Source organism: Passer domesticus, chromosome 25 (assembly GCF_036417665.1).
Source record: "Passer domesticus isolate bPasDom1 chromosome 25, bPasDom1.hap1, whole genome shotgun sequence".
In the NCBI taxonomy this organism is placed as follows: Eukaryota; Metazoa; Chordata; class Aves; order Passeriformes; family Passeridae; genus Passer; species Passer domesticus.
The window spans coordinates 4,117,696-4,252,226 of NC_087498.1; the positions used below are offsets into that span (position 1 = coordinate 4,117,696).

General features: G+C 53.5%; 10 protein-coding genes and 2 long non-coding RNA genes across 27 annotated transcripts in view; 7 read left to right on the plus strand and 5 right to left on the minus strand.

Moving 5' to 3' along the window:
* Positions 1–15,157: 15,157 nt before the first annotated feature.
* Positions 15,158–24,129, plus strand: FMOD (fibromodulin). Of its 2 annotated transcripts, XR_010350605.1 has the most exons (4): positions 15,158–15,444; positions 18,676–19,686; positions 22,597–23,088; positions 23,174–24,129. XR_010350605.1 is itself a non-coding variant. In XM_064399060.1 (3 exons), the coding sequence occupies exons 2-3, from the start codon at positions 18,690–18,692 to the stop codon at positions 22,746–22,748; spliced, it is 1,149 nt and encodes a 382-aa protein (XP_064255130.1). In that variant the 5' UTR covers positions 15,158–15,444; positions 18,676–18,689; the 3' UTR covers positions 22,749–24,129. The 2 variants fall into 2 exon arrangements, 1 of the variants encoding a protein (XP_064255130.1); XM_064399060.1 differs by having other exon boundaries at positions 22,597–24,129.
* A 6,907-nt stretch (positions 24,130–31,036) lies between these two features.
* Positions 31,037–34,508, minus strand: BTG2 (BTG anti-proliferation factor 2). The gene is made up of 2 exons (XM_064399180.1): positions 34,297–34,508; positions 31,037–31,626 (listed from the first exon to the last, which is right to left on the minus strand). Exons 1-2 carry the CDS (start codon positions 34,460–34,462, stop codon positions 31,289–31,291), a joined length of 504 nt encoding a protein of 167 aa, XP_064255250.1. The 5' UTR covers positions 34,463–34,508; the 3' UTR covers positions 31,037–31,288.
* Positions 34,509–43,110: 8,602 nt separating this feature from the next.
* LOC135286150 (uncharacterized) lies at positions 43,111–49,031 on the plus strand. Its single transcript, XR_010350630.1, has 3 exons — positions 43,111–43,762; positions 47,965–48,037; positions 48,651–49,031. It is a non-coding gene; the product is annotated as an uncharacterized LOC135286150 (long non-coding RNA).
* Positions 48,883–53,122, minus strand: LOC135286148 (acidic mammalian chitinase-like). 4 transcript variants are annotated; one of them, XM_064399147.1, is made up of 11 exons: positions 52,933–53,122; positions 52,461–52,490; positions 51,918–52,119; positions 51,552–51,608; positions 51,282–51,447; positions 51,046–51,170; positions 50,781–50,904; positions 50,476–50,661; positions 50,134–50,253; positions 49,906–50,047; positions 48,883–49,221 (listed from the first exon to the last, which is right to left on the minus strand). In XM_064399147.1, exons 1-11 carry the CDS (start codon positions 52,955–52,957, stop codon positions 48,965–48,967), a joined length of 1,434 nt encoding a protein of 477 aa, XP_064255217.1. In that variant the 5' UTR covers positions 52,958–53,122; the 3' UTR covers positions 48,883–48,964. The 4 variants fall into 4 exon arrangements, with proteins under 4 accessions (XP_064255217.1, XP_064255218.1, XP_064255221.1 ...); XM_064399150.1 differs by lacking the exon at positions 48,883–49,221 and adding an exon at positions 49,299–49,486 and having other exon boundaries at positions 52,933–53,120; XM_064399148.1 differs by lacking the exon at positions 52,461–52,490.
* A 1,941-nt stretch (positions 53,123–55,063) lies between these two features.
* Positions 55,064–59,369, plus strand: LOC135286149 (acidic mammalian chitinase-like). 5 transcript variants are annotated; one of them, XR_010350629.1, is made up of 12 exons: positions 55,209–55,248; positions 55,776–55,805; positions 56,150–56,351; positions 56,550–56,606; positions 56,711–56,876; positions 56,988–57,112; positions 57,227–57,332; positions 57,406–57,591; positions 58,165–58,284; positions 58,371–58,512; positions 58,746–58,823; positions 59,028–59,369. XR_010350629.1 is itself a non-coding variant. In XM_064399153.1 (11 exons), exons 1-10 carry the CDS (start codon positions 55,224–55,226, stop codon positions 58,503–58,505), a joined length of 1,152 nt encoding a protein of 383 aa, XP_064255223.1. In that variant the 5' UTR covers positions 55,065–55,223; the 3' UTR covers positions 58,506–58,512; positions 59,028–59,369. The 5 variants fall into 5 exon arrangements, 4 of the variants coding, with proteins under 4 accessions (XP_064255224.1, XP_064255223.1, XP_064255222.1 ...); XM_064399153.1 differs by lacking the exon at positions 58,746–58,823 and having other exon boundaries at positions 55,065–55,248; XM_064399152.1 differs by having other exon boundaries at positions 58,746–59,369.
* A 1,592-nt stretch (positions 59,370–60,961) lies between these two features.
* Positions 60,962–68,138, plus strand: LOC135286059 (ciliary microtubule-associated protein 3-like). 2 transcript variants are annotated; one of them, XM_064399010.1, is made up of 5 exons: positions 60,962–61,068; positions 61,985–62,127; positions 63,529–63,627; positions 66,703–66,829; positions 68,021–68,138. In XM_064399010.1, the coding sequence occupies exons 1-5, from the start codon at positions 61,044–61,046 to the stop codon at positions 68,032–68,034; spliced, it is 408 nt and encodes a 135-aa protein (XP_064255080.1). In that variant the 5' UTR covers positions 60,962–61,043; the 3' UTR covers positions 68,035–68,138. The 2 variants fall into 2 exon arrangements, with proteins under 2 accessions (XP_064255080.1, XP_064255079.1); XM_064399009.1 differs by lacking the exons at positions 66,703–66,829; positions 68,021–68,138 and having other exon boundaries at positions 63,529–64,712.
* Positions 68,139–69,694: 1,556 nt separating this feature from the next.
* Positions 69,695–78,301, minus strand: TAF8 (TATA-box binding protein associated factor 8). Its single transcript, XM_064399011.1, has 8 exons — positions 78,185–78,301; positions 76,836–76,992; positions 75,633–75,731; positions 74,920–74,982; positions 73,908–74,032; positions 72,529–72,676; positions 71,306–71,448; positions 69,695–69,975 (listed from the first exon to the last, which is right to left on the minus strand). Exons 1-8 carry the CDS (start codon positions 78,284–78,286, stop codon positions 69,832–69,834), a joined length of 981 nt encoding a protein of 326 aa, XP_064255081.1. The 5' UTR covers positions 78,287–78,301; the 3' UTR covers positions 69,695–69,831.
* Positions 78,302–94,379: 16,078 nt separating this feature from the next.
* Positions 94,380–108,867, plus strand: CCND3 (cyclin D3). 2 transcript variants are annotated; one of them, XM_064398821.1, is made up of 5 exons: positions 94,390–94,741; positions 95,788–96,003; positions 102,704–102,863; positions 103,874–104,016; positions 107,361–107,662. In XM_064398821.1, exons 1-5 carry the CDS (start codon positions 94,544–94,546, stop codon positions 107,517–107,519), a joined length of 876 nt encoding a protein of 291 aa, XP_064254891.1. In that variant the 5' UTR covers positions 94,390–94,543; the 3' UTR covers positions 107,520–107,662. The 2 variants fall into 2 exon arrangements, with proteins under 2 accessions (XP_064254890.1, XP_064254891.1); XM_064398820.1 differs by lacking the exon at positions 103,874–104,016 and having other exon boundaries at positions 94,380–94,741; positions 107,361–108,867.
* A 795-nt stretch (positions 108,868–109,662) lies between these two features.
* Positions 109,663–113,903, minus strand: BYSL (bystin like). Its single transcript, XM_064398819.1, has 7 exons — positions 113,555–113,903; positions 113,177–113,333; positions 112,419–112,557; positions 112,186–112,319; positions 111,887–112,047; positions 111,639–111,741; positions 109,663–110,646 (listed from the first exon to the last, which is right to left on the minus strand). The coding sequence occupies exons 1-7, from the start codon at positions 113,844–113,846 to the stop codon at positions 110,298–110,300; spliced, it is 1,335 nt and encodes a 444-aa protein (XP_064254889.1). The 5' UTR covers positions 113,847–113,903; the 3' UTR covers positions 109,663–110,297.
* Positions 113,849–117,532, plus strand: MED20 (mediator complex subunit 20). Its single transcript, XM_064398822.1, has 4 exons — positions 113,849–113,992; positions 114,701–114,852; positions 115,543–115,796; positions 116,922–117,532. The coding sequence occupies exons 1-4, from the start codon at positions 113,979–113,981 to the stop codon at positions 117,135–117,137; spliced, it is 636 nt and encodes a 211-aa protein (XP_064254892.1). The 5' UTR covers positions 113,849–113,978; the 3' UTR covers positions 117,138–117,532.
* LOC135285987 (uncharacterized) lies at positions 117,394–118,950 on the minus strand. The gene is made up of 2 exons (XR_010350572.1): positions 118,729–118,950; positions 117,394–118,688 (listed from the first exon to the last, which is right to left on the minus strand). It is a non-coding gene; the product is annotated as an uncharacterized LOC135285987 (long non-coding RNA).
* A 533-nt stretch (positions 118,951–119,483) lies between these two features.
* The window catches only part of USP49 (ubiquitin specific peptidase 49), a 23,558-nt gene continuing 8,510 nt past the window's right edge, over positions 119,484–134,531 (plus strand). The window contains exons 1-4 of one of the 6 annotated variants that reach the window (XM_064398989.1): positions 119,814–122,304; positions 122,801–122,901; positions 123,162–123,296; positions 133,560–133,687. The gene's annotated coding sequence lies outside the window, so the exon portion shown is untranslated. The other 5 variants (XM_064398990.1, XM_064398986.1, XM_064398987.1 and 2 more) reach the window with 5 other exon arrangements.

The window sequence follows — 134,531 nt, forward strand, 5'->3', positions numbered from 1 at the left end:
CCCTCCCTCCCTCCCTCCCTCCCTCCCTCCCTCCTCCCTCCCTCCCTCCCTCCCTCCCTCCCTCCCTCCCTCCCTCCCTCCCTCCCTCCCTCCCTCCTCCCTCCCTCCCTCCCTCCCTCCCTCCCTCCCTCCCTCCCTCCCTCCCTCTCCTGGAGAGCTCCCAGAGCCGCGGCTCGGCTCTTCCCAAATGTCAGGTGGAGGTGGAGGCGCAGGAAGTGTTTTCATGCCCGAGGCATCCGCGGCGCCGCTTCCAGATGCTCCGGGAGCCGCTCCCGCGGCCTCCCAGCCCCGATCCCTCCTGCCTGGGGATGCTCCCGAGCCCTTCCCGCAGCCCCGGGGTGGTGGAAGGGATGGAGCAGCTGGAAAAGCAGCGCCGGTTCCCGCTCCTTAAAAATCCACCCCGAGCTGGCCCGGAACAAGGAAGGTTCTGGAAGGGAAGGGGAGGCAGCAGCAGGCTGGAGGGATGGAATTGGAATTCCATCTCCTCTGGAAGGGGATCCAGCGTCCCCCCCGAGGGGCTGGGCAGAGGGAAGGACGGGGCAGAAGGCAGCGGGTGTGCTCCAGCCCCGGGGCTGCAGGAATCCATGGCCTGCACCAGCCGTGTTTTTCTGGGAGGAAATGAGGCAGCGCTGCTTTAATAGGAAATCAAAACACGGGAAGGAGCACAGAGCGGGACACGGGCCTGGAAAAACGCGGAGCCGTCCAGCGGTGTCGCGCCAGCAGCCCCGGCTCCGCCAGGGGCCCGGCACTGCAGGGACACGCTGCCCTGATCCCACGGGAATATCCTAAAGGTCTCCACAGGGATTCAGCCCCCTGCCCCCTGCTGCCCTCTGCTCCTGTGGGGTGGCCACAGGAGAGGGATGGATGTGATGATGGATGGATGGATGGATGATGGATGGATGGATGGATGGATGGATGGATGGATGGATGGATGGAATCCATGGATGGGATGGATGGATGGATGGATGGATGATGGATGGATGGATGGATGATGGATGGATGGATGGATGGATGGATGGATGGATGGATGGATGATGGATGGATGGATGGATGGATGATGGATGGATGATGGATGGATGATGGATGATGGATTGGATGGATGGATGATGGATGATGGATGGATGGATGGATGGATGGATGATGGATGGATGGATGGATGGATGGATGGATGGATGATGGATGATTGGATGGATGGATGATGGATGGATGGATGATGGATGGATGATGCATGGATGGGGATGGATGGATGGATGGATGGAATCCATGGATGGGATGGATGGATGGATGATGGATGGATGGATGGAATCCATGGATGGATGGATGGATGGATGGATGGATGGATGGAATCCATGGATGGATGGATGGATGGATGATGGATGGATGGATGGAATCCATGGATGGATGGATGGATGGATGGATGGATGGATGGAATCCATGGATGGATGGATGGGTGACACCTCAGCAGATCCAGCTCCAATGAAAATCACTGCTGCTCGCCACCCACCTGCCCTGACATTTCCAAGAAGGAACAATTCCATTCCTGCCTGGACCTCTTGGAAACTCCCCAGGATTCCGTGGTTTCCAGCATGGAGACAGCCCAGCAAGGAAAGCTGGACGTGTCCGATCTCTCCTGGGGCAGGGATCAAACTCCTCCTGGAGCTGTGGAAGCCAAAGCCGGATGAGAGACACAATCACGGGAGGTTTCCATGGCCCAGCCCTGTCCTGGCTGTCCCTGGGAGCTGCACCCCAGGCTCTAGCCACGCAGGAGGGGCCGGGAGCTGGAATCTCGGCCTGGAATTCCCTAAAATCCTGGGCTGCGCCGTGCCTCTGCTATCCCTGTGCCCATCCCCGAATTCCTGCATCCACCCGGGAGCTCTGAGAGCTCAGAGAGTGGAGACAGCCTTTGAAAGCTCTCCTCAGAGGCGACCTGCTGGGATTTCTGGAGCTGCGGAGCTTCTGAGCAGCCTCGCTCGGAAGCGTTTAATTGGGAGGGCTGGGAAGGAGCGAGGAGGGAGCTCAGGAAGGGGGGAAAGGCTGGATAAGAGCTGGAAGCGCAGGGATTTGGGCTTTGGGGTTGTCCCAGTGATGCTCCAGCCCTGCAAATCCCCCAGGATCATGTTTGGGAAAAGATGGAGGGCAGGAGGAGAAACCTGGAAGGAGATTCCAAATCCTTCCCGCGGCCGTTTTCCCGACAAAAAGCTCCTTCAGCCGCGGCCAAGGGCAACATTCGCGCCTCTGGAGCTGCAGGAAACGCGGAGATTTTCCAGCGCACTCCCTGCTCCGCTCGGGGAGGGGAGAGGCAGCTCCGGGGGCTGCTGGGACCGGGAAAAGCTTTCCCTGGGTCAGCAGAACCAGCCCCAAAAGCCGCCCCACATCCCTTCCCTAAGGATGTCCGAGGTGTTTTCCAAGCGAAATCATCCTGGGATTCTTCCTCCTGGGTGTGGGACAGCCCCAAAATCCCACGGGACATCCCTTTAGGGAGAGCGGGGACACGGCTGGGGTCCCACCCTGGTGTCCCCACAAGGAGAGGGTGGAAGCTGCTCCCCAAATCCTGGGATTGGGATGCCCTCGCACCCATGGGTGCTGAGCCCAGCTGGGGGGACAGGGGGGGCCCCCATGCACCGGCCACGTCACTGCGCAGCTGCTTCCTGGCCCGGGGGGTGTGTAATGAGTGCCAGACCTCGTTAGGCTGCTCGCTAATTAACCCCGCGCCTCCGCGGCTTTCCCTGCCAGCACGGCAGCGATTTCCTCGTGGATTTGGGGGGCAGAGCCAAGGAAAATGCTGGAAACCCCCCAGAGAGTGAGGAGAGCCCCCCTCGGGATCACCCCTGGCACCATCCAGGGGTGAAACTTTTATGGAGTCCAAACCCAAGGAAAAACCCTTCCCTCCCCTCCCGAGTGGCCGCGGGAGGAGGATCCGAAATCCTGCCAGGATTTTCGGGGTGATTCCCAATCCCACACCTGGGGGTCTCCCATGCCAGTGGGCCGGCCTTTGCTGCTGGCTCGGGGTTAAACACACCTGGATGGAGACATTTACCCAGGATTTCTCGTTATTGAGCAGCCGCAGCTGGAAAAGGTCGGGAAAAACAAAAACCCGCTGTTATTTCCCTGAGGGGAAGCTCGGGGAGAGAGGATCCTGCGGGGCTTTCCTCAGGCAGCTCCACGGCAAAAGGGGAATTTTCCCCCTTTAAAGCACTTGGAGGGAAAAAAAAATCACAGAAGGAATGACCGGGATGAGTTGCTGGAATATCCCGGAGCCATCGGTGGGGCTGGGATGCTCCTGGAGCATTGCCGGGATCATCCCCATCCATCCCCATCCATCCCCATCCCATCCTCATCCCTCCCCATCCATCCCCATCCATCCCCATCCATCCCCGTCCATCCCATCCATCCCAATCCATCCCCCTCCATCCCCATTGATCCCCATCCATCCCCATTGATCCCAAATCATCCCAATCCCTCCCCATCGAGCCCCATTCCTCCCCATCCCATCCCATCCCATCCCATCCCATCCCATCCCATCCCATCCCTCCCCATCCCTCGGGGGCGTTCCGTCAGAGGATGAATTAACTCCTCCAGCCGGGCTGGGTGTGCGGGTGAATTATTCATCCCTCCAACAACGCGGCTGATTTATTGATGAGAGGTCAGGCTCCCGGAAGGGGGAATTGTTGGGAAAAGCGCTTTGGGGCTGGGAGGATCCGCGGCTGGCGCGAGCCGCGCTGTTCCTTGCGGCACGAATCACCGCCGAGCCGCACGTTCCGCTGGAAAATTGGGAATATCGGAGCCTGGAGAGGCAGAAACAGAGAGAGGGAGGGAGGGAGGGAGGGGAGAGAGGAGCGGCCGCCGCTGCCGCCTCCCGGCAGGAGAACCTGGGGAGCCGAGCAGACCCAGAGTTCCACATCAGCAGGGAAGCGATCCCTCCCGCGGCTGCAGGGAGCAGCGGCAGCTCCCAAATTCCATCGGGAATGAAGGAAATGCCGGGAGCAGGAGCGGTTTGCCCTGGGGCTGCTCCTGGGGGCTCGCAGGGCACCCATGGGTGAGCCCCGTGCTGGGCTTGGCCCCGGTTTGGGCACCCCCTTCCCTTCCCTGGGCTTTCCAGAAGGAGGAGAGAGGCCAGGGTGGCCTTTCCTGGGATTTTAGGGACATTTCCAGCTTTTCACACCTCGGGGCTGTCCCTGACACGGGGCTGTGACAGCGGAGGGGCAGCAAAGGGAGGGCTCGGAGCAAATCCAGGATCAGCCCTTCCCTCACTCCTGGGATGGCAGAGGGAGCACTCCGAGCATCCCAAATCCATGTTCAGCCCTTTCCACGTTCCCTGGACAGCAAAGGGAAGGCTCAGAGCATCCCAAATCCAGGATCAGCCCTTCCCACCTTCCCTGGACAGCAAAGGGAGCACTCAGGGAATCCCAAATCCACGTTCAGCCCTTTTCTCATTCCCTGGAGCATCCCAAATCCAGGATCAGCCTTTCCCACGTTCCTGGGATGGCAAAGGGAGCCCTCAGGGAATCCCAAATCCAGGATCAGCCCTTCCCACACACCCAGGACAGCAAAGGGAGCACTCAGGGCATCCCAAACCCAGAGCCGTGGCCGGGCTCGGCCCTTCCCGCACTCCGGCGCAGCTGGGGCCGCGTGTCTGGCTCCGAGGGCTCCCTCCGGCTTCGCAGGGAGAGATAAACCCGAGCCGGGAGCCAGGGAGCGGCTCCCGGCCACAATGCGCTCCATTGTGCAATTCCAGAGGGAAGGGTGAGGGGGGGAAAGGGGGGAGACACCGCCGGGGGGGCTCGGGGGGCTGGGATGGAGCCCAGGAGCAAACCCTGAGCAGGTGGAGGGGTCGAGGCCGAGGAAATGAGGAGGAAAAGGCTTTTCCAGATGTTTCTGCCGGGATGAGGCTGCGGGCAGGGCTTTGCCGTGGATTCCTGCGGGATCCCCCGAGGGGCAGGAGAGGGAGAGGAGCCCCACAAACGGCGCTTCCCAGCCCCGAGGGCAGCAGAGGCAAAGGGGACAGCCTGGGGACAGCCTGGGGACAGCCTGGGGACAGCCGGGAGCTGTCCCCGCTCTGACCCAGCGCACGCAGCCCCGGAGAGGCGGAAATCCAGGGAAATGTCTGGGATTGATCAAAGCGGGAGCGGAGAACGGCTTATCCCGGGATGAGGGAGGGGAGCTCGGCCCGGCCCTGGCTGCGGGACAGGGGACACGACAGGGGACAGGGGACACGGGATGGGACAGGGGACGGGGAATGGGGAGGGGACAGAGGGATGGACAGGGGACAGGGGATGGGGCAGGGGACAGGGGACAGGGACAGGGGACAGGGGATGGACAAGGGGACAGGGGAGGGGACAGGGGACAGAGAGATGGAGAAGGGACAACAGGATGGGGACAGGGGACAGGGAATGGGGCAGGGGACAGGGGATGGACAGGGGACAGCGGCATGGACAGGGGACAGCAGAATTCTCAGGGGACAGCAGGACAGACAGAGGACAGTGGAATGCTCAGGGGACAGGGAATGGGGCAGGGGGCAGCGGGACGGGCTGCGGAATGTCCCCACCCTGCGACAGAAACAGAGGTGACCCTGCCCTGGGGCAGCCCCGGGCGGGGCAGGAGGGGCTGGGCTGGCCCCCATCGCCCCCTCCTCTCCTGCCCCATCTCCCGAGGAGTTCCAGCTCCTCCGTTCCCTCTTTTTAACTCGGCGGGGGCGCCCCGTGAGCCCTGCCAGCCGTGAGACCCCTCCGAGCCCCCCAAAATCCCCTCCTGGAGCCGCGGGTGCCCTGCCGGTTGTTTTTCCCCGCGGCAGCAGCAGCCGGGAGATTTCCGATCATCCTCACCCGGGGCTGTCGGGAAGGAGCCGCTTTGATCAGCGCTGGTTATTGCTCGGGGCTGGCAGCCCCGCCCGAGCTCTGCGGCACCCGGGCCGCCCCCGGCCCCTGCGGCTGCCGCGGACCCCATCCAGCCTCTCCCAGCTTTATGGGAATGAGGGAATGATCCCAAATATCCCAGAGCAGCTCCAGCCTCTCCCAGCTCCCCAGAGCTCAGGGAATGAGGGAATGACCCCAAATATCCCAGCTCCCATCCCACAGACCCAATCCAGCCTCTCCCAGCTCTACAGGGTCCAGGGAATGAGGGAATGACCCCATGGAGCTCAGGGAATCAGGGAATGACCCCAAACATCCCAGCCACCATCCCACAGACCCTGCTCCAGCCTCTCACAGCTCCACGGGGTCCAGGGAATGAGGGAATGACCCCATGGGGCCCAGGGAATTATCCCAAATATCCCAGAGCAGCTCCAGCCTCTCCCAGCTCTCTGGAGCCCAGAAAATGAGGGAGTGATCCCAAATGTCCCAATTCCTATCCTCAGCCCAGCTGCGGCTGCTGCTGACCCAATCCAGTCTCTCCCAGCTCCATGGGGCTGAGGGAATGATCCCAAATATCCCAGAGCTGCTCCTGCCTCTCCCTGTTCCACAGGGCCCAGAGAATGAGGGAGTGACCCCAAATATCCCAGCCACCATCCCACAGACCCGATCCTGCCTCTCCCAGCTCCACGGGGTCCGGGGACTCAGGGAATACTCCCATGGAGCCCAGGGAATGAGGGAATGATCCCAAATATCCCAGCTCCCATCCCACGGACCCCAATCCTGCCTCTCCCTGCTTCACAGGGTCCAGGGAATGAGGGAATGATCCATGGGGCCCAGGGAATGAAGGAATAATCCCAAATATCTCAGCTCCCACCCCCAGCCTGGCTGTGGCTGCCCATGGACCCCCTGAAGCCCATCCCAGCTCCACAGGGTGCAGGGAGTGATCCCAAATATCCCAACACCCATCCCCAGCCCAGCTGTGGCTGCCACGGACCCTGATCCAGCCTCTCCCACCTTTATGGGGCTGAGGGAATGATCCCAAATATCCCAGAGCTGCTGCAGCCTCTCCCAGCTCCCCAGAGCTCAGGGAATGAGGGAATGACCCCAAATATCCCAGCTCTCATCCCACAGACCCTGTCCAGCCTCTCCCAGCTCCACGGGGTCCAGGGAATGAGGGAATGACCCCATGGAGCTCAGGGAATCAGGGAATGACCCCAAACATCCCAGCCACCATCCCACAGACCCAATCCAGCCTCTCACAGCTCCACGGGGTCCAGGGAATGAGGGAATGACCCCATGGGGCCCAGGGAATTATCCCAAATATCCCAGAGCAGCTCCAGCCTCTCCCAGCTCTCTGGAGCCCAGAAAATGAGGGAGTGATCCCAAATGTCCCAATTCCTATCCTCAGCCCAGCTGCGGCTGCTGCTGACCCAATCCAGTCTCTCCCAGCTCCATGGGGCTGAGGGAATGATCCCAAATATCCCAGAGCTGCTCCTGCCTCTCCCTGTTCCACAGGGTCCAGAGAATGAGGGAGTGACCCCAAATATCCCAGCTCCCATCCCACAGACCCGATCCTGCCTCTCCCAGCTCCACGGGGTCCAGGGACTCAGGGAATACTCCCATGGAGCCCAGGGAATGAGGGAATGATCCCAAATATCCCAGCTCCCATCCCACAGACCCCGTCCAGCCTCTCCCAGCTCCACGGGGTCCAGGGAATGAGGGAATGTTCCTCTGGGGCCCAGGGAATGACCCCAAATACCCCAGAGCCCACCCCTGGCCCATCTGTGGCTGCCCACAGACCCCAAACCCAGCCTCTCCAGCTCCACGGGCTCCTGGGAATGATCCTAAAAATCCCTGTTCCCCTTTCCCAATTCCCTCCAAGGGGAAAGGGGAGCAGGGCTGCACCCCAGAGCCCGGGCTGGGGCACAGAGGGACCCCCGAACCCAGGGAACACATCCACCTCTGCCACCCCCACCCCCGGATCCTCTTTTTCTCCCCAAAATCGCTGCCAGGCCCCCCCAGTCCCCCCCGGATCCTCGGCTCAGCTGCAGCAGCGCCGCCCACGCCGCGCTCCCTCCTCCTGTTTATCTCCCAGGAGTTTGGTTTATTTTCTTTCTTTTTTTTACTTTTTACTTTTTTTTTTCCTTTAAAAACCTCCCCCCCAACGCTCTGCCTTTCTCCCTGAGGAGTTTGGAGCTCGGGAGGAGCTGGAGCAGGGCACGGAGGGCAGAGGTGCCCTGGCAGGGCTCGCTGTGCCCCGCAGAGGGAATTTTTGGGAATATTTTGGGATGCCAGGTGGCAGGAGCAGGCAGGAATGCTGATGGCTTTCCCAGGCAGCTGATGTTGCTCTTTTCCCTTTATTATTTTTTCCTTTTTTTGGGTTTTTTGGCTCATTTTTGGGATGCTTTGCAGACACAAACAGCCTGCTCGGGAGGGCAGCCCGGGGCCGTGACCTGCCCGGAGCCAGGGGGATCCAGGAAGGGCAGCCCAGAATTAATTAACTTCTACATGGAATTAATTTATCCCGCCTGGATTTGTGTTCGCTCTGCATGGATTTACACTTGTCCTACAGGGATTTTATTTCTCTTCTATGGATTTATTTCTCTTATAGGGATTTTATTTGACCTACAGGGATTTTATTTGTCTGGTATGGATTTATTTCTCCTGGATGGATTTATTTGTTCTTCAGGGATTTTATTTGTCCTATAGGGATTTATGTTTGTTCCATAGGGATTTATGTTTGTTCTATAGGGATTTTACTTGTCCTGTAGAGAATTTATTTGTCTCATAGGGATTTTATTTGTCCTATAGGGGTTTATTTGTTCTCTATGGATTTTATTTGCCCTATAGAGATTTCTATTAATTTCTATTATTTTCTAATATTTCTATTTCTATTAATTTCTATTATTTCTATTTCTAATAAATCTAGGTATTTATTTCTCCTATATGGAGTTAATTTGCCCTCTTTGGGTTTATATTTGTCCTATACTTATTTATTTCTCCTATATGGATTTTATTTCTCCTATAGGGATTTTCTTTTTCCTACAAGGATTTATTGTCCTATCGGGATATTATTTTTCCTACAGGGATTTATTACCCTGTAGGGATTTAAATAGAAACAGTGCAGGCCTTGGAAACAGGGATTGGTGATCCAAGAATGGGAACACCCTGGAAACATCCTGGAGCTCCCTGTGCCCCCCGGGGGTCCCACCAGGGCATGGGGCTGAGGGCTGGGATGGGATCAGCACCCAAAACCTGCTGGGATTGGGACTGGGACCAGGATAAACCACCCCAGGGCTGGGATGGGGTCAGCATCCCAGTCCTGCTGGGACTGGCCCTGGCACCCCTGGAGAACCCGCAGAGCCCTGGGCACATCCCAACCCCGGCACCAGGGAGGGAACTGTGACCCCGATGGGGCTCGGTGGCCCCTGCAGCTCCCCCCACCCCAATCTCCCCATGGGATTTGCCCCAGGAATGAGGGAATGATCCCAAATATCCCAGAGCAGCTCCAGCCTCTCCCAGCTCCGTAGGGCCCAGGGAATGATCCCAAATATCCCAGCACCCGCTCCCAGCCCAGCTGTGGCTGCCACGGACCCTGCTCCAGCCTCTCCCAAATTCTTAGGGCCAAAGAATGAGGGAATAATGCCATGGGGCCCAGGGAACGATCCCAAATATCCCAGAGCTGCTCCAGCCTCTCCCAGCTCTGTGGGGCCCAAGGAATGAGGGAATGATCCCAAATACCCCAATTCCCATTCCCAGCCCAGCTGTGGCTGCCATGGACCCTGATCCAGCCTCTCCCAGCTCTGTGGGGCTGAAGGAACAATCCCAAATATTCCAGAGTTTCTCCAGCCTCTCCCAGCTCTGTGGGGCTGAAGGAACAATCCCAAATATCCCAGAGTTTCTGCAGCCTCTCCCAGCTCCGTGGGGCTGAAGGAACAATCCCAAACATCCCGGAGCTGCCGATCCCAGCGGATCCCCCGGCCCGCCCAGGCTCCCAGATGTGTTTGGCTGCGTGTCCGCGGAGGTGTCAGAGCAGTCCAGGGACAGGAGGGAACGTCGGGATCAGGAAACGCTTCAGAGTTTCCAGCTCTGCTCCAAATGAATCCTTTAACCTTTTCCAAGCCCTTTTTTCCAGTGGCTGCGAGGAGCTCGGAGCCTCCTCGTGCCCGGCCAGCCCCTCCCAGCTCCTGCAGGGGATTTGGGATTTGGGAATGTTGGTTTGTAGGGAAGGGGATGGAGCCCTCAGGCTGAGGCCAGAGGGGACCCAGAGGTGCTTCTGGGGGGCCGGGAGTTTGGGATGGGATCAAAGGATATTCCATAGGGCTGGGAGTTTGGGATGGGCTGTGAGGAATCCATGGGGCTGGGAGTTTGGGATGGGGTGCAAGGAATTAATGGGGCCGGGAGTTTGGGATGGGGTGAAAGAATTCCATGGAGCTGGGAGTTTGGGATGGGGTGAAAGAATTCCATAGGGCTGGGAGTTTGGGATGGGGTACAAGGGTATTCCATAGGGCTGGGAGTTTGGGATGAACTGTAAGGATTCCATGGGGCTGGGAGTTTGGGATGAACTGTAAGGATTCCATGGGGCTGGGAGTTTGGGATGAACTGTAAGGATTCCATGGGGCTGGGAGTTTGGGATGAACTGTAAGGATTCCATGGGGCTGGGAGTTTGGGATGGGGTACAAGGGTATTCCATAGGGCTGGGAGTTTGGGATGAACTGTAAGGATTCCATGGGGCTGGGAGTTTGGGATGGGGTGAAAGGATATTCCACGGGGCTGGGGGTTTGGGATGGGCTGTAAGGATTCTGTGGGGCTGGGAACCGTCAGGACCGAGCCCACCCCACAACAACCCTCAGACCCAGAGACACCAGGCAGGAACCACGTGAGATTCCAAGCCAGGAATTAGGGCGGGATGGGGGAAAACGCTGCCCCAGCACCTCCCAGAATTATTTCCCAGCATCTCCCAGCATCATTTCCCAGCCTGTCCCAGCCGGGGTCGGGAAGGGACCACCCGGGGCTCGCTGCCCCTCCCTGGGCACGGCTCGCCCCGTGCCAGGGAAGCTGTGGAGCGGCTCCCGTGGACAGCCGGTGATTCCAGGAGCTCCGGGAGCGCCCAGCGCGGCCGCCTCAGCCCCGCTCAGAGTTTCCAGCAGCTCGCTCGGCTGTTGCTCCGTCTCCGGGTGACCGACTCCCTCCAGATTCCCTCAAATCTCGGTCCAAGAATGTTGTTTGGGCTGAAGAATGCGTGGCTGGGAAGGAAAAAAAAGGAAAAGGGAGCTCGGGGTGAGCGGGGAGGTCGAGGCAGGGCTGGCCCCGCTGCCCTTCCCGCCCTGCAGTTGTTGGGCAGATGTGGGGCCGGGGCCGCCGCCCCAAAATGATCCCGGGATCCCTCGGGATTCCCTTTCCCCGCGGTCCTGGGGGGTGGGAATCCATCGGGACCTTCCCCGGGCACGGGGCATTGCGGGGAGCCTGCAGGGAATGCCTGGGGGAGGAGGAAGAGGAGGAGGAGGAGGAGGAGGGAGAGGAGGAAAATGACAGTTCCCTGCATGGATGAAAGAATGAGAGGTACTTGGAGAGAGGGAGAAGAGGAAGATGAAGAAGAGGAAGATGAAGAAGAGAAGGAAGAGGAGGAAGAAAGGAAAAGCAGGGAGATAAGGAAGATGAGGAAGAGAAGGAAGAGGAGGAAGAGGAGGAAAATGAGATTTGCCTGTATGGATGAAGCAATCTAGAGGTACCTGCAGAGAAGAAGAAGAGGAAGAAGAGGAGGAAAATAAGGAAGTGGAGGAAGAGGAGGAAAATTAGCAAAATGATGAAGAAGAGGAAGAAAATGAAGAGGAGGAAAATGAGGAAGATAAGGAAGAGGAGGGAGAGGAGGAAAATGAGGGTTCCCTGCATGGATGAAACAATCCAGAAGTACCTGCAGAGAGGAAGAAGAGAAAGATGAAGAAGAGGAAGATGAGGAAAAGAATGAAGAAGAGGAAGAAGAGGAAGAAAAGGAAGAAGAGGAAGAAGAGAAGGAAGAAAAAGAGAAGGAAGAGGAGGAAGAAGAGGAAGAGAAGGAAGAGGAGGAAGAGGAGGAAGAGGAGGAAGAGGAGGAAGAGGAGGAAGAGGAGGAAGAGGAGGAAGAGGAGGAAGAGGAGGAAGAGGAGGAAGAGGAGGAAGAGGAGGAAGACCTGCCTGAGCAAGGCTGGAGTTGCCAAGGATTCCTTGGCCCAAATTTGGGAATCTTGACCCTGGAATCTCATAACAAGCAGTTGGTACCTTCCAATCCTCAGGGATTTGCCTTTAGGGACAAGGACAAGGACAAGGGGGACCCCCAGGACACACCTGGAACTGGTGACTCCCTCAGGGAAAGCCAGCAGGGGTGGGAGGGCAGAGCAGCGAGGCTGGAACCCCTCGGGAGCAGGGAAGGAGCAGGAATTTCCACAAGGAAAGGGAGGCCGGGTTTGATCCCCCTCAGCCTCGGCAGCAGCAGCAGCAGGGAAATGTTTTGTTGCTTTGTTTTGTTGCTTTGTTTTGTTGGGAAGCATCCTGAGAAATCCATCCGTGGGGAAGCTCCCGGGACTGGAGGATTAAAGGCAAAGCCGGGGCAGATTTGGTGCTTCCAGCTACGAAATTCCAAAGGATTTGATCAAAACAGCTGGAAAAAATCCATCCTAAACAAGGCCTGCTCCGTTTGGGTTGGAAAATCAAAGCAGAGCAGGGATGAGATGCAGACTGAGATCCTGGAATGACCAGTGCCGATGGGATGGGGCACGGAGGAAGGATTTGGGATTCCAGGAATCCAGGGCAGCGCATTCCCAGCTCCTGTCACCAGCTCCGGGCTCCCTCCGAGCAGCCAGCAGCAGGGAATTGATGGTTTAGGGAGGAAAAAATGTGGAAAAATGTCATGGAAGTCACTTGGGAAGCAGGGATGAAAGGAGAGGGAGCAGGAGGTCCCATCCACACCCTCCTGGTGCCAAGGAGCCCTGCCAGGAACTTTGGGATGTGGGGGATGACTGGAGCGTGAGATTCCAGGCCTGGATGGAGACAAAAAGGGGCTCTTCAGATGGAAAATCCTCATTTTTTCCTGAGGTAATCCCGCTCTGGTTGGGGTGAGGCTGGACAGAGGTTCTGTGGGAGCCCGGGGGCTGAGCTCCAGCACGCTGCATTCCCTGGATGGGGCTGGAAAAGGGAATGTGGCCACGGGAGTGGCACCACTCAGGGCCACCTCTGCTCCCCAGCGTCCCCAGGGCACCGCTGGGAGCCACCAGGGAAGGTTCCTGCTCCAAATCCCGGATCCTTCACACTTCCAGGAGCTGGGGAGGCCGGAATTCCTTATCCAGGGGGCTGTTTGCTTTTCCAGGAAAACCCCCAGGCCCCGAAATCCTTGGAGCTGCTGGCCAGAGGTGCTCTGACAGCAGCAAAATTTCCTGGGATTTCAGCAGAATTGCACAAAAATTTCCCAGGAATTTGGCTCCTCGGGAACGGGGTCCAACCCCTCCATCCTCTCCATCATCCCAAATCTCTCCATTCCATGTGGGATTCCTTCTCCAGCTGCCACCAGAACGCTCAGAGGGGATTAAAAAAACCCCAACCCCCTTCCCCGGGCTTTTCCTGCCTTTCCCTGCCCCCTTTTCCCACTTTCTCCACATCCTCCCTCCCTGCAGACGGGCTGTGCTTTCCAGGCGCATTTCCCTTCCCAAATATTCGGGATTTCTGGCCGAGCCCCCGCGGTACAGCGTGTCCCTCCAAGCCCGGCCACCGAACTCCGCTCACATCGCTGCTCCTCCTCCTCCTCCTCTTCCTCCTCCTCCTCCTCCCGGCGCTCAGCATCCCTGCAGGGCTCCCCTCCGGGAGGGTGTTTTGGCTGGGAATTTCCCGTGGAAAACAAGGAGCAAGGGCGCGCAGAGGGGGCGCTGGCACCTGCCGAGCTCCGCGGTGGTTCCGGGCTGCCGGGGGATGCGGGAGCCGGGCCGGGCCCTCCTTCCCTCGCTGTCCTCTCCTTGCGGGGGGAAAAGCTTGGAGAGGCCGGGAAGAGCCTCGGGGAGCCGGGGTGGGGATGGGGACAGGGGTGGGACAGCTCTGCGGGACCCGCCGGGGCACGGGGTGAGCCCCAAAACCTCTTCCCAAGCGTGGATCACCCTCGGGACACGCTCCCTGTCCTTATCCACCCATTCCCACCCTGGCTGAGCCTCGAGGGGATGGAGGAGATCCCAAATCCCAAGGGATGGATGAAAACTCCAAATCCCAAGGGAATGGATGAGATCCCAAATTCCACAGTAGGGATGAGATCCCAAATCCAGGGGATGGATGGGATCCCAAATCCCAAGGGATGGATGAAAACTCCAAATCCCAAGGGATGGATGAGATCCCAAACCCCAGGGGATGGATGAGATCCCAAATCCTGGAGAAATTATGAGATCCCAAATCCTAAGGGAAAGGATGAGAACCCAAATTCCACAGTAGGAATGAGATCCCCAATCCTGGGGGATGGATGAAAACCCCAAATCCCGGGGGATGGATGGGATCCCAAATCCTGGGGAATGTATGAGTCCCCAAATCCAGAGGGGTGGATGAGACCCCAAATCCTGGGGGATGGATGAGATCCCAAATCCTGGGGGTGGATGAGATCCCAAATCCTGGGGTGGATGAGACCCCAAATCCCAAGGGATGGATGGGATCCTAAATCCCAGATATCTCAAATCCTGGGGAATGTATGAGTCCCCAAATCCAGGGGATGGATGAGATCCCAAATCCCAGGGGATGGATGAGACCCCAAATCCAAGAGATCCCAAATCCCAGGGGGTGGATGAGACCCCAAATCCCAAGGGATGGATGAGATCCCAAATCCTGGGGGTGGATGAGTCCCCAAATACAGGGGATGGATGAGACCCCCATCCCATGTGGATTCTCCCAGCCTGCAGAAATGCCAGCTTGGCAAACCCCACGCTGCCAAACCCGAAGACAAATTCCCGCTGTCACAGTGGCCCCTTTGCTGGGGAATTTATTTACTTTGGATGCCGCCGCCTTATCGTCCATGGAAATGTTTATCCCAAATATTTAACGGCAGCACTGCACAAACTGAGGCTTCCTGGGGAGCACCCGGAGCAGGGCCCACCTCTCCCCTCCTGGCGGTGCAAAAATTCAGGAAAATTCCTCGTTCTTCCCCAAAAATCCCATCCTCAGCACCCCCAAAATTGATATTCCTGAAGCCAGCCAGAGGCCTCCTCAGGGCTCCCTGATGAGAAACGCAGGAGAGCCCTGGAAAGGAACATCCCCGCGCCGCTAAGTCGTTAAGCAGAGGGAGCCTGCAAAGTGCCAACACTCCTGAGAGAAAAGAGACAGAGGAGGGAGGCAAATCGCAGCTTATTTATAACGGAGCAGCACCAGGGGCTCTCCAGATCCTCCTGCACAGCCGCGGCTGGGAGGTCACTGCCGAAAGCCGCGCCGAGCCGAGCCGAGCCGAGCCGTGCCGTGCCGGGCGGGAGCCGCGCCGGGAGCCGGGGCGGGCACGGGGCGCTGCGGCTCGGAGCCTCCCCCGCGCCCTCCTCCCGCCCATGCTGCCGGTGCCACGGCACAGCCCGCAGCAGCCCCTGCACAGGAGGAGCGCAGCTCGGTGAGTGCGGCTCGGCCGGCTTTAGGCAGGGTTTTTTGGGGGTTTTTTATTGTTTATTTGGGTTTTTGGGGTTTTTTTTTTTTTTGGAGGACTGGTTTGTGTCCCTGCGCCCTGGCTGCGCATGGCAGAGCCAGGGGTGGCACAGCTGGAGAGATGGAGCTGCTGGGGAGGCTCCTGCCCACTTCTGCTGTGCCCAGCTCCCTTCCCACCCACTTTTCCCCATGCCCACCTCTCCTGCTGCCCGATTCCTCTGCTGCTTCTCTCTCCTGCCCACTTTCCCTGGTGCCATCTCCCTTCCCACCCACTTCTCCTGCTGCCCCTCTCTCCTGCCCATCTCTCCCGCTGCCCACCTCTCCTGCTGCTCTTCTCTCCTGCCCACTTTTCCTCATGCCCATCTCCCTTCCCACCCGTTTTCCTGAGGCCCCTCTCCCCTCCTGCCCACTTTTCCTCACGTCCTTCTCCCTTCCCTCTTTTCCTGCTGCTCCTCTCCCATCTCCCCATCTCCCCTCCCGCCCCTCTGCCACCTCCATGCCCGCTTCTCTGGGATCTGGGCACCTTCCCTGACGTCCATCCAGGCTGGGCAGAGCCCCCATCCCATCCCATGGATCCCATCCCAAGGATCCCACCCCATAAATCCCATCCCATCCCAAGGATCCCATCCCATCCCATCCCATGGATCCCATTCCATGGATCCCATCCATTCCCATCCCATGCATCCCATCCCATGGATCCCATAGATCCCATGGATCCCACCCCATGGATCCCACCCCATGGATCCCATCCCAGGTTCCACGCCTGGCACAGCAGCACTGCCAGGACCCCGTGGATGGCCCCAAACCCTTGGGATGAGGAGCTGACCCCATTGCAGCCCCTGGCACAGGACGGGGACAGCAGGAGGGGACCTCAGGGCCAGACCCCACCCCAAACCTGGGGGCTCACCCAGGGAGGGGAGAAAACCCCACAAACAGCAAGGGGGTGCTGGGGGCAGATTTTGGGGTCAGCAGAGGGTTGAAGGGGGGCACTGGGAAGGGTGGGAGGACACCAGGAATGGGCTCTCATTCATTCAGAGATGGGGATTTTCCTCCGGGCATCCACTGGGATGAGGTTTTTGCCTCCAGGTATGGGGTTTTTGACCCCAGGTATAGGGTTTTGCCTCAAGGAATGAGGTTTTTGCCCCCTGGGATGGGGGTTTTGACCCCAGGTATAGGGGTTTTGCCTGCAGGGATGGGATTTTTCCTCCAGGGATGGGGTTTTTCCTCCCGGGATGGGGATTTTCCTCCAGGGATGGGGTTTTGCCCCAAAGGGGCCCCCAAGAAGGGGCTGCCAAGAGGGTGGAGAAGCTGCAGGCTCTGGTATGAGAGCAGGCACAGAGCCCTGGAGCAGCAGCAGCAAGAGGAGGAGGAGGAGGAGGAACTCCTCTGCCCCTGCCAAGCTCCCCGTGGCACTCAGCATCCTCCAGGATCCCATCCCGAGCACACGGAGCGGGGAGCAGGGAAAAAAGGACAAACCCAGGCCTTGCCAAGCCTGCCTCAGTCCCTCTTTTGTCCCGTGCCAGGGTGGCAGGGCAGGGCACTCAGTGCATGCCAGGCTGGGGACATGGCCAGGGGCCACCAGGTGACCTCAGGGCCACCCCTGGCACGGCAGAAAGGGGACACTGGTCCCTGCTGTCCCTGCTGTCCCTGACATCCCTACTGGTCTCTACTGGTCCCTACCTGTCCCTGCTGGAGCAGAGCTGGCAGTGACCCCCTCCCAGCCACGTCGGATCCTCTCCCGCTCCCAGCAGCCAAATTCCTGGAGGGATTTCAAGCAGCCTGGCTGCAGGAACACCCCGTGCGCTCATTTGTCCCGGGATGGGGAGGCAGGATGACTCCAGAGCTGGAATCCTCCCGCTGCAGCCCCACCTGGGCACGGCAGGAGGATCAGGGATGGGTTTGCCTCATTCCCTGCTCCCCTCTGGATCCATCACCGGGGGGTGTCCCCTCTCCCTGGTCACACCCAGGGTGCTGCTCCTTTTTGTGCCTGGGGGAATGGAAGCTCGGGAGAGGTTTCAGCTCCAAAACCGGGCAGAATTTGTTTACCAGGATCTGCATCCTGCGTTTCTGTGGGGGAAGGGAGAGTTGGATGAAACCCACAGCGATTGCTGTCACCAGCGAGCGGAGCAGAAATAGCTCCTTCAAAAGATGCCTCCAGCTCCTTCAAAAGGCTCCTCGAGCTCCCAGCATCACCCTGATCTGGCAGCTTCCCCTCTCAGCCAGAGAATTCACATCCCTTCTCCAAGGGGATCCGAATTCCTTCTCCTGCCTCCAGGCAGAGCCAGCCCCGGGCACCTCGTGTGACCCCGCACGGATCCGCGTGTCCCCAGGCCGTGCCCCCCGCCCAGAAATGGGCTGGAATTGGCCAGAAACCAGGATCTCACCAGCACAGCCCCGCTGGGGTGGAGATTCCTCCCACACCTCCTCCAGGGTGGGAGCTTTCTCCCAAATCTCCACTGGTTTCTCCCAAATCTACTCCAGGGTGGGAGATTCCTCCCAAATCTCCACTGGTTTTTCCCAAATCTCCACTGGTTTCTCCCAAATCTCCACCAGGAATGGAGGTTCCTCCCAAATCCCCACTAGGAGGGAGTTTCCTTCCAAATCTCCACTGGTGTTCCCCAAATCTCCACTGAGGACTAAGGATCCTCCCAGATCTCCACCCAGGATGGAGGTTCCTCCTCAGATCTCCACCAGGGATGGAGGCTTTTCCCAAATCTCCACTGATTCCTCCCAAATTTCCACCAGGGATGGAGGTTCCTCCCTAAATTTCCACTGGGAGGGAGGTTTTTCCCAAATCTCCACTGGTTCCTCCCAAATTTCCACTGGGAGGGAGGTTCCTCCCAAATCTCCACCAGGGTTGGACGTTCCCCCCTCAAATTTCCACTGGGAAGGAGGTTTTTCCCAAATTTCCACTGGTTCCTCCCAAATTTCCACCAGGGAGGGAGGTTTTTCCCAAATTTCCACTGGTTCCTCCCAAATTTCCACCAGGGAGGGAGGTTTTTCCCAAATCTCCGCCAGTTCCTCCCAAATCTCCACCAGGCTGGAGTTTCCTCCAAGGTGAAAAGGGAGAAGATCACACAACTCCACACATGAGAAGTGTCCACAGCCGGGGATTTTTGGGTCGGATTCGCCCATCTCCTGCTTCTCCAGCCCTCCCTGCCTCCCCAGCTCACCCTCCCATGGCTTTGTCCCCTGGCAGGTCCCTCCAGCGCCATGCCTCGGGCCACCACCCTCATCCTCATCCTGGCCGGGCTCTGCGGCTCCTCCCTGGGCCAGTACAACGAGGAGGAGGACCTGGCGTGGCTCCAGTACTACCTGCGGCAGTCCCGCGTCTCCTCCTACAACTACGTGCCCTACTACGAGGAGGAGAGCCCCGCGTACGCCTACTCCTACCCCTCTGCCACCGACACCGAGCCCGAGCCCGAGCCCGCGCCGCAGCAAGCGGCGCCCTGGCGCTGTCCCCAAGAGTGTGACTGTCCCCCCAACTTCTCCTCGGCCATGTACTGCGACACGCGCAACCTGCGCTACCTGCCCTTCGTGCCCTCGCGGATGAAATATGTCTACTTCCAGAACAACCTCATCACCTCCATCCAGGAGGGCGCCTTCGACAACGCCACCGAGCTGGAGTGGCTGGCGCTGCACAACAACCAGATCAGCAGCGAGAAGATGGGCAAAAGGGTTTTCGGGAAGCTGCAGCGCCTGGAGAGGCTCTACATGAACAACAACAACCTGACCAGGCTGCCCGGCCCGCTGCCGCGCTCGCTGCGCGAGCTCCACCTCTCCTACAACCAGATCTCCAAGGTGCCTCCCAACGCTCTGGAGGGGCTGGAGAACCTCACGGCGCTCTACCTCAGCCACAACTTCATCTTCGAGATGGGCGCGTCCCTCAAGGGGCTCAAGTCGTTGATCCTGGCCGACCTGAGCTACAACAACCTGAGGAAGGTCCCCGACGGGCTGCCGGCGTCCCTGGAGCAGCTCTACCTGGAGTACAACTACATCAACGCCATCCCCGACGATTATTTCCAGGTGTCGCCGAGGCTGCTCTACGTGAGGATGTCCCACAACAGCCTGACCAACCAAGGGCTCTCCAGCAACACCTTCAACAGCAGCAGCATCCTGGAGCTGGACCTCTCCTACAACCGGCTGCAGAAGATCCCGCGGGTCAGCACCAACCTGGAGAACCTCTACCTGCAGGGCAACCAGATCAACGGTGAGCAGGGCTGGGGAGAGGGCGGTGGGGACCCGCGGGGAGCACCCAGGGGTGCTTGGAGCGGGAATTTGGGGTTCCTGAGGGTTCCCGAGCGAGGCAGGGGCGGGAGCTGGCCCAGCCTGGAGGTTCCTGTGGGATCGCTGCGCTGGGTTTTGGGGTTCCCGGGAGCCTGAGCATCTCCTGGGGCTGGAGAGGGTGGAAGGCAGGGGATGAAGCAGGTCAGGGGGGCCAGGAGGGGTCATGGCAGTGGGCAGAGCTGGGGGGTCCCCAGAGCCACGCTGGGGACACGGAGCACCCTGGGCAGTGCCAGCACAGGGGACAGGGACATTTTACAGTGCCCACACAGGGGACAGGGACACTCTGCAGTGCCTGCACAGGGGACAGGGCATTGCTTGGTGGTGGCACAGGGGACAGGGACATTGCCCAGTGGCAGAACAGGGCACAGGAACATTCCCTGGTGGCAGCACAGGGGACAGGGACACTCTGCAGTGCCTGCACAGGGCACAGGGGCATTGCCCAGGGCCAGCACAGGGGACAGGGACATTCCCTGGTGACAGAACAGGGGACAAGGACATTCCCTGGTGGTGGCACAGGGGACAGGGACATTTTACAGTGCCAGAACAGGGGACAGGGACATTGCCCAGTGGCTGAACAGGAAATTCTCTGGTGGTGGCACAGGGGACAGGGACATTGCCCAGTGCCCAGGGCCAGCACAGCCCCCTGTCCCCTGCGCAGCCCCGTCCATGTCCCCAGCCCCGCTGTCCCAGCCCCAGCAGGGTCTGTCCTGCCCCTGGAGCTCTGGGCGCCCCGACCCCGCTGTCCCCACCCCGCTGTCCCCACCCCGCTGTCCCCACCCCGCTGTCCCCGCAGGCCTGGAGCTCCCTCCCCTCCAAACACAAACAAACAAAGGGAACGGGCTGTTCTGGGGCTGCTGTTTGTAAAAACGGGCTGGGAAAACCAACCCCGAGCAAAACCCCCCGGGAAAAACCGGAACTGATCCCTTCACCTGGCAGGGGCTGAGAGAGGGGCTGGGATGGGATGGGGTGGGGATGGGATTGGGATGGAATGGGAATACAAAATTGGGATGGGAAATGGGAATTGGAATGGGAAATGGGGATGGGAATTGGAAATGGGGATGGGAGTGGGAAAGGGGATGGGAATTGGAATGGGAATGGGAAATGGGGATGGGACTGGAAGGTGTCAGCGCAGCCATCAGCTGTTGCAGGGAAAACACAGAACCCCGCAGCGGGGAGCTGCCAGCAGCACAGACACGGGAACAGATTCCCAAATGTTTGCTTTCCAAACCGGAGCTGCCGCCGTCTGCCCGCGGAGCCGCCGGCCCCTCCTCCTCCTCCTCCTCCTCCTCCTCTGGGGGCCCTGCTGACCTTCCCAGCCCCCCGGGATCGGGAATGCGGCTCCAGGGGCTCGGCCCGACCCCTCTGGAGCATCCAGAGCCTGGTGCTGCCCCTCCGAGGCTGCAGCCCCCAATCCCAGCCCCCCCCCAGCATCCCGCTGGTTTTCCAGCAGCAGCCCGGCCCGGAGCTCTGCTGCCCTCTAGGCTCAGATCCTGCACGGAAAAAAAACCAAAACCCAAAAATGTGTTTTGGACTTGGTTCCATCTCCCGCTTCCAAAGGCTGGGCTGGAATTTCCCTGCCTGGCGCTGGCAGCAGAGGAGCGCAGAGGGGGCGGCAGGGAGGGGGACAGGGACACCCCCGCTCCTGGGCTCGGGGGTCCCACCGCGGCCAGAGGGGTCGGGGCGTGGAGGCTGCAGCGCAGGGAGCCTCCAAAAGAGGCTGGAAAGGCAAATCCTGATGGAAAGGAACGTTTTCTGTCCGACTCCACCCTCCGGGAGCTCCGTCCCGGCTGGGCAGGGAAGATTCCAAATCCTCCTGCTCCTCCTGGCTGCGGCCAGGAGCGCTTTCAGCTTGAGGGGTTGAGTCCAAATCTGCAGGAAAAATCAGCGAATTTGGGCTGCTCCCGTTTTTTTCCCCCTGCCTGCCTCAACACAAAGCAGCTCTCAGAGGTGGAGCCCCCAGAACAGAGAATTTCCTACTGAAAATCAGCCCTTTGTGGAAGGTTTGGGGGATTCAGCTCCGGGGATGCCCTGAGAAGGCTGAGCTAGAACAGGGACTAGACAGAGCTCAAGGGTAAAGCAGGGATTTATGAAAAGGATCTCCATGGATCCACCTTGGGCAGCACAAGAGCCCAGCCAGGGCTGCACCCGAATGAACCAAAATGGGCACAAAACGAACCCAAGATGGACCAAAATGGGCACAAAATGAACCCAAAATGGTCACAAGATGGACCCAAAGCGGTCACAAGATGGACCCAAAGTGGTCACAAAACAAACCCAAGATGGACCAAAATTGTCACAATGAACCCAAGATGAACCAAAATTGTCACAAAATGAACCCAAAATGGTCACAAGATGGACCCAAGCTGAACCCAAATGGTCACAAAATGCACGACCACTCACGGGGTCTCTCACTTTTATCAGTTCTGCTCTATTTGCAGATTGGAGTTAATTGTCCAATTCCATCTCCAGCCCATGCCGTCCCATCCTTGTTTTTCTCTCTTCATTCCATGTTGTTTGTGCTCTTGGGCTGAAATTTGGATCATTTAAAATTTGGATCATAGAGAGGGCCTGAGATTTAGATCATTTGAGATTTGGATCATAGAGAGGGCCTGAGACTGGGATCATTTGAGATTTGGATCATTTGAGATTTGGATCATAGAGAGGGCCTGACACTCGGATCATTTGTCCTTGGTCCCCAGCAAGAATAGGAATTGTTTCGTCTCTGTGAACAGAGCTCACCGCCCCTAACACCAACCCCAAACCCACACCCTAAAGCAGCACGGAACCTAAAATCCCCCAAACCCCGGGGCCTCACCAACCCTCTCCCCCGCAGAGTTCTCCATCAGCAGCTTCTGCTCCGTGGTGGACGTCGTGAACTACTCGCGGCTGCAGGTGCTGCGCCTGGACGGCAACGCCATCAAGCGCAACGCCGTGCCCCCGGACGCGCCGCTGTGCCTGCGCCGCGCCACCGTCATCGAGATCTGAGCCCCCCAGGACTCGTGCCCCCCACCCCGGGGGGATCCCCCCCTTTCCTGCTTTCCCGTCCCACTCGGCTCGGCGGCGGAGCGATGGCGGAGCGCTCGCGGTTTTCCCGAAATTCTCTTTTTTTTGGGGTCGGACCTCGGCTCTGAGCCCGCCACGAAGCGTTGGCACCTCGTGTGCCGGGCTGGGGGGGACACGGCAGGGGGGGGGCTCACCCCGCCTTGGATGTGGGGGAATCAAACCCCGATCCCAAATCGGCGTCTGAACTCCCTGAAGGAGCATCCTTCCAGGGGGATCAGCCCCTTTGTCCATGGGGAAATCCCAGTCCTGATCCCAAATCTAGGTCTGAATCCCCCAAAAGGAGCATCCTTCCATGGGGATCAGACCCTTTGTCCATGGGGAAATCCCAGTCCTGATCCCAAATCTAGGTCTGAACTCCTGAGCATCAAACCCTTTTTCCATGGGGAAATTCTGTGGGGATCAGACCCTTTGTCCATGGGGACATCCCAATCCCAACCCCAAATCTGGGTCTGAACCCCCTGGGGATCAAACCCTTTTTTCATTGGGAAATTCTATGGGGATCAGACCCTTTTTCCATGGGGACATCCCGATCCCAAATCTGCATCTGAACCCCCCAAAAGGAGCATCCTTCCATGGGGATCAGACCCTTTGTCCATGAGAAAATCCCATGGGGATCAGACCCTCTTTCCATGGGGAAATCCCGATCCCAAATCTAGGTCTGAACCCCCTGAGGATCAGACCCTTTTTCCACGGGGAAACCCCAATCCCGATCCCAAATCCGGGTCTGCCCCCCCTGAGGAGCACCCGAGGGGTTGGGAGCTGCAGCAGTGAAGGGTTGCAGATCTCCAGGCTGGAGGATCCCCCAGTGTGGGGTGAGGAGGAACAAATCCTTCCCTTCCCTTCCTTTTCCCCCCTTTTCCATCAACCTGCTCCAGAATTAACGGAGAGAAACCCTAAAGGAGAGAAACCCTAAAGGAGAGAAACCCACCCTGGGGTCCCTGAGGAACTGGGGGTCCCAAATCTTCCTCAGGAGCAGGGCAGGACGGGGAAAATCCTGGAGCTGTCACCCCTCCCTGAGCTCAGGCCCCCGGGACACCCCAATTAAAACCCCAAAACCAATCACAGAGCCACGTAGGAATTCCCTAAAAATCCCAAACTCCCCAGCTCAGCCCCCCGGGTGGCTGAGTTTGAGGACGAAGGGGCAGCTGAGCTTTGGGGTCACCGGTCCGGGTGGTCACCCCGGCCCTCCGCCTTGTTCCTGCATGCAAAGATCTTTTTTAAAAACCCCAAAAAAAACCCCATCATTTCACCAGCATGAACTGTAAACCCCAAAGCCGTCAATAAAACCCTTGCAGCGCCTGCAGCAGCGCCTCTCCTCCTCTCCGGGATGGATTTGCAGCCGCAATTCCAGGCTGGAATTGCCGTCTGGCGGCTGGCCCGGGCATGGCACGGGATTTCCCGGGAAAGGGAAAATCCCGATGGAAAAGGCTCGGCGGGAGCGGGAGGGATGGGGGCACCTTTGGGGTTTTTTTTTTTTGGACCCCCCAGGCTTAGGTAGTGAGGGTTTTTAACAGCCGGGCTGGGGGATGGTTGAGAAATAAGGGAATAAAAAATAGGAATTTCACACGGGCAGCCAGGGAAGCACAGCCTGCGGGGTTCTGTGGGATGCAGGAGTTGGGATTCCAAAAAAAACCCCAATCCCTGGTCAGGGGCAGCCCCAAAGGTGCAGCCAAGGCTCCTGGGGAAGCCAGGCAGGAAGATCCCAAATCCAATCCTTTGGGAGACCCTTCCCCATCCCAGGGTGGCACGGGGACATTCACACACTCATCACATCCCAAAATCCCAAATCCAACCCTTTGGGACACCCCTTCCCCATCCCAGGGTGGCACAGGGCATAAATACTATAAAAAACAGAGATCCAAATCCTCACAGAGGCGTCAGGAGGGGATGCAGGATTTGGGATTCCAAAAAAACCCCAATCCCTGGCTGGCCCAGCCCCCAGCTCCAGCCAGGAAGATCCCAAATCCCAAAATCCCAAATCCAATCCTTTGGGACACCCCTTCCCCATCCCAGGGTGGCACAGGGACATTCACACACTCATCACATCCCAAAATCCCAAATCCAACCCTTTGGGACACCCCTTCCCCATCCCAGGGGGCACAGGGACATTCACACACTCATCACATCCCAAAATCCCAAATCCAACCCTTTGGGACACCCCTTCCCCATCCCAGGGTGGCACAGGGAATAAATACTATAAAAAAAAGAGATTCAAATCCTCCTGGAGGCACCAGGAGGGGATGCAGGATTTGGGATTCCAAAAAAACCCCAATCCCTGGCTGGCCCAGCCCCCAGCTCCAGCCAGGAAGATCCCAAATCCCAAAATCCCAAATCCAATCCTTTGGGACACCCCTTCCCCATCCCAGGGTGGCACGGGGACATTCACATCCCAAAATCCCAAATCCAACCCTTTGGGAGACCCCTTCCCCATCCCAGGGGGCACAGGGACATTCACACACTCATCACATCCCAAAATCCCAAATCCAATCCTTTGGGACACCCCTTCCCCATCCCAGGGTGGCACAGGGAATAAATACTATAAAAAAAAAAGAGATCCAAATCCTCCTGGAGGCACCAGGAGGGGATGCAGGATTTGGGATTCCCAAAAATCCCCAATCCTTGGCTGGGCCCAGCCCCCAGCTCCAGCCAGGAAGATCCCAAATCCCAAAAAAAGATTTGTGGGGTCCATGGGGAAAGCCCTGCTCCCCACATCCCCCCAGCATACAGAAATACATTAAAATTATATTAATTTTTTTTAATTAAAAATAATATAATTTTTTTTTTTTTTTGCCCTGCCTCCACCTGGCAGGACAGGAGATTCCCACTCCCAGGGCCTCCCTGAATATATAGAAATATATTAAAATTGTATTAAATTTTTAAAATTTAAAAATATTTTAAAAATTAAAATCTATATATTGTTTTGCCTTGCCTCCAGCTGGCAGGACAGGGCCTCCCTGAATATATAGAAATATATTAAAATTATATTAATTTTTTTAAAATTAATAATATAAAAAATACAAAAATCTATATTTTTTTTTGCCCTGCCTCACCTGGCAGGACAGGAGATTCCCACCCCAGGGCCTCCCTGTATATAAATATATTAAAATTATTTTAATTTTTAAATTAAAAAATAATATAAAAATATAAAAATCTATTTTTTTGCCCTGTCTCACCTGGCAGGGCAGATTTCCACCCCGGGGCCTCCCTGAATATAAATATATTAAAATTATTTTAATTTTTTGATTAAAAAAATAATATAAAAATATAAAAATCTATTTTTTTGCCCTGTCTCATCTGGCAGGACAGGAGATTTCCACCCCCAGGGCCTCCCTGAATAGATAAAAATATATTAAAATTAATTTTTTAAATTAAAAAAAATAATATAAAAATGTAAAAATCTATTTTTTTTTCCCTGTCTCACCTGGCAGGGCAGATTTCCACCCCGGGGCCTCCCTGAATATAAATATATTAAAATTATTTTAATTTTTTAATTTAAAAAAATAATATAAAAATATAAAAATCTATTTTTTTTCCCTGTCTCACCTGGCAGGACAGGAGATTTCCACCCCCAGGGCCTCCCTGAATAGATAAAAATATATTAAAATTAATGTTTTAAATTAAAAAAAATAATATAAAAATATAAAAATCTGTATTTTTTTGCCCTGTCTCACCTGGCAGGACAGGAGATTTCCACCCCGGGGCCTCCCTGAATATAAATATATTAAAATTATTTTAATTTTTTAATTAAAAAATAATATAAAAATGTAAAAATCTATTTTTTTGCCCTGTCTCACCTGGCAGGGCAGATTTCCACCCCGGGGCCTCCCTGAATATAAATATATTAAAATTATTTTAATTTTTTAATTAAAAAAAATAATATAAAAATATAAAAATCTATTTTTTTTTCCCTGTCTCACCTGGCAGGACAGGAGATTTCCACCCCCAGGGCCTCCCTGAATAGATAAAAATATATTAAAATTAATTTTTTAAATTAAAAAAAATAATATAAAAATGTAAAAATCTCTATTTTTTTGCCCTGTCTCACCTGGCAGGGCAGATTTCCACCCCGGGGCCTCCCTGAGCCATTCCCAGGCGGAATTCCCGGGCACCCACCCCTGGATAAATCAGCTTTTTGTGAGGCAGGGCATTCAGGCAGGAAATCCCAAACCCGAATCCCAGGAGGAGGCAGGTGGGTGAGTTCTGGTTTTATTGAAGTAACCAAAGCAGGGGAGGCTCAGGGTGGGAAATGCAGCGGAGGCGGCTGAGAACTCCGGCGGCTGCTCACGGGGGTCTGGCATTTGCATAGAAAACAGGAGAAACACCAAAAAAACCCACAAAAAAACCCAAAAAAAAACCCCCACAAAAAAAAAAACCAACAAAAAAACCAACCAACCAACCAAACAAACAAAAAAACCCAAAAAACAAACAAAAAAAACCCAAAAAAACCCCAAAAAAACCCCAAAAAACCCAAACCAAAACAAAACAAAAAAAAAAAAAAAAACCAAAAAAAACCAAAACAAAAAAACCCCAAAAAAAACCAAGACAAAAAACCCACCAAAAAAAACCAAAACACAAAAAAACCCCCAAAAACCAACACAAAACAAAAAAACCACAAAAAAAACCCCAACCCCCCCCCAAAAAAAACAAAGCAAAAAACCCACCAAAAAACCCACAAAACACAAAAAAACCCCCAAAAAACCAACAAAACAAAAACGGGGAAAAAAAAGACAAAAAAAAAACCCAAACCCCACCCAAAAAAAACCAAAATAAAAACAAACAAAAAAACCCAAAAAACCCCACCAAAAAAACCCCAAAAAACCCCAAAAAACAAAGCAAACCAAAAAACCCAACAAAACAAAAAGGAAAAAGAGACAAAAAAAAACCCCAAAGCCCACCCAAAAAAAACAAAATAAAAACAAACAAAAAACAACAAAAAATCCCCAACCAAAAAAAACCAAAAAAATACCCCAAAAACCCCAAAATAACCCAACAACAAAATCCCCCCAAAACAACCTCCCAAAGAAACCCAAAAAAAACCCAAAACAAAAAATAAAAAACCCAAAACAAAAGGAAAAAACCCCAAAACCAAAAAATACCCCAAAATAAAAACAACCCCAAACCCAAAGAACCCCAAAAAACAAAAACCCCAGAACAACCTCCCAAAAAACCAGAAAAAACCCAAACAAAAAATAAAAAACCCTAGCAACAAAAAATAATAATTAAAAAAAATCCCCCAAACCGAACAAAAAAAATTAAAAAACCCAAAAAACAAAAAAACCCCAAAACAAACAAAAAAACCCCAAAAAAACAAATAAAAAAAACACAAACAAAAAACCCCCAAAACCTCACCAAAAAAACCCCAAATAAAAAGAAACCCAACAAAACAACCCAAAAAACAAGCAGCAGGTCCCGTTCAACAGTCCAGCTGGGTCAGAAACACAAAATAAAATAAAATAAAATAAAATAAAATAAAATAAAATAAAATAAAATAAAATAAAATAAAATAAAATAAAATAAAATAAAATAAAATAAAATAAAATAACAATAATATTGCCAGAGTCCCAAACCCCACGTCGGGCTGCCCAAAGCCCCTGGGTTTTGAAGGTTATTTTTAAATCAAATTCACCTCGGGGATGAGGCGGATTTGGTGGGAAATTCTTGGGGAATTCTGGGGAGAGGGGAGGGAAAAAATTGAATTTTGATTTTCCTCCTGGGGCAGCTCGAAGGGAGGAATGCCCAAAAAAAAAAAAAAAAAAATTAAAATTTTTTTAAAAAATTAAAAACAGTGGGATTGCTTTTCCTGGAAAAAAAATTTGATTTTTAAATTTTTTTTTATTTTTGGGTGTGGGTGAGGTCAGCTATTGCACAAGGAATTCAGGGAAGTGAGGCAAGGGCAGAGAGCTCTGCTCTCCTCAGGCACAAACAGCCTGGCATCAAAAAAAAATAGAAATATTTCAGAATCGAGGCTGAGCTCCCAGGTCTTGGTGGTTTGGGATTAAAAAAATAATAAAATCTGAATTTTAGAAGGCAGAAATGGATAATTAAAAAATATATATAAAAATATTTGAGAATAGAAGCTGATTTTCCAAAACATAAAATCTGAATTTTAGAAGGCAAAGCTGGATAATTTTAAAAAAATATAAATATTTGAGAATTGAGGCTGCCCCTAAATTTGGGGTTTAAGGCCCAAATCCTAAAGAAAACCCTTTAAAGGGTTTTTATTGGTGTTTGTAATGCTCCTTCCCAGCATGAAGTGGGATTTAGGGCATTTAGCTGCCACTGAATTTGGGGTTTAAAGGTGAAATCCTAAAGAAAATAATTTTAAGGGTTTTTAGTGGTGTTTGTGGTGCTCCTTCCCAGCACCAAGGTGGGTTTAGGGCCTTTAGCTGCCCCTGAATTTGGGGTTTAAAGCCCAAATCCCAAAATCCACCTGGGCAGAACACAAAAGGGGCAGAGAGCAGAATCTAAAACCCTACAGAAAGTTTTGTACCAGAGATGGGACCCAAACCCCTCCCCAAGGGGGGCAGGGAGTGCTGGGGGGGTTAAAAAGCAACCTCAGCACCCCAAAAGCACCTGAACAACCCCAAAAAGTCCAGATTGGAGGAGAACAGGCGGCAAAAAGGGGGAGGCACAGCCCAACCTCTGCAGGACAAGGACGGGGGGGACACAGAGGGGACACAGAGGGGACACAGGGGGGGACACGGGGGGGGACACGGGGGGCAGGGCTGGGCTGAGCCCCGGGGAGCAGAAAGTTTTTGGAATTCCCAGCAGCAATGTCCCCTCAGTGCCACCAGGGCCACCCTGGGGACACTGCCAGGTGAGCCACGTGCCAGGTGAAGACAGGGGCTGGGATAAGGCAGGAGGGTGACCCCAATGTCCCCAAGGCCACCCAGCCCCGAGGTGACACCAAATCCAGGCCCCAGAGGGTGGTGACAGCAGCAATGTCCCCTCAGTGCCACCCTGGGGACACTGCCAGCTGCTCCACGTGCCAGGTGACAACAGGGGCTGGGATAAGGCAGGGCAGAGCTGCAGCACGTCCAGGAGGGTGACCCCAATGTCCCCAAGGTCACCCAGCCCCGAGGTGACACCAAATCCAGGCCCCGCAGAGGTCGGGGCAGCAGGAATGTCCCTTCAGGGCCACCAGGGCCACCCTGGGGACACTGCCAGCTGCTCCACGTGCCAGGTGAGCCCATCCAGGCGAAGACAGGGGCTGGGATAAGGCAGGAGGGTGACCCCAATGTCCCCAAGGTCACCCAGCCCTGAGGTGACACCAAATCCAGGCCCCAGAGGGCGGTGACAGCAGCAATGTCCCCTCAGTGCCACCCTGGGGACACTGCCAGCTGCTCCACGTGCCAGGTGACGAGAGGGGCTGGGATAAGGCAGGGCAGAGCTGCAGCACGTCCAGGAGGGTGACCCCAAAGTCCCCAAGGCCACCCAGCCCCGAGGTGACACCAAATCCAGGCCCCGCAGAGGTCGGGGCAGCAGGAATGTCCCTTCAGGGCCACCAGGGCCACCCTGGGGACACTGCCAGCTGCTCCACGTGCCAGGTGAGCCCATCCAGGCGAAGACAGGGGCTGGGATAAGGCAGGAGGGTGACCCCAACATCCCCAAGGTCACCCAGCCCCGAGGTGACACCAAATCCAGGCCCCAGAGGGCGGTGACAGCAGCAATGTCCCCTCAGGGCCACCCTGGGGACACTGCCAGCTGCTCCACGTGCCAGGTGACAAGAGGGGCTGGGATAAGGCAGGAGGGTGACCCCAATGTCCCCAAGGCCACCCAGCCCCGAGGTGACACCAAATCCAGGCCCCAGAGGGTGGTGACAGCAGCAATGTCCCCTCAGTGCCACCCTGGGGACACTGCCAGGCGCTCCACGAGCCAGGTGAGCCACTCCAGAGAGGGGCTAGGATAAGGCAGCACATCCAGGAGGGTGACCCCAATGTCCCCAAGGCCACCCAGCCCCGGGGTGACACCAAATCCAGGCCCCGCAGAGGTCGGGGCAGCAGCTCTGCCACGCCTGCAGCTGCAGCAGCAAGGTGACAGCAGGGAGGTGACAAGGTGACATCACAGCCACGCTGGCTTCACCCCCTCATCCCCACTCCAGGTGAGCAGAGCCAGCCCCAAAGTCGCCATCCAACGCTACATCAGGTAGATAACAATTAAAAACAATAATAATAATTAAAAAAAAAAGAAACTCACAAGCTTGCAACAGCTTTAGAAAAGGCACCTGGGGCGTCGCCTCGGCTCAGGGCGGCACCCAACATTTTAATTTTAGATTTTCTGCAGTTTTTTTTTAAAAAAAATATAAATAGCTCTTCATCTTAAAAATAGATCCTCAGCTCGAGGTATTACAGCAGCCTGTGTCTTGGCAGTGTAAGGACAAGGAGGAGATTCATTTTCTTTTCCCGGGGTTTGTTTTTTTTTTTTCTTTTTTTCTCATTTTGTTTGGTTTTTTTCTTTTTTTTTCAACTGGAGACAGCCATGATGCAGTTCTTCGAGGGGCTGCCCCGGCCCAGCATCACCTGCTCCTTGCAGGTGAGCACCCCCGCGCAGGAATTGGGGTTTCTGGAGGCCTGGTAGAGCACGCAGATGGAGCCGTCCTCGCCGATGCGGTAGCACACCTCGAAGGGATCCACCCAGAGCGCCAGCTCGGGGGGCAGCAGCCGCAGCAGCTGCGGCAGCCCCAGCCCCACCAGGCCCCCGGCGCGCCCGATCAGGGGGTCCATGCGCTGGTTGATGCGCAGGCAGCGGTAGCCGGAGCCCTTGGAGGGTTTGTCGGGGAACCAGTGGTGTCTGTAGTGCTCTGGGGGGGGAAAGAGATGTCAGAAAGGGGTTTAGGGACATGAAATTTGGGGTTTAACGGTGAAATCCTAAAGAAAACCCACTTTACAGTGGTGTCTGTAGTGCTCTGGGGGGGAAAGGACAGTGAGAAAGGGGTTTAGGGACTTTAGCTCCCATTAAATTTGGGGTTTAACGGTGAAATCCTAAAGAAAACCCTTTTAAAGGGGTTATTGGGGAACCAGTGGTGTCTGTAGTGCTCTGGGGGGGGAAAGGACAGTGAGAAAGGGGTTTAGGGACATGAAACTTGGGGTTTAAAGGTGAAATCCTAAAGAAAACCCTTTTAAAGGTGTTATTGGGTTACCAGTGGTGTCTGTAGTGCTCTGGGGGGAAAAGAACAGTGAGAAAGGGGTTTAGGGACTTTAGGTGACATTAAATTCAGTATTTAAAGGTGAAATCCTAAAGAAACCCTTTGAAGAGGTGTTTGTAGTGCTCCTTCCCCACAGGCAGGTGGGATTTAGCTCCCAATAAATTTGGGGTTTAAAGGCCAAATCCTAAAGAAAACCCTTTTAAGGGTTTCTCAGTGGTGTCTGTAGTGCTCCTTCCCCACAGGCAGGTGGGGTTTAGGGCCTTTAGCTGCCACTAAATTCAGGGTTTAAAGGCCAAATCCTAAAAAAATGCCCTTTGGAGGGTTTCTCAGAGGAGTCTGTAATGCTCCTTTCCAACACCGAGGTGGTGTTTAGGCACTTTAGTTACCACTAAATTTGGGGTTTAAAGGCCAAATCCTAAAGAAAATCCTTTTCAGAGTTTCTCAGGAAAGCAGTGATATCTGTAGTGCTCCTTCCCTACAGGCAGGTGGGGTTTAGGGCCTTTAGCTGCCACTAAATTCAAGGTTTAAAGGTGAAATCCTAAAGAACACCCTTTAAAGGGTTTCGCAGAGGAGTTTGTAGCGCTCCTTCCCTACAAGCAGGTGGGGTTTAGGGCCTTTAGCTGCCACTAAATTCAGGGTTTAAAGGTGAAATCCTAAAGAACACCCTTTAAAGGGTTTCGCAGAGGAGTTTGTAGTGCTCCTTCCCCACAGGCAGGTGCGTTTAGGGCCTTTAGTTCCCACTGAATTTGGGGTTTAAAGGCAAATCCTAAAGAACACCCTTTAAAGGGTTTCTCAGAGGAGTTTGCAGTGCTCCTTCCCCACAAGCAGGTGGGGTTTAGGACCTTTAGCTGCCACTAAATTCAGGGTTTAAAGGCCAAATCCTAAAAAAATGCCCTTTAAAGGGTTTCTCAGAGGTGTCTGTAGTGCTCCTTCCCCACAGGCAGGTGGGTTTAGGGCCTTTAGTTCCCACTGAATTTGGGGTTTAATGGCCAAATCCTAAAGAAAACCCTTTAAAGGGTTTCTCAGAGGAGTTTGCAGTGCTCCTTCCCCACAGGCAGGTGGGTTTAGGACCTTTAGTTACCACTAAATTCAGGGTTTAAAGGCCAAATCCTAAAGAAAATCCTTTAAAGGGTTTCTCAGGGAAGCAGGGGTGTCTGTAGTGCTCCTTCCCCACAGGCAGGTGGGGTTTAGGGCCTCCATCTCCCCCTAAATTCGGTGTTTACAAACCAAACCCCAACAAGCAGCCGGGCAGAGCCTCCCCGAGCTCCGGGAGCACAAACGGAACGGGGCAGAGCAGGAATAAAACCCAAACCCTTCCCGGGGGGCACGGCAGGGGCAGCGCTGCCAGCCCACCCCAAAGGCGGCTCCTGCACCCCAAAAAACCCCGGCAGGACCACGCCGGGGGCTGCGGGGGCAGATAGGGCACCCCAAAGCTCCCCGAGCCCCCTTATCAGAGCCCGGCCACCGCTCCCTGCCCCGATAACGGCCCCGGGGGGGGACACCGGGGGGGACACCGGCAGGGACCCCCGGGGACAGCCCTGGGGTCTGCACAGCCCCGGGACACAAAGGGACAGAGGGACAGGCGGCACCGGGAATGGCCCCGAAGGGACAGCCGGTCCCGGAGGGGACACGGAGGGACACAGGAGGCAGCCCAAGAGGGACAGCAGGTCCTGGAAGGGACACGGGGCCACTCGGGAGAGGACAGCAGATCCCGGAGGGGACACGGGGGGCACCAAGGAGGGGACAGCACGTCCCGGAATCGGGACAGGAGGGACAGCAGGGCCTCGGAGCAACAACGGGGGCACCCGGGGGGGATAGAGCAGGTCCTGGAAGGGACACAGAGTGGCACTCAAAGGGACAGCACAGAGTAGCACAGAGCACACTCGGGAGGGACACCAGGTCCTGGAAGGAGCACACAGGGCACTCGGGAGGGGGGGGATAGAGCAGGTCCTGGAAGGAGCACACAGGGCACTCAAAAAGTCACAAAGTCCTGGAAGGAGCACAGAGTGGCACTCGGGAGGGACACTAGGTCCCGGAAGGGGCACAGAGTGGCACTCAAAGGGACAGCAGGTCCCGGAAGGGGCACAGAGTGGCACTCAAAGGGACAGCAGGTCCTGAAAGGAGCACACAGGGCACTCAAAGGGACAGCAGGTCCTGGAAGGAGCGCACAGGGCACTCAAAGGGACAGCAGGTCCTGAAAGGAGCACAGAGTGGCACTCAAAGGGACAGCAGGTCCTGGAAGGCACACCGGGGATGTGAGGGACACTCCGGTGGGCCCCTGTCCCTGAGGGCCCCCCGAAGGGCCCAGCCCCGCCCCGAGCTCACCTGTGAGCGCCTCCCGCAGCGCCCCGCTGAACACCTGCAGCTGCTGCTCGCTGACGCAGCCCCGCGTCCGCAGCAGGCCGGACACGAAGCCCACGGCGGCGGCGATCTCGGGCACCATGTCGGGGCGCGGCCCGCGGCGCTGGCTCTGGCTGAGGCGCTGGCTCATCCCGCCGGGCTCGCCCGCGACCTCCCGGCGGCTCCGCTCCGCTCCGTCTGCGGCGGCGGCTGCGCGCGGCGCTTATATGGAGCGGCTCGGGAGTGACGTCACGGCGCGGCCGCGGCGTTCCATTGGCCGCGCGGCATGCAAATGAGGGAATGCAAATGGAGCGGTATGGTAATAGAGGCTGAGCTCAGCGCGGTGACGTCACAGCGCGCGGGGGAGGCGGGGGCGGGGGGACACGGGGGGGACACGGGGACAGGGACAGGACAGAGGGACAGGGAGACAGGGACAGGAGGACAGGATAGGGACAGAGGGACAGAAGGACAGGAAGAGGACAGGGAGAGTGGGACAGGAACAGGACAGGGGGACAAGGACACAAGGACCAGGGGGAAAGGGATAGGGAGAGGGACACAGGGATAGGGACAGGACAGACGGACAGGAGGACAGGATAGGGACAGGGAGAGGACAGAGGGACAGGAAGAGGACAGGGAGAGGGGGACAGGGACAGGACAGGGGGACAGGCACACAGGGGCCAGGGGGACAGGGGGACAGGGAGAGAGGGGACAGGGACACAGGGATAGGGACAGGACAGGGGGACAGGGACAAAGGGACACAGGGACTGTCCCAGCAGTGTCCCATCCCCACATGTCCCTCCTGGAGACATCCCTGGATCCCTGTCCCTGCTGGGACTCATCCCTGGATCCCTGTCCCTGGGGCAAGGCCAACCCCTCCCGGAGATCCCTGAAGGAGGGAGAGCCTTGTGAGCCTTGTGAACCTTCTGAAATTCCTGAACCTTCTGAAGGAGGGAGGTTCCAGGTGTCCCTTGCAGGAGATGAGGGGTGACAGTGCCACCCCTACCCTGCCTCAGGAGGTTGGAGGGGAGGGCTGAGCCCTTCCAGCCCTAACCAGGCTGAGGAAGAGGAGGAGGGGAGGGCTGAGCCCTTCCAGCCCAGGCTGAGGAAGAGGAGGAGGGGAGGGCTGAGCCCTTCCAGCCCAGGCTGAGGAAGAGGAGGAGGGGAGGGCTGAGCCCTTCCAGCCCTAACCAGGCTGAGGAAGAGGAGGAGGTGAGGGCTGAGCTCTTCCAGCCCAGGCTGAGGAAGAGGAGGCTGCAGGAGGTGGCTGAGCCCTTGCAGCCCCATTTCAGGCTGAGGAAGAGGAAGAGGAGGAGGTGAGGGCTGAGCCCTTCCAGCCCCATTTCAGGCTGAGGAAGAGGAAGATGCAGGAGGTGAGGGCTGAGCCCTTGCAGCCCAGGTGAGGAAGAGGAGGAGGTGAGGGCTGAGCCCTTCCAGCCCCATTTCAGGCTGAGGAAGAAGAAGATGCAGGAGGTGAGGGCTGAGCCCTTGCAGCCCAGGTGAGGAAGAGGAAGATGTGGGAGGTGGCTGAGCCCTTGCAGCCCCATTTCAGGCTGAGGAAGAGGAGGAGGTGAGGGCTGAGCCCTTATAGCCCAGGCTGAGGAAGAGGAAGATGTGGGAGGTGGCTGAGCCCTTGCAGCCCAGGTGAGGAAGAGGAGGAGGTGAGGGCTGAGCCCTTGCAGCCCAGGCGAGGAAGAGCAGGCTGCAGCAGGAGGCAGCAGGGACGTGCCCCACGCCCGGGGCAGCCGGGACAAGCCAGGGCAGGCAGGGACGAGCAGAGCTCGCGGTCTCCAGGCGGGGGGGACGGGAGAAATCCTGGTGATGCTGCGGGAGATGAAGGAGCAGCTGGGAGCCACCACAAGCCCGGAGCTGGCCCAGGGCTGAAACTGGCCCCGAGCCAGAGAGCAGGGGAGGCCGAGGCTGGGCTTGGATCACCATGAGAGAGTTCCTGAGGCAGGACGGGATCCGGGTGAATAATCCCTGAATAATCCCGGGGTGGCTCCAAACCAACCTCCTCCAGCTCCGGGGAGAGCCTCCAGCCACAGCTCTGCTCTGCTGCCCAGGAAAACGCCCTCTGCTCCCAGAGGAGTGCCAGCTCCTCACTTGGCATCTCCAGATCAGCACAGGGGCACAGGGGGTGGAAGGTTTGGTGTTTAATGTAGAGCTGTCAGATTAAATGAGGTTGTTTAGGGTTTTTTCCAGTTGGGGTTTTGTGCATTTTTAAGGTTGGAGGCTGTAGGATTTTTTGGGGGAAACTTGCATTGTATGCTTGTATTTGAGATGGAAAAGGCTTTTCTTACATTCAGTCTGAACCTCCTATTTTAATTTCCATTTTTTTGTTTTACTGCTCTATACAACAGAAGAGTTTGGTTTTATTTTCTTAAACTCTTCACAGGTATTCAAAAGTTTATTTTAGATTTTCTTTTCAACAGAAGCTGGGATGAGGAATCCCTCCAGGAAAATGCCCTCTGCTCCCAGAGGAGTGCCAGCTCCTCACTTGGCATCTCCAGATCAGCACAGGGGCACAGGGGGTGGAAGGTTTGGTGTTTAATGTAGAGCTGGGAGATTAAATGAGGTTGTTTAGGGCTTTTTCCAGTTGGTTTTGTGCATTTTTAAGGTTGGAAGTTGTAGGATTTTTTTGGGAAACCTTGCATTTTATGTTTGTTTTTGGGATGATAAAGGTTTTCTTACATTCAGTCTGAGCCTCTCATTTTAATTTCCATTTTTTTGTTTTACTGCTCTATGCGACAGAACACTTTGGTTTTATTTTGTTGAACTCTTCACAGGTATTCAGGAGTTTATTTTAGATTTTCTTTTCAATAGAAGCTGGGATGAGGAATCCCACCTCTCTGGGGCTCCTCGGGGTCCTGTCCCTCTGGAAAATTATCCTGGATTCTCTGAGCCTTTCCTGGGATTTAAATTATCCTGGACTCGCTGAGCAAGGGGCAGCATCACCCACTCATCCCCTAAAAGTGGGGAGGGCACTGAGGTTTTCCTTCCCCAGGTCTCAAATTCCCAATATTCCCCAGGATTCTGGGCTGTAATGGGATTTTTTTGAGGCCTTTTGCTTGCAGCTGGTTTGATTCCTGCTCTGCACAAGGGATTTCCCAGCCAGGGCTGTGCAGAGCCTGGAACAGGAGCTGGGAATGGGAACTGGGAACGGGAATTGGGAACAGGACAGGAATGGGAATTGGGAACGGGAATTGGGAACGGGAGCTGGGAACGGGAATTGGGAACGGGAATTGGGAACAGGAGCTGGGAACGGGAGCTGGGAATGGGAGCTGGGAACAGGACAGGAACGGGAGCTGGGAACGGGAATTGGGAACAGGACAGGAATGGGAATTGGGAACAGGAGCTGGGAACGGGAATTGGGAACAGGAGCCGGGAACAGGAGCTGGGAACGGGAGCTGGGAACGGGAGCTGGGAACAGGACAGGAACGGGAATTGGGAACGGGAATTGGGAACAGGACAGGAATGGGAATTGGGAACAGGAGCTGGGAACGGGAATTGGGAACAGGACAGGAATGGGAATTGGGAACAGGAGCTGGGAACGGGAATTGGGAACAGGAGCCGGGAACAGGAGCTGGGAACGGGAGCTGGGAACGGGAGCTGGGAACAGGACAGGAACGGGAATTGGGAACGGGAATTGGGAACAGGACAGGAATGGGAATTGGGAACAGGAGCTGGGAATGGGAATTGGGAACAGGAGCTGGGAACGGGAGCTGGGAATGGGAATTGGGAACGGGAATTGGGAACAGGAGTTGGGAACAGGAGCTGGGAATGGGAATTGGGAACAGGAGTTGGGAACAGGAGTTGGGAACAGGAGTTGGGAACAGGAGTTGGGAACAGGAGTTGGGAACAGGAGTTGGGAACAGGAGTTGGTAACAGGAATTGGGAACAGGAGCTGGGAACGGGAATTGGGAACGGGAGCTGGGAACGGGAGCTGGGAACAGGAGCTGGGAACAGGATGGGAATGGGGGAAGGAAAATGGCTTTGGAAGCTGTGGGGAAGGGGAATCCAGAGCAGGGCTCTGCACTGACCCCATTTCGTGCCCAGGGTGGGCTCAGCTTTGCCGAGGGGTCCCCAAATCCCCCCCTCCCCATCTGCCACCCCATTCATCCCCAGAGCAGAAGAAATCAGGCAAATCTCTTGCCACAAACCGGATTTGCCTTTGTAAGCTTTGAAATAAACCCAAGGATTAAAGTCTAAGGACTTTTTTTTCCGTTTTTTTTTTTTTTTTTAAAGACAGCACCACAGATTACTGAGGCCTGGGAGAGCCCAGCACAGAGCAGGGGGAGGGGGTTGGATATTCCAGAGCCCCTGGGAGAGGCTGGATAAACATCCAGAGCTCTGAACACAGCTGGGCAGCCACGTTGGAAAAATGGGAATCCAGCAAAACCATCCCGGTGGGGAAACATCCCCCGTGCAAAAACAGCCAGGAAAACCAAACTAAAAATTAATTTCATTTCACTGAGCTGAGCGTGGCCATCCCAGCTGGCAGCAGGGCTGGTTCCCCTCAGCCTCAGGAATTTTGGGGTGGAATCCTCCAGCCCTGAGTCACCGGGTTGGAGCAGAGCTCTGCTGCAGCCTAGCCCAGAATAGCTCTAATAACCGGGGCTATTAATTAGCCATCAGGGGCTAACTGCGCTCATTAGGCACTGATGATGATGAGGATGAGCCAGCCCCACCGGGCAGGTTCCTCTGGTCCCCCCAGGATGGGGGAAGTGGTGGCACCATTCCCCAAATTCCCATTTATTCCTGGTCACCTCCGTGGTGCTCCCAAATCCCTCGGCCCCTAAGCCCTTCCAAGAGGAGATTTCCTGCGGGCTCGAGGCTCTCTAAGCGGGTTATGTGTCCCTAATTTCTGGCCCTGGGGTTTTAAGGCAGAGCTGGAGGCTCAGTGCAGCCTCTCCAAGAGCTCAGAGGAGTCCCAGAGCAAAGGAACCACCAGAAAATCAAATTGGGTGTAAAAAGAGAGCTGAGTTTGAGGCTGCTCTGGCTGGGTTGGTTTTCCACCCTGCATTTAGCTGAGAGCATCTTTATTTCAATTTTTAAAAAAGAAATAAAAACAACAAGCCCAACTCAACAAATTTCTGCTCAGGGATTGGCCAGGCTGGAACTGGTCTGACAGGAACCAGGAGTTCTGATCAGCTCCCAAACCCTCCCGGGTATCCAAATGAGCCTCCAAACCAGTCGAGCCGGAAATTTTACACTGAAATAAAAATAAAAAAATATTTAAATAAATAAATATTAAAAAAAAAATAAAAAGGGACCACATTTGGCATTCAACCAAGGGTCAAACCCCGAGCTGCTCACAGGGACTGAGGGTTGCAAGTCAGCAGCTCGGGGTGTTTTTGTTCACCTAGCAGGCAGCAGTTCCCACACCACACTTGGACTCATTGTGGTTTTTTTTTGTTTTTTTTAGGGTGACGACACCCTGAAGTCTGCAGTTTATAGGGCATGAGGCACAAAACCCCAGCTCAAGCTGTCCTGGAACCCCAGCAGAGCCAGCTGCCCACGCAGGGGGACCCTGCACCCCCTGTGCCCCGCAGGAAAACAGCCCCAGAATTGAGAATTACCCCTCAAATCCTGCTCATCGGCCGTGCCCCGCGTGCTGTCACCTCCCCTGGCCACCCCTGCAGCCACCCCGAGCTTGGGGAAGGATTTGAAGGTTGTCCTGGTCCATCTGAGCAGCCAAGAGCTGCTTTTCTTTATGTTTAGGGGGGGAAAAAATCGCTGGGAAGGGTCCAGAACTGTATAAAAATGGATGTATTGGCCTGGTTTAAATCTCATTGAGTGGCTGAGGAAGGGGAGGGACAGACACCTGGCTGGGGACACCAGTTAAGCACAATCAGTGGGAATTTAAGGGGAAAAAGCCCGGGGGTGAGCCGGGTTTAAGATGTTTAATCCCGGCTGTAATTGGTAACCCGGGTGTGACCCCAGGAACAGGCCGGGCAGGCAGGGCAAACAAGGCAGGGCTTAAAGCCCAGCCTAGACTTGGACTTAGGCCTTGCAAGATGGGCTTGAGCAAGGAGGGGACCGTGAGAAATGGGACAGGGACAGCAGAGCAGCCCTGGGGCTGCAGTGTCCTGCAGCATCCCAGACTCCAGGGAATTCCTGCAGTTTATCCCCCCAGCTCTGCTCCTCCACTCTCATTTTTGGGGCTTCTGTCACTCCCATTTTTTGTTTAAATCCCCTTGGGGACTCTGGATCCAGCACTCCAGGGAATTCCTCGATTTTATCACCCCCCAGTTCTGCTCTTCCACCCTCATTTTGGGGACTCTGTCAGCCCCATCCTTTTTCTGTCACCTTTAAATCCCTTGGGGACCCTGGATCCCAGCACTCCAGGGAATTCCTGGGGTTTATCCCCCCAGTTCTGCTCCTCCACCCCAATTTTGGGGGCTTTGCCATCCCCATCCTTTTTTTGTCACCTTTAAATCCCCTCGGGGTCTTGGGGCTGTGTGGACAGGACATGCCAGGACACACCTGGGACATGCCAGGACACACCTGGGGCATGTCCAGGCACCTTCCCTCATCTATAAAGGAGATTTAGATATTCCCCATGGCTGGATTTGTGTGGCTGGGGGCTGGATTTCCACACAGGACATTTTGGATTCCCAAAATTTGGATTTTTGGTCCCGCCCTGTGCTCCACTTCCCTTCCTCCATCTCCCTGCTGACACCATTTTGGCTTTTTTTGGCTTTTTGGGAGAGGATTTTTTTGTGGTTACACCAGAATTATTGCAAACAAACCCTGCAGCCTTTTTGGGCACGGAGAACTCGGTGAGAGCTCGACGTTTTGGGAGAGGAAACCTCGGCCGGGGTGGGGATGAGCTCAGAGAGGGTTTCCTGTTCTTGAGCTCGCGTCGTTGTTCTCGTTCCACATCCTCCCTGCCCTGTGCCAGCAGCCAGCCTGTCCTGGGGACACAGGGGACACAGGGGACACTGCCAGCAGCCAGCCTGTCCTGGGGACACAGGGGACACTGCCAGACACAGGGGACACTGCCAGCACCCAGCCTGTCCTGGGGACACAGGGGACACAGGGGACACTGCCAGACACAGGGGACACTGCCAGCAGCCAGCCTGTCCTCGTCACACAGGGCTGTCACCAAAGGGGTATCAGGGACAGCCAAAGGTGATACAGAGACTTTATCTTCAGAACACAAGAAAAAACACTTTATTCTTAGAAATCCACCGTTCTTATGGAAACAATGGTACAGAGACGGAGAGAACAATTGCTTTAATTCTTCCCCTGAGCCTTCCCAGAGCTCCCCAGTCAAACCCCGAGTCTCTCTCAGAGGGGACAGAGGGGACAGGAGCAGAGGTGCCTGCACAGGCAGCTCCAGGGCGAGCTGGCAGAGCTGCAGCATTCCTGCTCCTTCGGGAGACAAAAGCACGGCAGAGCCCTGGGAACAGAGCAGCAGCAAGGCCAGCCTGCTGCTGCCCCACCCCTGCGATAAAATCTCCCCCAGCCCGGGGTAAACAGCACGTGGGGCACAGCTGGGCACAGGCAAATCGCCCCTCGGGAATTCCTCCTTATCGGGGTGCGGCCGCCCTGGCAGGGCTCTGCTCCTTCCCCTCTGGAAACTGCCAGGATAAACACGGACTGCAGCCAAAACAGGCACTCCCTGCTGCACGCACCTGGGACAGGCGGGGTGACACCGAGCCCTGCACACACCTGGGGGTGACACCGAGCCCTGCACGCACCTGGGGGTGACACCGAGCCCTGCACGCACCTGGGGGTGACACCGAGCCCTGGGCACACCTGGGACAGGCGGGGGTGACACCGAGCCCTGCACACACCTGGGACAGGTGGGGGTGACACCGAGCCCTGCACACACCTGGGGGTGACACCGAGCCCTGGGCACACCTGGGGACAGGCGGGGGTGACACCGAGCCCTGCACACACCTGGGGGTGACACCGAGCCCTGCACACACCTGGGGACAGGCAGCGGTGACACCGAGCCCTGCACACACCTGGGGACAGGCGGGGGTGACACCGAGCCCTGCACACACCTGGGGACAGGTGGGGGTGACACCGAGTCCTGGGCACTGCCACAGGGACACCCACAGATGGGATTCTGTGGAAAATTTGGGGTACAGGATGGGGAAAACCGAGCCTGGGAGATGCCACCTCCTGTTCCAAGGCAAAAAACCAATCAGGACCCTGCACTGGTGGGATAAAGGACCAAAATTCCTCCCCTGTCCCTGAATTTTCAGGCCAGACCTCCCTCCTCGGGTCTGTCTCACAGCTTCCCTTCTAAGGCAGGCTGGAGGGGTGGATGGAAGGATTTCCCCTTTCCCTGCTGACACACAAGCTACAAAAAAGGGATTTTTCTTTTCTTAGAAACGAGAAGTAAAAAAAAAAAAATAAAAACACAAAGAAAAAACCCCAAACTTCTTTGGCTGAAACCACAAGAACAGGGGAAAATCCCCCATAAAGGGCTCTGAGGCCCCTGATCTGAGCTGAGGATCACAAAAATCACAAAAATCCCCCATAAAGGGCTCCAAGGCCCCAGATCCCTGCTCAGGGGTTGTTCCCATTTGGGATCAGGGACATTAAAATGGGAATGGCCCAGCAGAAATGGGGGAAATCCCCCATAAAGGGCTCCAAGGCCCCTGATCCTTGAGCTGAGCCTCATCAATCCTTCCTGAGGAGCTGCTCCAGCACTAAAAATACTGAATAAAGAAATTCAGTGAAGAGGGATGGGCAGGGAATGGCAGCATTAAATACATTGTATTAAGAAAATAAAGTGGAATAAGGACGGGGCTGGTGGCATGGCCCAGCAGAGCAGGGAAAATCCCCCATAAAGGGCTCTGAGGCCCCTGATCTGAGCTGAGCCACATCAATCCTTCCTAAGGAGCTGCTCCAGCACTAAAAATACTATAAAAAGAAATTTGGTGAAGAGGGATGGACAGTGAAAGGGAGTATTAAATATATTGTATTAAGAAAATAAAGTGGAATAAGGACGGGGCTGGTGGCATGGCCCAGCAGAGCAGGGAAAATAAAAATCCCCCATAAATAAAAGGCTCCAAGGCCCTTCCCTCCCTCTGCCCTCTCCAAGATAACCCCATGGCCGTGCCCTTGGAGCCTGCAGAGGCTGAAGAGCAAACAGAGCTGGAAAGGGTCTCAAATTCCAGCCTCCCACTCCTTCCTCCTCCTCCTCCTCATCCTCAGAGAGCTCCTGAGCTGCTCTCGCAGGCCCCAAATCAAGCCAAGGCCTCTGGAGGAAAAAAAAACCAGCTAAAAATATCTCCCACCCCCTCACCCTGCCGGGTCCAGAGCCCTGGAGGGTTTTCCTTGGCCTCCGGCCACGTTTGTCAGCCATAAATGGGATTTTATTTCCATTTTTCTGGCAAGGCCGCGCTGTGCTCCAAGCGCTGTGCTCAGGAATTCCAGCTCCGAGCTCCTCAAATTCCCGCTTTTTGAGGATTTTTTAGCCCCACTGTGAGAGGTGGGGGTTCATCAAGGGGAGGTTTTGGCTGAGGAAAAAGCTGGGAATGGGAATTGCTGCGGCTGATCCACAGCAAGGCCTCAAATGCAGGAGTCAGCTGGGGGAAGAAGGGAATAAGGAAAAAAAAACAGGTTTAATTTGTTTCAGAGCTGAAACAAGAGAAAAAAATCTTTTTTTTTTATAAGAAGGAAGAGAAAAATTGGAAAATTGGAGTTGTTCTCCTCCAGCCCTGTCCCAACAGCAGCAGCACAACAAGGGCCACTTCAAAGGTGTCACCTGAAAATCATCAGGAAATAAGAAAAAAAACAGGTTTAATTTGTTTCAGAGCCAAAAAAGAGACAAAATTCCCTTTTTTTTTTAACAAGAAGGAAGGGAAAAATTGGAAAATTGGAGTTGTTCTCCTCCAGCCCTGTCCCAACAGCAGCAGCACAACAAGGGCCACTTCAAAGGTGTCACCTGAGCCACACCTGACCTGAGAAAATCATCAGCAGGGCCACCCTGGGCTCTCCAAACGCCCCTGGGGATGCTAAAAATTGCCCCCAATTACTCCGTGGGCTGCTAAAATTCGACATAATTGCCTTAATTACACCTAATGACACCGGGGCTATGCAAAGAAAGGCAGCACACGGGATAAAAAGGCTCTGACCACGTCTGGCCCAGGCGAGCAGCTCTGCTGGCCCCACTGTGTCCTCGCCCTGCCCAGCAGGTTCCCAAAACGATGAAAGCCCTGCTGTGATCCTCGCTTCTGGCTCTCTCCAGTTTGGGATAAAGGGATTTTCCAGGCAGGCAGCATCTCCCAGTGCCCCTGTCCTTCAGCTCGGCCAACTCCTCCTCCTGCCCCTGTAATCTGATTTTTTTTTTCCCTGCTGATTTCTGTCTTTTCTGCTGATTTATTCATTTTTAAGAGGAGGGTTTGCCTTATCTCCCCACCCCCCCCCATGAAAGGAGGGACTCTGCAGCCAGGTCAGGGAAAAGGGGCCTTGCCTTGGATTTGGGGTTTTCCAGGAGCTGAGGAGGAGTCAGGTGGGGATTTGACTTCAGCCCGGCTTAGAGGCTTCTTGTCAGGTGTTCACATTGCCAAATATTTTCTCATTTGTATAAAATTTATCATTTTGGGATAACACACCACTGCCAGCGTGCTCTGATTTTATCCCCCATTTTTGTCCCCCTTTTTAATTCCCCTTATTTTTAGCCCCTTTTTTTGCCCCACTCTTTTTTGTTCCCCTTTTTTTACTGCCTTTTATTTTTACCCCTCTTTTTAAATACACCTTTTTATCCCCTTTTAATTCCCATTTATTTTTTATGCCCCTGTATTTTTATCCCCTTTTTTTTCTATCCCTCTTTTTATCCCCTTATTTTATCCCCCATTATTTTTATCCCCCATTATTTTTATCCCCCTTTATTTTTATCCCCCTTTATTTTTTACCTCCCTTTTTTATCCCTCCTTTTTAAGCCCTCTTTTTTTCACCCTTCTATTTTTAAAATCCCCCTTTTCCAGGCATTTCAAGTCCCCAATTCTCCTTTACTCCCCCACAAACCTTTTCAACCCCCCAAAACTGCCCCAGTTCTGCCTCAGGACTCAAAACTCCCAATTTTTTTTGGGAGCCAAAGGATCTTTTCCCTTTCCAAAGGGGCCACAGCTGATTTGGAGAGGCTGGAATTGCGGAAAAAAATACAAATTTAAAAAGGATTCTGGCGATGAATTCCACAAAGAATTCTCAGCAGCGAAACAACGCTTCTTAAAGAGAAAGGAAAATATTGTGCTGAGCAGAGGGGGGAAAAAAAACCCAACCCTGGAGTGTTTATCCCTGGAGCTGGGAGTGCTGAACTGCTGACAGAGCCCAGCTGTTCCCAAATCCCAAATTCCCAAAAAAGGGCCGCGCTTCCCTCGCCGGCGCCTGACGTGGCCCCACGGACGTCAGCGGGAGCAGCAGGAAGCTCCAAAACAAGTGACGTGGGAGGCAAAGCTCCCTGGAGAGCTCTGGAGCTCAGCCACGCTTCCAAAAACGGAGATCCCAGCAGGATTCCACCCCGGGAGAACCCCGGGAATGTCGGGGGGCTGCTGGACATGGGCTGGGCTTGGTGGGGTCCTGGTGAGAGGAATGTCCTGGGACAGGGGGGAGAATCCAGCCTGGAAGTGAGGAAGGAGTGGGGGAGATCCAATCCCTATTTCCTGGGAGAAAATAGGGAATTGTCAGCAGGAAAACAGGTCCTGTTCCGTGTGCCAGTTTTGTTCTCTTCCCTGTGGGAGAAATAAAGGGTTGGGAAATAGGAGAGGGGAGAGGAACGTCAGAGATGCCTGGAAGAGGGGGGAGAATCCAGCCTGGAAGTGAGAACGGAGTGGGGGAGATCCAATCCCTATTTCCTGGCAGAAAATAAGGAATTGTCAGCAGGAAAAGTGATCCTGTTCTGTGTCCCAGTAATGGATAGAACCAGGGGGTGGGAGAAATAAAGGATTGGGAAATAGGAGAGGGGAGAGGAACGTCAGGGATGACTGGAAGAGGGGGGTGAATCCAGCCTGGAAGTGGGGAAGGAGTGGGAGAGATCCAGTCCAGGGAATCTGGGATTTTCCTGGCAGAAAATAGGGAATTGTCAGCAGGAAAACAGATCCTGGACTGTGTGCCAGTTTTGTTTTCTTCCCTGTGAAATAAAGGGTTGGGAAATAGGAGAGGGGAGAGGAACGTCAGAAATGCCTGGAAGAGGGGGGTGAATCCAGCCTGGAAGTGGGGAAGGAGTGGAAGAGATCCAGTCCCAGATATCTGGGGAAAAATAGGGAATATCTGGCGGAAAATAAGGAATTGTCAGCATGAAAACAGGCCCTGCTCTGTGTTCCAGTAATGGACAGAACCAGGGGGTGTTTTCCCCCAACCCTCCCCCTTGAAATATTCCCAATTTCTGGTTTAATTCCTTAATTTTTGGGGTTTTTAGGCTCTCCCCACTCTGCTGCCCGAAGCACTGCTGAGGGAACAGGAAATTCTATCCCAAAATAAACCAAACCTTGAGGGGGACAAAAGGGTGGGAGATAAACCCCATCCAGCAAGAGTTGGAAGGAAAATTTGGGTTATTTCCAAACAAGGCCAAGGGGCTGGGACAGCGTGGGGACAGAGATAATGTCCCTGCCCAAACTAAAGTCACTTAAACCCCGCTCGGGAAAGCTGAACTGGGGCTCAGCCTGACTCCAGGGCTATTTTAAACCCAGGGAGGTTGAAGGGCACCTGCTCCAGCAGGGAATGTTTTATTTAAAGCCTATTTGGTTGCTCAAGCTGGGCCCAAAACGCCATTAAATTCTTAAAAACCCTTTATTTTAACGAGCAGGAATTCGTGGATGTGAATGAGAGGAGTTCACACCGTGGGCTGGGGGATGTGATGATCCACACCCGTTTTTAACCCTTTTATTTTATTTTTTTGGGGTTTTTTTTTTGCTGGAAAGGTGGGATCAGCTGGGCTGTCTCAGCAACAGTTGCCTGGATGAGGCTGTAAATGTTTCATGGGAAGCTGATCCACCTTCCCTGCCCAGGAAAATCCCAGCTTTAAACTGGGATGAGATGAGCTGGGATGGGGCTGGGCGGGCACAGCATCCTGGAGGGGTTCAGGGGGATTTCTCTCCCTAAATGAACCAAAAAAGGCTATTCTGGAAGTATAAAATATATATAAATATACAAGTAGAAGTATAAAATATATCTATTCTAGAAGTATAAAATATATCAATATTTATATATAAATATATAAGTAGAAGTATAGAATATATCTATATATAAAAATATTTATATATAAATATATAAGTAGAAGGATAATATATATTCTAGAAGTATAAAATATATATAAATATACAAGTAGAAGTATAAAAAATATATGTTCTAGAAGTATAAAAATTTTAGGTTTTGTCTCTACATTGTCAGTAAGTAACAAAAAGTTGTAGGTGGAAGAGAAGTGTTTGTTCTAATTTTTATTACTCTTTCTTTTAGTTACTGATAATAAATTTTTGTTCTAATGCTTATTTGGTTCTCATTCTTATTACTCTTTGTTCTAATTCTTATTGCTCTTTCTTTTTGTTCTAATTCTCATTACTCTTTCTTTTAGTTAGTGTTTTGTTCTAATTCTTATTAATCTTTTAGTTACTGTTAATAAATTTTTGTTCTAATTCTTATTTGGTTCTAATTCTTATTACTCTTTGTTCTAATTCCTATTATTCTTTCTTTCAGTTCTTATTACTCCGGTCCTAAACCTCCACAAAAGCCAGGATGAAATCCAGGACATTGATGGATGAACCTGGAGGTGTGAGCCCAGGGGTGACACCAGGGGTGGCACCAGGGGACACCTGAGATGGCCACAAGGACACATTCCTCTCTGCCAAGGTCTGGGTGCTGTGCCGTGGGGATTCCTGGCCGTGGGAATAAATGGGTTAATGCCTCAGCAGGGCTGGTGAGGTTTTGGAAGGATGAGTTTGATGGTTCCTCTTTAACCCTCAACCTTGATGGTTCCTCTTTAACCCTCAGCCTGTCGTGTCCTGGACAAGGGACAGGGAAAGGGGGTGGCCTGAGGGGGAAGGAGGGTTGGGTGGGGTATTAGGGAGAAATTCTTCCCCGAGAGGGTGGGAAAGCCCTGGAACAGAATTCCCAGAGAAGCTGTGGCTGCCCCTGGATGCATGGAAGTGTCCAAGGCCAGGCTGGAGCACCCTGGGATGGGGGAAGGTGTCCCTGCCATGGCAGGGGTGGAATGGGATGAGCTTTAGGGTCCCTCCTAACCCAGCCCAGTCTGGGATTCCATGGTTCCACATCTGCCACCGGAGAAACAAACTGCCTGTTTCCTGGTTTTTGGGGGTTTTTTTTGCCTATCAAAGTTCTCCATTTCTATAAAAAACTGCTAAAAAAATTCCTCTTTGCCTCAGATCTCGATTTGTGGCTGAACAAAGAGGAACAACAACTCAGCTTGCTGGCCTGCAACCACTTTTCTTCTCCAAATGTTGCCGGGAGACTCCTGGAAAATCCCTCCACGGCTGGGAAGAAGAGCAGCCGACATTGACACCTGCTGTCGGGAATTTGAACAGCCACGCACTCAGGATGCCCTGGGAGCCAAGAGCAAGAAAACAGCCCAAAACCAAAAAGTTACAACAGAGAGGATTGCTTTCAGAAAGCTTTATTTAATCATCATTATTGCACACAATTCAATCCGAGGGATGGAGTGGCTGGAAAAGGGTTGGGATCACTGGGGCCAGTTGCAGCAGGAGCAGACGGGGTCGAAGACCAGCCCCTGCTCGCAGCTCTGCACGAAGGTCTGGCCGTTCAGGCAGTTGTAGAAGTTCCTCTTGTTGCTGGGGTCTGCGTAGATCCCATTGGGTTTCCCGGCACAGAATCCAGAGCCACCGGAGCCACCGGAGCCACCGGAGCCACCGGAGCCGCCGCTGGTGGTGGCAGGAGCCTCAGTGATGGGAGGCAGGGGCTCAGAGGGGGGAACGCAGTCTGGAATTCAAGAATTCAATCAGGAAAAGGTTTGTTTTAACATTCCTGGTGTTTCATCCCTCCCATGCCTCCATAGGTGGCTCATGGGGGCCTCAAATGGGAGAACCAGGGAACAAAGTCTGGAATTTAGGCAGAACAGGGTTGGAAGTGTTTGATTCCTCCCCATCTTTCATGGGAAGATTGGGAGTCTCCATGAAGGAGCTGCTCCTGCTGGTGGTGGGAGCCTCAGTGATGGGAGGCAGGGGCTCAGAGGGGGGAACGCAGTCTGGAATTCAATAATTCAAGCAGGAGAAGGTTTATTTTAACATTCTTGGTGTTTCATCCCTCCCACGCCTCCATAGGAAGGTTGGGGGTCTCCATGAAGGAGCTGCTCCTACTGGTGGTGGTGGTGGGAGCCTCAAATGGGAGGAGAGGGGACCACAGTCTGGAATTTAGGCAGAAAAGGGTTGGAAGTGTTTGATTCCTCCCCATCCTTCACGGGAAGATTGGGAGTCTCCATGAAGGAGCTGCTCCTGCTGGTGGTGGTGGTGGGAGCCTCAAATGGGAGGTGGGAACTTCAAATGGGAATACAGTCTGGAATTCAGGCGGGAAAAAGGTTGAAAATGTTTTGTCCCTCCCACACCTGCACAGGAATTTTGGGAGTCTCCACCAAGGAGCTGCTCCTGCTCTCCTGGAGCCACTCACCTCCACTCTGCAGCCCCAGGCCCTTCTTCAGGCTGGAGATCAGGGGGTATTTGCCTTCCTTGCAGAATTCCCCAGTGAAGTCATCCATGTCCAGGGCCCACACCATGGCTCCTCCAAAGTTGTTCTTCTTCAGCCAGTCCACCTGTGGGGAGGAGAACCCCAGTGAGCCCAGGAGCTGATCCCACAGGGGGCTCTGGCCCCATCCCAGCACGGCCCCGCTGCCCAGACCTTGAGGCCAAAGCTCTTGACGTTGTCGTAGCCGACCCACTCGCTGCCCTTGTAGGCGTAGGGGACATCCTGGGGTTCATCCCAAGCCTGGGTGGCTCCAGAGCTCAGCAGAGAGCAGATCTAGGGAGAAGGAAGCAGGAATGTTACCCACAAAAAGGGAAAAGCCCAGGCTCTGCCCTTGCCTTGGCTTTATCTTCTGCTTTTGTGCCACTTCCCCATTCCCTGAGTGCACAACTCCTTCCTGGTGATTCCACGGATAGCTCTGTGCCTGAGGCATGCAGAAAACTTCCTGATCAATTCCTTCAAATGATTTGAGCACGGAATGTGGTGGAACATTCCTACCTCGTAGTAAGCCAGAGTTCCAGCCTCCCTGGTGTAGGGCCCAGCGGGGCCAGGGCCGGATGCTGGAGCTCCAACAGAGGTGTCAGATGGGTTCTGCAGGGTGAAGCTCTTTCCGTAGGTTGGGAATCCCACCAGGAGCTTCTCAGCTGGGGCACCATTGCTCTTCCAATAATTCATGGCGTATTCCTGCAAGAAACCACTCCCACTCGACTCTTTGCTGGGATTTGAAGGATGAATTCCTCGAAATCTCCTGGGGGGAGCCTCCGAGGATCTGAGAGCTGTGGGTGTCCCACAGAAACACTCACAACGTTGAAGTATTTGTAGTCGCCGCTGTCGGCAGGGCCGGCGAACAGGGGGCTGTTCTCGCCAGTGTTCCTCTCCCAGGAGCCGTGGAAGTCGTAGGTCATGACATGGAAGTAATCCAGGTACCTGCAGGAGCGGGGCTGTGTCCTCACCTGAGGCACCCCCGCTGGGGCTGCCATCACCCCCCATCCCTTCAGGGTGTATTTCACTTCAGCACTTCCAGGAAACGCCTCCAGTCCCACCAGGGACCCCAGGCTGGTCACTCACTTGCCCAGCTCGGCGATCTCGTAGCCAGACTGGATGGTGGAAAGCCCGGCAGCGACAGCGGCGGTGACCATGAGCCGGGGCCTGTTGGTCTCTTTGGCTTCCTGCTCAAAGGCTGCCAGCAGCTCCTGAGGGATCCAAGGCACAGGAATCACCGGCGGGCTCGGGGCTGGGGCTTTGCAGCCACCCAGGGCTCACAGGCCAGAGCTGTGGCCAGCAGAGCCTGCAGCCAAGCCCACCTTAACCAGCACGGTGAAGAGAGACTTGTCCTGGGCAGGGCTGCCCCTGGAGCCGGGGTATTCCCAGTCCAGGTCCAGCCCATCAAACTGATACTGGCGCAGGAATTTGATGACGGACTTGATGAAGGTCTGGCGGTTCTCAGGAGTGGAGACCATGGTGGAGAACCTGGGCAAGCAGAGCAGGAGAGAGGTGGGGTTTGCATGGAGCCCCTTCCTCCTCTCATTCTCTTCCCATGTTGCCGTTTAGGGCGGGACATGGTTTGAACTCACTTGGCTGTGCCGAAATTCCATCCTCCAATGGCCAGCAGGGTCTTCAGATCTTTGTTCCTGCAAGGGAAGAGGCAGGACCCTGAGTTATTGCATGTTCACAGCACCGCCAACCGCTGTCCCCATGCTCAGAGGACGGAGCTGTCCCCACGTCCTGCCTTGGCTGTGTCTCTGTCCTTCTTCACTCAGCATCCTTGTCACTGAGGTGAGAGTGAAACACAGGGAAGGACTGGGAGGGAGCGGAGAAGGACACAGGAGGGAGCAGGGGAGGACTGGAAGGAAGCAGGGAAGGACTGGGAGGGACAGTACTTCTCTGGAGGAGAAGGACACATGAGGGAGCAGAGCCCTGCTGAGGCTCCCGGCACTCACTGGTTCTTGAGGCCGTTGAAGGACTTGTACAGGGTCTCGTCATTCCACTCGTAGGTGGTGATCTCGTTGTTGTTCATGCCGGCAAAGGCGTAGATCAGGTGGTTGCACAGGCAAGGGTCGACATTTTCGGGGGTGAACTTGCCCAGGCCAGGCCTGTACTGGGCCCAGTTGGTGAAGTAGCAGGTCAGCACATAGGCAGTGCCTGCGGGGAGACAGCGGCCATGCAGGGGCTGCAGTGCCCGGGCACGGCCCGGCCCCGGGCACGGCCTCCCCCGCTGCTGCCGGGCCGGGCCGGGCCGGCTCCCCGTGCGGGGCAGCAGCTCCGCCAGAGCCAGCGGGGCCCGGCACCCTCGGGCCCGGCCGCGCTGCCCCGCAGCCCCGCGGCCGGAGCCTTCCTCCGGCGGGCGGGCAGCGCTCGCTGCAGCCCCGGGGCCCGCGGCTCCTGCCCCGCGCTCCCGGCCCCGCTCGGGCCCGGCCGGCCCGGGAGGCAGCGCGGCGCCAGCGCCGGCTCCTGCGGCAGCTGCCCGGGCCGGCTGCACCTACCGAGCTGGGCGTTCAGCAGCAGCGCCAGGCCTGGGGGGAGCAAGGAAACAACACGGGTCACTGCTCGCTCTCACAAATCCTAACCTCTCCAGCAAGCTCTGCTCCCGAGCTCAGGCACAAGGGTTCCGCTACAATTTCTCCAAGCATTTCATTTCTCCAGTGATTTCAAGTAAAAGCACAGAGAAGAACCCAAACAGATGCCAAAAGAATCATTTGGGTTTTAGGTTTAGTCTAAAAGCAATTTCAGTTGCAGCCCGCAATGAACTCTGTCCATGCTCAAAGCACAACAGATCCCCGACCACAGCAGCAGCGCTAAAGAAGAGACATTTCCCTCCCCAGAGGAAATTGAGAAACCTCTGACAGAAAAGAGAGAACAGCAGAAAAGAGAGTATCCCGCAGCCCCGGGCAGGCGGCAGAGTGGTGGTGGCAGAGCCTGCAGCCCTGCTCGGGGGCTCAGCGCTGCAGCACTCACCGGTGAGCAGAGTGAGCTTGGCCATCTTGGACCAGACTGATGTGCTCGGGCTCTCGCCCGCTTTTATACCCTGCTCCTCTCTGCTGCCAGCGTGGGATCAACAGCGATGGACAAACATTACGAAACCTGGCACAGGGCACTGCCACCAAATCTGACACCAGCACAATGGGCCGGGCACTCCAGCGGCAGGGGTCACTGCTGCGGGGCTGTGCCACGTCCTGCTGCTGCAAGGGCAGATAAAGAGCGGGATTAGATTGCCTGGATTGTTCAAATGTTGTTCGAACAACAGCTTTGTGTCCCTGCGGGGACCGATGGCTGCAGTGTGTGACCTTGTGCTGTCCTTGAGCCCTTCCCAGGGGCTGGCACTGCCAAGCCCGAGCTTTGGCCTTTGCCAGGCCTGGCTGTCCTTGCTGGGAGCGGCCCCAGGCAGGACTGAGCGGGCTCTGGCTCCAGCTCTGCCCCTGATGGAGCCTCCGGGGGCTGGGCAGCGCGGGCCAGAGGCACCTTGGGGCTCGGAGCTGAGCTGGGGGCTCCTCAGGGAAGCAGACACCCGGAGTCCCATCACTAAAGCAAAACCACATCGCTTTTTACTGAGTCATTCTCCACCTGATAAAGAAAAATTCTGTAAGAAGCGTTGTTTTTGTCATCTTCCTTCCCTAATCTCCTGACACCCACAGTCACAAGGAGAAGTGGGCGGACGACGCAGCAGAAGCTGATTCTGATTCTCTTGGTTTCCCCCAACCCTTGTGCCACACCTCTGTTGTGGCAGTGCCAGCGTTGATGATCCCAGCAGCCATGGAATGGGCAGGATCAGAGTTTTAGAGGGAAGATTCAGCAGGAAAAGCCCAGAGTGGTAAAATCTCTCAGCAACACAACACTGGAACAGATGGAAGGTCCCTGTCTGCTCTTTTTAATTGGAATTCTTTCAGCAAGGACCAATTCTTGTGCCCTTTGTTGCCTTCCAGCACTCCCAGGGAGTCCATAGCAAACCACCTTTGTTAGAACAGGAAAAGGGCAGGAAAAGTCCTGAAGGAGAAGTCCTGAAGGAAAACTCCAGGATTTTTTACCCCCACATGAAAACAATCCGTGTCCTTGAGCCTACCCCAAATGCTCATTTCCACACCCAAACACCTTCCCTGGACAGCGGAGCTGAAAATGCTCCAGAGGTCACTGAGGGCAGGATTTTCCAGATCTATCCTGGTCAAATTTGTACCCTGGGACTTTATCAACCAAGAAAAACATTGGAAAATGACTCCTTGAGGATGTTGTCTTGTTATCAGCCATATCCCACCCCGTGCCTGCACCAAACCCCAAAGCTCAGGCTGGCACGATTTAATCTGCAGGTCAGCCAGCATCTGATACAGGCTGTTTGCCAGGCTTCCAGTCATCCAAGGCTGGGTGACCTCCTGGAAAGTCACCTTCGTGTCACCCCACAAGGAATTAAACCTCCCAGTGCAGGGACACAGGCGTGTCCCCGCTCCTGAGTGTGGAAAAGGGAAGAAATCCCCAGTATCCTCACACAGGGGGAGAGCTCGGAGTCTCCAACAGGACAAAAGATGGAAATAAAATGTGGAAAGGATATTTTGAGACATTCAGCATATGGGGCTTCACTTAAGGAAAATTGGGAATACTCAGCAACACAGGGGTGTCTCAGTTTGGGAAAGAACTGAGCAGGAAGAGGAGGGGAGAAATGTGAGAGGAAAATTAACTGGCCTCAGCTTTTGGGGTGTCCCTTGTGGAGTTTAACCTCCAAGAAATGAAGAAACTTCCTCCGTCCCCTGAGGAGCCCCCAGCTCAGCTCCGAGCCCCAAGGTGCCTCTGTCCCGCGCTGCCCAGCCCCCGGAGGCTCCAGCAGGGGCAGAGCTGCAGCCAGAGCCCGCTCAGTCCTGCCTGGGGCCGCTCCCAGCAAGGACAGCCAGGCCTGGCAAAGGCCAAAGCTCGGGCTTGGCAGTGCCAGCCCCTGGGAAGGGCTCAAGGACAGCACAAGGTGACACGCTGCAGCCATCGGTCCCTGCGGGGACACAAAGCTGTTGTTCGAACAACATTTGAACAATCCAGGCAATCTAATCCCGCTCTTTATCTGCCCTTGCAGCAGCAGGACGTGGCACAGCCCCGCAGCAGTGACCCCTGCTGCTGGAGTGCCCGGCCCATTGTGCTGGTGTCAGATTTGGTGGCAGTGCCCTGTGCCAGGTTTCGTAATGTTTGTCCATCGCTGTTGATCCCACGCTGGCAGCAGAGAAGAGCAGGGTATAAAAGCGGGCGAGAGCCCGAGCACATCAGTCTGGTCCAAGATGGCCAAGCTCACTCTGCTCACCGGTGAGTGCTGCAGCGCTGAGCCCCCGAGCAGGGCTGCAGGCTCTGCCACCGCCGCTCTGCCGCCTGCCCGGGGCTGCGGGATACAATCACTGCTCTCTCTTTTCTGTCAGAGGTTTCTTAATTTCCTCTGGGGAGGGAAATTTCTCTTCTTTAGCGCTGCTGCTGTGGTCAGGGAGCTGTTGTGCTTGAGCATGGACAGAGTTCATTGCGGGCTGCATGGCCGCTGTCTCCCCACAGGCACTGCCTATATGCTGACCTGTTACTTCACCAGCTGGGCCCAGTGCAGGCCCGGTGAGGGTCGATACAATTGAAATGTGCTTTTGGACTTAAACCTAAATCCCAAATGATTCTTTTGGCATCGGTTTGGGTTCTTCTCTGTGCTTTGACACGAAATCACTGGAGAAACGAAATGCTTGCAGAAATTGTAGCGGAACCCTTGTGCCTGAGCTTGGGAGCAGAGCTTGCTGGAGAGGTTGGGATTTGTGAGAGCGAGCAGTGACCCCGTGTTGTTTCCTTGCTCCCCCCAGGCCTGGCGCTGCTGCTGAACGCCCAGCTCGGTAGGTGCAGCCGGGCCCGGGCAGCTGCCGCAGGAGCCGGCGCTGGCGCCGCGCTGCCTCCCGGGCCGGCCGGGCCCGAGCGGGGCCGGGAGCGCGGGGCAGGAGCCGCGGGCCCCGGGGCTGCAGCGAGCGCTGCCCGCCCCGCCGGAGGAAGGCTCCGGCCGCGGGGCTGCGGGGCAGCGCGGCCGGGCCCGAGGGTGCCGGGCCCCGCTGGCTCTGGCGGAGCTGCTGCCCCGCACGGGGAGCCGGGCCCGGCCCGGCCCGGCAGCAGCGGGGGAGGCCGTGCCCGGGGCCGGGCCGTGCCCGGGCACTGCAGCCCCTGCATGGCCGCTGTCTCCCCGCAGGCACTGCCTATGTGCTGACCTGCTACTTCACCAACTGGGCCCAGTACAGGCCCGGTGAGGGGCGATACACCCCTGAGAACATCGACCCCAACCTGTGCAGCCACCTGATCTACGCCTTCGCCGGCATGAACAACAACGAGATCACCACCTACGAGTGGAACGACGAGACCCTGTACAAGTCCTTCAACGGCCTCAAGAACCAGTGAGTGCTGGGAGCCTCAGCAGGGCTCTGCTCCCTCTGGGCCGGGTATGGGGACAGCCCTGTCCCCTGAGCTCGAGGACAGTGGCTCTGGGTGCTGCCTGTTGCTCCTTGGCCTTTCCCACCAATGGACCCAGGCTGCAAAGGGCATGGTGACACCAAACCCTTGGGGTCACTTTGGGTCCTGTCCCTTCCTTGCAGGAACAGGAACCTGAAGACCCTGCTGGCCATTGGAGGATGGAATTTTGGCACAGCCAAGTGAGTTCAAACCAGCTCTTTCCAGTAATGGCTCCTGGCAGAGGGAGGGAAAGCAGGAAGTGTCTGGATTCCAAACCCACCTCGGTCCTGCTCTGCTTGCCCAGGTTCTCCACCATGGTCTCCACGCCCCAGAACCGCCAGACCTTCATCAACTCCGTGGTCAGGTTCCTGCGCCAGTACGGATTCGACGGGCTGGACCTGGACTGGGAATACCCCGGCTCCAGGGGCAGCCCTGCCCAGGACAAGTCTCTCTTCACCGTGCTGGTTAAGGTGGGCTTGGCTGCAGGCTCTGCCGGCCACAGCTCTGGCCTGTGAGCCCTGGGTGGCTGCAAAGCCCCAGCCCCGAGCCCGCCGGTGATTCCTGTGCCTTGGATCCCTCAGGAGCTGCTGGCAGCCTTCGAGCAGGAAGCCAGGCAGACCAACAGGCCCCGGCTCATGGTCACCGCCGCTGTGGCCGGAGGACTTTCCACCATCCAGTCTGGCTACGAGATCGCCGAGCTGGGCAAGTGAGTGACCAGCCTGGGGTCCCTGGTGGCAGGGAACGCCCCTGAGGGACCCCGAGTGCAGGGGCCGGGGGGTGATGGGCAGCCCCAGGTGAGGACACAGCCCTGCTCCTGCAGGTACCTGGATTACTTCCACGTCATGACCTACGACTTCCACGGGCCCTGGGACGGCTCCACGGGCGAGAACAGCCCCCTGTTCGCCAGCGGCAGCACGCTCAGCGTTGTGAGTGCCTTGGGGGCCTCTGCCCGGGGCTGCCTCTGCCCCAGCCCGGCCTGAACAGCGCCGCCTTTTCCAGGAGTACGCCATGAACTACTGGAAGAACAACGGCGCCCCAGCTCAGAAGCTGCTGGTGGGATTCCCAACCTACGGGAAGAGCTTCACCCTGCAGAGCCCCTCCAACACCGCCATCGGCGCCCCCAGCTCCGGGCCCGGCCCCGCCGGACCCTACACCAGGGAGGCCGGGCTCCTGGCTTACTACGAGGTGTGTGGGGGGCTCACCCGACTGCCAGGGCAGCCCGGACACTGCTGGCACTGCCAGGACACCCAGACACTGCTGGCACTGCCAGGACACTGCTGGCACTGCCAGGGCAGCCTGGACACTGCCAGGACAGACTGGACACTGCTGGCACTGCCAGGACAGCCTGGACACTGCTGACACTGCAGGGACAGCACAGACACTGCTGGCACTGCCAGGACACCCAGACACTGCTGGCACTGCCAGGACACTGCTGGCACTGCCAGGACACCCAGACACTGCCAGAGCAGCCCGGACACTGCTGGCACTGCCAGGATGGAACAGACACTGCAGGGACAGCCTGGACACTGCTGGCACTGCCAGGACACCCAGACACTGCAGGGACAGCCTGGACACTGCTGGCACTGCCAGGACACCCAGATACTGCAGGGACAGCCTGGACACTGCTGGCACTGCCAGGACACCCAGACACTGCCAGGGCAGCATGGACACTGCAGGGACAGCCTGGACACTGCTGGCACTGCCAGGGCAGCACAGAATTCCTAACCTGGCTCACATTCCCACTGTTTTTTCTCCCAGATCTGCACCTTCCTGAGCTCTGGAGCCACCCAGACTTGGGATGCCCCCGAGGATGTCCCCTACGCCTACAAGGGCAGCGAGTGGGTCGGCTACGACAACGAGAAGAGCTTTGGCCTCAAGGTCTGGGCAGCGGGGCTGTGCTGGGGTGGGACCAGAGCCCCCTGTGGGATCAGCTTCTGGGCTCACCGGGGTTCTCCTCCCCACAGGTGGACTGGCTGAAGAAGAACAACTTTGGAGGAGCCATGGTGTGGACCATCGACCTGGATGACTTCACTGGCACCTTCTGCCACCAGGGCAAATACCCGCTGATCTCCACGCTGAAGAGGGGCCTGGGGCTGTGAACGTGCAGTGAGTGACAGGAGGGACACGGGCTGTGCCCCAAAGGGCACGGTGGGGGGTGCAGGGGGGCATTGCAAACGTCATCCCTTCCCCAGTGTGTCTCTCGCTCAGAAAAAATGTATAAGGTTTATTAAAACCTTATCAAAAATATAACGCAAGACTGAATAGAGAAAATATTAAAGGGTTTTTTCCCCACCATGTGCTCACCCACACAATGGAGGTTTTGCCTTTTAACCCTTTAGCTCTTTCCAAAGTTCTGTCCATCAGCTCCTTCTTTGCTGTCCAGTGGTGGGGATCACTTCCTTCAATCGTGATTGCAGGTCAGCTGTTGCCATAGTAACAATCCCACCCTCCCAAATGTCCCAAACCCAGCCCACCCCCTGATAACAACACAAGGGATGGTAAAACATAACTATAAATCTACAAAACTCCTCCTTATTGCTTTACATGACATTTGCCTTTTAATTGTGTGAGCCATGGCATTCCTCATCCCTCACACCGAGGAAAATCCTGCTTTTTTTCAGGCTGCACAGCTCAGTCCTGACGTCCCTGCAGCTGCTGGGGGTGCAGGTGGCAGTGGGAGTGCAGGAGGAGCTGCAGGGCTGGTGACAGATCCCGATCCTGATCCTGATCCTGGATCCTGATCCTGATCCCGATCCTGATCCTGGATCCTGATCCTGATCCCGATCCTGATCCTGGATCCTGATCCTGATCCCGATCCTGATCCCAATCCCGATCCTGATCCTGATCCTGATCCTGGATCCTGATCCCGATCCCGATCCCGACCCTGACCCTGACCCAGCCCAGTGATCCCTCTGATCCCATTGCACACAATGATTCAATAAAGCTTTTCTCAAAACCAACAACTTCCTGCTTCAGCTCGTTTCGTCCTTTGTATTTTGTCACTTCCTGATTCTCCAGGATGTTCAGGTGAAAAACACGTTCACTCTCTTGTGGAAATGTAAAAAGTTTAATAAAGGACAGTAGGAGACAAGGAGATTTTCACATTCACTCTCCTGTGAAAATTAAAAAGTTTAATCAAGGATAACAGGAGACAAGACCACAGAGCAAAGGTGTGAAAAACACATTCACTCTCTTGTGAAAAATGTAAAAAAATTTAATAAAGAACAATAGGAGACAAGGACAAAGGTTATTGGGTCACCCTGTTATCCTCGGGGATACCCCTTAAATACCTTTTAAAAATTACCTTTTAATGCCATCATCCTGTAGCATACTCCCAGCCCAGCAGGCATTTCAACACCAAATTCACTGTTCTCTGTTTCACTGTGGCTGAACTTAATTAACAACAGAAATAAAAATTGTATCTTTATAACAAAGTTACTTTACCATCAAATATATAGAAAGTATTTTAATATTTGCAGAAAGCCAACATTGTAATACGTATCTGTAACACATATCAGCCATTTCACTACTATCTCCAAGCTTAATTAGTAAAAGAAATAAAAACCATATATTTATAACAAAGTTACTTTAGTATCACACATATAGAATCCATTTTAATATTTGCAAAAAACCAATGTTATAATATGTATTTATAACATATATCAGCCATTTCACTACTATGTCCAAGCTTAATTAACAACAGAAATGAAAACTGTATCTTTATAACAAAGTTACTTTGACATCACGCATATAAAATGCATTTTAACATTTGCAAAAAGCCAATATTGCAGTCTGTATCCATAGCACTCACACTCGCGCTCGGGGAAGGGCCTGGATTTGGTCCCAGCCGGGCATTTTTTGCTGCCCCACCTTGGCAGTGCCATGGAAACGGGGCAGGAGTCACAGGGCCAGGGCTGTGACCTCACAAGGAGCCTGCCCAGCGCATTCCAGAGGGAAATGCCCAACCCTGGGCTTGTCCCCGCTCTGCCACCCCCTGCTGCCACCCCCCTGCTCCGTGCCACCCCCTGCTCCGTGCCACCCCCTGCTCCGTGCCACCCCCTGATCCGTGCCACCCCCTGCTCAGTGCCACCCCCTGCTCAGTGCCACCCCCTGCTCAGTGCCACCCCCCTGCTCAGTGCCATCCCCTGCTCCGTGCCACCCCCTGATCCGTGCCACCCCCTGCTCCGTGCCACCCCCTGCTCCGTGCCACCCCCCTGCTCTGTGCCACCCCCTGCTCAGTGCCACCCCCTGATCCGTGCCACCCCCTGCTCAGTGCCACCCCCCTGCTCTGTGCCACCCCCTGCTCCGTGCCACCCCCTGATCCGTGCCACCCCCTGCTCCGTGCCACCCCCTGATCCGTGCCACCCCCTGCTCAGTGCCACCCCCTGCTCCGTGCCACCCCCTGCTCAGTGCCACCCCCTGCTCAGTGCCACCCCCTGCTCCGTGCCACCCCCTGCTCCGTGCCACCCCCTGATCCGTGCCACCCCCTGCTCAGTGCCACCCCCTGATCCGTGCCACCCCCTGCTCTGTGCCACCCCCTGCTCAGTGCCACCCCCTGATCCGTGCCACCCCCTGCTCTGTGCCACCCCCTGCTCAGTGCCACCCCCTGATCCGTGCCAGCCCCGTGCCAGGCCGGGATGGCAGCGCGGCCCGACCCCAAAGGTGAGAGCCGGGCAGGGAGGGGGCACCGGGGCTGTGGCTGCTTCTCCTTCACCCCCTGCTGCCAGCAGCTCCTCCAGGAGCTTCTCCATTCCCCATTCCCTGCTCAGGCTGGGGAAAATCAGCGCTGCCAGGAAATGAAAGCGTTCCCTGGGGTCTCTCCAAACTTTGGAGGGTGCAGCCTCCTTTTCATCCCAATTTCCCTCTCTCTTTCCCCATTTCTGAGGTACTTGAGAGGTTCAGATTTCCCAAAACACCTGATACCAAAGATTCCCCTCTAATGTACAGCCCTCCCTTTTCATTTTTAATTCTTATGGAATTTAGGGGTTTTTCTTCCCCATTGCTTCTTTCATCTTTCAATGCCTAATTTCATTTATCAGCAAACCTAAAGTTGATTTTCAAAAGCAAATATCTTTTTCCATTCATCAACCAGTGGAATCCTTCCCATTGTTTCTTTTCTCTCCCAGTGCTGGTTTGATCTACCAGCAGGCCCACAGCTTGTTTGGAAAGACAAATCCCTGATTCCTCTCAGCCCCTGGTGGCTTTGGGCAGACACAGGTGAAGGGCAGACCCCTCCCAAATATCCAGAACAAGGACAAATCTGTCATTCCTTGGGAAAGACAAATCCCTGATTCCTCTCAGCCCCTTGTGGCTTTGAGCAGACACAGGTGAAGGGCAGACCCCTCCCAAATATCCAGGGCAAAGACAAACCTGTCATTCTTGGGAAAAATAAATCTGGAAAGACAAATCCCTGATTCCTCTCAGCCCCTCGAGGCTTTGAGCAAAGGGCAGACCCCTCCCAAACACCCCAGGCCAGGGGTGAAGGCAGAGAGCAGCTCGTGCTCACCCTTTTTTCTCTTTTCTCTCATTTTTTTCCCTGTTTATCCCACCTCTGGCATTTCCCTGTGCCCGTCCCCAGCTGGGGCCAAGCTCATCTCCTTCGGGACGACTCAAGACCGGAAAATGTTCCCCTACCACTGTGCCCCAGACAGGCTGGGCATCGAGATGCTGGGGCCGAGGGGCAGCCCCTGGCTGGGGCCGGGCTCCTACCTGGGGCCGGAGGTGAGCTCTGCCCTCATTCGGGGTCTGGGATGGGAGCAACAGGAGGTGCGGGGCCACTCCTGCCCTGCAAACCCGCTGGGAGCTGTGCCACCTCCTCCTGGAAAAGGGAATTCCCTCCTTTACTCCAGGCTCTGGAAGAGTCAGAAATTAAGGGAATTATTAGGAATAAAAAAATTTTAAAAATTTAAATTTAGGTATAAGTTTAATAGGAATAGTATCTGCTTTTCATGCTGCACTCCTGCCCTGCAAATCCACTGCAGGATGTGCCACATCCTCCTGGAAAAGGGAATGATCTCCTTTACTCCAAGCTCTGGAATAGTCAGAAATTAAGGGAATAATTAGGAATAAGTTTAAAAGGAAAAGTATTGTGCACTTCCACCCTGCAAGCCCACAGCAGGATAGAAAAAGGAAATTTTCCTGGAAAAAGGAATTAGCTCCTTTCCCAACTGATACTTGAGGTTCTGCAATAGTCAGAAATTAAGGGAATAATTAGGAATAACTCTATTAGGAATAATATTTCCTGCTCAGATAATTCTGCCCTGCAAACCTGCTGGGAGATGTGCCACATGCTCCTGGAAAAGGGAATTCCCTCCTTTACTCCAGGCTCTGGAATAGTGAGAAATTAAGGGAATTTTTAGGAATAAGTTTAATAGGAAAAGTATCTGCTGCTAACGCAAATCCACTGCAAGATGGAAAAGGGAAATTTTCCTGCAAAAAGGAATGATCTCCTTTTCCAACTGGTGCTCAAGGCTCTACAATAGTCAGAAATTAAGGGAATAATTAGGAATAACTCTGTTAGGAATCACATTTGCTGCTCAGGTAGTTCTGCCCTGCAAACCCACTGCAGGATGTCCCACATCCTCCTGGAAAAAGGAATTATCTCCTGTCCCAACTGATCCTTGAGGTTCTGGAATAGTCAGAAATTAAGGGAGTAATTAGGAATAAGTTTAATAGGAATAGTGCCGTGCACTGCTGCCCTGCAAACCCCGGCAGGATGGAAAAGGAAAATTTTCCTGGAAAAGGGAATTATCTCCTTTCCCAACCGATCCTTGAGGTTCTGCAATAGTCAGAAATTAAAGAAATAATTAGGAATAAGTTTAATAGGAATAGTGGGATAATTAGGAATAAATTTAATAGGAATAGTGGAATAATTAGGAATAAATTTAATAGGAAAAGTATCTGCTGCTCATGCAAACCCACTGCAAGACAGAAAAGGGAAATTTTCCTGCAAAAAGGAATTATCTCCTTTCCCAACTGATCCTTGAGGTTCTGCAATAGCCAGAAATTAAGGGACTAATTAGGAATAACTCTGTTAGGAGTCACACTTGCTGCTCAGGTAGTTCTGCCCTGCAATGGTGCCTTTAAGGAATGTCAGGGAATGGTTTTGGCCCCCAAACGCAGAGCAGCGTCCTGCAGCCCTGGGAGAGCAGGCGGCCCCTGAGCAGCCGGGGCTACGCCGTGGGAGCCAGGACAGCGCCGCGCTTCCAGCACGGGGAGCAGGTGAGGGAGCGACAGGAGGGGGAACGGCAAAAAAAGAGGGGAAACGGCAAAAAAAACCAGGGGAAAAGCGAGAAAAAAAGAGGGGAAAAGCGAGAAAAAAACGGGAAAACGGAAAAAAAAAAAAAAAAAAAAAAAAAAAACCAGGGGAAAAGCAAGAAAAAAACAGGGGAAAACGGCAAAAAAAGAGGGGAAAAGCGGGAAAAAAATAGGGGAAAACGGCAAAAAAAGAGGGGGAAACGGCAAAAAAACCCAGGGGAAAAGCGAGAAAAAAAGAGGGGAAAAGCGAGAAAAAAACGGGAAAACGGAAAAAAAAAAAAAAAAAAAAAAAAAAACCAGCGGAAAAGCAAGAAAAAAACAGGGGAAAACGGCAAAAAAAGAGGGGAAAAGCAGGAAAAAAACAGGGGAAAACGGCAAAAAAAGAGGGGGAAACGGCAAAAAAACCCAGGGGAAAAGCGAGAAAAAAAGAGGGGAAAAGCGAGAAAAAAACGGGAAAACGGCAAAAAAAAAAAAAAAAAGAAAAAACAGGGGAAAAGCAAGAAAAAAACAGGGGAAAACGGCAAAAAAAGAGGGGAAAACGGCAAAAAAACCCAGGGGAAAAGCGAGAAAAAAAGAGGGGAAAAGCGAGAAAAAACCGGGAAAACGGCAAAAAAAAAAAAAAAAAAAAAAAAAAAAAAAAAAAAAAACAGGGGAAAAGCAAGGAAAAACCAGGGGAAAACGGCAAAAAAAGAGGGGGAAACGGCAAAAAAACCCAGGGGAAAAGCGAGAAAAAAAACAGGGGAAAAGCGAGAAAAAACCGGGAAAACAGCAAAAAAAGACGGGAAAAGCAAGAAAAAAACAGGGGAAAATTACCAAAAAAGAGGGGAAAAGCAAGAAAAACCCAGGGGAAAAGCAGCCAAAAAAGAGGGGGAAAGCGGGGAAAAATCAAGGGGAAAACAGCAAAAAAAGAGGGGGAAAGCAGCCAAAATATTCCCCAGCATGCTGTGCCATGGCCTGGCTGGAATTTGGGGTGGGAATGTGGAATTTTGGGAGGGAATGTGGAGTTTTGGGTGGGAATTTTGAGTGGGAATGTGGGGTGGGAATGTGGAATTTTGGGTGGGAATGTAGAATTCTGGGTGGGAACGTGGAGTTTGAGGTGGGAATGTAGAATTTGGGGTTGCAATGTGGAGTCTTGGGTGGGAATTTTGGGTGGGAATGTGGAATTTTGGGTGAGAATGTAGAATTTTGGTTGGGAATGTGGAATTTTGGGTGAGAATGTAGAATTTTGGTTGGGAATGTGGAATTTGGGGTGGGAATGTGGAATTTTGGGTGGGAATGTGGAGTTTTGGGTGGGAATTTGGAGTTTTGGGTGGGAATTTAGGGTGGGAATTTGGGGTGGGAATGTGGAATTTGTGGTTGGAATGTGGAATTTTGGGTGGGAATGTGGAGTTTTGGGTGGGAATTTTCAGTGGGAATGTGGAGTTTTGGGTGGGAATTTTCGGTGGGAATTTTGGGTGGAAATGCAGAATCTTGGTTGGAATGTGGAATTTTCGGTGGGATGTGGAGTTTTGGGTGGGAATGTGGGGTGGGAATTTTGGGCGGGAATGCAGAATCTTGGTTGGAATGTGGAATTTGGGGTTGGAATTTGGAGTTTTGGGTGGGAATGTGGGGTGGGAGTTTTGGGCGGGAATGCAGAATCTTGGTTGGAATGTGGAATTTGGGGTTGGAATGTGGAGTTTTGGGTGGGAATTTTCGGTGGGAATGTGGGGTTTTGGGTGGGACTGGGACTTGGGGCGCACTCCGCCGTTCCCGCAGCCCGGCAGCCCCGGCCCCGCCGCCTACGGGCCCTTCCCGGAGCAGCCGCGGCGCCCCCGGCCCGGCCCCGGCCCGGCCCCGTTCGGCTCCAGCTGCCCCCGCTTCCCGAGCCGGCCCCGGGACAGCGAGCGATACCCGGGGTGAGGCATCCGGATTCTTTAAAAATGAAAAAAAAAAAATCTATAAAAATTTAAAACAAAAAAAATAAAAATATAAAAAATAAAAAATAAAATATAAAATATAAAATACAATATATAATATATAAAATATATTCTATAAAAATATATTTAAAATAAAATATAAAATAAAATATAAAATATAAAATATAAAATATAAAAATAATAAATATTATATAAAATATAAAATATGAAATATAATATCTAAACATATATTAAAATAATATATCAACTATAAACTATAGAATAAAATATAGAATATAAAATATAGAATATAAAATATTAAATATAAAATATTAAATATAAAATATTAAATGAAACATACATAAAATAAAACATAAAATAAGATAAAACATAAAACAACATTAAAATAAAATAAAACACACATAAAATATAATAAAAAATATAAAATAAAAATTAAATTAAAATAAAAAATAAAATAAAATAAATAGAAAATAAAATTAAAATAAAATAAATAAAAAATAAAATAAAATAAAATAAAATAAAATAAAATAAAATAAAATAAAATGTCTTTATCTCCAAGAAGATGCTTTTTATCTCCAAAAAGGAATTTTTTAATGTCTCAAAAAATAAGTTTTTTATCTCCAGAATAAGGGGGTTTTGTCTCCAAAAAGGAGGGGTTTTTATCTCCAAAAAAGAAGCTTTAGATCTCAAAATATCTTGGTTAACATTGGGATATTTTGGTTAATATTGAAATATCTTGGTTAACATTGGGATATTCTGGTTAACACTGGGACATTTTGGTTTAATATTGGAATATTTTGCTTAACATTAGGATAATTTGTATAATACTGAGCTATTCCAAATATTATCGCAATATTTTTGATAACATTAAAATATCTTGCTTAATATTAGAACACTCAGCTTAACATTGAATTTTTTTAGTTACCATTAGAACATTCACAACTCTGGCGGACATTTTACCTCACACCGCGCTTCTTCCGCCATTTTACCTCAACCCAAACCACCCCTAAAACACCGCTAACACACAATTAACCACGAAATAAATACATCAACAAACAATTAACCACGAAACAAAGACATAATGAATCAATTAACCACAAATAAATGATTTCCTGCCCCGCAGGCCGGGCGCGTACGACATCCCCGAGCCCCGGGCCCGGCGCGTGGCCTGGCCCGGCCGCTTCGGGGCCCCCGCGCCCGGAGCGCGGCCGCAGCCGCCGCCCTGCATGGTGAAGATGCAGGTGCAGAAGGTCAGCAAGGCAAAATTCCCCTTTTTCCTTGATGTTTTCACTTTTTTTGTCATCCTTTCCTGGTTCTGAGACTGGAAATTTCCCTTTTTGCACCTCCCGTTTTCACTCTTTTGTTGTTCTCTCCTGCCTTTGAGAGAGGAAATTTCCTTTTTTCACTCCATATTTTCACTATTTTATTTTACTCTCCTGCTTTTGAGACAGGAAATTTCCTTTTTTCTTCATATTTTCAGTATTTTACTGCCCTTTCTCGCTTCTGAGAGAGGAGATTTCCCTTTTTGCGCTACCCATTTTCACTTTTTTGTCGTCCTCTCCTGCTCCTGAGACAGGAAATTTCCTTTTTTCACTCCATATTTTCACTGTTTTGTTCTTTTTTCCTGCTTCTGAGAGAGAAAAATCCCTTTTTTCACTTCCCATTTTCACTATTTTCCTTTCCTGGTTCTGAGAGAGGAAATCTCCATTCTTCACTTCGCATTTTCCCTTTTTTGTTTTCCTTTCCTGCCCTTGAGAGAGGAAATTTCCTTTTTGCACTTCTCATTTTCACTCTTTTGTTGTCCTCTCCTGCTTCTCAGACAGGAAATTTCCTTTTTTCACGCCATATTTTCACTGTTTTGTTCTTCTTTCCTGCTTCTGAGAGAGGAAATTTCCATTCTTCACTTCCCATTTTCAATTTTTCTTGTCCTTTCCTGCTTTTAAGACAGGAAATTCCCTTTTTTCTTCATATTTTCACTTTTTTGTTGTCCTCTCCTGCTTCTGAGACAGGAAATTTCCTTTTTACTTCACGTTTTTATTATGGTTTTTTTGTTCTTTCCTGCCCTTGAAAGAGGAAATTTCCTTTTTTCACTTCCCATTTTCACTCTTTTGTTGTCCTCTCCTGCTCCTCAGACAGGAAATTCCCTTTCTACTTCATATTTTTATTATGCTTTGTTGTTCTTTCCTGCTTCTGAGACAGAAAGTTTCCTTTTTACTTCATATTTTCACATATTTGCTTCGTTTTTTCTTCATATTTTCATTTTTGTTTTCTTTTCCTGCTTCTGAGACAAGAAATTCCCTTTATACTCCATATTTTCACTCTTTTATTCTCCTTTCCTGCTTTTGAGAGAGTAGATTTCTTTTTTTCCCCATATTTTCACTGTTGTTTTTTTTATTATTATTTTTTAACATTGTTTTTAATGAAAATTTGGGTTTTTTTAGATGACTGTGGATAAAAAATTCCAGAAAAACCAGGACAGAGAGGCGTACCTGAAGCTCTACTACAGCTGAGGAGAAATCTCTTCATTTGCAGACGCTCACCCGCAGCACCAGGCCAAATAAATCCAATATTTTAATTGCTTTTTCATGTTTTAAATGCTTTTTAATGTTTTTAATTCGCTCTGCTCAGCTCAGCTCAATCTTATTATTTTATTATGAACATAATTAATTATTATGTTCTTTTTTGGAATTAATATTAACTTTAAATTTATTAATTTTAATTGATATTTTAATATTAATTTTTAAAATTAATGAACATAGTAATACTAAATACCTTTATTTAATAATACTAAATACCTTTACCAAATAATTACTATTATTCCTTTTTTACGAACACAAAAATCACAATTTGCTTGTAAGGAGATAAAATTTCTTTTATTATGAACATAAAAACCACAATTTTCATTCCACTTTTTTTTTCCTTCCCCTACCCAGCAAGGGATTTTTCTCCTTGCAGAAACCAAAAAGCAAAGTTACAAAAAGATAAAATTTGGGATATATACAAACATTTACAGGTGCTCTGTACATTTTTCTCTCTGTACAAGGAAGGCACAGCAGAAGTGACAGTGGCACACGGGGGGAGTTTGAGATTTAATTTCTGATTTTTTTTTGGCAGAAAATAATTGAAAAAAAAAATTTTTTTTTTTAATTTTTGTCCTGCCTGGGTGATGGGGGAAGAGGGGGGATCCTTTTCACTGCCTGGAGGAGAAATTGGAATTTCTGGGAGATTGGACCAAAGCTCAGGAGCTTTTTCTGATGGAAATTAACCCATATTTTGGGTTAAAGAAAACATTTTTTAGTTTTCTTTAACTCAAAAAAAAAAAAGATTTTTCTTCTTTATTTTACCTAAGAAAATGCTGAAGGGAAATGAAAGCAAAGCGCTCCAGAACCAGCCAGTAACAACAGTGGCATGAAATAAAGAAATAAAGGGAGGAAATAAAGGGAAAAAAAGAAGGAAATAAAGGGATGAAATGAAGAGAATAAAAGGAGGAAATAAAGGAAATAAAGGGAATAAAAGGGAGGAAATAAAGGGATATAAAGGGGTGAAATAAAGGGATAAAGGGAGGAAATAAAGGGAATAAAATAGAGGAAATAAAGGGAATAAAGGAAATAAAGGCTGGGTTCTGCAAATCCAAATCCAACCCCTTGGTCCTCCAAATCCAAATCCAAATCCAAGCCCTCCTGCCCCGTGTGTGTCCCTCAGCTCTTCAGAACTTAAATCCCCCCGGTGGAGCCGAATTCCCCAGAGAATTCCCAGCTGGATTTCCTGGAGCAGTGAGCAGAGGGGGACCAGGGTGGGAGCAGAGTTCACCTGGGGGGTTTGGGGTCCCTCCCCAGCCCGGCTGCCTCTCCCTGGCTGGAATTCCAGGGGGATTCCTGGGAGGATTTGGGGTCCCCCCTCAGCCGGGCTGCCTCTCCCTTTCCCTAGCTGGAATTCCAGGGGGATTCCCGGGGGGATTTGGTGTCCCCCCGAGCCGGGCTGCCTCTCCTGAACCCTGGCTGGAATTCCAGGGGGATTCCAGGGGGATTCCAGGGGGGATTTGGGGTCCCCCCTCAGCCCAGCTGCCTCTCCCTGGCTGGAATTCCAGGGGGGATTCCAGTGGGATTTGGGGTCCCCCCTCAGCCCAGCTGCCTCTCCCTGGCTGGAATTCCAGGGGGATTCCCGGGGGGTTTGGGGTCCCCCCGAGCCGGGCTGCCTCTCCCTCTCCCTGGCTGGAATTCCAGGGGGATCCCGGGGGGTTTGGGGTGCCCCCTCACTTCTTCCTGCGGATTTTGGGTTTCTTCACGGGCCGCAGGTAGGGGTTGTCGATGACGCTCTCCTCGCCGTTCCTGCTGCCCGCCAGGGAGCTGCTCTGCTGCAGCACCGAGGTGTTCTCCTTCTCGGCTCCTGCCTCCTCCTGCCACGGCAAAAACAACAAAAAAAAAAACAAAGTCAGGCTTGGAAATGCTTCTGCTCACAGAATGCATCCCTGGGAGTGTCCACAGCCAGGCTGGAGCAATGCTGGGATAGGGGAAGGTGTCCCTGCACAGGGGACAAGGTTTTGTGTCCCCACACCCCAAAGCGTTGCAGGATTCTGGTCAAAGGCCAGAACCCGGGGCAGGAGGGACAATCAACAAGCACACGAGGAGCTGCTTTAGAGGCCAGGCCTCCTGGCTTGTGAGGCAGGGAAATCCCGTGGGAAACTGAAAATTCGGGGTGTCCTGGAAGCTCCAGCCTCGTTCTGCCTGAACTCTGCAGGGAGCTGGAGAACCAGGACAAAGCTCAGCTCCACTCCCCATTTCCCAGGAAAACAGAGCCAGAATTCCAAGCTGAAGAACCAGGACAATGTTTAGATCCATTTCCCATTTCCCAAGGGACAGAGACAGGCTCTCCAAGCTCAAGAACCCTGACACTGTTCAATTCCATTTCCCATTTCCCAGGAGGCACAGCCAAAATTCCAAGCTGGAGAACCCTGACAACAGTTCAGTTCCATTTCCCAGGAAACAGAGACAGATTTTCCAAACTGGGGAACCCTGACACTGCCCAGTTCCATTTCCCATTTCCCATTTCCAAGGAGGCAGAACCAGAATTCCAAGTTCAAGAACCCTGTCACTGCTGAGTTCCATTTCCCATTTCCCAGGAGGCAGAGTCAGGTTTTTCAAACTGGGGAACCCTGACAAAAATTCAGTTCCATTTCCCAGGAGGTAGAGCCAGAATTCCAAGCTCAAGAACCCTGACACTCCTCAGTTCCACTCTTCCCCATCTCCCAGGAAGCAGAGCCAGGTTTTCCAAGCTCAAGAACCCTGACACTGCTCAGTTCCATTTCCCATTTCCCAGGAAACAAAGCCAGAATTCCAAGCTCAAGAACCCTGTCACTGTTTAGTTCCATTCTTCCCCATTTCCCAGGAAGCAGAGCCAGGTTTTCCAAGCTCAAGAACCCTGACACTGCTCAGTTCCATTTCCCATTTCCCAGGAGGCAGAGCCAGAATTCCAAGCTGGAGAACCCTGACACTGTTCAGTTCCATTTCCCATTTCCCAGGAGGCAGAGCCAGAATTCCAAGCTGGAGAACCCTGACACTGTTCAGTTCCATTTCCCATTCCCCATTTCCCATTTCCCAGGAGACACAGCCAGAATCCAAACTGTGGAGCCCTGACACTGCTCAGTTCCACTCTTCCCCATCTCCCAGAGGCAGAGGCAGCTTTCCAAGCTGCAGGAATGGCCCCAGGATCCCCCCCGGGGTCCCCACCGTGCTCATGTGCAGTGGGAGGTTCTCGGTGTCCGTCTGCTCGTCCTGCTCCGAGGAATCCGTCTCCTCCATCTGCTGCATCTCCAGCTCGGAGGGGAGCAGAGCTGTCAGGTAGGGCACGGTGAAAGGCCTGGCAGCAATCACTGGCAGCAGGGAGAGAGGAGACACAGTCAGCGAGCTGGGAGGAATTCCTGCCCTCAGAAATCAAGGACAAAGTTACAGAGATCAAACATTTCGCTGGTTCTGGGTTTGGGTGCATTTCCTCTTCCTGCTGTTCCCAAGGATCAGGAAGGAAATCCTGAACCCTAAAAGATGGCAGTCTCTCCTACTTCCCAATTTCTGATCCCTAAAAGATGGCACTCTCTACCTCCCAATTTTCTGATCCCTAAAAGATGGCACTCTACTTCCCAATTTTCTGATCCCTAAAAGATGGCACTTTCCCAATTTTCTGATCCCTAAAAGATGGCACTCTCTATTTCCCAATTTCTGATCCCTAAAAGATGGCACTCTCTACCTCCCAATTTTCTGATCCCTAAAAGATGGCACTCTACTTCCCAATTTTCTGATCCCTAAAAGATGGCACTCTACTTCCCAATTTCCTGATCCCTAAAAGATGGCACTTTCCCAATTTTCTGATCCCTAAAAGATGGCACTCTCTATTTCCCAATTTCCTGATCCCTAAAAGATGGCACTCTCCTTCCCAATTTCCTGATCCCTAAAAGATGGCACTCTCTACCTCCCAATTTTCTGAATCTCTTCATGTTTCCAGCAGTGTTCCAACACAGACAATCCTTGCTGAGCTCCACCCTAAATTCCCAATGATCTGGGAGATTGGGCTCCTCTTAAACGAAGCTGTGCTGCCAGCAAGCCTTGGGAAGGTGGGAACCCTCATCTGCTCTGCAGGCAGGCACAGGAAACCTTCCAGCAGCAGGAAAATGTCAGGGAGAAGAAATTCCTGGGTGAGGTTACAGGGGGTGGAGCCAGGATTGGGATGAGATTTGGATTTAGGTCTTCTCCACCAGGAGAAAACAGTGAACCTTGAGGAGCTGCTTTCTGCTTTTCCTCCCCATTTTAACCCCCAAACCCCAACCTTCCATTGTGGCAATCCTTAAATCCTCTCCCAAAACCCTCTCATTTTAAGGATTCCCACACCCAGCACCTCAAACACCAGGCAGGGGATGACCCCCAAACCCTAAGGGATGTGAAATCCTGCGGTGACTGACGTGGGAATGTGCTGACATCGTCCTTGAAGAGGCTCTGGGTCTCTCCGGTCTTGGCCATGAAGCGGGTGAGGGCCCTCTCCACGTCCCGGCGCTGCGAGGCCGCCTTCTCCCGCAGCACCTGGTAATCGGACACCGGCTCCCGGTACGTCTGGGCGGGGAGAGAACGGCAGGGAGGGGCGGTGGAGGAGCTGCAGCGCCGAACTGCACAGGGATGGAGGAGCTGCAGCTCCAAACTGCACAGGGACGGGGCAGCTGCAGCTCCAAACTGCACAGAAATGGGGCAGCTCCATCTCCAAACTTCACTCCATCCCACCTCCAAACTGCACAGAAATGGGGCAGCTCCACTTCCAAACAAACATCCCAGGGATGGGGCAGCTGCAGCTCCAAACTGCACAGGGATGGAGGAGCTGCAGTGCCGAACTGCACAAAATGCAGCAGCTGCAGCTCCTAACTGCACAGGGATGGAGCAGCTGCAGCTCCTAACTGCACAGGGATGGAGGAGCTGCAGTGCCGAACTGCACAAAATGCAGCAGCTGCAGCTCCTAACTGCACAGGGATGGAGCAGCTGCAGCTCCTAACTGCACAGGGATGGAGGAGCTGCAGCGCCGAACTGCACAGAAATGGGGCAGCTGCAGCTCCAAACTGCACAGAAATGCAGCAGCTGCAGCTCCAAACTGCACAGGGATGGAGCAGCTGCAGCTCCAAACTGCACAGGGATGGGGCAGCTGCAGCTCCTAACTGCACAGGGATGTAGGAGCTGCAGCTCCAAACTGCACAGAAATGGGGCAGCTGCAGCTCCAAACTGCACAGAAATGCAGCAGCTGCAGCTCCAAACTGCACAGGGATGTAGGAGCTGCAGCTCCAAACTGCACAGAAATGCAGCAGCTGCACCTGCAAACAAACACCCCAGGGATGGAGCAGCTGCAGGCTCTGTTCTTCAGCACCCACAGGGTTTTGGAGAGTTACAGGGGTCCAGCAGGCAGAAATCCAGGGATTCTGCACTGGGAATACTCTGGGAGCAGGTAATGGGAAGGATCCCATCCCCAGGGACGTCCACAAGCCACAAAAAAGGAATATTCAAAGCCAGGAAAAACAATACTTTGGATAAATAGCACCAGCACTGCAGTAAAAAAAAAACAACAAAACACTTCTGGGGTGCGGGACTTCAAACAGATCCCAACCAGCACAAAAATCCGACAGAAATCCAGGGATTCTGGCTGATTTCTGGATGGCAAGGGATGTCCACAACCCACAAAGAAGGAATGTGTGAGATCAGGAGAAATGTTTTGGATGGATGGCGGCAGCACTGCAGTAAAACCACCCCAACTCCTGGGATTCAAACAGACCCCAAAGAGCACAAAAATGCTGTTTTCACTCACTGGGGTCTTGATGTAGGTGTGAGGATCTGGGAACTCTGGGAAATGGCCGGGAATGTGGGGTGGGTGAGGCTTGTTCTGCCCTGCTGTCAGCGCTTTGGGGGTCACGGGCTGGTTTGTCACTGGAGCTGCAGGGGGAACAGCACAGGAATCAGGGAAAATACCTCAGGAATCAGGGAAAACAGGACAGGAATCAGGGAAAATAAACACAGGGATCAGGGAAAACACCTCAGGAATCAGGGAAAACAGGACAGGAATCAGGGAAAACAGCACAGGAATCAGGGAAAACAACACAGGAATCAGGGAAAGCAACAAAGGAACCAGGGAAAACAACAAAGGAATCAGGGAAAACAGCACAGGAATCAGGGAAAATAACAAAGGAATCAGGGAAAATAGCAAAGGAATCAGGGAAAACAGCACAGGAATCAGGGAAAGCAACAAAAGAATCAGGGAAAAACACCACAGGGATCAGGGAAAACAGCACAGGAATCAGGGAAAATAAACAGCACAGGAATCAGGGGAAACACCTCAGGAATCAGGGAAAACAACAAAAGAACCAGGGAAAACAGCACAGGAATCAGGGAAAATAAACACAGGGATCAGGGAGAACAGCACAGGAATCAGAGAGAACAGCACAGGAATCAGGGAAAATAAACACAGGGATCAGGGAAAACAGCACAGGAACCAGGGAAAACACCAAAGGAATCAGGGAAAACACCAAAGGAATCAGGGGAAACACAGGAATCCTCCTGCCCAGGGTCCCCCGAAGCTCTGAGCCCCTCCCTGGCCATGCCATGACCTGGAACTGCCATCCCAGAAGGGAAAAGGATCCCCTGGCCCTGCAGACAAACCCCCCCGGGCTCTCCCGAGTCACCCAGGTCCCTTCACCCCAACACAGCAGCCCCGAATTCCTGGATAATCCCACAGAAAGCTCATCAGGAGCTCCCTGAAAGGCAGCAGGGAGGAATCCCAGCAATTCCCAGCCCCTGGAGCCCAGGGAAGCTCCCCCACCCACGGGCAGTGATCACCATCCTCTGGGAACGCTTGGCGTAGGCAGGCAGGGTTTCCACGTTGAAGCCTGGAAGACAAAAGAGGGGAAAAAAAGGAATTTATCCTGTCAAAATCCAGAGTTTTTCCAAATTGAACAAGGATGGGGCGGCCCAGGGAGCAGATCATGGGAAGGATCATGGAAAAGCATCAGCTGTGTGTGGCCACAGCAGAGGGCACCGCCCAAATCCCAGATTTTGGGGGCAGATTTCCCAATCCAAAGGTGGGAATAGAGGGAGCTGCTCACCCCAGATTTTGGGGAATGATTTCCCAATGCAAAGGTGGGAATAGAGGGAGCTGCTCAGCCCAGATTTTGGGGGCAGATTTCCCAATCCAGAGGTGGAATAGAGGAAGAGGGAGCTGCTCACCCCAGATTTTGGGGAATGATTTCCCAATCCAGAGGTGGAATAGAGGAAGAGGGAGCTGCTCAGCCCAGATTTTGGGGCAGATTTCCCAATCCAGAGGTGGAATAGAGGAAGAGGGAGCTGCTCACCCCAGATTTTGGGGAATGATTTCCCAATCCAGAGGTGGAATAGAGGAAGAGGGAGCTGCTCAGCCCAGATTTTGGGGAATGATTTCCCAATCCAGAGGTGGAATAGAGGAAGAGGGAGCTGCTCAGCCCAGATTTTGGGGCAGATTTCCCAATCCAGAGGTGGAATAGAGGAAGAGGGAGCTGCTCACCCATCTCCACCAGGGTCACCACGATGTCTGAGAGCGTGGGCTGGGTCCTGGCTGTGTGCTCGCAGTAGGACTTGGCACTCCTCCCAATCTCTGAAATATCTGCAGGATAAAAGCACCAGGGATGGGGATTTGCAACAAACTCAGCAGGGAGTGAAAAACAACCCCTGGGATGGAGCATTTGGCAGGGTGTGTGTTTAGAATTAAAGGGTGGGGATGCTAAGGGTTGAAAAAATCAGTGTTTGCCACAAAGGGAAATCTGCATCCTCAGCTTGGGAAGGACTCTGGGATTCCTGAGGCAGCGAGGCTGGAGAGGGGCTGGGACACAAATCCTACAAGGAACAACTGAGGGAGCTGGGGGGGCTCACCTGGGGAAAAGGAGACTCAGGGGTGCCCTCCTCACCCTGCCCAGCTCCTGGAAGGTGCCTGTGCTCAGCTGGGCTGGGCTCTGTCTGCAGGCACTGACACAGCCACAGCTCACAGCCTGCAGCTGTGCCAAGGGAATACAGGCTGGAGAGCAGGGAAATGTTTTTTATGGAAAGGGTGATGAAGTTCTGGAATGGCTGCCCGGGGAGTGGTGGAGTCAGCATCCCTGGGGGTGTTTAAAAAAAAAAAGATTGGATGTGGGATTGCGGCTGATTTTTGGGATTTGTGCCTTGCACTGGGGCTGATTGAAGGGACTGGGGCTGATTTTTGGGATTGGTGCCTTGGATTTGGGCTGATTTTTGGGATTCGTGCCTCAGATTTGGGGCTGATTTTTGGGATTTGTGCCTCGGATTTGGGGCTGATTTTCGGGATTTGTGCCTCAGATTTGGGGCTGATTTTTGGGATTGGTGCCTTGGATTGGGGCAGATTTCTGGGATTTATTTGCACTGCCAGAGCTGCGCTGCCCTCGATGAGCTCCAATCTCTCCCCAGCCAGGGGCTGTGTGAAAGCAGGATCCCATCCCTGTGTGGAGCAGGATCCCAGCCCTGTGTGAGGGCAGGATCCCATCCCTGTGTGAGGGCAGGATGCCATCCCTGTGTGAGGGCAGGATCCCATCCCTGTGTGAGGGCAGGATGCCATCCCTGTGTGAGGGCAGGATCCCATCCCTGTGTGAGGGCAGGATCCCAGCCCTGTGTGAGGGCAGGATCCCAGCCCTGTGTGAGGGCAGGATCCCATCCCTGTGTGAGGGCAGGATGCCAGCCCTGTGGGCAGGGCACTCACAGCTCTGGATCATCTCGGTGAGCGTCTCCACCGCCGCCTTCTCGGCGCTCTCGAAGCCGGCCTCGGTCAGCAGCGAGCTCACCACCACCTGCAGCGTGCGGCGCCGCGCCAGCTGGTAATTGTCTGCGGGGGTGCCCGCCTGCTTGCTGCCCGCCCTCTGGCACAGAAAACACAGTTATCCATGGGATAGAATCCATGGAATTGTCTGCGGGGGTGCCCGCCTGCTTGCTGCCCGCCCGCTGGCACAGAAAACACAGTTATCCATGGGATACAATCCATGGGATCCATGGGATTGTCTGCGGGGGTGCCCGCCTGCTTGCTGCCCGCCCTCTGCCAGGGAACACAGTTATCCATGGGATACAATCCATGGGATCCATGGGATTGTCTGCGGGGGTGCCTGCCTGCTTGCTGCCCGCCCGCTGGGATCAGGGAACAGAGATAGGGATGGGATGGGAAGGGATAGGATCCATGGCATGGGATGGGATCCTTGAGATGGGACCCATGGAATGGGATCCATGGGATGGGATTGAATGGGATCCATGGGATGGGGTCCATGGGATGGGATTGAATGGGATCCATAGGATGGGGTCCATGGGATGGGATGGGATGGGATCCATTCAATGGGATCCATAGGATGGGATCCATGGGATGGGACTGAATGGGATCCATGGGATGGGGTCCATGGGATGGGATGGGATGGGATGGGATGGGATCCATTCAATGGGATCCATAGGATGGGGTCCATGGGATGGTGTCCATGGGATGGATGGGGCAGGGAGCAGGTAATGGAAGGGCTTGGGAGCAGGGACCTGGGAGCAAGGAAGGGTCACAGAGCGGGGGAATGAATATCGAGAAGGGACTGGGAAGGGACACGGAGCAAGGATTGGAAAAGTTTGGGGAGCAGGTAATGGGAAGGGCGACACAGCGGCAACACGGGCACACGCACACACTCGTGTGTCCTATACGCCCACATACACACGTGGGCACGTGTACCTATACATATATATATATTTTTTTATAGACATATATTTACACACGCGTCTTTAGAAAACCTCCCAGACGCTTTTTGGGACGCGGCCCCTTTAAGGACTCCCCCACAAGCCCCGCCCCGCCCCCCGCCAGCCAATTGGGGCGCGCCATCCTCAGCCAATCAAACCCCGCCTCCCCTCAGGCCCTCCAGCCAATCAGCGCCTCCCGCTCTCCACCCGCCGCCTCCACGCTCCGCGGCCTGCCCGCGGCCGCCTCCGCGCCCGGGAGGGATCGGGCGCTGCCACCCCGCCCGACCCCGCCGGGGACCCGCCGGGAACCCGCCCTCACAGCCCCGCGCCCCGGGGATTAAGCGCCGTTACCGTGCCGGAGCTCCCGGACGCTGTGTCAGCCATCTTGGAGCCATATGGAGCTGTGCGCATGCGCCAGATGCGGGCAGGGCGGTGTGCGGGCGCGCGGGGCATTGTGGGAGTTGTAGTGCAGGCGGGGGCGCGCGCGGGGCATTGTGGGAGTTGTAGTGCGGAGGAGGGGCCACATCTGGAGGCGCCCACCCCCCGCACATCTGGATACCCCGAGGGGTGGAACGACACAAGACTGACGGTCCCGCCCATGCCAAACCGGTCAGGGGCTGCACGGGACACAAGGGCCGCCAGGATTTTGGCGAGTCAGCAAAGTCTCCGTTGAAACCTGATTTATCACATCCCCATTTATCACATCCCCATTTATGACACCCTCATTTGTGGCATCCCCATTTATGATATCCTGATTTATGGCATCTCCTTGAGCCAGGGATGAAGGCTGCCCCACTCATTCACTCTCCTTTCTCGCTGGTTGGGCTGGAAAGTGCACAAAGACCAACCTGAGCTAATTGTGATTTATGCCCCATTTTGATCGTGATTTATTGTGATCTGATATTGGAAATGGAAACAACCAGTTCCAGACTGGTTTGGAAATGGAAACAACCAACCCCAGACTGGTTTAATGGAAAGAACCGACCCCAGACTGGGATTTCAGTCTGGGAATTTTCCAGAGGAAATCCTGGAGCAGTTGAATCTCCTGGCCCTGAAATTCCACCGTGGATTCCCAGAGAAGATCAGGATCAAAGAATGGAGCTGCTGTGCTTGGTTCCCTCATTCCCAGGATTTCCTGGCTTTTCCAACCTCAGTATTCCACGATTTTTTGACTCCCTGAATCCAATTTAAAAGGGGCAAAATTTAAAAGCAAAACCCTGCTGACCCCTTGTGTCCATCCCCATTCCATGACTGCTCCCAGCTGGAATTAAAATTCCATTTTTTCACAGGCACAGAGAGAGGGGGGGAAGAGTTTCCAGGGTGCAAAACAAACTCTGAGGGTCCAAATTCCAGTGGGGAATTTTCCAGAGGAAATCCTGGAGCAGTTGAATCCCCTGGCCCTGAAATCCCACTGAATTCCCAGAGAAGATCAGGATGAAAGGACGGAGCTGCTGCGCTTTTCCCCCCTCAGAAATCCCCAGGATTTCCCGCTGCCAGCAGAGGGCACGCTGGGACCGAGAAATTCTCATTAATTCCGAGCCTCTTTCACAAACCAACGCGGCAGCGCTGAGTTAATTAAAATTAATGACGATTTTCAGATGTGAAAATCCCCCCCCCCAAAAAAAAAAAAATCCACCCAGTTCCCACTCGAGACTGAAAATTCCTCCGGGCCTCCAAATTTTTTGGGTAAAATCTGAGGGGTTTGGTGCAGTTTGACACTGAGCAACACCTGGTGTGCTCAGGAAGTTGGGAATAAACAGAATTTTTTGGGAATAAATAGAATTTTTGGGAATAAACAGAATTTTTTGGGAATAAACAGAATTTTTGGGAATAAACAGAATTTTTGGGGATTTTTTGGGGTTTTTTCCCCCTTATGGACATTGGGTTGTGCTGCCAGGAATGGAAACTCCAACGTGGAGAGTTTAAAGCCACGGGGCTGTTGGGTTTTGTGTTTTATTTTGAGTTTTGAGACATTTGTTTTAATACTTGATGAATATTATTTGTTTGTTCAAGTGTTATTGGTGGCAGTTTGTTGTTATTAAAGGCTCTGGAAGTGAAAATTGTGGAGTTTTCTGCCTGGAGAGGTCGATCCAAACCCCTTGGGGTGGGAATCAGGATATTCCAGGGGGGATTTTAAACACAGAGAGGTTGATCCAAAAGGGATTTTAAACCTGGAGAGTTGATCCAAACCCCTAGGAGTGGGAATCAGGATATTCCAAAAGGATTTTAAACATGGAGAGTTGATCCAAACCCCACGGTGGGAATCAGGATATTCCAAAAGGATTTTAAACACAAGAGAGGTTGATCCAAACCTCTCGATAACCACGGGGGAGAAGCTCTTGGATCCCACAAATCCCAGGAATTCCACAGGGTCCAGGGGGTGCTCCCGAATTCCCAGCTCCACTGGAAAATTGGGAGAGCTGGAATCCATCCTCAGTCACCCTGGCAGGGAATCCTGCAGGCCCTGGATCCTTCTGGAAGTTTCTGCTCCAGCAGGACGAGCTGCAGCAGCTCCCAGGAGCTGAGAGTAGGGCAGGAGAGGGGACAGTCCCTGAAAATGTCCCCAAGGGTGGCACCCCAGAGAGGGGACAGTCCCTGAAAAGGGAAAGTCCCCGGGATGGCACTCCAGAGGAGGGGACAATCCTTGATAAAGTCCCAAAAAAGAGGGGACAATCCCTGATAAAGTCCCCAGGGATGGCAGCCCCAAAGGAGGGGACAATCCCTGATAAAGTCCCCGGGGATGGCAGCCCCAAAAAAGGGGGGACAATCCCTGATAAAGTTCCAAAGGAGGGGACAATCCCTGATAAACTCCCCAAGGATGGCAGCCCCAAAAAAGGCGGGACAATCCCGATAAAGTCCCAAAGGTTGGCAGCCCCAAAAAATGGGGGACAATCCCTGATAAAGTCTCCAGGATGGCAGCCCCAGAGGAGGGGACAGTCCCTGATAAAGTCCCAAAGGAGGGGACAATCCCTGAAAAGGGAAAGTCCCCAAGGATGGCACCCCAGAGGAGGGGACAATCCCTGATAAAGTCCCCAGGGTGGCAGCCCCAAAAAAGGGGGGACAATCCCTGATAAAGTCCCAGAGGAGGGGACAATCCCTGATAAAGTCCCGGGGATGGCAGCCCCAAAGGAGGGGACAATCCCTGAAAAGGGAAAGTCCCCAAGGATGGCACCCCAGAGGAGGGGACAGTCCCTGATAAAGTCCCAAAGGAGGGGACAATCCCGATAAAGTCCCCAGGGTGGCAGTCCCAGAGGAGGGGACAATCCCTGATAAAGACCCTGAGGATGGCACCCCAGAGGACGGGACAATCCCGATAAAGTCCCGGGGATGGCAGCCCCAAAAAGTGGGGGACAATCCCTGATAAAGTCCCAAAGGAGGGGACAATCCCGATAAAGTCCCCAGGGTGGCAGCCCCAGGGCCACAGCCGGAGCTGCAGCAGCAGCTGGCAGGCCACGATAGGTGCTGTGCTGTCACCTCCCTGCGCCCTGGGGACAGAGCTGTCCCTCCCTCCCTCCCTCCCTCCCTCCCTCCCTCCCAGCTGCAGCTTTCTCCAGAATTCCTTCTGGAACTTTCTGCCTGCCCCCCTCCCTGTGCAGCTCCCTGGGGACTTTGAGGGTCCCGCCTTGGCCTGGGGGGTTTGGGGTCCTTCTCTCAGTGCAGCTTGGAAGAGGGAAAATAAGTGAAGGAAATATTTGGGGCTAAAATCTTGATCCTGGATAAAATTCCCCTCAGGATGTGTCCCTGGGGTTGGGTGAGAGGAATTCCATCCGGTTTTAGCACCCCAAAAACCGATCTGAGCGGGTTTTCCACACTCCAGGTGGGCAGGAAGGGAAAGAGGCTTTATATCCTTTTTTTTTTTTTTTTTGTTTGGTTGGGGTTTTTTGTTTGGTTTTTTTTTTGGGGGGGGGTGGTTTCTTTTGTTTTGTTTTTTTTGGGGGGTTTTTTGTTTTGTTTTGGGGTGGTTTTTTTGGTTTTGGGGTGGGTTTTTTTTGTTTGTGTTTTTTTTTGGTTTTGTTTTGGTTTGTTTTTTTGGGTTTGGGGGATTTATTTTTGGTGTTGTTTTGGGGTTTTGTTGTTTTTTTGTTTTTGTGGGGGGTTTTTTGTTTGTTTTGTTTTGTTTTTTCATTTTGTTCAGGGGTTTTTGTTTGGATTTGGGGTTTCAGCAGGACAAGGCTCAGGAACTCGGAGCTTTTCCCCGATTCCAGCAGCACTGAAGGACCCGGGACCTTCCCCAGGCTCCGAGCGGGGCCGGGGCTCTTTTGGGGGGAAATATTCAAATTTCGATCAAGCGATTTCCCACGGGCCCTGCCCGCTGCGGGGGCACCGGGGGTGGCACGCCACGCTTCACGTGCCCACAACTGTCACCTCCTGTCACTGGGGCTGCGCCTCTCCTGTGACAAAGGAGGGACCAAACCTGGCAGGGCCGTGGGGCTGGAACACGGGGAGGGAGGGAACGGTGACAGGGGACAGGGACAGGGGGGAGAGTGACAGACTGGGGACAGTGACACACTGGGGACAGGGACAGGGGACAGTGACACACTGGGGACAGTGACACTGGGACAGTGACAGACAGGGGACAGTGACAGACAGGGGACAGTGACACACTGGGGACAGGGACAGGGGACAGTGACTGGGGACAGTGACACACTGGGGACAGTGACACTGGGACAGTGATACTGGGGACAGGGACAGGGGACAGGGACAGGGGACAGGGACAGGGGACTGTGACACTGGGACAGGGACACTGGGACAGTGACACACAGGGGACAGTGACAGGGGACAGTGACAGACTGGGGACAGTGACACAGGACAGTGACACACTGGGGACAGGGACAGGGGACAGTGACACACTGGGGACAGTGACAGGGGACAGGGACACACTGGGGGACAGTGACACACACTGGGAACAGTGACACACAGGGGACGGTGACAGGGGACAGTGACAGACAGGGGACAGGGACAGGGGACAGTGACACACAGGGGACAGTGACACAGGGGACAGTGACACAGGGGACAGTGACAGACAGGGGACAGTGACACACAGGGGACAGTGACTGGGGACAGTGACAGGGGACAGTGACACACTGGGGGACAGTGACACACACTGGGCACAGTGACACAGGGGACAGTGACACAGAGGACAGTGACACGGGACAGTGACAGGGGACAGTGACACAGGGGACAGTGACACACAGGGGACAGGGACAGGACAGTGACAGACAGGGGGTGACGCACAGGGGTTGACAGATGGGGTGACAAGCAGGAAATGGGGGAAAACCCCAAAACTGCCCCATTTAGTGGCATTGGGATGCTCCAATACCCCTACAACCCTTTTAAACCCCCTGCAACCCTTTAAACCCCTTTTAAGCCGAGCTTTGCAGAGCTCAGCCTTCAGCTCAGGACCCCCCCAGCAGAATTTCTGCTCCCCGAGCCCCGCTGCCTTTGCAGGCTGCCCCAAAAAACAGCTCAGAGCCAGCCCGGGCTGCAGGTGTGGGGTTCAGAGGGGATTTTGGGGTGCAGAAGCTGCTCCGGGGGCACCCCTGGCGTTGTCAGCTGCACACCCAGCCCCGCAGGTGAGCAGAGATCGTTGCTCACATCTATTTTTTTCCCGCTCGATTTTGCGCTCTGCAGGAAGTAAAGAAACGTTTGTGAAGGCTCTCGGCGTGTCTGGCAGGTAAAAATAAATTTGTGGGGCACAACGGGTTTGTGGGGACCCCCTGAAATCTGTGGGGGCAAAGGCGGGGTTGTGGTTTTGGGGCTTTTTTTGTTTCTTGTTGTGTCCCCTGTCACCATCAGGGGAATCATCCTTGGGGGAAGGCCCTGGCTCCATCAGGGCAGGAATCAGGCAGGATTTTGGGGTTAGAGGTGCAAAAAATGGGATTTTGGGGTGTCTTGCAGCATTTCCCAACCCTATTTCCCAGGAATTTGGGGTGTCCTGGAGCAGTTCCCAAGGTTATTTCACAGGAGAGCCCTGTGAGGTTCAGGCCAAATGCACAGTCCCTGGTTTTGGTTTATTCCTTAGGATGGAATTTATCACTCAGGATAGAATTTATCACTTATTTCCAGTTTATTAATTAGGATAACATTCACCTCAGGCAGTGGATCTCCAAAAAAAAGAGGGATTTTCTGTTTCCCTGGATGGAAAATTGAGCTCCTGAGCCAAGCAGGACTTCCCAGGGCACGTTTTTGGTCCCTGCTTGGATGTGTCCCCTCCTTCAGACAGACCCCAATCCCAATCCCAATCCCAATGCCAATCCCAATCCCAATCCCAATCCCAGCACCTGGCATCAGTTCCCAGCAGCCCAGAAGCTGCCCTGGCCGGGGGCTGAGCAGAAAAAGTGCAAATTTTCAATATTTGAGGTGATTTCAAGTCTCTCATACAACAGAGACTGAGGCAGGATGGATTTCCTGGAGGGGGACGAGCAGAAAAATTTGGGATTTCCATTCCAAACCCTGCAAGGAGGGGAGTCTGAGGAAAAATTTGGGATTTGAGTTCCAAACTCTTCGAGGAGGTGGGCTGAGGAAAAATTTGGGATTTCCATTCCAGACCTTGCAGGGCTGAGGAGAAAAATTTGGGATTTCCATTCCAGACCTTGCAGGGCTGAGGAGAAAAATTGTGGGATTTCCATTCCAGACCTTGCAGGTCTGAGCAGAAAAAATTGGGATTTCCATTCCAAGCCTTGCAGGGCTGAGCAGAAAAATTTGGGATTTCCCTTCCAGTCCCTTCAGAGCTGAGGAAAAATTTGGGATTTGCATTCCAGACCTTTCAGGTCTGAGGGAAATTGTGGGATTTCCATTCCAAACCTTGCAGAGCTGAGGAAAAATTTGGGATTTCTATTCCAGGCCTTGCAGGGCTGAGGAAAATTGTGGGATTTCTGTTCCAAACTTTTCAAGTCTGAGGGAAATTGTGGGATTTCCATTCCAGACCCTGCAGGGCTGAGGAGAAAAATTTGGGATTTCCATTCCAAGCCTGCAGTTTCATGGCACAGCAGCCTCTGGAAGAGCAGGCAGCTCTTCCCCCTTGATCTGCAGGGTGCTGATACCTCGGGCCAGCCTCTCCCTGTGCCTGGGGACAGGGCCAGCACTGCTATCGCTGCCTGTCCCCATCCCCACACTTTTCTTTGTCTCATTTCTCCATGAGGGCTTTGCATTCTGAGAAACCCAAGCCTGGAGCTGCAGGAAAACAAAAAAAACCCAACAACAAAAAAGGACTTTTTGTTTTATCTCTGCCCTTTCTGCTCTCAGGGTGGCCACAGGGCCTCGATAAGTCCGGGCTGGGCTGGCAGGATTAGAGCCCAGGGTGCCACCTGCCAGGCTCTGGGGACACCCAGATGTGGCACAGCTTCCCCAGCACCCGTCCCCAGCTGTTTGCCGTGAAACGGAGCCTCCTGAGGGGTTTATTCACGGCTGGAAACGCTGCAGCCACTCCCCAGCGGGGTCTGAGCCCCTCCTGAGGGCCCTTTTTGGGGACGGTTTGTGGGGTTGTGTCACCGAGGTCAGGCTGGGCAAGGCCTGCAGCACAAAATTCCCCTCTAGGGCATCACAGCCAAGGCCAGAACACCAAAATTCCACTTTAAGGCATCACAGGCAAGGCCTGCACCCCAAAATTCCCATTTAGGGCAGCACAGCCAAGGCTAGAACCCCAAAATTCCACTTTAGGGCATCACAGCCAAGGCCAGAACCCCAAAATTCCACTTTAGGGCATCACAGACAAGGCCTGCACACCAAAATTCCCATTTAAGGCATCAGAGCCATGGCCAGAGCCCCAAAATTCCACTTTAGGACATCACAGCCAAAGCCTGCAGCACAAAATTGCCATTTAGGGCATCACAGCCAAGGCCAGAACCCCAAAATTCCCCTTTAGGGCATCACAGACAAGGTCTGCACCCCAAAATTCCCATTTAGGGCACAACAGAGAAGGCCTGCACCCCAAAATTCCACTTTAAGGCATCACAGACAAGGCCTGCAGCACAAAAATTCCACTTTAAGGCATCACAGCCATGGCCAGAGCCCCAAAATTCCCCTTTAGGGCATCACAGCCAAGGCCTGCACCCCAAAATTCCCATTTAGGGCATCACAGCCAAGGCTAGAACCCCAAAATTCCACTTTAGGGCATCACAGCCAAGGCCTGCACCCCAAAATTCCCATTTAGGGCACAACAGAGAAGGCCTGCACCCCAAAATTCCACTTTAAGGCATCACAGACAAGGCCTGCAGCACAAAAATTCCACTTTAAGGCATCACAGCCATGGCCAGAGCCCCAAAATTCCACTTTAGGACATCACAGCCAAAGCCTGCAGCACAAAATTGCCATTTAGGGCATCACAGCCAAGGCCTGCACCCCAAAATTCCACTTTAGGGGAAAACAGCCAAGGCTTGCTCCCCAAAATTCCCCTTTAGGGCATCACAGCCAAGGCCTGCACCCCAAAATTCCACTTTAGGGCACCACAACTAAGGCCTGCAGCCTAAAATTCCAATTTAGGGCACAACAGCCAAGGAATCACTGCTTGCTGAGCTGGAGGATCTTCATTCACCCCCGAGATGTTTTTACACAAATTTGGCCCCACTTCACATCAAACCCCGTTTATTTCACATCTCTGCTGATTTAAATACAGTCACACCGAGCTGCTTTCACCACCACAACATCCTCTGCCGGCTGCTGGAAGGAGCAAGGCTCCGCTCTGCCCGGAGCCCACCTGATTCTGAGAGAAATTCTCCCCCAAATCCCTTTTCCCATCAGCTGTGCCACACTCCGGAGCCAGCCAGGTCCTGTCCTTGTCACCGCCAGGCAGCACAAACCCTCTGGCAGCTTCTCCCAGGAAACCAAATCCCACATTTCCCCCTCTTCCCTGGGTTCTCAGGCAGCTCCTTTGTCCTCCTTATCTCGAGCTTGGCACCTCCTGTGTGTGGCAGAGCCCAAAAAAAATCCGGATTTTTCCTGGGGGTGCTTTTAAAATAATAATATTCCCAAATCCTGGATCGCCACCCCTTGGATCAGGCAGGACTTCAAAGTGCTGCTGGGAGTTGTCACTACAAAAGGCAGCTCTGAAAGTCCCTAAATCCTGTGTGAAGCTGATTAATTTACACCCTGTTAATTACCAGGTGCCTTTCCAAGGGGCTGCTCCAGCGTTTCATTGCACAACGTCATTTCCAAGGGAATTAAATCCTTTGTTTCTGTGTTTGTGGAGCTGTTTTGAAAGGCATCATCTCCCACCTGGGAATTTTCTCCCATCCTGAAGGCTTTTATTACCTTTAATAAAACAAAACTATTAATAACTAATCACCTAAATACAAATGGGCTCCGTGCCCTGGAAGTGCAGAATAAATCTGGTCAGTTTTAGAGTTCCACGTGGGTATTTCACCTGGAGTGCCTGAATGTTGTGATCTCACCTGGCTGGAGGGAAACTGAGGCCGGGAGCAGCTGAATGCTCTGAGAAGAGCAAAAAAGAAAATCAATCCCCAATCCCTGGCTCTTCCCAAGATGGATTTTCACCCTGAATATTGATTTTCACAAACCTCAATCAGTGGCTCTTCCCAATCCCTGGCTCTTCTCTATATGGATTTTCACCCTGAATATTGATTTTCTCAATCCCCAATCCCTGGCTCTGCCCAATATGGATTTTCACCCTAAATATTGATTTTCACAATCCTTAATCCCTGGCTCTTCCCAAGATGGATTTTCACCCTAAATATTGATTTTCTCAATCCCCAATCCCGGGCTCTGCCCAATATGGATTTTCACCCTAAATATTGATTTTCACAATCCCCAATCCCTGGCTCTGCCCAATATGGATTTTCATCCTAAATATTGATTTTCACAATCCCCAATCCCGGGCTTTTCCCAATATGGATTTTCATCCTGAATATTGATTTTCACAATCCCCAATCCCTGGCTCTTCCCAATCCCTGGCTCTTCTCTATATGGATTTTCATCCTAAATATTGATTTTCACAATCCCCAATCCCTGGCTCTTCCCAATCCCTGGCTCTTCTCTATATGGATTTTCATCCTAAATATTGATTTTCACAATCCCCAATCCCTGGCTCTTCCCAATCCCTGGCTCTTCTCTATATGGATTTTCACCCTAAATATTGATTTTCACAATCCTTAATCCTTGGCTCACCCCTATATGGATTTCCACAATAAATATTGATCCCATATTTTTACTACACATCCCATTAATGGAAAAACTCTCATTTTTCTCTCGACAAAACTCATTTAGGAAACTGAAAAATAGGAAATTGCTGTGCAGCTGAAAGTGTGCGAGCCGGGCCAGGAAGGCACCGGGACCTGCCCAGGGATGATTTGCAAGAACCGTTGTGGTTTCACCCCTGAGAGCCCCCCGGCCTCTGCAGGGAGGGGACAGCACCCAGCCTGAGTGTCCCTGTCCCCAAGAATCCCCCAGGCTGAGTGTCCCTGTCCCCAGGAGCCCCCCAAGGCTGTGTGCCCCTGTTCCCTGAGAAGCCCCCAGCTCGAGTGTCCCTGTCCCTGAGACCCCCCAAGGGACATCCCCAGGTTCTGCAGAGAGGGGACAGCGCCCAGGCTCTGTCCCTGTCCCCTGAGACCCCCAGGCTGAGTGTCTCTGTCCCTGAGACCACCAGGTTCTGTGTCCCTGTCCCTGAGACCCCCAAGGCTCTGTCCCCATCCCTGAGACCCCCAGGGGACCCCCCCAGGCCGAGTGTCCCTGTCCCCTGAGACCCCCAGGCTCTGTGTCCCTGTCCCTGAGACCCCCAAGGCTCTGTCCCTGTCCCTGGGAACCCCCGAGGCTCTGTCCCTGTCCCCAAGAATTCCCCAGGCTCTCCAGAGAGGGGACAGCACCCAGGCTCTGTGTCCCTGTCCCCTGACACCCCCCGGGGACCCCCCCAGGCCGTGTGTCCCTGTCCCTGAGACCCCCAGGCTCTACAGAGAGGGGACAGCACCCAGGCCATGTGTCCCTGTCCCCAAGAATCCTCCAGGCTCTGTGACCCTGTCCCTGACACCCCGCGGGGACCCCCCCAGCCGAGTGTCCCTGTCCCCGAGACCCCAAGGCTCTGTGTCCCTGTCCCTGACACCCCCGGGGACCCCCCCAGGCCGTGTGTCCCTGTCCCCTGAGACCCCCAAGGCTCTGTGTCCCCATCCCTGAGACCCCCAGGGGACCCCCCCAGCCGAGTGTCCCTGTCCCTGAGACCCCCAGGCCATGTGTCCCGGTCCCTGACACCCCCCGGGGACCCCCCCAGCCGAGTGTCCCTGTCCCCGAGACCCCCCAGGCTCTGTGTCCCCGTCCCTGAGACCCCCAAGGCTCTGTCCCTGTCCCTGACACCCCGCAGGGACCCCCCCAGCCGAGTGTCCCCATCCCTGAGACCCCCAAGGCTCTGTGTCCCTGTCCCTGACACCCCCGGGGACCCCCCCAGCCGAGTGTCCCTGTCCCCGTGCCAGCGGCGGTGGCAGCCCGGAGGAAGTGGCAGCGCCAGCTCTGCTGGCAGCGCTGGGACGGCAGAGGGACATTGCCAGGGCCGTGCTGGAGTCTCCAGGAAACCTTTGCAGGCTCCCGGCCCAGCTCAGGAGACCCAGATCTGCTTCCCCTGCGGCTGTGCCAGCACCGGGGGGGTTTTGGGGGGTCCAGGCGGGATTTGCTCCCAGCTCTGCTGGATGGAGCCGCGGTTTTGTTGGAATTGGGGCCCTGCGCGTCCTGCCCGGGCTGGGGCAGCTCGGAGCCCCCCGGGACCCCAGACCCGAGCGGGGACAGCAAAATGCTGCTCGCCCTCCTGACCTGGGGCTGCTCCAGCGTTCCCCAGGGACTTCCCAGCCAAAATTCCAAATTCTACCAGGTGTTCATGTCCCCAAAGCCCCAAAATTCACGGGATGTTCATCTCCAGAACCCCAAACTTCACTGGATGTTCATCTCCCAAAACTTCACTGGGTGTTCATCTCCCAAAACTTCACTGGGTGTTCATCTCCCAAAACTTCACAGGATGTTCATCTCCCCAAACCCCAAAATTCACGGGATGTTCATCCCCAGAACCCCAAACTTCACTGGGTGTTTGCTTCCCAAAACCCCAGATTTCACTGGATATTCATCTCCCAAAACCCCCAATTTCACTGGGTGTTCATCTCCAGAACCCCAAATTTCACTGGGTGTTCATCTCCCAAAACTTCACTGGATGTTCATCTCCCCAAAACCCCAAATTTCACAAGGTGTTCATCTCCCAAAACCCCAAAACTTCACAGGATATTCATCTCCAAAACCCCAAAACTTCACAGGGTGTTCATCTCCAAAACCCCAAAACTTCACTGGATTATTCTCCCAGAATAAAAAAATCATTTTTCCAGAATAAAGAATTGTTATCCCAGGAAATCCTTCAGGACTCCCTCCATCCCTGAACAGGGAATGATTCTCCTGGGAGTCCAGCTTAAACCTGGCTTAAACCCCCTCACCCTGCTCTGAGCTCAGCTTATAAATGAAATTATTCTGCCAGGAAATCTTCAGGAGCCCTCTGAGCCCTGCCCATAAAAAATAACCTGCAACCCCAAATTCATCTTTTTATAATTTAAAAAATTATGTAAATATATGAAATATTTCAAATATTCAAAAAACCCAAAGCCATGGAATCTCCCTCGGCAGCGAGATTAGGGCAGGAAGGATGGACAGGGCAGGGGCGTGAAAAAAAAAGCTGAATTTTAGATGTAAAACATCAGGGCAGTGGGGGTTTTTTTTTCACTTTTTGCATAATTGGTGACCACAGACAATCCCCTGAAATGATCTAAATTTATCCCATCCGGGGGCTTTCCAAGCCTAGTTTGTTTTCTGAAATTCTGGTTTCAGCTTTGCTTTTGCTTTTCTTTTTTATTTTTTTCTTTATTTTTCTTTTTTTTTCCCTTTTTTCTTTTTTTCTTCTTTTTTTTTTTTATAATTTTTTCTTTTTTTTTTCCTTTTTTTTTTTTTAATTTTTTTCTTTCTTTCTTTCTATCCTGGCGTCTTCCCCAGCTGAATTCTGGTTCTGAAATGCAGATTTGGGAGCAAAAATGAGAGTTCACCTGGGGCTGCCTCGCCCTGGTTCCGAGGCTGAGTCACTGAAAATGAGATTTCACTGGAGATTTCCTGGGGAAAAGGGAACTGAGGCTCCAAACTGCTGCCAGGAGGACAAAGGAAGGCAAAAATGCCCCCAAAAATCAGGGGAAATGGCACGTGGAACCAGCAGGGATTTCCTTGTGGGATCGGGAATTTCCTATGGGATCAGCAGGAATTTCTTCATAGAATCAGGAATTTCCTATGGGATCAGGAGGATTTTCCTCATGGGATCAGAAGGAATTTCTTCATGGAATCAGGAATTTTCCTAAGGGATCAGGAGGATTTTCCTACAGGATCAGGAGAATTTTCTCATGGGGTCAGGAGAAATTTCCTCATGGAATCAGGAATTTCTTCATGGAATCAGGAAGAATTTTCCTACAGGATCAGGAGGATTTTCCTTATGGAATCAGCAGGAATTTCCTCATGGAATCAGAAATTTCCTTAAAGGATCAGGAGGAATTTTCTTATGGGATCAGGAGGATTTTTCTATGGAATCAGGAATTTCCTTATGGGATCAGGAATTTCCTATGGAATCAGCAGGAATTTCTTCATAGAATCAGGAGGAATTTTCCTATGGGATCAGCAGGAATTTCCTTATGGGATCAGGAGGAATTTCCTACAGGATCAGGAGGATTTTCCTATGGAATCAGCAGGAATTTCTTCATAGAATCAGGAGGAATTTTCCTACAGGATCAGCTGGGTTTTCCTCATGGAATCAGCAGGAATTTCCTCATGGGATCAGGAGGAATTTGGAGTCCCCATTCCCAGAGCTGACTAAGGAATTCCTGAGTGCTCCAGCCTGGGGACAATCCCCGGCTGGGCTGGGCGATCCTGGAGGGATTTTCCAGCCCCAGCAATTCCAGCACCACGGAGAAATAACCCCAGGCACCACCAGCCCCACATCCACCCCTTGGCAAACTCCCACTTCCCCCTCATCACCAACACCCCAAAACAAAAATCCCAATTTTATGGTTCAGCCAAGACCAGCCTCACCCTGCCCAGCTCCTGGAAGTCACCAGGGTTGGTTTTTTTTTGTCATTTTTACTCCCAAAGAATTTCCCTTTTTAACACTGCCCTCCTATCTACGTCCAGCAGTGACCAGAATTTGGTTTTCCTGGAATTTGCCCCCATTTCCCTCCCCACCCCACAGTTTAGGCTTTTCAGGATCCCGCACTGTGAATTTTTTTTGCATTTCCAGCCTGCACGGGCTCCACTTCTGCCCCGTCATCCTCTGCTTGTGCAACCTCCCCTTCCCTTCCCCCTTTTTGGGGCCACAAACCCCGGGAACAGCAGCAAACCCTGCAAGGCTGGGAGAAAAAAAATAAAATAAACCACCCTGAAACTCTCAATTTCCAAAGAAACAGCCCCAAAAGCAGAAGGCCCAAAAGGCACCGCCTTTGCTGGAGTCAAAAGTTGCTGTTTTTGTAAAAAATGTGGGATTTGGGGCCTTCTCCTCCCCTGCACCCCGGGGTGAAAGCAGCTCCTGAGCCTGATCTGGATTTTATTTTATATATATTTTATATATAAAATGTAGAAATTTTATATAGAGATATAATTTATATTTGTTTATAATTTGTTTATATTTATATTTGTATTTGTATTTATACTTATGTATTATGTGTATATGTATTCATATATTTTTATATTTATATGTATTCATATATACTTTATATTTATATATTTCATATATGTAATTTTATATAGAATGTAGTTTTATATAGAATATAAATTATATATATAAAGATAGATATAATATATATTAAATATGTATATAAAATATATAATATAAATTATATATATCTAGTATAAGTGTATATATATAGTATAAGTGTATATAATATATATACTTTATATATATATACTCTATATATATATAAGTATATAGAAAATATAAACTATATATAAAAATTATATATATAAATATATATATAATAATATATATAATACAGATTATATATATAATATATATAGTATAAGTATATATAATATACATACTTTATATATATATACTTTATATATATAAGTATATATGAAATATAAATTATATATATAAAAATTTTATATATATTATATATAGTATAAGTATATATAATATATATCCTTTATATATATATACTTAATATATATATAAGTATATCTAAAATATAAATTATATATATAAAATATAAATTATATATATAAAATAAATTTTATATAATATAAATTTTATAATATATATAGTACAAGTAAGTATAATATATATACTTAATATACATATAAGTATACATAAAATATAAATTCTATATATGAAATATAAATTATATATATATAAAATAATAATTTTATATGCTGATTTCTGACGGTTTCAAACCGCAGCTTCTTTAGGCAGGGACAAAATGCAGTGAACGATCCCCAGCTCCCGAGCCCAGCAGGAACTCCAGGGGATCGGGGCCGGCTCGGGCTGGGGAAGCCGCGCCACAAAACCACAAAACCCCGCAATTCCTGCGGGGCCGGGGCCGTTCGAGGGCTCCCGAGCGCTGGGAATTGTTATCTCCGGAATCATCTCCGGAATCATCTCCGGAATTATCTGCGGAATTATCCGCGCCCGGGAGCCGGCAGTGAGAACGTGCGCGCCGCTGATTACTGCACTGCCGGGGGAGAAGGGAGCTCGGAAAGGGGAAAAAAGGGGAAAAAGGGGGAAAAAAGGGGGGGGGAAGAAAAAACAAGGGGGAAAAGAAGGGGGAAAAAAGAAAAAAAAAAGGGAAAAAAAGGGGAAAAAAACAAGGGGAAAAAGAAGGGGGAAAAAAGAAAAAAAAAAGGAAAAAAGGAGTAAAAAGAAAGGGGGGAAGGAAAAACAGGGGAAAAAAGGGGGAAAGGGGGGAAAAAAGGAAAAGAGGGGAAAAAAGTTTAAAAAAAGGAATAAAAAAAGAAAAAATAAAAAGGAAAAAAAAAGAGGAAAAAGGAAAAAAGGGAAAAAAGAAAAAAAAAAAGGAAAAAAATTAATAAAAAGGGGAAAAAGGGGGAAAACGGAATAAAAAAGAGGGGGAAAAGGGAGAAAAAGGGAAAAAATTTTAAAAAATTACAGGACTCGATACTGACAAAAAATTCAAGTGTCAGGGACTGACAGACGCCTGGGAGCGGGGAGAAGGAGGGGATGTCCCGGTGTCCCCTGTCCCGGTGTCCCTGTCCCCTGTCCGTCTCCCCCCCCAACATGGCAGCAGCGCCCGCCGCGCCCCACGTGCGCCCGTCCCGCCGGCGCGCCCCTGGCCCCGCCCCTCCGCGCCGCTCAGCCCTCCCATTGGTCACTGCCGCCTCTAACCACGCCCACCAACTCGGCGGTGCTCTCGGTGATTGGCTGCGGCGCGGCGCGGGCACGCCCCCCCCCCCGGCGCGCGGCGGCGCTGGGGGCCGGGGCCGGGGCGGGAGCGCCGCCAGTTCCCGGCGGCCCGCGGCCGAGCCGGAGGTGGCTGCGGCGCCTCGCTCCGCCCGCGCCCCTCAGCGCCCCTTGAGCGCCGCTCATCGCCCCCTCAGCGCCCCTCATCGCCCCCTCAGCGCCCCTCAGAGCCCCCTCAGAGCTCCTCAGAGCCCCCTCAGAGCCCCTCAGCGCCCCCTCAGAGCTTCTCATCGCCCCCTCAGCGCTCCCGAGTCTCCCCTCAGCGCCCCCTCAGCCCCTGCCCGCCCCCCATGGAGCTGCTGTGCGTGGAATCCGCGGCCCGCGCCCCCCGCGCCGGGCGGGACCCGCATCTGCTGGGGGACCGGCGGGTGCTGCAGAACCTGCTGAGCCTGGAGGAGCGCTACAGCCCCCGCGTGTCCTACTTCCAGTGCGTGCAGCGCGACGTGCAGCCCTACATGCGGAGGATGTTGGCCTTCTGGATGCTGGAGGTAGCGCAGTGCTGCGGCTTTGCCCCCGAACCCCGCCGGGGCTGCGGGCACGGCCGGGGCCGGGGGTGATGCCCGCGGGGATGGAGGGGGAAACTCGCTCTCAGTTGGGATCTCCCTGAATCTAAACCCAAAATTAGTGGAGAGATCCGCAAAAGCTCCCGGGGCTGGGGCTGCGAGCGGCGCTGGTTCAAGGGGGAATAATAACGCTGCTGTCGACTTCCCGAAATTAAAAATAAATCTGCAGGGTGGAGTGGGGGCAGGGGGGATCTCCTGGTGGGAAGAGTCTCAATAAATGACAGTTCCGCAGGGCTGGCTCCTGCGGGCAGCGCTTCCAAAGAAATCAAGAATATTCCAATTTCCAAGGGTTTTTTTCCCCCTGGATTAACGCTTTGGGAGCGGCTCTGTGCAGCCCCGGAGGCAGCGGGGTGACAGTGGCGCTTGTCACGACCTGCGTGTCATTGTCCCCGCGGCCGGGCCAGGGCGGCGTTCGCTGCAGAAGGAGCAGAAACCGCAAGGTTTCTCCGGCTGTGTCGAAAGGAGGAAGTGCAGCGTGACAAGTGTTGCGGTGCTGCTGGCAGATAAGAGCAGGGGGCTGAAGTTTGGAGCTGCTGGGCTCTGCTGGTGGCCCAGGGAGGGGACTTTGGGGACTCTGGGGACCTGGCATCGATTTTTGGGCGCTGCCATTGATTCTCCTCGCGTCCCTGGGGTGTTCCAGGTGGAGTTGGCAGCCCTGGGTCCTTCTCCACCCTCCAGCTGGAGCTCCGGAGCTCCCCAGGGCAGGGGTGGCAGCTGGCAGGAGCCACCCCCAGCAGGGCACAGCCCAAACGGGGCCAAAAGGGGCAAACCCACATTTATCAAACCCACATTTATCCTCTCTTTGGAGCTGCAGCCAGCTCCTGCTGCTCCCCGCGGGAAGGTGAAGCCCCACAGTGACACCACGGGGGCGATGCCTGCAGCTCCGGGTGACAAGTGTGAAGCAGCAGCAGCAGCTCTGACGCTGTGCCGAGCTCCCTCCCCTCACCAGAAGTTGCTCTGCCGTGCCCCAGGTGTGCGAGGAGCAGAAGTGTGAGGAGGAGGTGTTCCCGCTGGCCATGAACTACGTGGATCGCTACCTGGCCTCGGTGGCCGTGCAGAAGAACCACCTGCAGCTGCTGGGGGCTGTGTGCATGCTGCTGGCCTCCAAGCTGAGGGAAACCATGCCCCTGACCGTGGAGAAGCTCTGCATCTACACCGACAACTCCATCACCCCCCAGGAGCTGCTGGTAACCCTGAGCCCCCTCCCAGTGCCCCCTCCCTGTGTCCCCTGCCTGGCATCCCCTGATCCCATCCCTCTGCATTCCCCTCTCCCTGTGCTGGGCAGCAGAATTGTCCCCTCCTGGCTGTGCAGGAAGTTTCCTCTGTCACCACTGAGCTGTCACTCTGGGCTGTCACTCCAAGAAACCTTGAGCTTGGTCTTGGACCTTGAACCTTGATCTCCAAGGTTCCAAGCTCAGGGTCAGGCAGCTCTGGTGCCCTCCCTGTGCCCAGCTCATCCCTGGCATCTCCTGACCCCATCCCTCTGCATTCCCCTCTCCCTGGTGAAGGATTTTCCACCCTCTCCATGCAGCAGAATTGTCCCCTCCTGGCTGTGCAGGAAGTTTCCTGTGTGAGCTCTGGGCTGTCACTCTGAGTTGTCACTCTGGGCTGTCACTCCAGTGACAACTCCAAGACTCAGAGCTCTGGTGCCCTCTCAGTGCCCAGCTCCTGCCTGGCATCCCCTGATCCCATCCCTCTGCATTCTCCTCTCCCTAGTGAAGGATTTTCCACCCTCCCCATGCAGCAGAATTGCCCCTTCCTGGCTGTGGATGAAGTTTCCTGTCCCAGCTCTGGGCTGTCACTCTGGGCTGTCACTCCAGTGACATCTCCATGGTTCCAAGCTCAGGGTCAAGCAGCTCTGGTGCCCTCCCAGTGCCCAGCTCCTCTCTGGCATCCCCTGTCCCCATCCCTCTGAATTCTCCTCTCCCTGGTGAAGGATTTTCCATCCTCCCTGTGCTGGGCAGCAGAATTGTCCCCTCCTGGCTGTACAGGAAGTTTCCTGTGTCACCACTGAGCTGTCACTCTGGGCTGTCACTCCAAGAAACCTTGAGCTTGGTCTTGGACCTTGAACCTTGATCTCCAAGGTTCCAAGCTCAGGGTCAGGCAGCTCTGGTGCCCTCCCTGTGCCCAGCTCATCCCTGGCATCTCCTGACCCCATCCCTCTGCATTCCCCTCTCCCTGGTGAAGGATTTTCCACCCTCTCCATGCAGCAGAATTGTCCCCTCCTGGCTGTGCAGGAAGTTTCCTGTCCCAGCTCTGAGCTGTCACTCTGGGCTGTCACTCCAGTGACAACTCCAAGACTCACAGCTCTGGTGCCCTCCCAGTGCCCAGCTTATTCCTGGCATCCCCTGACCCCATCCCTCTGCATTCCCCTCTCCCTGGTGAAGGATTTTCCACCCTCCCCGTGCTGGGCAGCAGAATTGCCCCTTCCTGGCTGTGGATGAAGTTTCCTGTCCCAGCTCTGGGCTGTCACTCCAGTGACATCTCCAAGCTCAGGGGCACGCAGCTCTGCCTCTACCACAGCTGCAGGAATTTTGGGAATGTGGGAGATTCACTTCCACAGCAGCAGGAAAAATCAGATTTGAGGCGCAGAGTGGAGCAGCAAAATGGGTGTGGGGGGTTTGTGAGCTGGGGGGCTCAGGGGGTGCCCCAGGCTGGTGGGGACGAGTGGAATTCCTGAATTTCTCATCCTCCATCCAGAAAGTTCCATTCTGAGGCTCTGAAAGGCCAAATGTTTCTGCTGGTGTCTGATAAAAACTCTTGAGATCCAAACCTGTGAGCTCAGCCTCAGCCACGAGGGAGGAAATGGGAGAAAAACCCTTTTTTGGGGGTCACAGGAGGTAGCAGTGAGAAAAACCCTTTTTTTTGGGACCTCAGGAGGGAGCAGTGAGAAAAACCCTTTTTTTGGGGTCTCAGGAGGTGTAGGAAATGGAGAAAATCCTTTTTTGGGGGGCCCAGGAGGGAGCAGTGAGAAAACCCTTTTTTTGGGGTCTCAGGAGTGAGGGAATGGGAGAAAAACCCTTTTTTTGGGGGGTCTCAGGAGGTAGGAAATGGGAAAAAACCCCTTTTTTTGGGTCTCAGGAGTGAGGAAATGGGAGAAAATCCCTTTTTTTGGGGCCCCAGGAGGGAGCAGTGGCCTCCCCTCGGTGACAGAGCATCCCTGGGGACCCCGAGGCCTTCTCAGGGTTGCTCATCTCCCCTGCAGCAGCTCTGGGGATTTTGGGGGGCTGACCCGAGCCCCAGGTGGGCAGAGCCCCCAGCACTGTCAGGTGTGACCCCGGGAACTGCAGAGCTCTGAGCTGAGCCTGGTTTTTCCCAGGGCTGGGGAAAATCCCCTCCCCTCCAGACCCTGAAGTCATTAGTGGGTGGTGATTGCCTTAATTAGGAGCTGATGAGGGATGGGGGTGCTGAGTCCTGTCCCTGAGGGACACCACAGGCACTCCTGGTGACCCCTGCAGCACCCAGCTGGGTTGAAATCTGATTTTTTGGGGAGGATTTGCTGTTCCCAGCTCAGCCTGGAGCAGGCAGAGCATCCCTGGAGCTTCCCCCTCATCCCCAGGTTCATTCCTGCTGATTTTCCCTGCTCCTCCCTCCTGGAATTCTCCTTCCATCCAGGAAGGAATTATAAAATAAATGGGTTTATTTTTTCCCTTCCCAGCATCCCTGGGTTGCTCTTGGATGCTTCATGATGTCCATATGGATGAAAATTATTTTATTTTGGGGGTAAAAGTCCTTTTTTTTTGGCTTTTCCAGGCGAACTGGATCATTTTCTGCTCTCCTGGTGGGAATGTGAGCGCTCAGCAGAGCTGGGTTTATTCCTGTTTGTTATCCAGGGGCTGTGCAGGGGCAGCAGCAACCTGAGGGAGGGAAACTGAGGCACTGGGAGATCCCAGGGCGAGGAGAGCCCATGGAGAGCTCTCCTCCCTGGGTTTCCAGGCATTTCAACCCTTTTTGAGGCACATCCTGCTCCAGTAAAGGGAAAATATCCAGGGATCTGAAGGATTTGTGCTGACTGAGGGACCTGAGGGAGTTAAATCTGAATTTCCACACCCATGGAGAGTCCTCTTCCCTGGATTCCCATGGATTTCAACCCTTTTTGGAGCACATCCTGGTCCCATAAAGAGAGAATACCCAGAGATCTGAAGGATTCACCCTGGCTGAGGCAGTTAAATCTGAATTTCCACACCCCAGAGCTGCTCCTTCCCCCTCTGTGCTCATCCCCTGCTCCAGTGAAGAGGAAATGGAGGGAAAATATCCAGGGATCTGAAGGATTTGTGCTGACTGAGGGACCTGAGGGAGTTAAATCTTAATTTCCACACCCATGGAGAATCCTCTTCCCTGGATTCCCATGGATTTTAACCCTTTTTGGGGCACATCCTGCTCCCATAAAAAGGGACCACCCAGAAATCTGAAGGATTCACCCTCACTGAGGGAGTTAAATCTGAATTTCCACACCCATGGAGAGTCCTCCCTGGATTCCCATGGATTTCAACCCTTTTTGGAGCTCATCCTGGTCCCATAAAGAGAGAATACCCAGAGATCTGAAGGATTCACCCTGGTTTATGGAGTTAAATCTGAATTTCCACACCCATGGAGAGTCCTCTTCCCTGGATTCCCATGGATTTTAACCCTTTTTGGAGCACGTCCTGCTCCAATAACAAGAAAATACCCAGAGATCTGAAGGATTCACCCTGGTTTATGGAGTTAAATCTGAATTTCCACTCCCCGAGCTGCTCCTTCCCCCCTGTGCCATCCCCTGCCCTTTCCCACCCCTGGGAGCAGAGCAGGCCCGGGAGCTTCCTCAGCAGCCTGGGGACAAAGGGACATCCTGGTGGCCCGGGGCCATCCCAGCAGGAAGCTGGCTCGCATTCCCAGGGCTCTGCTTCCTCCTCCTCCTCCTCCTCCTCCTGGGCCGGGTGCTTGGCAGCAGCTCAGCCCTTCAGAAAGGACACAGAACCTCCCTGCAGTTATTCTGGGGGAGAAGGAAATGATGCAAGGAGGGATTTGTCCACTTGGAGGAAGTTGGATTTCCGTCCAGGCCCTTCTCTAACCCATCTTGTTGTTTTTTTTTTTTTAATTTAATTATTTAATTTTTTTAAATTCTTTATTTTTCTTCTTTTTTAAAATTTTATTTTATTTTATTTATTTTTTAATTAATTATTTATTTTTAATTTAATTTTTTATTTTTCTTTATTTTTTAAAATTTTCTTTATTTTCTTTATTTTTAAAATTTAATTCTTTATTTTTCTTTCTTTTTAAATTTTATTTTATTTTCTTTAAATTTTAAATTTAATTCTTTATTTTTTAATTCAATTCTTTATTTTTCTTTCTTTTTAAAATTTTATTTTATTTTCTGTAAATTTTAAATTTAATTCTTTATTTTTTAATTCAATTCTTTATTTTTCTTTCTTTTTTAAATTTTATTTTATTTTCTTTAAATTTTAAATTTAATTCTTTATTTTTTAATTCAATTTTTTTTCTTTCTTTTTTAAATTTTATTTTATTTTCTTTATTTTTTAAATTTAATTCTTTATTTTTTAATTCTTTATTTTTCTTTCTTTTTAAAAATTTCATTTTATTTTATTTTTTAAATTTAATTTTCTTTTTTTTATTTTCTTTATGTTTTAATTTAATTTGGGAGCCAGGAATGCTTCCTGGGGAAGGTGTCACCTGGGGGGTGAGAGCTTGTGCCCCGGCTGGGTTGGGGCAGGTTGAGCAATTCTCCTTTGAGCAACTCAGGGCGGGTTTGTTGTGCAAGGGGAGGGAGGGAGGGGCAGAAACAGAAAAAAAAGGGGGAAATGGAGCTGTGGGCAATGGGGTCCCTTGCTCAGATGGCCCTGCTGGAGCCGCTCGGGGGAACTGGGGGGGCTGAACCTGGCCTGGGCCCAGCTGCAGCCCGGGGGTCCCTCCCAGCAGGGCCATTGTCACCCCCTGTCCTGCCATTGTCACTGTTCTGCCACTGCCGCTGTCCCCTGCCCTGCTACTGCCACTGTCCTGCCACTGTCACCTGTTCTGTCACTGCCCCCTCTCCTGCCACTGTCACCTGTCCTGTCACTGCCACTGTCACTGTCCTGCCACTGTCCCCTGCCCCCTGTCCTGCCACTGCCACTGTCCCATCCTGTCCTGACACTGTCACTGCCCCCTGTTCTGCCACTGCCCCCTGTTCTGTCACTGCCCCCTCTCCTGCCACTGTCACCTGTCCTGCCACTGCCACTGTCCCATCCTGTCCTGACACTGTCACTGCCCCCTGTTCTGCCACTGCCCCCTGTTCTGCCACTGTCACCTGTCCTGTCACTGTAACCTGTCACTGCCCCTGCCCTGTCCTGCCACTGTCCTGTCACTGTCCTGCCCTCTGTCCTGTCCTGTCCTGTCCTGCCCCTGCCCCTGTCCTGTCCCCTGTCCTGCCACTGCCCCCTGTCCTGCCATTGTCACTGTCCTGTCCCTGCCACTGTCCCCTGCTCCAGAGGACACCCTCAGCCTTCCTGAGCCCCCAGCCCAGCCCAGAGTGAGGGGAGAAGGGGCTGGGAGATCCTGGCTGGGACACGGGGACTGGGGGCTGCAGGGAGGGCACAGCCCTGTGCCACCCCCGGGGGTGACAGCGGTGACAGCCAGCGAGGCCTCCTCGTGTGTGGCCCCCACCTGGGCTCAGCTGCTGCTCCAGCCTTGCCAGAGCTGGGATCTCAGGGCAGGGATCCCAAATTTCCAGCTGGGGCTCTCCTTGTGTTCACCCTGGCACCCCCTGAGCTGGGAGCTGCTGGGGGATGGCTCTGCCAAGGGCTGTCCCTGTCCCTGTCCCTGGCAGGGCCAGGAGGGGCTCAGGAGGGTGAGGAGCAGCTGAGGGGGCTCCCAACCTTCCACCATCTGCTGCAGCCTGGAGAGCCCGGGAATCCCTGCTGGACTTTGGGGGAACAGCCCAGGAATCCCTCAGGAATCCCTGCTGGGCCCTGAGGCAGCAGCCCAGGAATCCCTCAGGAATCCCTGCTGGGCTCGGGGGGGAGCAGCCCGGGAATCCCTCAGGAATCCCTGCTGGGCTTTGGGGGAGCAGCCCGGGAATCCCTCAGGAATCCCTGCTGGGCTTTGGGGGAGCAGCCCAGGAATCCCTCAGGAATCCCTGCTGGGCTCGGGGGGAGCAGCCCAGGAATCCCTCAGGAATCCCTGCTGGGCTCGGGGGGAGCAGCCCGGGAATCCCTCAGGAATCCCTGCTGGGCTTTGGGGGAGCAGCCCAGGAATCCCTCAGGAATCCCTGCTGGACTTTGGGAGAGCAGCCCAGGAATCCCTCTGGAATCCCTCTGGGCTCCGGGGGAGCAGCCCAGGAATCCCTCAGGAATCCCTGCTGGGCTCGGGGGGAGCAGCCCAGGCTGGGATGGAGGTGCTGGGGACCCCCAGAGGGTGTTGGGGTGGCTGATCCGTGCTGGGGATGCTCCCAGCACACCTTTCTTGGTGGAGCAAAGGGGGATTTTCTGCTAAAAACAATGCTGAGATTCCCTGCTGCCCTGGGGATCGTGGGGCAGCCACAGCCCCCACAGCAGCTCTGTCACCTGGGCTGGATTGTCCTGGAGCCTGGACATCCCCTGGGAGTGGGGAAGGGATTGGGAATGGTGTCCTTGCTGGCCTTGTCCCTCTGTCCCTGCTCTGCCTTTCCCTCTGTCCCTGCTCTGCTTTCCCCCCCGGGCTCTCCCATCACTTTGCAAAGCCAGGAATGTCCAGGGCTGATCCCTGGAAAGCAGAATTCACATTTTTTCTTCCTGCTCCCAGCTCTGAGCAGCCCAGGGCTGGAATTGTGCCACGGGGACAGCCTGGGGACAACCCCTGTGCCCTTCCCCGTCGTGCCCCGGCCCTGGGGCTCCTGAGCCCCCCCATAACGTCCTGCCCTGGCTGTCCCCGCAGCACTGGGAGCTGCTGGTGCTGGAGAAGCTCAAGTGGGACCTGGTGTCGGTGATCGCCAACGATTTCCTGCCGCACATCCTGCACCGGCTGCCGCTGCCCCGGGACAGGGCGGAGCTGGTGAAGAAGCACGCGCAGACCTTCATCGCCCTCTGTGCCACAGGTGGGTGCAGGGCAGGGCTGCTGGCACCGTGCCGCGGGCTGCTGGCACCGTGCCGTGGGCTGCTGGCACCGTGCCGTGGGCTGCCCTCCTTTTCGGGAGCTGCTTTGCAAGGTTCAAGGTGGGATGGTGCCCAGGGGGCTCTCGGGTGCCCGGGAGCAGGGCAGTGTGCCAGCCTCTCGCTGTGCCCGTGCCAGGGTGAATCCTGGGTTCTGGGGGTCCTGTTCACTTAGGATTCATTCATTTATTTGTTGATTTAGTCCTGATTGTTAGTATTGCTATTATTAGCATTACTATTATTTATTAGTATTACTATTATTATTATTACCATTATTTATGAGTATTACTATTATTAGTATTATTATTATTTATTAGTATTACTATTATTAGTATTATCATTATTTATTAGTATTACTATTATTAGTATTATCATTATTTATGAGTATTACTATTAGTATTATTATTATTTATTAGTATTGATATTATTATTATTTATTAGTATTACTATTATTAATATTACTATTATTTATTAGCATTACTATTATTTATTAGCATTATTATTATTTATTAGCATTACTATTATTAGCATTACTATTACCCCAAACCCTAACCTTGACCCCAAACCTGACTGCAAACCCAAATCCGAAACCTGACCCCAAACCCCCACCCCAAACCCGACCCCAAACCTGATTCTGAACCTCAACCCCAAACCCAACTGTAAACTCCAACCCCAGCCCCAAACTCAACCTCAGACCTGACCCCAAACCCAACCCCAAACCTCAACCCCAAACCCCAACCCCAGACCCTGACCCCAGCCTCAAACCCAACCTCAGACCTGACCCCAAACCCTGATCCTGACCCCAAACCCTGACCCCAAATCCAACCGCAAACCCCAACCCCAAACCTCAACCTCCAACCCCAAACCCTGACCCCAACCCCAAACCTAGCCCCCAAACCCCAGCCCCAGATCCGACCCCGGAGGCCGACGCCAGCCCCGTGCCCTCTCCCCGCAGACTGCACGTTCGTGATGTACCCCCCGTCCATGATCGCCACCGGCAGCATCGGCGCCGCCGTGCACGGGCTGGGCCTGGCCGGGAGCGGCCTGGGCGGCGAGGCCGTCACCGAGCTGCTGGCAGCGACCACGGGCACCGAGGTGGTGAGTGGGCACGGGGCTGGCACGGCTGCTCCAGCCTGCTGTGCTGCTGGGGGACAGGGACAGCGGGGGACAGCGGGGACAGCCCCGCGGCAGGGGGGCTCTGCTGCTGGGGGTGCTCCAGATCCGGCTGGACGGGTCACCTGGGCCACCTGGGCCACCTGGGGCACCTGGGCCACCTGGGTCACCTGGGCCACCTGTGTCACCTGGGCCACCTGGGCCACCTGTGTCACCTGTGTCACCTGGGCCACCTGGGCCACCTGGGTCACCTGTGTCACCTGGGTCACCTGGGCCACCTGGGCCACCTGTGTCACCTGGGTCACCTGGGCCACCTGTGTCACCTGGGTCACCTGGGCCACCTGGGTCACCTGGGCCACCTGTGTCACCTGGGTCACCTGGGCCACCTGGGTCACCTGGGTCACCTGGGTCACCTGGGTCATCTGCTCCTGGTGCCGTGTGAGGGAGGGACTGGGATGGACTGGGCATGGGGATGGTGAGACTGGGATGGACTGGGCATGGTGAGGGACAGAGACTGGGATGGACTGGGCATGGTGAGGGACAGAGACTGGGATGGACTGTGGAGTGGTCATGGGGATGGAGAGAGACTGGGAGAAACTGGGATGGACTGGGCATGGTGAGGGAGGGACTGGGATGGACTGGGCATGGGGATGGAGAGACTGGGGTGCAGGGATGGTCAGCCTGGGATGGATTGGTCGTGGTGGTGGTCTGGCCGTGGTGATGGACATCCTGGGATGGTCTGGCTGTGGTGATGGTCAGCCTGGGGTGCAGGGATGGTCAGCCTGGGATGGTCTGGCCGTGGTGATGGACATCCTGGAATGGTCTGGCTGTGGTGATGGTCAGCCTGGGGTGCAGGGCTGGGCTCAGAGGGCCCTTCCAGCCCCAGCTGCTCTGGGATCCTGGAATTGTGCTGTTCAAACAGCGCTGCCCCAGTGTGAGGAGAACCAAGGGCTGTGGGGTGATCCCAAACCCAGCCTGGGCAGGGCAGGGTGGGCTCCGAGCCTTTGATGCCACACAAAGGGCAGGATCTGATCCCTGCCCGGGCAGGTGTTGGCAGTGTCGGGTTCTCGGGCTGGGCTGGGCACAGGGACACGCCAGGCTCGGCATCTGCTCCCCGCAGGGTCCGGTTGCAGGGGGGAAAGGGGGGGCTGGGACATGAAACCTGCCAGCTTTGGGGACATCAGGATGGGGGGGTTCTCCAGCCCCTCGCTGCCCCTGGAGCGGGGACAGGGATCCTGTGGGGCTCCAGGAGCTTTTCCTGTCCCCTTTGATCTGCTCCCTGCCAGGTCAGTTACAGTTCCCTGCCAGGACCTGGGGCGGGGGGGGGTGGAAGGCTCCTGCTCTGTTTGTGCAGATGGAATTTTTTTGTTCTCTGGGGCCTTTTTAGAGAGAATCAGTGCAGCCACCTGCTCCCAACCTGCTCTGGGGGGTCAGAGCTGTGCAGGGAACAGGTGGGAAGCAGGGAGGGCTCTGTGGAGGGAAATGGAGCCCTGCACCCCCCTGTCCCCTCCTGTCCCTCCCCAGCATCTGCTGTGCCCCCTGCCCAGGTGTGGGGTGCCTCACAAACAGCTCCAGCCCTGGCAGGACCGTGGCAGCTCCTCCTGGGGTGTGAACACAGAATTTTGGGTTCCTGGGAGAGCACCTGGGCTCAGCCTCCCCCACCTGTGTGCTGCTGCTTCTCCCTGAGCGTGGCCCCAGGCTGTGACTCAGTTTCCCCTCTGGAGGAGCCAACCCCTTCCTGCAGCTGGGAGTGCAGGGCTGGGCCAGCTCGGGGGCCAGCAGGAGCCTGGCTGGCTGTGACCAGACTGGCCTTGGCACTCAGAGTGCCAGTGGGGAGCTGGGAGGGCCACGGGGATGGAGAGACTGGGATGGACTGGGCATGGTGAGGGAGAGACTGGGATGGACTGGGCATGGTGAGGGACAGAGACTGGGATGGACTGGGCATGGTGAGGGAGAGACTGGGATGGACTGGGCATGGTGAGGGAGAGACTGGGTTGGACTGGGTGTGGGGATAGAGAGACTGGGATGGACTGGGCATGGTGAGGGAGAGACTGGGATGGACTGGGCATGGGGATAGAGAGACTGGGATGGACTGGGACATGGTGAGGGAGAGACTGGGATGGACTGGGTGTGGAGATAGAGAGACTGAGATGGACTGGGACATGGTGAGGGAGAGACTGGGATGGACTGGAGTGGTCATGGGGATGGAGAGAGACTGGGATGGACTGGGTGTGGAGATGGAGAGCCCAGGGATGGAGTGGCCAATGGGATGGACTGGTGGTGGAGATGGAGACCCAGGGATGGTGCTGGACAGCTAGAGATGGTGATGGGGAGCCCAGGGATGGACTGGCCATGTCCGAGGTGACCCCACAGCCAGGTGCCCCTGGGGATGCTCAGCCCCTGCCCAGGTGCCCCTGGGGATGCTCAGCCCCTGCCCAGGTGCCCCTGGGGATGCTCAGCCCCTGCCCAGGTGCCCCTGGGGATGCTCAGCCCCTGCCCAGGTGCCCCTGGGGATGCTCAGCCCCTGCCCAGGTGCCCCTGGCACTCAGGGCCAGGGCAGGAGGAGGCTGCACTGACGGGAAGCCGGGCAGGGGGAGCTGGGCAGGGGGAGCTGGGCGTTGCTATTTTCGCTCGCCACATCCTCTGTCAGTTTCTAAGAACTGCCGGCGGATTCCTGGTAAGAGATTTCGGGGTGTGACAGTGTCCCGTGAGGTGCAAACTGTCACCAGGCTGGGCTGTGGCCCCGGGGTGTCCGAGTGGGAGTTTCCTCCTGCTTACAGCTCGTGGGGGAAAAACCAGAGCAGGCTTTGCATTTCTGGCAAGGGCTGCTGCTCTTGGCACCTCCCTGTGCATGTCCCCCGGCTCTGGGTCCCCTGGGGGTGTCACAGAGGGGACGGGAGGGTGACAACCTTGTGAGGAGCTCGGGAGCCACAGCGTGGCTCTCCCAGCGTGGATGGGAGGTGGGGTGGGGTTGGGTTTGGGGTCAGGGAGGGTCCTGCTGCACCCAGCAGAATTGCTGTGCCCAGCTCTGCTGCACGGAGCTCTGGGAAAGCTGGGCTGGAGGGGGATCCCTGTTCCAAGGACAGCTGTATTTTTGGGATCTGGGAAGTTTGGCCTGCTCTTGTCACCCAGCTGAAGCCACACCCTGGGAGGCTCTGCTGGACACAACATTCCTGAGGACAGCCAGAGTGTGGGGCTCTGCCTGGGGAGGCACAGGCTGATGGAGGAATCTCCTCTTCCCTGCTGCTCCATGCTCAGCAGCTGCTCTGAGCCTTCCTAAAGGAGGAGGAGGAGCAGGATCTGATGGCTCCCGTGTTTCCCTGTCCCAGGACTGCCTGAAGGCCTGTCAGGAGCAGATCGAGGCGGCCCTAGCCGAGAGCCTGAAGCAGGCATCCCAATCCCAGCAGGAATTCAGCGCCAAGGCGGCGCCCTACGGGGGCAGCCAGCCCACCAGCACCCCCACGGACGTCACCGACATCAACCTGTGACCCACCGGAGCTCCAGCCCCTCCCTGGACCCCCCCGGCTCGCTGCACCCCCCCCTGCCCACCCAGCACCCCCGAGGGGCCCTGCCAGGCTGGGAGCGTGGAGCGGGATCCGCGCCCGGAGCTGCTGCAGGTGGCAGGGGGGGCGAGCCAGGAGGTGCCAGGGCACGGGCAGCAGGAGCCTGCGTGAAGTTGGGATTGTTTCTGTGTTGGTGTTTCCTGGCTCTCTGGGCTGTTCATGGCCACTTCCAGCCCTGTGAGGGACAAAAACCACGGAGAGCCAGCCCTGCAGGACACGGATCCTCGCCACCCCCAGCTCCTTCCTGCGGGGCTCGTGGAGCAGCTGCTTGGTGGCCCCTGGGTCCTGATTGCTTCGTGCCACATTCCCACAGCTCCGGGGGAAGCCTGCAGCTGCTTCTGCTTGGACAGGACCCGTGGGGCTCGTTTGTTTTTGCTGTTGGATGTGGGATCTCGGGGACACGGCGCTCCCCGTCCGTGCCTTGGGAGGAGTTCAGGGTCCCCTCGGCTGCTTAATTTATTGTTCACTGCTGGGAAAGGGGAGGGAGGAGAGCTGGCGTTCCTCGGGTGCAGCCTGGGTGCTGCTCTCCTCTCCTTCCCAACAAAGTGCCTTCCCCCTTCGCCCCTTCCCCGGCTCCCTGGGCAGTGGGGACTCCCCTCGGAGGCTGCTGGGCCCTTTGGTAGCTTAGGCATCAGACTAGGATTTGAGGAAAACCTTTGAATGTGCTGCTATAGTCTGGGATGCATCTCCACTCTTCCAAGGCAGGGATTTCGGCTCACGCTCAGGAGGGGGCTGCGTTCACCCACGTGGATCTGAGCTGCCTCCTCAGAGGGTGGAAAACTTTGCTGCGCACTCGAGTTGGAAAAGCAATTACTGCATTTTTGTATTGTTGTTGTTGATCCTGTTAGTTTTTTATAAAAATTGTTGTAAAACAGAAAAAAAAAAAAAAGGAAAAAAAAATAATGCTGCTTTTCTATGAGAAAACCAGATGGAATTAACCAGGAGAAGGCAGAGACTCCACAGGGAGGGGAGGCAGACGCTGCTGCTGCTGCCTGGGGCCCTCTGCACGTGTGGCTGTTGTCCTCCCGTGGGGGATGTGGAAGAGGAGAGGTAGAAATCTTCCTCTTGGATGCCACCAGCCCCACAAAAATCCGGCGGAAAAAGGTGGGGCTGCTGCTCCTCCCTGAGCCTGCCTGCTCCGGAAACCCGCGGAGCCGCTGCCTCCTGCGAGCAGGGGGCTGGGACAGAGCCTGCCTGTGCAAAAGGAAATGTGTTTGGTTTGTTTTTTACATATATATAAATATATCTATATAAAAGTGAATTTTTAATTTAAGAGTAAACTGGTTTGGTGTTCACTTGCACGAGAGAGCCAGAGAACCCTGTGATGTTGCAATAAAATATTTTAAACAAAAAATCCCCAGTGGCTCGAGGGTTTCCCTGTGCTGTTCTTGGATCCCTCCCTGGTTCTGGGGATCCCTTGGGAGCTCCAGCCCTGCTTTTCCCAGGATGGGGTGGGGAGAGGGCAGGCAGGACCCTGGGGGACACCCGGGGCAGCTCAGGGATGGTGATAGAGCCAAAACCCTTCCTGCAGGTGAGGTGGCCCTGGAGCAGGGGCAGCACCTTCTCCCCAGCAGGCTGGAGGGTGACTCAGGTGGTGCCAGGGCAGTGCCAGGGGCTCTGTGCCAGCCCAGCTCCCTCCTGTGCTCACCAGCCTCTCGTTTTAAAATCAGATAAAATCAGGAAGTCACAGAAAAGGCTGAGGGGTGTGGGGACCCAGCTCCTGCCACGGGAGGTGACAACCGGGGGCAGCTGCCCTTGGCACAGCTCAGGGTGCAGCAAGGGCTCCTCTCCGTGGCCCAAAGCTGCAGGGCACAGACCTGGCAGTGGCAGCAGTCCCAGGGAAGAGCAGCCTGGTGCCAAAGTGCCCCCGGGTTTTCCAGCAGAGGTGGCACTGGGCACAGTGCCAGGGGCAGCCAGGCAGGTGGCATCATGGCCAGGTGAGGACGGTGGCCCTGTGGCTTCAGGAGTAAACCCTGAGAGGCTTTGTGTGGGAAAATCCCTGGGCAAGGAGCTCCAGAGGCTGGTGGGGACAGGGACAGGCTGGGAGCACAGGCAGAGCCACCCTGACTGACGGACACAGCTCTGCTTTTATTTCCAAGTACAGGAACAAGGCAAAGTGTCCCCGTGCTGCTGGCACCGGGCTCCTGGGTGCCAGTGACAGCAGCACAGGGCTCAGTCCAGCTCTGGGCACAGCCTGTCCCCAGTGACCACCCTGAGCAGCAGCATCCAGGAGGGACCCAGGATCCAGGAGGGATGCTCTGATCCAGGAGAGAAAGATGCTCTGATCCAGGAGAGGTGCTCTGATCCAGGATCCAGGAGGGATGCTCTGATCCAGGAGGGATGCTCTGAGCAGCAGGATCCAGGAGGGACCCAGGATCCAGGAGGGATGCTCTGATCCAGGAGAGAAGGATGCTCTGATCCAGGATCCAGGAAAGATGCTCTGATCGATCCAGGATCCAGGAGAGATGCTCTGATCCAGGAGGGATGCTCTGAGCAGCAGGATCCAAGAAAGATGCTCTGATCCAGGCTCCAGGAGAGAAAGATGCTCTGATCCAGGCTCCAGGAGGGATGCTCTGATCCAGGAAAGATGTCTGATCCAGGAGGGAAAGATGCTCTGATCCAGGAGGGATGTTCTGACCCAGGATCCAGGGGGGATGCTCTGACCCAGCTCCCAGCAGCACCCCAGGCTCCAGCCCTCCCTGCTCACTCCATGGCCACCGGCTGCTCCCCTTCCACGTCCCTGGTCCCGGAGTTCATCAGCTCGCGGCGGATCTCAGGCGAGATCTGGGGGTGGCTGTGGAACTTGAGCAGCTCCAGCAGGGCCTCCTTCTGCTCCGAGGACAGGTCCTCCTTGTAGCGCTGCGCCAGGGCCAGCAGGCTCTGGTGCCACAGCACGGGCAGGAGCCGCTGCTCCGAGCGGAAGGCCAGGAAGTGGAAGACCAGGGCGTCGAGCACGCGGAAGGGCAGCGCGTACTTCTTGTCGATGAGCAGGCGCAGGAAGATGCTGTTGGCTCCGCTGTACTGCATCTCGGCCAGCTTCAGCAGCGCCGCGCTGCCAACGGGACACGGCGGTCAGGGACGGGACAGGACAGGGGACAGGGACAGGACAGGGGACAGGGACAGGGGACACAGGACAGCTCAGGGGAAGGGACAGGGACAGGACAGGGGACAGGGACACATCAGGGGAAGGGACAGGGGACAGAGACAGGGGACAGGGACATAGCGGGTGAGGGACAGGGACAGGACAGGGGACAGCTCAGGGGAAGGGACAGGGACAGGACAGGGGACAGGGACACATCAGGGGAAGGGACAGGGACAGGGGACGGGGACAGGAACAGCTCAGGGGAAGGGACAGGGGACAGGGACAGATCAGGTAAGGGACAGGGGACAGGGACAGGGGACAGGGACAGCTCAGGGTAAGAGACAAAGGAGAGGTGAGGGACAGGGGACGGGGACAGCTCAGGGGACAGGACATGGCAGAGGTCAGGGGACAGGGACAGCTCAGGAGATGGGACAGGGGACAGGAACAACTCAGGGGATGGGACACGAGAGAGGTGAGGTGTCAGGGGATGGAGCCATGGGGACCAAGGAGGGGCTCAGAGTCAAGGACAGAGTCACAGGGACACAGGAGGGGGTGAGGGCTCAGGGGACAAAGGGGGGACCACGGGGGTCAGGGGGGACCAGGCAGAAGCCACAGGGACCAAGGAACAGGCAGAGCCAAAGCCATGGGGATGGAGGATGGAGCTCAGGCACCAAGGAGGGACCACAAGGGCCAGGGGGACTGGAGCCATGGGGACTGAAGAATGGGCATGGGGGGCCAGGCTGGAGCCACAAGGACCAGGCAGAGACCACAGGGGTCAGGGGGAACTGGACTGGAGCCTGGAGCACTCAGGCACAAAGCTGAGCCTCGAATCTCAACCCCAGCGGGAGCTGAGTGACCCCTCACCCCCTCTGAAGGGATGGAGAGGCTGAGGGGGGGATCCAAGGCGCTTCCCAGGGTCCCTGCAGGAGAAGCTGTTCCCCCCCAGCCCCTCAGGGCCTCACCTGGAGTGCAGCACGGGGATGGAGCACTTGGTGAGGATGCTGCCGATGATGATGGCCTCCCTGAGCGTGCAGGTGCCCGACTCACAGAGCGGGATGAGGATCCCTGGGAATGGGAAAAGGGGGACAGTCAGGCACCGACCACCTCCGTCCACAGGCAGAACCTGGGGCTCAGCCCCTTCCTCCCAGAAATCCCCATCCTTGCACAGCCCCTCAGGCCAGCCCCAGAGGAGACCCTGCAGGACCCCTACCCTTGAACCAGGCTGCTGGCTTGAACAGAGCCTTCTTCAGAGCCATGTACAGGTGGAAGTTGAGCCGCTTGTACTCGGCGATGTCGTCCCGGATCCGCGGCAGCAGCACCAGGTTGTAGAACCTCTGGGCCATCCTCTCCTTCAGGTTGGAGGAAAATATCCTGGGATCAGCAAAGCATGAAGGGATGGATGAGGAAAGGAGGCCAAATAGGCAGGTTTGTTTTTTATAAACCTGACTCTGGTTATGGGAAAAAACACCCCAAAAATCCCATGCCAGAGGGTCCCTGAGGTGACCTTACCTGGTGGCCTGGTACATGGCAGCAGCTGTCCACGCCTCTGGCTCAGTGATGTAGAGGATCTGCTCCCAGTTGGACAAGGCAGGAATGATTTTAAACGCCTTGGGGAGCTTCCCACTCCTGTACTTGGACAGCACCTTCAAAGACAGGGACACGGGCCAGGCCGTGACTGGGGGAAGTGACAGCAGGGACAGGAGCACGTTGTCACCTCAGGGTGGTGGCTGCTCTGTCCTCACCTCCCTGACACCCCTGTAGACCTCCAGGACACGGGGGTCCAGCTGGGGCATGGGGCAGCCCGAGAGCTCCGAGAGCGCCGTCGCCACCTCCGTCTGCTTCTCCGTGATCTTCTCCATGATGATGTCGGCCAGCGTGCGCCTGGGCAGGCAGGGACAGCGTCAGCGGGGACACGGGAGGGGACAGGGGCAGCGGGGACACGGCAGGGGACAGGGGCAGCGGGGACACGGGAGGGGACAGGGCAGCGGGGGACACGGCAGGGGACAGGGCAGTAAGGGACACGGGAGGGGACAGGGGCAGCGGGGACACAGGAGGGGACAGGGGCAGCGGGGACACGGGAGGGGACAGGGGCAGCGGGGACACGGCAGGGGACAGGGGCAGCGGGGACACGGCAGGGGACAGGGGCAGCGGGGACACGGCAGGAGACAGGGGCAGCGGGGACATGGCAGGGGATGGGGCAGTTTGGGATCAAGGAGGGCTGGCAGGGGACAGGGGTGAGCCAGGGGCTGAAAAAGGAGCGGGGCAAGCTGGGGTCTGTGCAGGGCCGACACGGGACCAGGGGCAGAATCGGGGGTCGCAGGGGGATGCCACGATAGGAGCACATCACATGGGACAGGGGTGAGCTGGGGGCTGAGACAGGACGGGGATTGAGTCGGGGGCCGAGACAGGACGAGGGGAGAATCGGGGGTCGCACGGGGCTGACACCGGGCAGGGCAGAGCCGGGTCCGCGCCGGGAGCGGCCCCTGCCCGGCGCACTCACCTCAGCGGCGGGTTCTTGTTCATGAACATCTCGATGGCTTTCTCGTCCTCGGGGTCCACCTCCACCTCCCCGCCGTAGTCCCCGCTCCGTCCCGCGGCCGCCGCCGCCTTCTCCAGCGAGGGCCACTCCTCATCATCCTCCGAGTCCGAGCCGGGCCCTGCGGGGAGCGCTGCTGGCTCAGCCCGGGGCCGGCTCGGCCCGGGGCAGGCTCGGCCCGGGGCCGGCTCGGCCCGGGGCAGGCTCGGCCCGGGGCAGGCTCGGCCCAGGGCAGGCTCGGCCCAGGGCAGGCTCGGCCCGGGGCAGGCTCAGCCCGGAGCAGGCTCAGCCCGGGGCCGCGCACCCTCGGCGGTTCACCGGGGTTTGGTTACGGGGGCTCACCGAGAACCGCGCTGCGCTGCCGGGGCGCTGCGGGCGCTCCGGGGCCGTGCTCGGCCTCCAGCTCCTCCTGCTGCCGCCGCGCCTGCTCCAGGATGCGGCGGGACAGCCGCGCGTCCACGAAGCCATCCCCGCCGCCGTCCCCGCCGCCGTCCCCGCCCGGCGCCCCCGCCCCGCCGGGGCCCCCGCGCTTCTCCCGCGCCCGCACCCGCGGGGCCGCGTCCTGCAGGATCTGCTCGGCCAAGGGCAGCGCCGGCGCCGCGCCGGAGCCCCGCGCCCGCCGGGCCTTGGGCATCGCGGCGGAACCGGGGCACAGCGGCTCCGGGCCGGCGGGCGACACGTGGGATCGGCCCCCGCCTGTTCCGGGGCGGATCCGCCTCTGCCCGGCGCCGCCGGCTCCGCCCGTTCCGGTGGGGGCGCCGGCACCATGGGGGTCACCTGGTGAGCGAGGGGGGCTCCGGGACGGGGGGGCGGCACCGGGATAGAGTCCTGGAATGGGGGGCGGCACCGGGAAGGGCTCCAGGAATGGGGGGCGGCACCGGGATAGAGTCCTGGAATGGGGGGCGGCACCGGGAAGGGCTCCTGGAATGGGGGGCGGCACCGGGATAGAGTCCTGGAATGGGGGGCGGCACCGGGAAGGGCTCCAGGAATGGGGGGCGGCACCGGGATAGAGTCCTGGAATGGGGGGCGGCACCGGGAAGGGCTCCTGGAATGGGGGGCAAGGACCGAGAAAGGGTCCTGGAATGGGGGGGAAGGCACCGGGAAGGGCTCTTGGAATGGGGGGGCGGAACCGGGATAAACTCCAGGAATTGGGGGGCACAACCGGGATAGACTCCTGGAATGGAGGGGCGGAACCGGGAATGGGCTCTTGGAATGGGGGAGCAGAACTGGGACAGACTCCTGGAATGGAGGGCAAGGCACCGGGATAAACTCCAGAAATGGGGGGGGGAAGGCACCGGGAAAGGGTCCTGGAATGGGGGGCGGCACCGGGATGGACTCCTGGAATGGGGGGAAAGCACCGGGATGGACTCCTGGAATGGGGGGAAAGCACCGGGAAAGGCTCCTGGAATGGGGGGCGGACCCGAGAGGGCTCCCGGCGCGGAGAGCCCCGGGGCCCCGGTGGGTCCGTGAGCCCGGCCCGTGTCGCAGCGTGTCGCAGGTGCCGGTGGCCGAGGGCAAGAGCGTGCAGCAGACGGTGGAGCTGCTGGCGCGGCGGCTGGAGGCGCTGGGCGCGGACAAGCAGGGCACCTTCGGCGTGGACTGCGAGACCTACCACACCGCGGCCACCCTGGGCACGCAGGGTCAGCAGCCCGGGCAGCCCTTCCCCAGGCTCCTCTCTCCCTTTTCCTTCCCGTCCTCTTCCTCATTCCCTCCTTCTCCTTCCCCACCTTCCCTGGAGGCGCCTGGGTCCGATGCTGGCTGATGGGGTTTAGGGGTTCCAGTGGCAGTGCTGGGCTGAGGGCTGGACTGGCTGATCTTGAAGCTCTCTTCCAACTTAGTTGATGATTCTACAATTCCTTCTTCCCGTTCTCCTTTTCCTTTCCTCTCTTCCCCTCCTTTTTTTCCCTTTCCTTTTCCCTTCTCCCTCCTCCCCTGGCTCCCCCCATCCCTTCCAGGCCCTGATGTGATGTTCACACTGAGCCCACACAGCCCTGGCTCTGCTGAGCCATTGTTCCCAGCCAGAAGCACTGGAATCTTCCAGAGCAGCTTTTCCCTGCTTTTTTGGCGGCTGGAACGTGGAGGAGAGGCCGAGCCCAGCTCCCTCCGGGCAGTGGGTGGAAGGTGGCTGCTCCTGGGGTTCTCCCTTCACCTCACCCCGAGCCGTGATGATGTTTTATCCCTATAAATCTCCATACGGAAATCCAAGCTCTTCCCTGAGCGGATCCCATAATAAACACGTGAAGATCCAGAATTAAAGCAAGGAGGGTGAGAGGAGCTGCTTTAGGGCAGGAATTTGGTTTTGCAGCCCGGCTCCCTCGCTGTCGTTGCAGGGCAGACAGGGAAGCTGATGTACGTCATGCACAACTCCGAGTACCCCCTGAGCTGCTTCGCCCTCTTCGAGAACGGGCCCTGCCTGGTGGCTGACGCCAACTTCGACACCCTCATGGTGAAGCTCAAGGGCTTCTTCCAGAACGCCAAGGCCAACAAGATCGAGAGCCGCGGCACGCGCTACCAGTACTGCGACTTCCTGGTGAAGCTGGGCACGGTCACCATGGGCCCCAGCGCCAGGGGCATTTCCGTGGAGGTGAGAGCCCTTGGGAAGGGAGGGGAGTGCCTGGATGGGCACGGGGATTCTGTGGGGGAAGCTGGAGAAGGGAGGTTCGGGGGGGATCTCATTGAGGGTGAGGCGAGCCAGCGGGGAGGATGGAGAGAGGTGGGTTAGTTATAAGGGCCTGGAGTTCCAGGAGAAATGGGAATGGTTCGTGCTGCCAGAGGGCAGGGAGAGATGGGATATTGGGGAGAAATTCTTCCCTGGGAGGGTGGAAAGAATAGATGTTCCAGAGCAGCTGCGGCTGCCCCCAGATCCCTGGAAGCATCCAAGGCCAGGGGACTTGGAGCAGCCTGGGACAGTGGAAGGTGTCCCTGCCCTGGATGAGCTTTAAGGTCCCTCCCCCAAACCATTCCATGATTCTGGAGTTCCCTGTCCTGTCTGTGTCTCAGTCATGCTGCTGCTGCAGCAAGGTTTGGACTGCAGGTTTGGATCTCCTCTCCCAAGGTTTAATCCTTGGTGCTCCGGGGCTGTCCCTGCAGTGGCAATCCCTGCAGGAATTCCAGCCAGATAAAATGCACCATCCCTGAGGTTAATCAGCATGGTGAAGGGGATAAAACAACCTCTCCAGTGCTAATTCCGTGCTGGTTTGGGGCTTGCTGTCCCTGCCTTTGGAAAGGGTCTCTTGCACGTTCCCAGCATGTCCTGGCTTGTTTATATTTCCCATCCTTGTTTGAGATGTTTCCATGAAAAGCCTTCCCTGTAAGGAGGCTCCAGGGCTGTGGGGATGTGATCCCAGGTGGAATTCTGCTCTGCTGTCACCTCCAGGGGGTCTGGGATGTGTTCCCAGGTGGAATACTGTCATTCCTGCCAGCTCCAGGGCTGCAGGGCTGTGTTCCCAGGTGGAATTCTGCCCCTGCTGTCACCTCCAGGGCTGCAGGGCTGTGTTCCCAGGTGGAATTCCGCCCCTGTGAGCAGCTCCGAGCCTGCAGGGCTGTGTTCCCAGGTGGAATTCCACCCCTAGGAGCAGCTCCGAGCCTGCAGGGCTGTGTTCCCAGGTGGAATTCTGCCCCTGCTGTCACCCCCAGGGCCCTGGGCTGTGTTCCCAGGTGGAATTCCGCCCCTGTGAGCAGCTCCGAGCCTGCAGGGCTGTGTTCCCAGGTGGAATACTGCCCCTGTGTGATCGCCAACGACTGCTGGAACCTGCTGATGGAGTTCATGCAGAGCTTCATGGGCAGCCACGTGCCCGGCATCCCGTCGGTGTTCGGCTCCAAGCACGACGGCACCTACAGCCCCGGGGACACCATGGTGCAGTACATGGAGCTCTTCAACAAGATCCGCAAGCAGCAGCAGGTGCCCGTGGCTGGCATCAGGTGAGGAGCAGCTCCCGACTGCGTCCTGATCCTGGCTGTGGCAGGAGAACACCCAGAGCGTGCCACGGGAGGTTTTCCTGCTGGAGGTTTCCCGACTCAAAGCTGTGCCGTGTTCTCTGTAAGCAGAGATGTCAAAACTGTCTGAAAACTGTGGGAGTGTGTGCTGGGATCCTGAGGATTTCTAGGATTTTATTAATTCTGGGTGTCCTCCACGGTTTGGGATTCTTGGATCCATTGGTTCTGTGGGTTTTTGGACAGTGTTTCACGCAGGGAAAAGAGGAATTCCAGAAGACTACAGACATCTCTTCAATTTCTATTTTTTATATCCACATCGGTGTTTTGTTGTATTTCATCCCAATAAAAGGCTGGATTTTGGGAGGAGTTGTCCCTGCACAGTGAGGGTTGTGTTGTAAATCTCCAGTCTTGCCTTGGATTTGCTTCAAGAGCTTTATGCCCCCAAAGCAAACATTTCCCTGTGAAAAATAATCGAGGAATCCTCTAATTTCCCTGTTCCTGGCACATTCTTACCTTGCCTTCATCCTCTGTAGCTGATGGGAGTGTCAAAATCTGCTGCCTCCCAATGAAGGCTCTGGATAAATTAAAAAATAAAATAAATAAGCCTGGCAGGAGCTTTGCCTGGCACTGAGAGAATTCCAGCTGCTTTATCCCATTGTTTTTAAGGTAGATAATAAATATCCTGTCCCTGCTCACCATTTGAGAAGTCCTGATGGCTTCAGATTCCATGGAATAAGGAAGGATTTGGGCAATAAAAGCAAAAAAAAAAAAAAATTGTTGGTTCCTTGCCCATAAGGGTCTGAACAGCAAAGAAAACAGAAAGAATTTGTCTTAAAACAGGTTTTTTAGATGAAGTAAAAAGTGGCTTTCCAGAGAATGAGGATGAGGAGCATTTAGTCCTTTCTGTCCCAGCAAAACTTGCTGCTGCTTTCTGGAAATGAGGGATTCAGCTGCTCCTTTCATTCCCTTGACGGCCAAAATTACTCTTTTTTCCCTGAAAAAATCCTCATTTTGGCTGTCAAATCCCAGTTTGGAAGGTTGGTTGTTTTCTCAGAGGTAGAGGTGGCTGCACTGAGATCCTGCTCCATCGTGGATCCTTTTTTTTCTGCTTCTGCACCTCTCAAAAATCTCTGTCAGTGTTGTTTCATTCCCTAAATTGGAAACGAAATTCATTCCCAAGAGGGATTTTTTTTTATTATTTATATTTATTTATTTATACAGGTGATGTTATCAGGGTCACTAGTGCTTCAGTGGCAGAGCCAGTCCCAAGTCTCACTGCCACCAGAGCATTTTTGGGGCTTTTGTTCTGTTCTCATGGCATTTTTTTAATCTCATGTCACCCCAGGGGCCATGTGGGGTGTGACCCCATTATCTCAGAGCCCCCCAGCCCAGGTTCTCCATCACCTCAGGGTCCCTGAGGGACCCACCTCAGGGAACCTTTGGGGTATCCCTCAATCACCTCAGAGACCTTTTGAGGTGTTCCCTCACCACCTCAGGGACTCTTTGGGGTGTTCCCCCATCACCTGAGGGTCTCCATCACCTCAGAGTCCCCATAGCCCCATCCTTGATCCCCTCATCACCTCAGAGTCCCTTTGGGGTGTCCCTTCAGGGTCTTCATCACCTCAGAACTTCCTTGCCCCCCATCACCTCAAGGACGCCTTGGGGTGTCCCCTCACCACCTCAGGGACCCTTCAAGGTGTCCCCCAAATCCCCTCAGGGTCTTCATCCCCTCAGAACTCCCCTGGCCGCCCCGGGGTGCCACCTCATCGCCTCAGGCTCTCCATCTCAAGGCATCCATCACCTCAAAGCCCTCACAGCCTCCCCCTTGTGCCCCCCTTCACCTCAGGGCGCGCCCCCCCCCATCACCTCAGCCAGCCCATCACCTCAGGGCCCCCGTGGGGTGCCTCCCACCCCACGCCGCTCCCTCGGGGCCCCCCGCGCCGCCCCTTTAGGAGCCTCTTTGTCTCCGAGACACCCTTATTTACCCTCCCGTGCCTCAACCGAACTTCGGCCCCGCGATTCACAAAGCCCGGTACGTCACGGGCGGGGGCGGGACTCGAACCCGCGCCGGCCCGCCCCCCCCGGCGCCCATTGAACAGCGCCGTCTGCCGGCTGCGCAGACTGCGTACGACCCGGCACCGCTCTGCCCGCCGCGGCGTACGCTACGCCAGCGGGGTGCGTACGCTACGCAAGCAGCTTAAACATCCGCCGTCTTAGCTTGTGTGCCGCGCTACGCAACCGGCGTAAGCCGCGGAGAGGGAGGCGGGTGTTGGCGCTGAGTGACGCGCCCTCCAGCCAATGGAAGGGCGGGGCGGGGCGCGGCGGCCAATGGGCGGGGAGGGGGCGTGGCCGGCCGGGGCGTCTCGCGCTGGGTGACAGCTCGCGCGTGCTGGTGATGGCGGTAAATAAAGGGGACGGGGGGGCGGGGGTGGGGGGGACACACAGGGGACGCGACCCCTCATGAGGACAGGGAGGGACAGAGGGGTGCGGGGATGTGGGGGCTGAGGAGGAGGAGGAGGAGAGGAGGGGTCTTCGGTGCTCCCCCCCTCAAAGGGACCCCCCCCGGTTCTCCGCGGAGGGGCTGAGGCGGACCCCGGTGCGCTCCCCCCTCAGCCCTCACGGGGGTCGCCGCCTTTGTGTGCGGGCGGGACCCCCGCGCCGGGCTCGGTGGCTCCGCAACTTTGCCTTTGTTGAGGGAACGTCCCCCCCTCATCCTCGGGATCCCTTCCCACCTCCCCTTTATCCTCCCCTTCCCAAAATCCCCCAAGCCCCCCTCCAGCTCCTCCTTCCCGGGACCCTCTCCCCCTTCCCCGGGAGCGTGAGGGGGTGCTGGGGGTCGTGGCTTTGCTGGGAGGGGTGGAGAGAAAAAAAAAAAAACCTTTAAAAACTGCCTTGGAACCTCTGTGTTGAAAAGGCACGAAAACGGGGAAATTCGGTGCGGGTTTGTGTTTATTTAGGGGAAAAAAAACAACCCTAAAAAGCCGTGCGTTTGTGTCCCCAAGAGGGGGGAGAGCTGAACTTGATCCGGGGGAGGCTTTGGCAGCAAAACTGCTCCAAAATCCCCTTTTTTATACCTCCAAGGGACCATGGAGCCACGGGAATCACGGATCAGCGATAACCGAGCCCTTAAAAACCCGAACCCAGCGCTGGGAAAGCTGCTAATTTTAGTGGGGGAAAAAAAATCTCCCGTTAATCGCTTTACACGTAGGGAACGAGGCTGATCCTTGTGCCAAAGGAGCATCCCGTTATCCCGGAATACCGGAGCCGGGAGAGGGGGAAGTTGCCTTCACTTTGCGGAGTTCTTGGCTGTAGTTTTTAGTCGGGGAGAGATGCCTGGAGTGGCTGGGCTCGTCTGCTGTGAAACGAGGCAAAATTTGGTCCTTGCACGCTCCGCTGCCTCGGGGAAGGTGCTCCTGGAGGCCGGGGGTGGAGGTGGAGATTCCAGGGAAAACGGATGGATTTCAGCGGGAATTCTTCCTGGAGTTTTCAGGCTTTCCTGTGAGGGAGAAAGGCAGAACCCAGCGGATTAAAAGGGATGATTTGTAGGGCTGGAAGCAGAAAATAAAGTGGTGTGGCTGAGGGCTGAGCTGCAGCTGAGGAAATGTGGCTGGGATGTGGGAATGAGGATGGGAGAAAGAGCTGGAGGATGAGAGGGGATGAACTGGTGGAATTGTGAATTAAAAACTCCCTGTGGATGCGAGCAATGTGGATTAAATGAGTGTTGCTGTGAAGTGTTGGGAGCTGCCCCGTGTGGAATTTTCACCAAAATTTGGCTGCTCTGCCTTGTGCAGCTGCCCTGGGCGGCTCCTGTGGTTTCTGCAGGGTCAGAGAGGTTGGGTGGTGTTTAAAAACCCAAAAAGGAGAAGGCAACAAAAGCGTTTGGGGTTTTATTTGGTGTTTTTGACTGCCTTGAGAGCAGGCTGGGTGCAGATATTTGGGGGTGATGTGCCAAGTGTGAGCAGCATTTGATGTCTCCGAGCTTTCAGCAAACCATAAATGTGCATTTATTCCTCCCCTGATCATTCTCCCAATGAATACGGGCTGGCTCCAAGTGGAAAAGGGTGTTTTGAAGTTGGCAGATTTTCTTTCCAGCGTGAAATAATTCCGGGTTTTGTGCAAGCTGGGTTTGTTAAAAGAGAATTTTGCTGGTTCAGGAGCAGAGCTCGGACAATAGTCACACATGCAACGGGTTAGGGGCTAGAAAAGAGCCAAAAAAGCCCAAAATGGGGGGTTTATTATTTTTTTTTTGGCTGTTGTGTGGCCAAGGATTGTTAGGGAGGAATCTCTTGCTGCAATTCCTGCCGAGATTCCGGCTCCATGTGGTCCCAGCCTTGTGAGGATGGAGAAATTTGGGAGCAGCCTCGTGTGCTGGGATGTTTAAATTGGGAAGGAAATGCTGACACTTGCTCAGTGGGGACAGAAAAAAAGCACATTCGGGTTCTGGGTGTCTTTTTTCTGCAGAGGATTTCTCGTGGCTGCTGCAGCTCTGCCCACATCACACGCTGCAGGTCGTTTTCCTCGCTGCCAAACACACTCACTTGTTAATTATTATTTTTAAGCAGCCCTGTGTTGTCTCAGCACCTCTGAACACGTGACAAGAAGCACTTGCTCAGCACCAAAAGTGGTTTATTCAGTATAAAGGACTGAAAATGCCTTTTAAATCCTGTTTTTCTTGGCCTTTTTTTCCCCCTTCTTTAACTGTTTTTATACTGAAATGTCACAGGGCTGCTGCTGGGACTCATAAAGTGAAATTTAGTGTTTTCTCAGCCCTCAGAAGATGTTAATGGATTGATTGAGAACAGTCAACAAATGGAAATATTTCAAAATAATACAAAATTCAGCTGCTGGTGTGTAAGTGTGGATTCCTTCCGGAGTGTTTTTAGCTGTGAGGAAGCGTGAAAGGTTTTCTGAGGTAAAACAAAACCCAGGGGTTTGGTTTAAAATTGTTATAAATAAACAGAGAAATAAGAAATAAGTTGCCTGACAACCTTGCCAGTGGCTGAGGTCAGGAGGAATGGGAAGATGGGGTTGTTTCAAAGGTCTCCCCTCCAACCCTTCCTTTTCTGCAGGAATCCTCTCCGGTGAGAATGAGAACTTTCCTCACTCTGTCCAACAACATTTGTGGTTTTCAGCTTGAATATTTCATCAAGGGTTGGGTTTGTTGCTGGGCTTTTAATTTTTTTTTTTTAATTTATTTTCCCTTTGGGGAACGAAACCTTGGGAGATGTTTTTATCTCAGCAGCCTGATAATCATAAATTCTCCACCCTTTCCCAAAATCTTCACCCTTTCCCAAACCCTTTCACCTTTCCCAAAATCTTCACCCTTTCCCAAAATATTTCCCTTTCCCAAACTCCTCCACCCTTTCCCAAAATCTTCACCCTCCCCAAACCCCTTTCTCAAACCCCTCCACTCTTCCCAAACCTTTCACCCCAGGCTCTTGTCTAGAAAAAAGCCCCCCTTGAATTCCAGTGCAAGAAAAGGTCCCTCATTAGTGTCAAGCCCTTAATGAGCCTTTGCTCCCAAGGATGCTGAGCAAATCCAAATTGTTGAACAGAAATGATTTAAAAATCCCATTCAGAGCTGAGGACATCTGGGTTGTTGGTTGATGTTTCCCTGTGTGCCCTCAGATGCTCTTCACTTTGGGGTTTTAGGAGGTTTGAGCTCCACGATGGGTCAGGTGAGGCTTTTGTGGCTCGTGGAATTCCAGCACAGAGCAGCCAGAGCACCCCATGAAAACAAAACAGATTAAAAGGTAAAACTGGAGGTGGCATCCTGCCCTCTGCCAGTGTCTTTGGGATGGAATTTTAGCTGAACTAAAGCTGATTATTTGTCTGTTTGCTGTAATTGATATCCTGGTGCACTGAGGAAAATTCAGATTAAATCCCACTGTTCTGCTGGCTGTGAAAGGAAAAAAAATCCCTTTTTGCAACAGCATTAAGGAGTGTCTGTAGTAGGCAGAAAAGAACACAAAGCTGCCAAGTTTATATATTTTTCCTAATTGTTGTTAATGAGCTTTTAGCTTGCAAGATGATAATGAGGAGCACGTGAGCTGTTACACCTCCAGTTGGTGACAAATCAGCTGAAATCCCTCAGAAAACAGCAAATTGTTGGACCTACCTTGAGATTTTTTGAAAGAACACTGGCTAGGTGAGTTCCTTTAATTAGCTAATTATGCTGTAATTCACTGAGAAGTCTGGCTTTGCTGAGGAAGTAAAAAATAGCTGAAAAGCAGGAGCTTTTCTTGTTCCTCCCCAGCACTTCTCTCATGGCTCTGTAATTCAGATTTCAGCTGCTTTTCCAAATGGAGACGGAGAGCTGCAATCCAGGGATGTGACAGCTCCAAGTTCCTCTGAAATGTGGCTCGTGTGACGTGTCAGTCGTGACAAATGGACTGTTTAAAGGAAGATTCTGGCTCGGGAGGGGGTTTTGCAGCAGTTTTTGGGAGTTTGCTGGCTGAAATGCCAAAGGAAAAAAAAAAGAGCATCCTCAGGAATCCCCCCACAAGGCTGGAATCGCTAAATAACTTGGATTTTAAAGGAAATAATTGTTTGGGGGGTGGTGTAGATCACAAAAACATTCTAGATTTAGGAGAAAATGGCATTAATTATGCTGAAAAAATGCCATTATTAGAATGGCATTAATTATGCTGAAAAAAAATCCATGTAAAACTGTGTTATTCTTTAAAAAACCCCCGAAATCAGCTGTTTATTCCCTGGAGTTGTGAGAAAGAGCCCTGAGCTTGGATTTAATGATGTTTAATCATTCTTTCAAAAACACAAAGGAGGCACTAAAAGCTGTTCAGCTGAGCTAGAAAGAACTAATAGCTATAACTCAGATTCAAAAGTGATTTAGTTGCAGAGGTAAATCCATAATCCCACCAGTCAGGAGTTAATCTGTCATCAGACTAAGACTAGAAGCAAATCTATTTAACTAAGAATAGTTAATTCACCTGCAGCAGAGCAGGCGTGGAGATCCTGCTCACCAGAGTTTATTGGGAGGAAATAAAATATTCATGGTGGAGAGTGGAAACAGCAAGTGGCTTTCAAAAGGGGGGGAAAAAAAAATCTCCAAAAATCTCCTTTGGAATTTGTTGTGTTCTTTCCCTGCACTGCCCAGCATGGCTGGATCTGCTGGTTTGGGTTGTGTGGAAATAAATCAGAATAAGGAAGGAAATATCCTGTTTGTCCTAAAATTGGAAGGGTTTAGGAGCAGCTTTTTGTGGCATCAAACCCCAATTCACCTCTCCCTCTTTCCTCTCCTTGTCCTGTTGTTGTTTCATCTGAGGACAAATTGAAGGGATGAACTTTAACCTCTTAGGAGGATAATTTATTAAAATAACAGATGCTGCAGGAGGGGGCCTGGCTTGATCTGCAGCTCTTAAGGAAGATTAACAACCTGAGAGTTCCCAACTCGGGGTCCTGCTCCCACCTCGGCCTGGGGGCAGGACAAAGGCACCCCTCACATCCTGAATTCACACATAAAAAAGGATTCCAGCCTCATGTGCAAATCAGGAATCATTCCATCGGGAAAAGGCGGATTTGTACAAGTGAAATTCTTCTTTTTGTACCAAAAAATAGGGGCTGAAAAGACATTTTTTAGTTTTGTTTTATTTTTAACCAATTTATTTCTTTTTAAGCAGTTTTATTTGCTTCAGATCTGTGTTTGGACACTGGGGAGGAGCAGGGATTGGCTTTTCCCAGCACAAACCAGGCCCGGCAGCCGAGCAGGGGAAGAGGATGTGTAAATCCCTTAATTCTTTGTTGGCAAGAAAACACAGAAGCCCTTGGTGGAGCCCCAGGGTCCAAGTGCAGGGCTCAAAGATTTTCTATTTCCAGAGCTGGGCACACAGCAGCTCTCCACGTGGGAATGTGGGAATTCCTATGGATCCTGTGCAGAAATCCCATTGAGCACCTTGGGGTTTGCTGGGCTGACAAACCAAACACCAAAACCCTCTCTGCACTGGGCTAAATTGGATAAGTGGCTGTGATTTCCTCATTTTTACCCATTTATAAAACCCACATTTTCTGGGTTTTATAAAACCCAGAAAATTTTCTGCTGTTGTAAAACTCACAGAAAATTTTCTGCTCTTACAAAACCCACAGAAAATATTCTGCTCTTACAAAACCCACAGAAAATGTTCTGCTTTTACAAATCCCACAGAAAATGTTCTGCTGTTCTGCCTCACTCATTTAGTGTTAAACCCCCCAAATAATTGATTGGCAAGGCAGATGATGCAGAGGGCTGGGAAAACCCGGTGTTATTTTATTTAATCCTGAAGGTGCTGTGGAATCGTGCTCTCCTCTTTAATGCTCTTTTCCCTCTGCCTGGGGAGGGAATCAGGCCCAGCCTGCCGGGCTTGGTGCCCTCAGAGCTGGCTCTGTCACCTCTCTGTGGCCAGAGCTGCTCCCAGCATGGGCTCCTTCCCAACCCAGCGGGATTCCAGCAGCGTGGAGCTGCGTTTGCTTCCAAAAAGAGCAGCAGAGGAGTCCCCAGAAGAGCTGGAATCCCTCTTTGTGTCTGGCACAAAGGGATCCTGCCGGGGGCTGGGATCCCTCTGGAGCCCGAGGGGCTGCAGCTGCCAGACTTCCCCTCCTCCCCGGGCCAGGGGGGCTCTGGGGTTCATTCCACTGAAATTCCCGATTTTGAGACAATTTGGGAATGCTGAAGGTGCTCCAGCTCAGATCATAACCAGCTCTGCAGTCATGGAGTGGTTAAAACTGGAAAAATCCTTTAAGGTGATCAGAATGATGCTGGGTTTGCTCAAATTGGGAAGCTGGAGGGGACTGCAGTAGGATTTTCCCCGTGAAAAGGCTGATTTTTGGTATTTTCAATAATCTGTGAGCTGTTCTGTGAAGCTCAACTCTGGATGTGTTGTTTTCCTGATAAATGGGATGTGCTTAGTGGGATAATAATGGTTCAAGAGCGTGGGAAAAGCAAGCCTGGAAAATTTGGGATCTGTGTGGCTGGCTGTGATTTAAAGGAATGATAAAAAAGTGGGAATCTGAGGGAAGGCTGCTGATCTCTGCTCCTGCTTTGTCGCCTTGGGGTGATCTGGGTTCACCTGTCCCTGGCTCATTATTCCCTGGGCAGTGGGAAGTGTGAAAGGAAACAAAGATGCTGGGTTTGGGCTGAATCCCAACACTTTGGGGATGGGGGGCACAAAAAAAAGTGAATTTCCATCAGATTTGAGTCAGTGCTGCTGATTTTGTGCCCTTAAATCTCCTCTCCTGCCTGCTCTAACTGAGCTGTTCCAGGAGGGAAGTTTGGGTGGAAAACCTCAAGATTTGGGACACCCCCCCTCTGCTCTTGTCACCCCCATGGCCACAGAATTCTTTGGGAATTCCTGGGTTGTAAAGTGAAATGAGAACTTTTTATCAGTCAGAATCAGCTCCCAGCCTGCTCTAATTCTTTTTTTTCTGCTCCAGGGTGATAATTCCAGTTGGGAGGTTTTGCTGTGATTGCTGCAGGCTTTTCCAGATGGAGGAGGCTGGGAATTCCAGCAGGGAATTCCTGGGAATTCCAGCAGGGAATTGTTGTGGGTTCCAGCTGGGAATTCCTTCCCTTTGGGCTGCTCCAGGAGCACTGGAGCTGTTCAGGAATGCTGTGAATTATTTCAGTGCCCAGATCATCCTTCAGCTCCTGATTCCCAGCTTACTGACCCTTCCAAAAACCATCCCAAAAATAAAACCTGGATGGAAAGAAAGGGCAGAAGGGTTTGGGGGTTTTTTGTGGGTTGTTTATTTTTTGTTTGTTTGTTTGTTTGTTTGTTTTTGTTTTTGGGGTTTTTTGGGGTTTTTTTGTGCTGGAGTAAATAGAGAAATTAACTTTAGAAACCTGTGAACTGTGACATAAATAGCATTTTAACAATGCTTTTTAACATCCTGGGTCATTAGATAGAAACTCCCACCTTTTCAGGCATCTGGAGGATGTGGATCTTGTTTGTTTGTTTGTTTGTTTTCAGTGACTCTAAGGAATGTAGAGACAATATTTCACCTGGAAATGGAGTTTGGAAGCTGAGGTCAAGAGGTGGAAATTAAAAACACAGCTCCTTGAGGTTTTAGTCATCTCTCCAATGAGAAACTTAGCTTGGCTCAGTAAGAATATTCAAATTTCATCTTTAAAATACTTCAAATTTAAAAAACCTTTTTAATTTTTAAACACTTCAAAGTGAGATGGCAGTGCAAGCACACAACAACTCATCCCTTGGTGGACTGAAGGATTTCACCTCCTCTTTGCCTTTTCCATGATTATTTCCAAGGCCTGCTCCATTCCCAGGGACCTTCAGGAATGTGAATGGAAGACACATGTGCAGCCCCTGGAATTCCAGCACTTGGAAGAGGCCAAGGCTTTTGGTGGAGTCATAAATTTCCCTCCCAACCAACCCAAAAAGGGTTTGGTGCCTTCTCTGACTCCTTGGAATTCAGGAAAAGCAGAGGAAGGTGATTTTTTTCCACCTGGAACAGCAAAAAAAAAGGCAGGATTGGGTTATTTTATCCATTCCAGCCTTTAAAATGGGAATTTTGAATTCTCTTTTCACTACAGGTGAGGCCCCAAGTTGTATTTAAAGCAGTTGTGTTGAAGGTCTTGAAGACCTGAAAGGTTTTTCTGAAGTGCTCAGAATTCCAGAGTTTTAAGGAAAAGAGGTTTTTGTTCCCTGGAGCAGTTTGGTTGGTGTGGAGGCTGGGCCTGAAAATGCTTTATTTTTGTATTTGTTGAGCTCTGAAGTCAAAGATGGACCAAAATCTGCCAACTTCATTTTCCTGACAGGACCCAGACATCCAAATCCTGCAGGAATCCTCTTTATTCCCACCAGGAATGCTGCCAGGGCAGGGAATGGCATTTTCTAATCTGAGTGCTTTGGGTGTTTTCACTCTTTTTTTTTTGGGGTTTGGTTGAGGTTTTTCTGTATTTCTTTAAAAACTGATTCCTGACAATTCCAGCTTTGAGCCTGGAGTGGAATTTGGGAGCTCCCAGGAAGAATTTAACACTTCCAGGGTTGGAATTAACTGGGAGGGCTCCACAAACCTGAACTTGCTGGCAAAGCTGGCAGGAAAATCCCATTTTCCACAAGCTCCAGAGCTGAGTTTGGCACAGCTGGGTGAGGTGTGGAGTCCTCCAGTTCCTGTTCCAGCAGCTGGATCCAGCAGGAATTCCTCCTGTGGGATCCTCATCTCCCTCCTGGAGTGGAAAATTGGGAATTCTCAGGATTTGGTGAGGTCCAGGAGGAGGATTTGGAGATCCAGGAGGAGCATTTGCCTTCCTCTTTTCTCCTTGTTAATTTTCCTGTAGCCAGCTGCCAGTTGTGTCAGCCTGGAGAGAGGAAAAGCAGCAATTTTGGGATAGAAAACTGAGAGTTTTCAGGAAAAGAGCTCCAGAATCATTGGAAAAATCTCTCTGCAAAATCTCTCTGGCCACTGTTGCTCCTCAGGGGTGGAATTTGCAAGTCTGGACCCAGCAGGGTTTGAAGGAGAGGAGCAGAGGGAAGAAATCCTGCTGGATTTTTGGAGAAGGAGCAGGAAAAGAGGAGATTGCTGCCTCTTTCCCTGGGTGTTTCCAGGCTCTGAGTGAGTAATTCTGGAGCACGAGGGTCTCTGAGGACAGGGGGTCAGGGCTGTGGTGGTGCCACTCCTTCCTCGCAGCAGCAATCCCTGTTTTCTAACAAAACATTAATTACATGAAGGGTTTTTCCTTGAAAATTTGTCATTTCTGGTGTCTTTGTGAAGCAAGGAAGAATTCAGGAGGAATTCCTGCATGGAAGGGGCTGCCCTGGGAGCTCTGGGGTCCCCAGCCCTGGAGGTGTCCAAGGATTGTGACACCCCAGGGATGGGTGGGGATCAGGCCCAGCAAAGTTTTCCAACCTCAGTGATCTGGAATTCCACAAATGAAGGATTTTGTCGTGGTTGCCTCCTGGGACAGCTCCTGCCAGAGCTGGAATGGGGATGTTGGAGCAGGATTTTATTTTATTCCCTTTTTTTTTTTTTTGTTTTTGGGGCAGCTCACATTACAAGTTAGCATTTGCACATCTGGTTCAATAATTGGTGCCTCACAAACAGGGGTGAAAACAATCAGAAGAAAGTTGGTTTTATTTTTATGGAATTCTTGGAGATCTCTCTGACATCCCCAGATCTCCATTCTGGAGTGTTTGCAGCAGGAATTGGAGAGTTCCACATAAAAAGTGCTTTATTGGGGTGGGAAGTGCTTGGCTTTTGCATCCAGGATTTGGAAACCTTTCCCACAAATCCCAGAATGGTTTGGGATCTTAAAATCACCAGGGCAGGGACAGCCTGGCCTTGGGCACTTCCAGGGATCCAGGGGTGATCCAGCTGCTCTGGAATTCCATCCCAGCCCTCCCCACCCTCCCAGGGAGGAATTTCTTCCCAAAATCCAACCTAAACCTTCCCTGTTTCACTTCAAAGCCATCCCCTTTGTCCTGTCACTGTGATTTGCCCAAATTCCATCTATCCCTGATGTAGTTCTGATGGAAACCAAAAAATATCCAATATTTTTTCCTACAGTGCTGAAAAATGGTAAAAAAAAACCCCAAAATGTTCTTTATTTAATGTGACACCAATTCCCAATGGTTCTGTGCTTCACTTCTGCCATTCCCAGGAGAGGGATGAAGGAATGAGTGACAAAATCTGAGCTTCCCACCTGTCCTGGCAGGTGACTGCCAGCAGTTTGTGCTCTCTTATTTACCCTGGCATCACCTTTTGGACAAATAAAAGCAGCAGCATTCCAGCCTTGAACACCCAGCACCTCTCCTGGCCCCTACACTGGGGTTTTTTTGGGGTTTTTTTTTTGGCTTCTTGCAGATTTATTTAGAAAAAGAAAGTAGCTGCTGTCACCAGACGCCTGCAGATGGCTTTAATCAGGTTCCAAACGTGCAACAATGGCACAAAGGAGCACAGTGAGCTCGGGTGGTTTCTTGTAACTCTCTTTTAGGGGCAGCAGCCAAATTGTTTCTGCTGCTTTTGCTTCTGGGAGCTGTTGCAGGAGCTCACTGGGAGTTTTTTCCAGGATTCTGAGCCATGCAAGGCAAGAAAGTGGGGTTTGCCCCAGTGTTTAAGTGATTTACAAGGTGAGAAGTTTTCAAAAAGCCTCTAAAATGTTATTAGCTGAACTAATACCTCTGTTTTGCTTTTATTCCCTGGGGGTTTTTTCAGTTTTACTCATCTTTAATGGATTGCAGTGCTCCAAGTGATTCCTTCTCCCTCTTTCTTTTTTCTTCTCCCTCATTGTTTTCCCTTCTCCCTCTCTCTTTTTCCCTTCTCCCTCTCTCTTTTTCCCTTCTCCCTCTCTCTTTTTCCCTTCTCCCTCTCTCTTTTTCCCTTCTCCCTCTCTCTTTTTCCCTTCTCCCTCTCTCTTTTTCCCTTCTCCCTCTCTCTTTTTCCCTTCTCCCTCTTTTTCCCTTCTCCCTCCCTCTTTTCCCTTCTCCCTCCCTCTTTTCCCTTCTCCCTCTCTCTTTTCCCTTCTCCCTCCCTCTTTTCCCTTCTCCCTCCCTCTTTTCCCTTCTCCCTCCCTCTTTTCCCTTCTCCCTCCCTCTTTTTCCCTTCTCCCTCTCTCTCTTTTCCCTTCTCCCTCTCTCTTTTCCCTTCTCCCTCTCTCTTTTCCCTTCTCCCTCTCTCTTTTCCCTTCTCCCTCCCTCTTTTTCCCTTCTCCCTCTCTCTCTTTTCCCTTCTCCCTCTCTCTTTTTCCCTTCTCCCTCCCTCTTTTCCCTTCTCCCTCCCTCTTTTTCCCTTCTCCCCCTCTCTCTTTTCCCTTCTCCCTCTCTCTTTTCCCTTCTCCCTCTCTCTTTTCCCTTCTCCCTCTCTCTTTTCCCTTCTCCCCCTCTTTCTTTTCCCTTCTCCCTCCCTCTTTTTCCCTTCTCCCTCCCTCTTTTCCCTTCTCCCTCTTTTCCCTCCCCATCCCTTCTCTAGAAAAGATCTGAGTAGGTGAGAAAAGGAAGATTTTAAAGAGATTCCTTAAAATCAGCTTTTATTGGGGAAACAACCAGCAGCAAACCCAGGAGTTAACCCTGGTAATTACAAAGGGTTAACAAAGGGTAATTACAAAGTTACAAAGGCTCTGAGTGTTTCTTTCCCGAGCTTTTGAAATCCAAGGTGTTCATTCCCCATCCTCGAGCCCTGCTGTTGCCCATGGCTTGTCCCATCCACTTTGGGATTTCCGGGGCAGCTCCAGCCCTGTGATCTCTGCCAGGTTTGTTTTGAGGTTTGTTTTTCCCTCCCCTCGTGCCTGTGTTTACAGCTCCTGACTCACAAATCCTGTTCCCCTTTAATCCCAGCCTCGGGATTCCCACTGGGAGCTGCAGCTCTCTGTTCCCAGGAGATTTTTTTGTGTGTGCATGTGGAAAAGAGAGGAAAACTCTGATTTTCCAGGGATTTATTTCACTCTCTGATGCATGGGGGGTGCAGAGCTGGACCTGCAGCTGCTCCAGCTGCCTCTGGAACATGTGAGAATTTATTCCAATCTTTTTTTTTTTCATGGAAAGAGTCAAAAATCTGAGTCAGCAGGAGAAATGTTGAATGTGAAGAACTCTGAAGTGTGGTGGGTGGAGAAGCTTCACTTTCGAGGAAAAACCTCTCATTCAAGTGCTTGGGGTTAAATAAACACAATTCCTTCCTGCATGTGGAATTATGGCTTGGATTTGTAAGGGAATTCTCTGTGGGTACCTAAAGAGAAGAGGGGAATATCAAATGCAGCATCAAAGGTGTTTTGTGCTGAGAATTCCTGAATTTAGATGTAACAAAGCTGCTTTGTCAGCTGGCTGAGGTGTTTGCAATCCCTTCCCTTTTCCAAGCAGGAAATCTCCTGGCCCAGCACAGGAAGAGCCAAAGCAGTTGACAAAAAGCTGCTGATTGATCTCCTGCATTGTCACACAGGATTCCTTAATCTGATTTTTTATTGTTTTGTAATTTCCTGGGAGAACCCAGCAGCTCTTCCTCCTTGGGAATTGAGGAGAAATTCAATGTTTTTTGAAAATTACACTTCACAGAACCCATGAGCAACCAGCTGTTTGGTCAATCCCTAAAAAATTCTGCCTTTCAGGCCTGGTTTTTGTCCCAAAGCACAAACGTGGTGTGCTGGGGAGGCTGAAGGGTTAAATTCCCCACACTGTCGCATATGGCAGTGAGCAGAATCACAGATGTTGATGATACAACATAATTAGTATTCTTTTATGTAAATGAAGGCTGTCAATGTTACCACAGTGTCTGCACTCCTGCGAGCTGGAATTTCTGCCACTTGCTCTCACTTGAGGTTGAGGATTCTCAATAAAATTCCATGATTTTTATATGCACACCTGAGGAGGAAAATTAAGAGGAAAGGGGGGAAAAAGGTGAGGAAGGGATTGGAAAAAAAGAGACCAAATCAATCCTTTGTTTAGGTGAGGATTTCCAAAATCATTTCCACATTTTGGGATTTAGGAGGGAGTGAGCCCAGCCCAAGGGAAATGTGGGAATTTCTGAGCTGGATTAAATAAAAACCTCAGTGGTTCTTTGGTGCTGAAGTGGCCACTTGAGCTTTCAGTGGAGTCCAGCAGAAAAAACTGAAGAGCTTTGATTTTTCTCTAAGAGATTCCATCCTCCACAGCAATAGCACTGATAAAGGTGGTAATTAAAGCAAATTTGTGTCATTTGGGGCCACTAAAAATGCATTTCCTTCCCCTGGCCAGCTCCCTGCCCAGCCTTGCAGGTGAGGCTCAATCCCTGCCTCAGAGCTTTGCCAAGTGTTAACTTTGCACCTCCTAAAATGATGTTTTAACCCCATATTCTGTGTGCCAGGCCCCTGTGTGGCTAACTTCATTCAGATCCATTTTTCCACTCTCTTCTACCTCTGTTTTTCCCCCATTTTTCCCATTTTTCTCCCCTCTCTGGTTATTTTGTTGCACTTTGCACCTGCCAACTCCTCATCGCTTCCTTTTTATTGTTTGAGAAACCACCTAGAACTGAAATTTAACTGAGCACAGATTTCTTTTTTTCCTCTTTCCCCCTTCTCCTCCCCCTGTCTCTCACCAGGCAATCAAAGCAGCCAAAAATCCAAGTGATCACAGGAGGGCCACATTTTTTCCTCCTGTTTGGTTTTTTTTTTTTTTTGACTCCCATTTTTTCCCTCTGCCATATGTTGGGTCATCCACTACAAAAGCCTCACCGTGAACAGGCTCCATGTGATCAGCAGATTTTTACAGCCTGCTCAAATAAAAAAAAAAAAAACCAAAAAAAACCAATGAAAGCAGAGAATGAAATGGAATGGAATTTTGTGTGTGACAAAAATGTCTCAACATCTGAGAATTCGGGATCCTGGGGGTAATTCCAGAGAATTATTTCTGGGATGAATGAGGAGTTAATGCTGCTCCTGCCAGCGTTGCAGGCTTGCTTTCTGTGCATCACAGGATGTTTTCCCCTCTCTCTCCAGGGCTTTGAAGCTGCCTGGCAGTGAGGACTTCCCAGTAATTAAATTCTCGGGGATCGTGGGAGGACGATGGGGCTGCTGCGCGCCCGCGACGCCGCGCGGCCGAGGAGAGGATGTGTGAGCTGCACCCCGTGAGTAGCCTGGGCCTGACCCTCCTCCTGCCCCACAGCCTTGGAGGGACTGGGGAATGGATCCACAATTCACTGGGGAATCTTTAATGATACCAAGATTTAGGATTTTCATACATTTATAAACCTGTAATTATTCAGTGTATAACTCTAAACAAGAGGATGTGTGAGCTGCACCCCGTGAGTAGCCTGGGCCTGACCCTCCTCCTGCCCCACAGCCTTGGAGGGACTGGAAAAGGATGCACAGTTCACTGGGGATCTTTAATGATACCAAGATTTAGGATTTTAGCTTTTCATACATTTATAATCCTGTAATTCTTCAGTGGCTGAGGAGAGGATGTGTGAGCTGCACCCCGTGAGTAGCCTGGGCCTGACCCTCCTCCTGCCCCACGGCCTTGGAGGGACTGGGAAATGTATCCACAATTCACTGGGGATCTTTAATGATACCAAGATTTAGGATTTTAGCTTTTCATACATTTATAAACCTGTAATTATTCAGTGTGTAACTCTAAACTCCATATCCAGGGTCTAAAACCCTTTCCCCTGTGTTCTTTTCCCCCCGAAGTTGGAGCAGCATCTCCTCCTGTGAGACATGGATCGATGCAAACAGGGAGAATTTGGGATGCCCTGTGCAAGGCCAGGAGTCAGATTTGATGATCCTAACCCTTCCAATGACCCTACAATGAGATCTCAGATCATGTCACAGCTCTAAAACCCTTTCCCTTGTGTTTTTCCCCCCAAGGTCGGAGCAGTGATGCCTCCTGTGAGATATGGGTAGATGCAAATGTGGGGAATTTGGGGTGTGCTGTGCAGGGCCAGAAGTCACATTTGATGATCCTAACCCTTC

Coding starts and splice junctions, on each gene's coding strand:
- BTG2 (XM_064399180.1), bottom strand. CDS start 34,462: ATGAGCCAGCGCCTCAGCCAGAGCCAGCGCCGCGGGCCGCGCCCCGAC. Junction 31,627..34,296: donor GCTGCGGGAGGCGCTCACAG/GTGAGCTCGGGG, acceptor TTCCCCCCCCAG/AGCACTACAGACACCACTGG.
- MED20 (XM_064398822.1), top strand. Junction 114,853..115,542: donor GGCCACCCTGGGCACGCAGG/GTCAGCAGCCCG, acceptor CTGTCGTTGCAG/GGCAGACAGGGAAGCTGATG. Junction 115,797..116,921: donor CCAGGGGCATTTCCGTGGAG/GTGAGAGCCCTT, acceptor CTGTGTTCCCAG/GTGGAATACTGCCCCTGTGT.
- LOC135286149 (XM_064399153.1), top strand. CDS start 55,224: ATGGCCAAGCTCACTCTGCTCACCG. Junction 55,806..56,149: donor GCTGCTGAACGCCCAGCTCG/GTAGGTGCAGCC, acceptor GTCTCCCCGCAG/GCACTGCCTATGTGCTGACC. Junction 56,877..56,987: donor TCTTCACCGTGCTGGTTAAG/GTGGGCTTGGCT, acceptor TGGATCCCTCAG/GAGCTGCTGGCAGCCTTCGA.
- BYSL (XM_064398819.1), bottom strand. CDS start 113,846: ATGCCCAAGGCCCGGCGGGCGCGGGGCTCCGGCGCGGCGCCGGCGCTG. Junction 112,048..112,185: donor GCCATGTACCAGGCCACCAG/GTAAGGTCACCT, acceptor TGCTGATCCCAG/GATATTTTCCTCCAACCTGA. Junction 111,742..111,886: donor GCCAGCAGCCTGGTTCAAGG/GTAGGGGTCCTG, acceptor TCCCATTCCCAG/GGATCCTCATCCCGCTCTGT.
- TAF8 (XM_064399011.1), bottom strand. CDS start 78,286: ATGCCCCGCGCGCCCGCACACCGCCCTGCCCGCATCTGGCGCATGCGC. Junction 76,993..78,184: donor CGTCCGGGAGCTCCGGCACG/GTAACGGCGCTT, acceptor TTTCTGTGCCAG/AGGGCGGGCAGCAAGCAGGC. Junction 69,976..71,305: donor TCCCACTGCACATGAGCACG/GTGGGGACCCCG, acceptor TTGCCGTGGCAG/GAGGAGGCAGGAGCCGAGAA.
- CCND3 (XM_064398820.1), top strand. CDS start 94,544: ATGGAGCTGCTGTGCGTGGAATCCGCGGCCCGCGCCCCCCGCGCCGGG. Junction 96,004..102,703: donor TCACCCCCCAGGAGCTGCTG/GTAACCCTGAGC, acceptor CTGTCCCCGCAG/CACTGGGAGCTGCTGGTGCT. Junction 102,864..107,360: donor CATCGCCCTCTGTGCCACAG/GTGGGTGCAGGG, acceptor TCCCTGTCCCAG/GACTGCCTGAAGGCCTGTCA.
- LOC135286059 (XM_064399009.1), top strand. CDS start 61,044: ATGGCAGCGCGGCCCGACCCCAAAG. Junction 61,069..61,984: donor AGCGCGGCCCGACCCCAAAG/GTGAGAGCCGGG, acceptor GCCCGTCCCCAG/CTGGGGCCAAGCTCATCTCC. Junction 62,128..63,528: donor GCTCCTACCTGGGGCCGGAG/GTGAGCTCTGCC, acceptor CCCCAAACGCAG/AGCAGCGTCCTGCAGCCCTG.
- LOC135286148 (XM_064399147.1), bottom strand. CDS start 52,957: ATGGCCAAGCTCACTCTGCTCACCG. Junction 52,491..52,932: donor CAAGCTCACTCTGCTCACCG/GTGAGTGCTGCA, acceptor TGCTCCCCCCAG/GCCTGGCGCTGCTGCTGAAC. Junction 51,609..51,917: donor TTCAACGGCCTCAAGAACCA/GTGAGTGCCGGG, acceptor CTTCCCTTGCAG/GAACAAAGATCTGAAGACCC.
- FMOD (XM_064399060.1), top strand. CDS start 18,690: ATGCCTCGGGCCACCACCCTCATCCTCATCCTGGCCGGGCTCTGCGGC. Junction 19,687..22,596: donor GCAGGGCAACCAGATCAACG/GTGAGCAGGGCT, acceptor TCTCCCCCGCAG/AGTTCTCCATCAGCAGCTTC.